Source organism: Panthera tigris, chromosome X (assembly GCF_018350195.1).
Source record: "Panthera tigris isolate Pti1 chromosome X, P.tigris_Pti1_mat1.1, whole genome shotgun sequence".
NCBI classification, from domain to species: Eukaryota; Metazoa; Chordata; class Mammalia; order Carnivora; family Felidae; genus Panthera; species Panthera tigris.
Window position 1 is genome coordinate 40,203,944 of NC_056677.1, and position 121,896 is coordinate 40,325,839.

The following is a 121,896-nucleotide window of genomic DNA, read 5'->3' on the forward strand; positions in this document are numbered from 1 at the left end:
ATCTCATAAATTCAAAAGATCAATGTCATATAGGCTTATTCTTTCACAACATGAAATAAAATTAGACATTAACAACCAAAGAACCACCCAAAAGGAGCTATGCACTAAGAAACTATAGATAACTTTAAAAAACCACTAAATGACTCAAGTTAAAAAGGAAATAAGAACTGAAATTATGAAATACTTATGAACAAAGACCAAAGAAACCATCATGTCAAAACCAGTAGGATACACATCCCCACCCACTCCCCCTTCCCCCCCGCCCCCCACCCCCGCCGGAGGAAAAAATCATACTTGTGAATTTGGTAAAATTAATTCCAGCCTCTCATTAATATTTAAATAAAGACAAAAAGGGTTGTTACCAACTAATAAAATCAGATTAAAGAAAATAACCACTGGAAGCATTCTTTTTTTAAAAAAATGTTTATTTTCAAGCGAGAGAGAAACAGAGAGCATGTGCACACATGAGTGAGAGAGAGAAAGAGAGAGAATCCCAAGCAGGCTCCGTGCTGTTGGCACAGAGCCCAATGCAGGGCTCGATCTCATGAACTGTGAGATCATGACCTGAGCCGAAATCAAGAGTCAGATGCTTGGCAGATGCCCCTGGAATCATTCTTTATATATTCTGGCTACTAATCTTTTTTCTGTTATGTATGCTTACAAATATCCTCTCCCATTCCAATCACAAATATTGACTGAAGATTAGGCACAACACCAGAGTTATCTAATGAACATAGGAAAACTTCATGTTATTCAAAGGGCTACACTCTCCAAAATAAAGACACCACACAAAGGTGATTTAAGGGAAAGTTCTATCAAAACTTCAAGGATAATTACTCAGAGGTTCCACTCTAAATCTAGAAAACAACTGGGGCACCTGGGTGGCTCAGTCGGTTAAGGGTCCAACTTCGGCTCAGGTCATGATCTCACGGTCGTGGGTTCGAGCCCCACGTCGGGCTCTGTGCTGACAGCTCGGAGCCTGGAGCCTGCCTTGGATTCTGTGTCTCCTTCTCTCTGCCCCTTCCCCAGGAACACTCTGTATGTCTCTCAAAAATAAAAACATTAAAAAATTTTTTCAGAAAAAAAGTTAATCTAATCCTTCACAGAAATAGATTAAATGAGAAAAAAAAATATACCTTAGCATTAAAAGTCACCAAAAAGCATATAATAAAACCCAACATTCATTCCTGCTAACCTCGTAGCAAACAAATAATAAAAAGAAACTTCCTGAACTTAAAAAAAAAATTATACAAGAAAGCAACAGCAAACATCCCGCTTATTGGTGAAATAAATGTTACAAGGATTCTTGTTAATGTCAGAATGTTTTAAAAGATGATTATAAAGACTATTATCATTCTATTTTGTTCTAGAGAATATCGTCAATGCAAAAAAAAAAAAAGTGATAGGATTGTTTCCCCCAAGGCAGACTTAATAAGTTGAGTGTCTTATACAAGATATACAAGATACGAGATGAATATCAAAAAATTAATAGCTTTTCTATGCCAACTATAATCAGATAGAAACCGTAATGACAAAATATTCCATTTACAATGGAAACAAACCTGTTCGAAAACCTGAGGATAATTTTAACAAGAAACGGGTAAGACCTATATTAAACAAAGTATGAAACTTCATCAAAGAAAACCTGATTGAACGAACAGATATGCCAAATTACGAGATGTTGAGACTCAATATTGTAAGTTATGTGTCTCCTCCAACATAATTATGAACTATTCACTAGAACTTTTATAATTGTATGTTTTTCATCTGAAATGTAACCCTTCCTCAAAGAGGTCGTCTCTCACCACTATGAAAAATTATCTTTGTCCTCTTGTTTTGTAACATTCTATCCCCTCAATTTGTTCTATTCTTTTTTATAAGACAATAAAACGTATTTCTTGGTGTTCTCTTTTGCTTGGTGGCGATCTTTATTAGAAGTAATCTTGGGGCGCCTGGGTGGCTTGGTCGGTTAAGCGTCCGACTTCGGCTCAGGTCATGATCTCACGGTCCGTGAGTTCGAGCCCCGCATCGGGCTCTGTGCTGACAGCTCAGAGCCTGGAGCCTGTTTCAGATTCTGTGTCTCCCTCTCTCTCTGCTCCTCCCCTGTTCATGCTCTGTCTCTCTCTGTCTCAAAAATGAATAAACGTTAAAAAAAAAAATTAAAAAAAAAAAAAAAAAAGAAGTAATCTTCGTAAGAATACATTCTTTTTCTTATTCACCACTATATCCCCACTGTTAGTGAGCACTCCATAAATATTTGTTGGATGAATGAATAAACAAACACATGAAGGACAGAGCCTTATTTTCATGTAATTGAGCTATCTTAACAAAGTGTTAAGTAAGGAAAAATCTTTGAGGATGACATAATCTGTGTTTGTAATTTGCACATACCTAATGACAAGCAGTTGAAAATATTTAATATCTTTTTGTCGCCTTAAGTATTTAACTTTTTATTTTATTTTTTAAGTTTATTCATTTAATTTTGAGACAGAGACAGAGAGCAAGCAAGTAGGGGAGGGGCAGCGGGGGGAGGAAGGAGAGAATCCCAAGCAGGTTCCTCACTGTCAGCGTGGAGCCCGATGCGGGGCTTGAACCCGTGAACCATGAGATCATAACCTGAGCTGGAACCAAGAGTTGGACACTTAACCGACTGAGCGACCCAGGCGCCCCAAGTATTTAACCTTTCACTCTCAAACATCATAAACATCTTCATTGGCGGTGTCCAATTGAATACCATTGTACTCTACATGGATGAAGCCAATAATTATTTACTTTCGGGCTTTTCCAGGATGAAGAAATCCATGGCTCCATTCATGCTGCCAAATCTCTATGGCAGTTTCCTTAATTCAGTGAGTGGAAAATGACTGATTCATAACTCCTTATAATTTCTCAAATCCCAGACCTTCCCCTAATCCTATATTGCCTGATGGTCAACGTCGCTATTCTGAACAGGCCACAGACATTCTTCATCATGGTGCTCAGGGCAAGAGGAAAGTAAAACTTCATGCTTTCCTTTGACATCGTGAAAACCCTTATTTTCCCAGCAGGAATGGCTGGGAAAGCTTGTTTCCTGTCAAGGGTTGTTTCTATGTTTGTGTGCCCCTGAGTTTTGGCCCCTCTTCTAGGATATGTCAGTCAAAGGACTTTTAAATCTTTACAAGAGGGTCATTCCTAGCGGTTCCTGGGTGGCTCAGTCAATTAAGCATCCAACTTCAGCCCAGGTCATGATCCCTGCATCAGGCTCTGTGCTGACTGCTCAGAGCCCGGAGCCTATTTCAGATTCTGTGTCTCCTTCTCTCTCTGCCCCTCCCCTGCTCGCTCTTTGTCTCTCTCTCCCTCAAAAATACAAAATAAACATTAAAAAAAAGAGGGTCATTCTTAGCCTTTCCCATGATGAAATAGGAAACCTTGGACTCTCTTACTTAATGGTCTACATAACACACACACACAAAAATTCTTCAAATCATGGTGGAAAAAAAGAGGTAGAAAAAAGCATATACCATGAACGTTAAGTGTAGTAGAGCCTGTCTTATAGGAAAAGCAGCCAATGAGACACGTGTGCTGGCCATCCCTTGTTCTCCCCCACCTCCTGGGCTTAAATACTCTACCGTGTGCCTCAGGAGGCCAGTACACCAGGATCCTTCATAATTCATCCATCTTCTTGGCAGGCTTTAATTGTTTCGAGAGTATACATTTCCGTCTGATGCTAAGTCCCCAATTTCACCCACACTTGTCCACACGCTCCTTTGAAGCACAACCTCCACCTTCTCTCCTTACCTACCCTTCTCCTTTTTTTTTAGAGAGAGGGAAAGCACGTGGGAGTGGGGGAGAGGGGCAGAGGGAGAGAGAGAGAATCCCAAGCAGGCTACGTGGGGCTCCATCCCAAGACCCCGGGATCACGACCTGGGGCCAAATCAAGAGTTGGACGCTCAATCGACTGACACACCCAGGCACCCCTTACCTACCCTTCTAAGTACAAACCAAATCTCACCTCCCTGAACCTTTCCTTGACCTTACCCCAAGCATCACTGTCTTCTCGGGATTCTTAAATCACTTCCCGGGGGCAATGCACCGCAAGCCAGTCACTGTGAGGAACACATACGCCGAAACGTTGTCCCTTTCCCTCCCTTCATGCTCATCTTGCCCAAGGGTTTTCCTATCTATTGAGGCAAATGAATCAGAACACATATACCAAGGTAGAAGAAACATTGCCAGTAATTAACGAACTGCATGAGAATTTAGACAAGGGAGAAGTCACTGAGCCCTGAAGTCCTTTGGAAAGGATTTGCCAAGAAGACACTTGACCTAGGTCTAAGGGGAATGGGTAGGATTTAGAGTGGTGCAGAAGAGGGCATTAGAGTAGACAGGACAGAAGTAACTGAAGAATCAAGATAGAAAAGAACAAGGTATGTTCAAGGGGCAGGAAACAGGAAACACTCGGGACTGTATTCTGTAATGTGCCCAGGCCCGTGCCTGGTCAATGCTTGGCACTCAGAAAGTATTATTGATTGATTGCGTGAACTGCGAAATACGTTTGCCACATAATAATCTGCCACTCGGTTGATAAACAAACAGAAGACAGCTTTGTGTTGAGGAAGTGGAAAAGCGTTCTTTTCCCCTAAATATGAAATATGAGCTTCTTATCGGGAGCAGTATTAGAGAAGCTAAAGAGACCTCATCTTTAAAAACGTAGTTGACCTCAATCAGCAACACTGCCCATGACTCCTCTCCATTTCTATTCGGCGATCCAAGTGCCAAGATTTCAGTCAAGTATCTCCAAAAATATGTGCAGTTGATCTTAGCACGGTTCCCTTTTATGACAAGTGTCGGCCTTTTCCATTTTGGGGAACGTTTCTTTTGAGACACTGCCTCACGATGTCTTCTACAAAGACGGACTTGTGTACTCCATTAACCATTGGAAAGATTGTTTCTGTGAGGACAATCAGTGAGTAGAAGAGGAGCCTGTCCCGGTTCCCAGAACCACCCTTCCACAGCGTTCTTGACTGAAGTCTTTTGTCCTGCGGAAATCTGCGACATGGCAGGAAGAGTCAGCTCGCTGCTGGGAACTCAGGGGACCCGTTCCTTCATGCCTGGCTCTGAGCAGCAGACTGATCCCATACCGGCCTTTATCTCCCCCTCAGTGTTAGACACCCTGACTCAACTTTGAAAAACCGACCAGTCCACTCTCTTTCTTTCATTAGCCCAGTAATCCGTGTGTTACGCATGCATGAGACGAGGTGGCCATTTACAGACTAGAAGAACTCAAATTTTTTTTTAATTTTTTTTTAACATGTATTTATTTTTGAGAGACAGAGAGAAACAGAGCAGGAGCGGGGGAGAGGCAGAGAGGGAGGGAGACACGGGATCCGAAGCGGTCTCCGGGCTCCGAGCCGTCAGCCCGGAGCCCGACGCAGGGCTCGAACTCATGAACCGTGAGATCGTGACCTGAGCCGAAGTCGGACGCTTAACCGACGGAGCCACCTAGGCGCCCCGACCTCAGTTTTAAGAACAAAAGAAGTGGGGGTGCCTGGGTGGCTCCGTTGGTCAAGCATCCAACTCTTGACATCAGTTCAGGTCATGATCTCGCCGTTTGTGAGTTCAAGCCCCGCATCGGGCTCTGTGCTGACAGTGCGGAGCCTGCTTGGGATTCTCTCTCTCCCTGTCTCTCTCTCTCTCTCTCTCTCTCTCTCTCTCTCTCTCTCTTCCCCTCCCCCACTCACTCTCTCTGTCTCTCTCTCAAAATAAATAAATAAACTTAAAAAAAATAAAAACGAAAGAAGAAAACTAGGTCTCAGGGAACATAAACAAGTATGTCCAAGTATGTGGGGGAGATATCACATTTTCCTCCAATTAAGGCATCTTTAATGAAGTCAGGTTTTTTTTCCCTCCCATGAATAACCTTTTGTGGGTCATTAACGAGCCCCTCACATAATAACAAAGAAATTAATCAGAAAGTTTGATATTAAATCAAAGAGATGAGAAAAGAATTCTCTCTCGCCGAGAAAGAGAATAGCTATTTTCCAACGGTTAAACAAAGGGGCTGGAGTGTTTTGTTGAGTTAAACACAGGTTTAATTAATTCACACAAAGGTACCCGGGAAGAAAAAGAGCTTTTGGTAGAGATGTCACCCTCAAAGAATACTCATAAGGGAGAGAAAAAAATGCAAATAAAATCAAACTGGAAGAGAAAATTAATACATACAATTGCTACAATAGACCCACTAATGCTGGTCTTAAAATTCAGTTATGAGAACTCTATAAAAGCTGAACACGCCTTAATTAATACAAGTGACAATGAACAGAATCACTCTCTGTCCCTAATTGTGCCGAGAACTCCTAATGAAGGGCAAGTTCAAAATAGTGCAGAAATAAGAGATGGGCGGGGAGGAAAGTTGACAATCATCCTCAGACACACTGTGCTTTGAATTCGAAGTGGTCACGAGACACGAAAACCCTTCTAGGTCTTGCTCTGGACACAGCTCTTCTCATCTTTTACTCCAACAGGCCAACGCGCTCCAGAATGGCAGAAGTTACCAGTCCCCCGGTTACGTGACGGGGAAAATACACGGGCAGCAACGTTGCTTTGACGCTCAAGTGCTCATGTCAATGATGTCTTCAATGGTGGAAGGATGATCGATGTTGTTATTTTTTTTATTTAGTTTACTTTCTAAAATTTTTTTGAAGTTTACTCCTGTTGAGAGAGGGAGAGAGAGAGAGTGCACGCACACATGAGTGGAGGAGGAGGGCCAGAGGGAGAGGGAGGGAGAGAAGCCCAAGCAGGCTCTGCGCTGTCAGCATGGAGGCCGATGCAGGGCTCGATTTCACGAACCTTGTGATCATGACATGAACCGAGATCAAGAGTCGGATGCTTAGCTGACTGAGCCACCCAGGCGCCCCAAGATGACCAATTTTAATTGAAGACTTAATTCCAGCATTCGACGGGCTTTTTTTTTCTTCTTTTGATTTTCTGGCTTGTATTTTACCTCCACTTTGCTTGTGCTGGTGGACTCTTCACCACTTAGTTCAAGGGAATCCCCCCTCACGAAACACACAACTGAAAGTGCGAAGTCCTTCGGGTGGTCGGTCAGTTGTGATGGTTCATGCGAGAAGTCAACCTGCGTGGGCTAAGGGAGGCCCAGAGAGTTGGCAAAGCGTGGCTTGTGAGTGTTTCTAGAAGAGGTTAACATTTGATCACCGCCCCCTCCCCCCAGCACGAGGGCATCATCCATCCACCGAGGGCCTGAAGAGAACAAAAAGGGGGACGGGGGCCAAGTTCACTCTCTTTCTATCTTCTCCTGCCCTTGGACGACCGTTGCTCCTACTTCTTAGATCTTTGGACTCAGACAGAATTATACCACCAGATTTCCTGGTTCTCCAGCTGGCAGATGGCAGATGATGGGACTTCTCAGCTTCTGTAACCACGTGAGCCAATTTCTAGAATAAGTCTCTTTTAGGGGCGCCTGGGTGGCTCAGTCGGTTGTGTGGCCAACTTCAACTCATGTCATGATCTCGCAGATCGTGGGTTCGAGCCCCACCTCAGGCTCACAGCTGTCAGCGCTGAACCTGCTTTGGCTCTTCTGTCCCCACCCTCTCTCTGTCCCTCCCGTGCTCTGTCTCTCTCTCTCTCTCTCTTTCTAATAAACATTTAAAAATAAATAAATCTCTTATATCTATCTATCTATCTGTCCATTGGTTCTATTTCTCTGGAGAATCCTGAATAATAACCCAATGTTCTCGTGCAAAGTAGAAAGCATGGCTTTTGTATGTGACCTGGTGATATAAACACTCTTAGAAGGCTAACTCCAAACTTCCAAGGTAGAAAGTAAGAATGGAAAGAGATGACCATATTCAAACTGTTTAAATATCCATAGGGAAGACATATATATTTACCACCAACTTCCATAAAGCATCAGGCATTAGATATCTCATCCTGACACTAACCTCAAATTCACCTTCTGGAAATTTGAGCTTAAATTAAGAATGACTTGGAAACATGGGACCAGAACCCCGCTGGGAAGTAAAAACTCAAACTTTTTTTTAAATTTTTTTTTAATGTTTATTCTTTCTTGAGAGAGAGAGTGGGGGAGGGGCAAAGAGAGAGAGGGAGACACAGACTCCGGAGCAGGCTCCAGGCCCTGAGCTGTCAGCACAGAGCCCGACGCGGGGCTCGAACTCAGAAACTGTGAGATCATGACCTGAGCCGAAGTCGGCCACTTAAACGACTGAGCCACCAGGCGCCCCAAAACCCAAACTAGGGGTATAGAGGCTGACACAAGGAGCAAGTGACAAAACTCTGCCTCCCTGGGTCGGGGACTGACTGTTCACTCTCAGGGCTTCCAAAGCCTCTTTCCCGGGCCTTCAAAGGACATTGGCATGATTAACTCATGGAAACGTCATTAGAAAAATCACGGAGCCTTTCTCTAGTCTAGAGACAGCCAAGCTCTCAGTATGAAAAGCAAAACTTACAGTCAATCCGACACTAATTTGCCATGTCTTAAAGACTGAGTGCCACGTTATTTGTATTTGCTAATATATCCCATTTCCAAAAAGTGTTGTATAGCTGGGGGCTCCTGGGTGGCTCAGTCGGTTAAGCGTCTGACTGTTGATTTCAGCTCAGGTCATGAGCTCACAGTTCGCGGGATCAAGCCCCGAGTCAGGCTCTTCCCTGACAGCACAGAACCTGCTTGGGATTCTCTCTCTCCCTTGCTCTCTGCCCCTCCCCTGCTTACACGCACTCTCTCTCTCTCTCAAAATAAACAAACTTTTTTTTAAAAAAAAAGTATCGTATAGCTGATATTTTTGCTTTAAATTAGAACAGAAAAATATAGGTTTCAAAACTCAAAGATATCATGACAGTGCTTAGAATTATTTCTTCACGCCGGGAAGTCTCAAAACCAGAGCGAGGAATAGCTGGCTTGAATCATTTAAACACTACGTTTAGTGGACTTATCCAGAGGAAGCTCACATCTTGGCCCTGTAAAGTTCTGGATTGTCCTTTGGCAGTGGGAAGCAGCGACGTAACCTATTTTATTTTTGTAAATGTTTATTTATTTATTTTTTTGAGGGAGAGAGACAGAGAGTGAGTGGGGGAGGAACAGAGAGGAGGGGGGAGAGAGAGAGAGAGACAGAGACAGAGAGAATCCCAAGCAGGCTCCACACTGTCAGCGCAGAGCCTGATGTGGGGCTCAAACCCACGACGCACAAGATCGTGACCCGAGCCAAGATCAAGAGTCGGACGCATAACCGACTGAGCCACCCAGGCGACCCGGGAAGTAACATACTATAACCCACACCTCGACTTCCCCTTCCCTGCTTCTAGTCTTTTGAATAGCAGTAACTTCTCTCTCTAGCCTAAATCCTCAGCAACATCTCTTTTTCCAGACAAGATGGTTTCCCGATACTGCATCCCCAGGCATCCTCCTCTGTAGCCGCAGAAGCCCGTGCAACTGTTCCTTAAAACACCCGGCATTTTCCACCCAGAGCATTTTTTGCTTCAAAACATTTACCACTTGTAAGTTCTGTGCAGACCGAAACCTCGCCTGCTGCAGATCAAGAGTTGTTAAACGCACGAGTGAGTGAATGGTGTTCTCCCTGTGTGGAATGTTCTCTCCTCCCATCCTTACCTGTCTGTGGACTCTCAGCGCCTTCCATGCGTCGTTTAAATCATTCCTCCTCCACGATCGCTCCCTGGTGATCCTCACAGAGTCTGTCCCTTGACTATGGCTGCTTTTCTCTTGTTTGGCTCTTTTCTGTTCTAACACTTCCATTGGCTGCCTCAGATTGCAAGGGCTCCTGTCTCTGATTCCCCCTGCTCGAAAAGATCCTGAAGGGTAGAAGGAAACGGTGTGCTCCAAGCACGGGGCCTGGCACAGAGTTAGAAGCTCAACAACAAAAAAAATCATGTATCAAACTGACGTTTATTAACAATAGCCAGGCCACACAAATACAGTGTTTTTATCTGTGGGACATTTTTTACCTTCAGGGACAAAATGTGGATTCTATATATTTATACACTATGTATAATTAACTCAAAGATCAGTAACGTCTTCTGAAAAGAGCCAGGGAGTAAATGTTTTAGGCTCTGTGGACCATAAGATCTCTGTCACTCTCATGGCAGAAGCAGCCATAGGTGATGTATAAATAAACAGGCCCGGGTGTATTCCAATAAAACTTTATTTATAAAAACAGGCAGTGGGCCATGAGAGAGATCAGCATATCACCCCCAAAACATGCCGCTTTGGCATCAGAATTATTTTGAGTCGAAGGCACTGGAGTTTTAGCTTCTATGCTAAAAGCAGAGCCTCTCAGGGACACCTGGGTGGCTCTGTCCGTTGAGCGCCCGACTTCGGCTCAGGTCACGGTCGCATGGCTCGTAGGTTCAAGCCCCATGTCGGGCTCTATGCTGACAGCTCAGAGCCTGGAGCCTGCTTTGGATTCTGTGTCTCCCTCTCTCTGCCCCTCCCCAACTCGCGCATGCGCTGTCTCTCTCTCTCTCTCTCTCTCTCTCTCTCAAAAACAAATAAACATTAAAAAAAAATTTTTTTAATAAATAAATAAATAAATAAAAGCAGAGCCTCCCCAAAGAGCCCAACTATCATAAACCCTCTTCCCGGGAGCAAGTCTAATCTCCTCTTCTCTAGGAGAGGAGAAGGTAACACCACATCCAAATCGGCATTGCCATGCTACCACACCTCCCAACTCTGCTCCTCCCCAGACCCCAGGGAGATGATATGCAAACTCCAAATTCTAACCTCCCGCTGAGTCACACGTTTCTGTGAACTACTGAGTACCTATGCGCATCTATACTCATCTGCCTTTTGTCAATTTAATTCGCAGGCCTCCAAGAAAAGAACCTAAGAGGGTAGAGAAAAAGGTGTGTGTTCCCCCCCCCCCCGCCCCCGCCAAAAGTTGGGTTTGGCCCAAGGGGCACAGTTTTCCCATCCTGCACTGAATCACAACAACAAATTAGCAGGCCCAATGACTTGTGTGTTTCTTCAACCTCTCCTCTCACTGAGGCAGACAAAACTCTGTTTCTAATTAGGATCAAAACACACTCATTCATACACATCAGTAAAGGGTTTCTCAGTGCTGACGTCTACGTTCTCGCTGGAGGGGTGCAAAAATAAATATGTGAAAAGTCACTTGTGAGAGTCCAACACATAAATATTTGGCATTTTGTGGTATCATTTCCTTCCTCTCTAAATTTCCCAGTTTGTATCCCATTGATGTTTAAACTTTGCTTGCTAATTTTTTGGGGCGTTGAAAATAGATTCTGTTTTCAGAGTTATGTGCTATCCTATACATAGCGAACATTTTTGCCTTCTAAAGAATTCCTTTTCAGTCGAAGGGGGAAAAGCACATAAAAACTCAAACTACTCGACTGGAAATCTATTATGGTCTCAACGATGTAACAAATGTTCATAGAATTGATAAATGAATAATTCCCAATTACAGAGACAAATTTTGTGTCAGTGGAGATCTCTGTGTTGTTTCTAGCACACCCTTCCAGGCGGTCAGACCCTCATTCTGTTCGTTGTCAATGAACCATTTTGCGTCTCTTTGTAAATTGCAGGTAACTGATAGATAATACAAACTGCATCTTGTCTGACAGAGATTTAGTTGACTTCTTCTCCCTCTGGAAAAAAAAAAAAAACAATGTTGGTTCCTACCTGCAAATTAGAATGGATCCTGTGACTTTGCTCAAATTAACCATTCTTGCTAAATTGTCGATTCTTCCCGTCTTCTCCAGTATCTGGCTACAACATTTTTTTTAATTGTTTTGATGTCTTTATTTATTTTGGGGAGAGAGAGACAGAGCGTGAACAGGGGAGGAGCAGAGAGAGAGGGAGACACAGAATCCGGAACAGGCTCCAGGCTCTGAGCTGTCAGCATAGAGCCGGATGCGGGGCTCAAGCTCACCAACCGCGAGATCATGACCTGAGCGGAGGCCAGATGCTTACCCGACTGAGCCACCCAGGCGCCCCATCTGGCTACAACATTCTAAACTAACATATCCAATTTCTCTCCCTCCTGCCTGACCCAGAATCACCAAGAACCTGGCTGCACAGAGATTCTGACTGTTGAGACTCGGGGCTCCCTTTGCAACTAGCCTTTCCCCCTGGGACCTGAAGAAACCTTGCAAACTGAATCCCAAAGACTTGATGTAAACCTTGAAGGACCAGGACCACCGTCTGGACCACTAACGAAGTCCAGTCAGGGGCGACTGGGTGGCTCAGTGGGTTAAGCCTCCAACTTCAGGTCACGATTTCGTGGTTCGTGAGTTCGAACCCCGCGTCCGGCTCTGTGCGGATAGCCCGGAGCCTGGCGCCTGCTTCGGATTCTGTGTCTCCCTCTCTCTCTCTCTGCCCCTCCCCTGCTCACGCTCTGTCTCTCTATCTCAAAAATAAATAAACATGAAGAAAAAAAAAGGTCAGTGAGCTGTGCTGCCTGACTGATGCTCACATAATTCACATAATCTCTCTCCAGAGAGGGTCCAGGTGTCAGTAGTGGGAAGGAAATGCTATACATTTGTTACCCAAAATTTCTCTGACATCTTTACCCTTGATGACCCTCACAGTTGATAATTACATCCAAGGCCCCAACAAAGATTCTCCTCTACCCATTTGGGAGGATTTAGGTTGGTTTTGGGTTTTGTTTTTTTGGTTTTTTGTTTTTGTTGTTGTTGTTTGTTTTTTATATTAGCGTTTCTCATTTTCACTTCAGGCAACCCTCTTTTGAAATGCCCGATCTCCAGGATCCTAAACCAACTTACCTTGGCCAGCACATCTCAGCTAATGGTTTAACTGGTTTTTCAGGAACAGTGCCAACAAGAGGGCTGGAAAGACTATTTCTTAGACCCTGCTGCCTCCGCTCGGGTTTATGATCACCTCTGAGTTGTTAAGCGACTCATGGTATTTGTCAACAAAAGCAGGGACTAGCCTGAATAAAATCATCTCCTTGGCTGTCCGATGCACTTTGTCTTTTTTGATACGTTCAAAATTTTGGCGATCAGCGTTTATTATCGTAGAGGAGGAAAAACTTAACTTTTTTCCTCTACCCTCTTAGGGTCTCCCACTGGGGCTCTGCAGATCGGTCCGACAAAAGGCAGGTTAACAAGAGAGAAAAACGGGCTTATGAACGTGTGCATTGGACACAAGCACAGGAATGCTCAGTGAAGAGTATGATTAAGGATCAACTCGAAGAGGTGTTTCGAATTTGGACTTACACGGCATCTTAACAAAAGAACAAGACATCTGAGAGAAGTGATGAAACAAAGGAGGAGGTCTTTTGAGTTTTGGGAGACCTCTCTCTCTCTCTCTCTCTCTCTGTCCCTCCCCTGCTCTCGCTCCCTCTCTCTCTCAAAAAATAAAGTAAAAAAATTTCTTTTTTTTTTTAATTTTTTTTTTAATGTTTATTTATTTTTGAGACAGAGAGAGACAGAGCATGAACGGGGGAGGGGCAGAGAGAGAGGGAGACACAGAATCGGAAGCAGGCTCCAGGCTCTGAGTCATCAGCCCAGAGCCCGACGCGGGGCTCGAACTCACAGACCGTGAGATCGTGACCTGAGCTGAAGTCGGACGCTTAACCGACTGAGCCACCCAGGCGCCCCCAAAAAATTTCTTTTAATCATAGAACATAAGTAGCACAAAAGTTCTCTTGTTTGACTTCCTTTCGAAAAGTGTTTTGGTTTTCTATAATCATACTCACGATTTTCCAGAAAAAGGACAGATGGTTTGGGAACTCTGGATCGATCGCTCTGCATACATGTTTTTGTGATCACTGTCGTTGTGAACGTCGGCATCTCTATCTCTACGGATGATGACGTAGGCCCAAAGATCTAATGCCTTGTTGTGCCGGACACGGAGTGTGCTGGCACGCACCGTTTCTTTGCGCCTCCTTCTATGCCTCTCTCACTTTTCGGGGGTTACAAGTCTGGGAACCACTTTCCCCAGACTTCCTTGTCAGCAGCATTCCGGATGCATTTCAGGTTCTCCCAAGGAAACGGATATGCACAAAATTTGGGAGATGAAGACAAGGTCTGCCAGCAGGTAGACCTCTCTATGTCAACGGGTAAGATTTTTTTCATGAGACTCTAGGGGTTTCTCTGCTAATCACCCTCTCCGATGCTACCGGCAGCCGTGACCATCGGTGGCGACCTCCCGCGGTTCCTTTCCTGGACACCTGAAGCAACTTCCCGAGTCTCTGAAGCTAGCGGTGGATCTGAGAGCCGGCAGGGGTGTTCCGTGAGCTCTGCCCCTCCAGCCCTTCCAACAGGCATAATAAGCACCTAAGTTTCTGCGTTATCACCCTTTTTGATGGAGATACCAAGAGCAATTTCTGTTCTGTTGTCCTAACCCTGACTAATGCAAGGGTTCCTGATGTTACAGACCTTGTAAGCACCGAGGTAAACTTTTGGCCCAACTCTGTTTGGTTCCACAGACCACGTTCCCTGTGTGCTGTCTCCTTTGTCTCCCCACAATACCTGCCCTGCAAATTTTCCATCTTGGCATGACCATCTTCCCGGAGGCAGGTTGGATGGAGCTCTGAGAGAGGAAGATGAGAAAAGGCATGAAGAGAATGAGCCCCCTGAGGGGATAAACCTCATTCTCTAAGCCGATGGACACACCAGAGGAATGTCAAGAGAACATGACATCGGGTAGGTATTTATTCTATACATTAAAAAGTCCCATCGGGGCGCCTGGGTGGCTCGGTCAGTTAAGCGTCTGACTCTCGATTTCAGCTCAGGTCATGATCCCACGGTGCCTGAGTTCGAGCTCTGCAGCAGGCTCTGCGCTGACAGCTTGGAGCCTGCTTGGGCTTCTCTCTCTCCCTCTCTCTCTCTCTCTGCCCCTCCCCTGCTCACGCACATTCTCTCCCTCTCTCAAAATAAACATTTTTTTAAAAAAATGAAAATTAAAAGTTCCATCAAGAGGACACGACAATGGAGCCAGATTCTCGTCTAAGTAACGGGAGTCTTACCCAAACTCTCCCCCACCATCATGTAGACCCTGCTGCATCTGGGGTGAAGGAGAGGGCTCCAGACCCATGTCTGCCCTTTGACACCAGCCCTCCACGTCTGACATCACCTCTTTTTCTCCCTCCTGGGTTTCCACCTCACCAACTCTAGGTGTCAATCATTAATCCCTGTTAATTGATCAGAGCTGAAAGTGTGACAGGCTCCCAGGAGTTGGATTCCAATAAGGGATACCCACATAAAGCCTTCTCCAGCCCAGTTCCTTCTCCTTTAATTGTTCGCCTTTATTTCTTTTTAAGAGACAGAGCATGAGGGGGAGAGGGAGGAAGACACAGAATCCAAAGAAGACTCCAGGCTCCGGGCTGTCAGCACAGAGCCCGACGTGGGACTCGAACTCAGGAACCACGAGATCATGACCCTGGCTGAAGTCTGACGCTTAACCGACTGAGCCACCCAGGCGCCCCGCCCTCTTCCTTCTCTTGAGAAAATGAATGAAGGAGGATTTAGCAGACCACTTTAGATGTATCTGGAAACTCTGACAGAACCCACATCCACAAAGCATGACACAGACACTATTCATGTTAGATAGGAGTCTACCCTCTCCTTAGAAATGTTCAGAAAAAGTCTCTGTGCTATCAGGTTCTCGTATCAACCAGTTCAAACGTAAAACACAGGGGTGACTACTAGATTCGTACCAAACCCAAGCACAGAAGGATGGCTTAAATATAATCTGGAAGGTTGTTGGTCTCTCCATTGGAAGTGTAGATTTCATTTGACTGCTATCAGACTAGAGACAGGAATATCCTGCATACATGTGAACACACACACACACACACACACACACACACACAAAACCTCTTTTCTACCTCTAGTCTTTCTCAGTTGTGTTATCTAAAATTAAATACATATTGACTCTCCCCATACACACACATTAGGCTCCAAAACCTTTAGGTCAAATTCCCAGCCGTTATCAGCCATGAAGGATACATTGCAAGACAACCCCTAGGGTGAGCCTCACCAAACCCTCTCCCCTGATGGGTAAAATACCGGAGAGTTCCAATCATTTCCACTTCAAAAAGGTTTTAAGAGTTGCGTACTGGTCTCTTCGAACAAAAGTCTTTTGAGCCTTTAACGGAGTGTTTTATTTCTTCCAAGATCAAAGTCACACAGTTCTGTGAATAAGTGCATTCAAGATTAAGGCATTCAAGTTCAGTCTAAAAATCTAACCTCTTGGCCCAAGTTGGGCTCTCCATTTATCAAATATGCTTTACCTTAAATTTAACTTTTAAAAACTCATGCCTGCCTGCAATTCTCCGTGCCTCATCTCTCCTCTGTGTCCTTCCATTTAGCACATCCCACAACTAGACTGGGGATTTCCTTTGTTTGCAACCCAGAAATGTCATCTTTGTTAACAATCGCAAAGGCTTTCAATTTTCCCTGTTCTAGCACATAGATGAGATCATTCGACACCCCGTGAAGCTTTGATTTCTGATGCTTAATAGGCAAGTAGGAAATTAAGGCTCAGTGACATCAATGGTTTCATTCAAGGTGTAGCCAAGTAGGATAAGAACTCCGGTCCTTCCAAGATGCAAATTGTGGGACCCGCCCCAGATGCCCAGAATCAAAAACTCTAGGGAGGGGACCCAAGAAACTGGATTAAGTTGACCAGGTCCTCCAGGTGATTCTGATGCTCAGTTAAGTTTGGGAACCACTGACCTACAAGAACCTGCACCGCCAGGCAAATTGCCAACATTTCCGACCTCATCTACTTAGGCTCTTTCCCTAGTTCAGTCCACTCCAACCACTCTGGACTTTTCTTTCTGCCTATTGAGTACTCCGGGCTGACGTCTAATCGAGGGATTTTTCATTTACTATTCCCCATGACTGGAACGCGTTTCCTGAGGTCTTTTTATGGTCTGTGCCTTTTTACCTTTCAGGTCTCAACTAAGATGTCACCTTCTCAGAGGAGTCTCCCCCAACTACCTTATCTAAAGTCACCTTCCTCAATCCCCTATCTCATTACTTTCTTTTATTTTCTTCAAAACCGTTATCGCCAATGTAGGGAAGAAGAAAGCTTTTCCTATACCCTCTTAGGTTCAGTACCCGAAGCCTGTGAATTAAACTGACAGAAGACAGGTGGCTCAGTTGGTTAAGCATCTGACTTCGGCTCACGTCACGATCTCACAGTTCATGAGTTCGAGGCCTGTGTTGGGCTCTGTGCTGACAGCTCAGAGCCTGGAGCCTGCTTCGGATTCTGGGTCTCCCTCTCTCTGTGCCCTTCCCCTGCTCATGCTCTGTCTCTCTCTCTCAAAAATAAACGTTAAAAAAATTAAAAAATAACTTTAAATGACAAAAGACAGATGAACAGGAGGAACAAATACACATTTAATTGATTGTTTTAAATGTTTAATTTTGAGAGAGAGAGAGAGAGAGAGAGAGTAGGGGAGGGGCAGAGAGAGAGGGAAACACAGAATCTGAAGCAGGCTCCAGGCTCTGAGCTGTCAGCACAGAGCCCAATGCGGGGCTCACATCCACAAACCACGAGATCGTGACCTGAAGTCAGATGCTTAACCGACTGAGCCACCCAGGCGCCCCTTAATTGGTACTTTTCATCTTATGTGTGTGTGTGGCAGAGGTGGGGAAGCTATGTGGAAAAGAAGTGAAATCTCCAAAGTGGTGATTATGACGGGGCTTTGGGGTGATGGTGAGGTCCAGAGCCGACGGCCAAGAAAGAATTCTTGAAGACGTCTGTGGTGCAAAAAGGTGACTTAATATTTTATTAAAGATTGTATTAAATCAGCTTTCTTAAAGGGTGGTTTATTAAATAAATAAATGATTAACTTATTATTAAATAAATAAATTAGTTAATTTATTATCAAATAAATAATAAATGCGTTTATTATTTATTCTGCCCAGGACCCGTGGGCAGTTCCTGGAGAAACGTTTTACTCCGCCCGCCTCAAGTATCAGCCAATGGGCTGCAGGTTATAAGGAAGTTTAATTTTATCTGCCATTTCCTTCTTGCCTTTGTTCCCCACATCACCATGGAGGGGAGGTGATGTTGGGGCCCCAGGAAACGGAGTCTGTCGGTTTTTGGAGATTAGGCTATTGATAAGATTGCCTTTTTTCTTGTAATCTGCTGAGATATTTGTAAACGGATGGAGACTCTTCTCAGTTGGATCATTTGTTTTCTGTCCTTTCCTTGGTCCTTGGGCAGCCAGGAGTGCCTGAGGAATGTCACACATACCCCCACCTTGGTGGGGGGGAGGAGGCGCGGTAATGTCGGCTTGTACTCGGCCCTCAGCTTGCCTTACGGTCCCTCATCAATTAGACCCAGATGCTTATGCACCGTTTGAGCCAAGGAGTGATAAATTGTGAAAAAAACAACGGGACAAAGGAAAAGCGATTTGGGTTCCTAGGGTTAAGAAACGGTGGGAAGGTAAATATACGGGAGAAACTAAGGGTTGTTTTGCACAGTTTGGTGCACAGACTCACGTCAGTGACGTCTCCAGGGATAAGAGTCAACTGTGGCGATTAAGGGTCATTCTCTTCTTCCTGGTAGGTGAGGAGGAGAGACCATTACAAATGGAAATGTTTGCCCTGCTTTTAGGTAGAGAGAAGGCAGAGAGTTCCTTCTGTGTCTATTATTTCTCAGTTGATCCGCAGCTCAAAATAATCCTCGTGCCAAAGTGGCATATTTTGGGGGTGGCATATTCTGACCCTCTTCCCCACTCTGAATTATCTTATTACGTTTCGCTTCTTGGGGCGCCTCGGTGGCTCGGTCGGTCGAGCGTCCGGCTCTTGATTTCCGCTCAAGTCTCCATCTCACGGTTCGTGAGTTCGAGCCCCGCGTCGGTCTCCGTGCGGACGGTGTGGATCCTGCTTGGGACTCTGTTTCTCCCTCTCTCTCTGCCCCTCCTGCTCTCCCTCTCTCTCTCTCTCTCAAAATAAATAAAGAAAACAAACAAAAAAAAGTTTCGCTTCTTAAAAGTCTCTCTCCTTTCCACGAGACTGTAAGCTCCCTGAAGGCAGGGACGTTCTCTGTCCTGCTGGCTCAGTTGTTATTCGCTGCATGAACTGACCCGGATCTGTTCTGTCCCTGCTCAAGCATTCCCTCCCCTGTGTCTCACCCCAAGCAACGGACAGAGGAATATTGCTACGAATTGATTGGATGGGTGGGTTTTTCTTTCTATCTCTAACTTAAAGACGCAAAAATGCGTGAAAATCATTTGCGAAATAAGTGACACTGATAAAGCCACTTCTAAAGAAAACTGGATTATGTGCCTACTGAAGAGATCAAAATATGCCTCTTTGGCATATGAACTGCTTTGAGCTAAAGGCCAAAGAGAACCAGCAGACACAGGAAAAGCTCTTTATCTCCCCCTCACTGCCCAAAAATAGAGTACAAATTTTCCCTTTTGTAAAGGAAATTTCCATTTGTAAAGACGTCTCCTACCAGGAAGACACCACTCATCACCTGAGATACTTTTATCTGTATTTTTCATACATTTCCTCCCTTACCTTCCCATAACTCACCTCCCCTGCCCAGAAACCCAAAATGCCTTTTCCTTGGTTTAGCCTAAGATAGTATATAAGCCTCCATTAATTGGCTGCCTCCTTGAGCCACACATTTTCCTTTGTGAACGCCTGTGGGCACTTACATAATAAAACCGTCTTTTCTCTTGTTAATCGGTTCCTTTATCAGCTTGATTCACAGGCCTCAGCCACTGAACCCAGGAGGGTAGAGGAGAAGCCAATTTTCCTCCCCTACACCACCATGTAATATTTCTTGCAAGAAATACTTTATTTTTTAATTTTTTTAATGTTTGTTTTTGAGAGAGAGAGCGAGAGAGAGAGAGAGAGAGAGAGAGTGCAAGCAGGGGAGGGGCAGAGAGAGAGGGAGACACAGAATCCGAAGCGGGTTCCAGGCTCTCAGCTGTCAGCACAGAGCCCGATGCAGGGCCCAAACTCATGAACCGTGAGATCGTGACCTGAGCTGAAGGCGGACCTTCAACCGACTGAGCCACCCAGGCCCCCCTGCAAGACATATTTTAGGTGTGGGGCGCCTGGGTGGCTCAGTCGGTTGAGGGTCTCTTGATTTCTACTCACATCATGATCCCAGGGTTGTGGGATTGAACCCCGTGTTGGATTCCACGCTGAGCGTGGAGTCTGCTTGAGATTCTACCTCGTTCTCCCTCTGCTCCTCTCCCCCACTCATGCACACACGCACTCTCTCTCTAAAATAAATCAAATAAAAAAGAAATGTTTTAGGTTTAATTAATAAAACTCATTTGCCCCCTTTGAATTTATCTGTATCAAACGGGAGATAGCATTCTGTCTCAGCCCACACTAGAAGTTACCTTAAGGGGTGCCTGAGTGGCTCAGTCGGTCAAGCGACCGACTTCGGCTCAGGTCATGATCTCGAAGTTTTCGAGTTCGAGCCCCGCGTCAGGCTCTGTGCTGACAGCTCAGAGCCTGGAGCCCGCTTCGGATTCTGTGTCTCCCTCTCTCTCTGCCCCTCTCCTGCTCACGCTCTGTGTCTCTGTGTCTCAATAATAAATAAACGTTTAAAAACTTATTTTAAAAAAATTTTTTAAAAAAGAAGTTACCTTGCGCGCCTGGGTGGCTCAGTCGGTTGAGCGGCCGACTTCGGCTCAGGTCATGATCTCGCGGTCCGTGAGTTCGAGCCCCGCGTTGGGCTCTGTGCTGACAGCTCAGAGCCTGGAGCCTGTTTCAGATTCTGTGTCTCCCTCTCTCTGACCCTCCCCTGTTCATGCTCTGTCTCTCTCTGTCTCAAAAATAAAATAAAACGTTGAAAACTAAAAATAAATAAAAAGAAAAAGAAGTTACCTTAAATAAAACACACGCACGCACACACATTTTTAAATCAACACCCATAGTACACATCCAGCAACTTCTGTCTCATCTAACCCTCTTCTAAAATCTGTCTCCTCCCCGGCTTCATCGGTGCTTTGTTGTGCTAACTCTCTTCTCATTCACATATCTTGTTTTAGATACCTGGCCAGATCTCCTTTTTCTCAATGGGAAGTTATTGATTTTCACTGGTCATGTATTTCATGGCACAATGGAGATAATCACAGCTTTTGCTTCAAAAGTGCTATAGAAAGGAAAGTTATTATTATGGGATTATTATATTATTTTTCAAGGACATCTGCCTGGGAGAAGAGGCCGAGGCTTCTGTTTCCTCTACGGGTTCCCTACCCTGGAAGCCATTCCCCATCATCTGGACCCCCCCTGCCCAACACGCATTGATTTTACATACAATCCAGCAAGATCGATTACTCCTATAAAGACCCAACCTTAAGTCAACAAAGCTAGGAAGCATGAGATCCGAATCAGAACTCACCTTTAGGGAGAATCGGAAGGAAATGAACATTAAAAAACTAACTCCAGCTCAACCCAGGAGCCACAAAGGGGTGCAGGACGAGACGACCCAGAATGCGCCGCGTTGGCATAAAGATCAGTTCAAGTTAAAGGTAATCAAAACCCAGCAGATGCACGAAAAGCTCTCTCCCCGCCCCCTGACTGCCTAAATTTGCAAGGGAAAGGAGAGCCCATCCAGGAAGAGCGCTGTTAATAGAGACCTCCTCTTTACCTAAGAACCTTATCTGCCTCACAGGGCAACTTTTGTTTTTCCAAACATCTCCTCCCAAGTTCCTACTAAGGGCCTTCCTCCCCTTTGGATCCCCAGACCCTACCCCTCTCCTTAGCTTATATAAGCTTCACGTTTTCTCATTGTCTTTCGAACGTCCATGTCTCTGTGGATTCCCAATATGAACGCCTATTAAATCTCATGTTCTCTTATTTGTCTTAGGTCAGTTTGATTCTAAGTCCGGCTAGAAGGACCATAGAGCAAAAAAGAACGTCTTCCTCCCTAACAGCCGCCTATCACTCATTAGCCTTATTCATTTGAGCACACTTCATGTCAACACCTACAAGTAAAGTAGGCCACAATCATGTCTCACTACATCAGAAATACTCTTTTGAAGGCGCCTGGGTGGCTCAGTCAGTTAAGCATCCGACTTGGGCTCAGGTCATTATCTTGTGGTACGTGGGTTTGAGTCCCACATCCGGTTCTGTGCTGACCGCTCAGAGCCTGGAGCCTGCTTCGAATTCTGTGTCTCCCTCTCTCTCTCTCTCTCTCTCTGCCCCTCTCCCACTTGTGCAGACGCACTCACGCACTCTCTCTCAAAAATAAATAAAAATTTACAAAAGCTGCTGCTTTAAAAGAAAAACCAAGGGGCGCCTGGGTGGCTCAGTCGGTTGAGCGTCCGACTTTCAGCTCAGGTCACGATCTCGCAGTCCGTGAGTTCGAGCCCCACGTCAGGCTCTGGGCTGATGGCTCAGAGCCTGGAGCCTGCTTCCGATTCTGTGTCTCCCTCTCTCTCTGCCCCTCCCCCGTTCATGCTCTGTCTCTCTCTCTCAAAAATAAATAAACGTTAAAAAAAAAATTAAAAAAAAAGAAAAACCAAGAACAAGAAATACTCTTTTGAGATACATTCACGCCAGGGCTGCCCTACCCCTTTGCACCGATTGGAAATCTCTAGAAAGATTGCAATTTTTTTTTTTTTTTTTTTTTGGTCACTTGGCTTCTGTTGTGCGAGCTGCTTGCTTCTACGTAGCAAATAAGAGTCTGGAGTTGTATCCAAGCGCCCACATCCTCCAGAGCACCTGCCCAACCTGCAAAAAGAGAAAAACTATATTCCAAGAGAACAACCTGGAATCTGAAAGAACATGATGCGGCAATTCACGCGGTTCCTTTTTCCACGGCCGGGATTTGCGTCGGTGCTCACAAGGCCCACAGTGTGGCCGGCTTACTTGTAATGGCACACCACGTAAGAATCGGCACGGGACCCCGTAACCACGATTATAATTCACAAGACAGTTGTGAAGTCGTAATCATATGAGTAACACCTGGTAATAATGTCACTCCTGCCCCCTTAGGAGTCTCCGGTGCCTCATAGATACTTCTCTGTGGTCAGCCCCTGCTCGGCAAACCAGCCCTGAGCCTTCTTTCCCTTACTTTAGCAGGGCCTCCGAAGTGTACGAGGTTTCTCGTTAGGGGAGACATGACCACAAACGTAGCAGCTTAAAACAACACAAATTTAGTACCTCACAGTTCCGCATGCCAGAAGTCAGGCATAGCATGGCTGGTTCTCCGACCTACGTTTTTTCCCCAGCTGCCCCCTTCGTCTTCAAGTCGGCAAGGGTGCACTGAATCCTTATGCTTAAATCTCAGCCTTCCTCTTCGGTCACCAGCCAGAGGACACCCTGCTTTTAAAGGGATCCTCTGGGGGCACCTGGGTGGCCCAGTCAGTTAAGGGTCCGGTTTCAGCTCAGGTCAGGATTTCACGGTCCGTGAGTTCGAGCCCCATGTCGGGCTCTGTGCTGACAGCTCGGAGCCTGGAGCCTGCTTCGGATTCCGTGTGTGTCTCTCTCTGCCCCTCCCCCCTCGTGCTCAGTCTCTCTCTGTCTCTCAAAAAAAAATTAAAAAAAATTTTTTTGAAGTATCATCTGATTAGGTCAGGCCCACTCGGGATAATCTCCGTTTTGCTACATAACATAACATCAGCACAGGCTTCATGTTATATTCAAAGATTTCAAATACCCTCAAGAGTGAGAAGATTATACAAGGGTGAGGCTCATTGGAAGCCATCTTAGAATTCTGCTTACTTTAACCCAAAGGGATAAAGTTGACAGAAATAGTGGATGCGATTGGGGCACAGATAACAAAATTGCTACAAATTTAACGATCGGCTCTTCGGGGTGGGTTCCCACCAGCTTCAGCACGTCATTGCTTCAAACGTATCATTTCTTTTTTTTTTTTTAATTTTTTAACTGTTTATTTATTTATTTATTTTTTTTTTCAACGTTTTTTATTTATTTTTGGGACAGAGAGAGACAGAGCATGAACGGGGGAGGGGCAGAGAGAGAGGGAGACACACAGAATTGGAAACAGGCTCCAGGCTCCGAGCCATCAGGCCAGAGCCCGACGCGGGGCTCGAACTCACAGACCGCGAGATCGTGACCTGGCTGAAGTCGGACGCTTAACCGACTGCGCCACCCAGGCGCCCCTGTTTATTTATTTTTGAGAGAGAGCACGCACGAGCAGGGAAGGCACAACAAGAGAGGGAGATAGAGAATCCGAAGCAAGTTCCCGGCTCTCGGCACTGAGCCTGCCGCGGGGCTCGAACTCACGAACCCTGAGATCGTGACCTGAGCCAAAGTCAGATGCTTGACCAACTAACTGAACCACCCGCGCACCCCTAAACATTTTTTTTTCTCCTGGCCCTCTTCTGTCGTGGACTGAATAGTGATCCCCCCCCCCCAAGTCACGTCTACTCAGAATCTCAGAATGTGACGTTATTTGGAAATAGGGTCTCCGCAGATGTGATTAATGGAGGATCTCAAGAGGAAATCATGCCAGATTTAACGTGGGCCTTAAGTCCGATCATTGGTGTCCTTCTAAGAAGAGAAGACGCAGAGACAAATGCACAGAGAAGAAAGCCCGGTGAAGACAGGGGCAGAGATTGAGATACTGCTACCCCGTTCCAAAAGCTGGAAGAAGCAAGGAAGGATGCTCCCTAGAGCCTTCAGAGAGAGTCTGACCTTGCTGCACCTCGACTTCTGACTGGTAGCTGCCAGAACTGTAAGAGAATAAACTCCCGAAGCCACCCAGTTTGTGGTATTTTGTTATATGAGCCTTAACGAACTAAAACAGCCCCCACATTTGATCTCGGATAATCCCTCTCTATCCTTCAAGGGTCAACTTAAATATCACTTCCACAGAGAAGCTGGTCCTAACTAAATCAGATCCCTCCATTTAAACATCTTCATTGTGCTTTTTCTTCAGAGCCTGTTTTATAATTTATAATGAGATGATAGGTGATAGATAGATAGATAGATAGATAATAGTAGATAGATAGATAGATAGATAGATAGATTGTGGTAGGGTCCCCTCCCTAAGGAGAAAAAAGAAACCTCAAGGCAACCTGGCTATACGCGTACATGCCAACATCCCTCATGACCCTGTAACATGAGACCGCTTAATCAGACGGCATGTTTGTGTGTTACCAGATATGGGAGACAAAGAAGCAAAAAATACATAAGAAACTACACCACGTGGCGTTCGGGGCTCAGTTCTTCGGGTGCGAACCCAACTGAGTGGCGCCAGCAGGAATAAAGTTGCTTCCTGGAAAGAAAAGGCTCCGTGTCACGACTCCCTGTGTGAGAATCCTGACACAAGATCGATAGATAATAGATGATAGATAGATAATAAATAGATGATAGATAGATAGATAGATAGATAGATAGATGATTGATAGATAGATGAGAGATAGATGAGAGATAGACGATAGATAGATGATAGATAATAAATAGATGATAGATAGACAGATCATAGATAGATGAGAGATAGACGATAGATGATAGATAGATAATAAATAGATGATAGACAGATAGATAGATGAGAGATAGATGATAGATAGATAATAAATAGATGATTGATAGATAGATAGATAGATAGATAGATGAGAGATAGACGATAGGTAGATAATAGATGATAGATAGATAGATAGATAGATAGATGATTGATAGATGATAGATGAGAGATAGACGATAGATAGATAGATAGATAGATGATAGATAATAAATAGATGATAGATAGATGATAGATAGATGAGAGATAGACCATAGATGATAGATAGATAATAAATAGATGATTGATAGATAGATAGATGATAGATAGATGAGAGATAGACGATAGATAATAAATAGATGATAGATAGATAGATAGATAGATGATTGATAGATAGATGATAGATGAGAGATAGACGATAGATAGATAGATGATAGATAATAAATAGATGATAGATAGATGAGAGATAGATGAGAGATAGATGATAGATGATAGATAATAAATAGATGATAGACAGATAGATAGATGATAGATAGATGAGAGATAGATGAGAGATAGATAGATGAGAGATAGACGATACATAGATGATAGGTAGATAACAAATAGACAGATAGATAGATACATAGATAGATGATTGATAGATAGATGATAGATGAGAGATAGACGATAGATAGATAGATGATAGATAATAAATAGATGATAGATGAGAGATAGATGATAGATAGATAATAAATAGATGATTGATAGATAGATAGATAGATGATAGATAGATGAGAGATAGACAATAGATAATAAATAGATGATAGATAGATAGATAGATGATTGATAGATAGATGATAGATGAGAGATAGACGATAGATAGATAGATGATAGATAATAAATAGATGATAGATAGATGAGAGATAGATGAGAGATAGATGATAGATGATAGATAGATAATAAATAGATGATAGATAGATAGATAGATAGATAGATGATTGATAGATAGATGATAGATGAGAGATAGACGATAGATAGATAGATGATAGATAATAAATAGATGATAGATGAGAGATAGATGAGAGATAGATGATAGATGATAGATAGATAATAAATAGATGATAGACAGATAGATAGATGATAGATAGATGAGAGATAGATGAGAGATAGATAGATGAGAGATAGACGATACATAGATGATAGATAACAAATAGACAGATAGATAGATAGATACATAGATAGATAGATAGATGATTGATAGATAGATAGACAGATAGATGAGAGATTTTTTTACCTGTCTATATACCTCACTTGACATAAGCTCCTTGAAGGGGAGGACATGATCGATCTTGTTCACTGCTTTATTCCCAGTATGTAGCAGATGCTCTTTCTTTTCACTCTGTCTTGGTGTGTCCCACGTCACTGTCCGCTCCTTCTCGGTCTCTTCTGCTGTGTCCTCTTCGTGTCTCCAATCACTAAGTGTTAGACGATCCCACAGCTTAGTCCTCAAGTCTCTTCTCTAGCCACATCTACTTCCCAGGTGATTTCATTTCGTCTCGTGGCTTTAACTACCATCTACGTGCTGCCAAAGCTCAATTTTTTTTTTTAAATCTCCTTGCACAAAAGACCTGTTATCCAAATACCAGCCCGAAGTCACTACTTCTGTGTCTGTGACAGTGTTTTATTCCTCGATCTGCATGCGGGTTTCAGGGGACGTCACTTTGTGAAAATTCAGTATTTTTCTGTTAGGATATGATATTTCCAGGGGCGCCTGGGTGGCTCAGTCGGCCAAGAGTCTGACTCTTGGTTTCGGCTCAGGTCACGATCTCACAGTTCATGAGTTCAAGCCCCATGGCGGGCTCTGCACTGACAGCACGGAGCCTGCTTGGGATTCTCTCTGCCCCTCCCCCAACTCACGCTGTCTCTCTCTAAATTAATTAGTTAATTAATTTTTAAAAAGAACATATTTCAATTAAAAGTTATTTTTAAAGTAAAAAAAATAATTAACAATCCCCCAAACAAACAAAAACCCTCCTGATCTTGCCCCCTTCACCTCCTCCGTGCTCTCCCATCTTGGTGTTTGGCAATTCCATTTTTCCAGCTGTTCGGGGCAGAAACGTTGGAGTCATCCTTGGTTTCTGGCACTCGACGTCCAACCCGCCAATTTGCCATCCTGCGATACCTTCAAAATACATCCAGACTATGACCTCTTCTCACTACTTACTTCCCAGTACGAGCTGCCATTTTCTCCTCTTCCCCCCCCCCACCGCCCCCCGCCTGCCAACAGTCTCTTCCCAACACTGTACCCCTGTCACTCCTCAGTCAACACCTTCCAGTGATTTCGCATTCCAGTCAGAGTCAAATTCCAAGTTCTTCTCGTAGTCTGGTCTTACCTCCTTCTGCTTTCCCCCTCACTCACGCCACATCACCACTTTCCGCATTATTCCTCAAACACGCCAAGCACGATTCCACCTTAGAGGCTTTCTAAAACTTTTTTTTTTTAACATTTATTTATTGTTGAGAGACAGAGTGCGAGTGGGTTAGGGGCAGAGAGAGAGGGAGACACAGAATCGGAAGCAGGCTCCAGGCTCCGAGGTGTCAGCACAGAGCACAACGCAGGGCTCGAACCCAAAAACTGTGAGATCATGACCTGAGCCAAAGTCAGACACTTAACCGACAGAGCCACCCAGGAGCCCCCCGGTTTCTTTCTTTTTTTTTTTTTAATGTGTGTTTATTTTTGAGAAAGAGAGACAGAGAGTACGAGCAGGGAAGGGGCAGAGAGAGAGGGAGACACAGAATCCGAAGCAGGCTCCAGGCTCCGAGCTGTCAGCACAGAGCACGACACGGGGCTCGAACTAGGGAATGGCGAGATCGTGACCCGAGCCGAAGTCGAATGCTTGAGCGACTGAGCCACCCAGGCGCCCCTCGAGTAATACATAATTTTTAATAAAATCTACTTAAGAGCAAAGAGTTCACCAACTTAACTGTCGTAAGATAGAAGACCGAATGACTCCAAAGTAGAATCCATTTGATTGATGTATCACCTCCAAAGTTAACAGTGTTTGGGTGGCCAAAGGAAGTAAAAACCAAGGAAACTTGCTCTGAAGACAAAGCTCTCCTTTCTGATGTTCTGATCTTGGTTTTACCACTCACTAAGCCCGGGGAAATAAGCCACTGGGCTTCATTTGATCTATACTATTTCCAAAGTCAACTCCTGCTCCCATGTTTTATCTGCAGGAGGTAATACATTTGGAATCAAGTCAAGCAGGCATCACAGAAGCTTAAATGTTTTGAAATGCTGGTACAGAACATCGTACACTTTCCCAAGGTAATCTGAGCTTCAAGAGGAAGTTCTTTCAATTAGTACAGCTTCTCATTTTGACGTGCCTGTGGCTTACACCGTGGGTCATTGTTTCCCCTTCTAAATTCGTCCCGCCATGAACCACGGAATGTTACCATCCATCATTCAAGTTTTAAACTCACCAGTTCACAAACCGGGGACGTCGGTTGTGCATCTGAGAAGCCCCATACGATCCACATACATGAAATGGTACCTACCTACACTCGGTGAAACCCCAGTAAAATTATGGGCGTTCTATTTTTCTTCTAGTCCATTCTCGTGGCAGGAAAGGAAAGGGGAAAAAAAACACACTTCTCCATCTTACGCCCCTACAAATTCCTTACTAAGTGGTGTTGAATCGTGGATTGGGGTGTTACTCAAGTCGACACTGACGGCTGCTTTTTCCGTCTGCTTACAGGACAGCACATGCAGGTACCCTGAAACCTGACCTCAGACGCTGGTCTCTACGTGACCCTGTGAACCTTGCCTGGGACAGTTTGGTTATACACATTCATGAATCATATGGCTATCACTTTCCCCTGTCATAGCTGGTTAACCTCAGGGAATTACCACGGGAACCCTCGTGCCCCATCAAGCGCTAACAAGATCCGATGTAGGTACGGTGTCCCCGGCTGAATTGAGTTCCCCGGGAAGTCCTTTTCTGTTCTCCTCCAGCCTCTGTCTCCCCACAGTGAGAGAAGGATGTTGTGTGCCCCCATAGGCCCCAAGAATTGTTACATCTGTGACAAATTGCAAACCCAGGACTCTTGCATCCTAGCTTTCCTGATGTTTATCTTTGAACTGGGATCTTTTTAAAATAAGGATGCTGCGCTTTTTAATAAAAAAAAATATTTCTTTTTGACAGAGAGAGAGAGAGAGTCCTTGTGCACACGTGGGGGAGGGGCAGAGAGAGAGAGAGAGAGAGAGAGAGAGAGACGGAGAGACAGAGGATCCAAAGTGCGCTCTGGGCTGACAGCCCAGAGCCCAACGCGGGGCTGGAACTCACGAACCGTGAGATCACGACCTGAGCCGGAGTGGGAGCTTCAACCGACTGAGCCACCCAGGCGCCCCCATAGTTGGAACTGGGATCTTTGGAACCTACAGTTTTCCTCATTTTTCTAGTAGCTCAGGGATTCCAAATATTTTACCCAAGGTGTACTGCAAGGGTACCTTCAACGTCGAGAAAAGGACTCTCCTGGATGCCAGTGAACCCAGGCTCATGCCAGTGGCTTCAACATACTGAGGGCTCATTTTGGAAATTCCAATGGTGCTTCTGGAGGGCTCCTCAGTGCAAGAGAAAATCTACAGTTCACTGACAAATTGCCTGGGTCTGGAAATACTCAGCACGCTTGCAGCCTTTCGGTGTTGGCGTTAAGAATATGCTCAGAAAAATGCAGCATTCAGCCCTCAAACGGAGCGATGGAGGCTCTAAATAGCTCCCCTGACAGTCTGGCTCAGAAAAGAATGCCTTTCACAGACATATCCAGGGATCCCGTCTTAAAAGAGTTCTTGCAAGCTCGGAAGACCTGTGCACATAAAATATTAGAAAACAAAGCATGGGAAAATTTCCCGTAGAAGGCACTCCTGAGAAATGCAATTTGAGGTTCTTAAAAAAAAAAAATCCACTGCTACCATCACCAGCCAGAGATTTGGTGGAGAGGAGAAGGTCAGGCTTGCGGGGAACTTCGATTCACTTCAAGAACATAACACGAACATCAATATTAGTCGCACAGGTATTTGGTTAAGCTCACTGCCATCCGTTGGTGTCAACCTGCACGGGGCATTAAATGCCCACAAGAGATATGCAACGGCAGCTTTCTCAGCAAGCTGGAACAAAGAGACGTAGCTACCGTCCTCACGCTCAAGACGACTCCGAAAGACCCAGCCAAAACAAAGAGCGCACGCAGGTCAGGTCGTTTCTGAATTCGCAGACTTTCACTGCCACGAGGGTCAACAAGGCTTTTTGGAAACCAGAGAAAATTAAAAAACAAACAAACAAACCAGAAGTCAAGTCAGAAGGAGAGCCCTTGATCTACAAGGCACGTGCCCAACAACTGTCGGTCGCTGGAGAGGGACTGTGAACTTCTCTGTTCACGGAGGAGACAGCACACAAAACAATCTCTCCTCGCCCATGACGCAGACCTTGAGAACAATACGTGTCAAGTTTACGAACTCCAAAGCTCGGCCTGTGAGAATTCATTCAAAAGGAGAAAACAACCTATTCCCCGCCTGATCATAAATTGCAGGAAATGCCAGGCACTTGGAATATTATGGCCCATATGCCACGGATTCATTAAAACCCAGACCTGTTTAAGCTACAGGAAGCACAGATTGGTGGAATGAGCACCAGAATGTGTCCTGGCTGATTTAGGTCTTTTTCTGTTTTCTAGCTCTCTGTTAAGAAGGTTAAAGGAGAGAGAGAGAGAGAGAGAGAGAGAGAGAAGGGCGGGAAGGAAAGAAATTCTCCATTGCTCATGCTTATCACTCAGAGATGCTGTGAAAATCAACGGAGAGCATCCTTGGGACACGGAGGAGCTTCTGGAAGCCCGACGCGGGGCATCTCCCAGAGCTGCGTGCCAGGAGCTTGGCCCCTATCACCACTGACTCCACAGTGGCTGGGACGTTGAGAGCTTCACAGTTCAAATTTCCTCCTTCAGGAAGTCCTGCATGTAAATGACGAGTCATTTGTATTCTCTGATGTTCCTTGTGTGGGAGGTAGGAGCTGACTGCCTCTTTCTAAAATAATTTCCTAAGCGGGACCTTTTTTTTAATATCAAGGCATTTTAACTGGGGAGGAGAAAGGAAGGAAATGAAACATCTCATTCAGCGGTGAGTGGATTGATTCACTTACTCATTCCACAAACATGTATGGAGCCACTCCAACGTGCCAGAAATTCCGCTGGACCCTGCGAAGGCAACGCCAAATAAGGCAGGGCTCTGGCCTCAGGGAGCTGATGGTCTTCAGAACGGAGGGAAATGAATGGGCCTGTGATCTAGCACAGCACTGTGCTGAGGGTAAGACTGAGCGACAAAAGAGTCCCTTGTGGCCGCATCGGTAGGGCGTGCCTTGAGCTAGCCTGGAAAGACGCAGAAGAATTAGATTGAGAAGAAGAAAAGGGCATCCCAGGCTGAAAAAGCGGCACCCACAAAAACAGGGGTGAACCAGCTTTCCTACAACGTAGAGAAATATGAAATGGGCTATGTGTGTAAGGAGCACCTAAGAAAACGTAGGCATCCAACGAATGGATTTAAACAAACGGGGTGGAGGGGCGCCTGGCTGGCTCAGTCAGAAGAGCATGTGACTCTTGACCTCGGGGTCGTGGGTTCGAGCCCCACGTTGGGTGCAGAGATTACGTAAATAAACAAAAATTTTTAAAAATTAAAAAAAAAAAGGCAAATGGGGTAGAGCCCGTGAAAGCTCAAAAGTGTTAACCTTAAAAAGAAAATAGCTAGTTATTTTAACAGAAAAAAAAAAAACAACTGGGATTATTCCAGAAGAGCAGAGAATTACAATATGGGATATGCAAGCTATGGGAAAACCACAGGTGAGTCCAACAAATGGAGAAGAGGAGCCCTATTTTATGGAGAAGGAGGAAGTTGGGAGAGGTGGTTTTGAATGCAAGCCTGTTTGAGAAAAGCAGGGGTTCAGCGTGATGATGGTTTCTCCTTGGTTGAGTTGCAGGGGTAGTCCATTTCTTTTTTTTTTTTTTTAATGTTTATTTATTTTTGAGAGTGAGCGAGTGAAAGAGAGAGAGAGACACAGAGACAGAGAACGAATGGGGGAAGGGCATAAAGAGAGGGACAGAGGATCCGAAGCGGGTTCCATGCAGACAACAGACAGCCAGACTTTGAGGCCCGAACCCGAGAACCGCGAGATCATGACCAGAGCCAAAGTCGGACGATTAACGGACTGAGCCACCCAGGCGCCCCTGGGTGGGGGGTGGGGGGTCAATTTCCTCTTGAGGGGCCTGTAACTGATCATTCTTTCCTCTTGAAGAGTCTTCTGTTAGGGGTCTGTAATTGATGATTTGTTCCTGTAATTGACATTTCTGGTAGGGGCCTTCTACCACTCCCCGCTTCCAGCCTCCGGAGTCCACGTTAATGAGGTTTCCTTGTATTAATTTTCACACAGTAAATAAGAAGTAACCATGTCAGAGATGCTTTCTCAGAATCACTGATTTTTTTTTTTAAGGTTCCTTGAGAAGCGGCGACCTGAATCGCATCTGATTCGTGACTGCCGAACTATAGAAAATGTGCAGATCTGCTCGACCGTGTGCATACCTTTAGCTGAGGTGATGCAGGTCCCTTTGGATGCGGTGGTCTGAAATCTTAGAGATTGTGCTTTTGGCGAGCTGGAGCAGTTGCCTTCTAAAAACTAATGACAACCAAAACTTACTGAGCTCTCATGAGATGGCGGGCACTATGATTGCCCCGAGGCTATCCAATGACTAAGAAACAGTCCCTTGCCCTCAGTGACCTCTGAAAAACTAGCCATTAGGAAAAAAAAAAAAAAAGCAAGCTCTTACCCAACCTCTAATTAAAACGTGAGGTCTCCGTTGTTAGTATTTTAAGGATAGTCCTTTCTCTCAGTTCGGCAGTCTGGAAAAGACATCTAAATTAAAGAGAGTAATGTGTACGTAGAACACTCCATTTATCACAGTTCCGGGAGAAAAAGCTAGAAAAGCCGAGCGTCTGCTGCCCCAGTGTGGCCACACTGCACCCTTTGCTTTCAGCAACCACATGAATGTACATTTCCCACATCAACACTGGACCTGTGAAATTAAGAATTTTGGAGAATAAGGCTACAATATTGGGTAAGCAGGGGGTGGGGGTGGGGGGGTAAAGAGGTTCTCTTTTACCATGGCCCTAGGAAAGTCCTATGGTGAAAACTGAAAAAGAACAAAAGCAAAAAAACCACAACTGAATCTCTCCAGGATAGCTCAAGAGATCCCAGTAGTAAATTCTGGTTTATCCTTGGTGCCTGGGTGGCTCAATCAGTTAAGCATCAACTCTTGGTTTCTGCTCAGGTCATGATCTTGTGGTTCATGAGTTTAAGCCCCAAGTCAACCTCCACATCAGTGCAGAGATTCGTTGCTTGGGATTCTCTCTCTCTTCCTCTCTCTCCCTCTCTCTCCACCCCTTCCCTGCTCATGCTCTCTTTCTCTCTCTCTCTCTCAAAATAAATAAACTTAAAAAAATATGTTCTAGAGTAAGGTTTAAGTCAAGCAAATGTATTTGTTCTTCTTCATACATCCGTCAACAACTGGATTAAATTATTCCCCCATAATTTCCCTTTTCTGGAACATTTGCTTTACGCTTTTCACCACACCAATTCCTCTCACTACAGAAAATGTCTACCCATGAATTACTCTTCCTCAAAATGTTCCCAGACTCCACTCACAAAACTTGGTCAAACCAATAATTTCAGCACCTGGAGTGAAAAAAAAACAAAGACAGATAAAAAGAGACAGAAAGAATGACGGGGAAACCTTTGCTATTTGCATACTTACATATAAACTACTCAAAAGCCGGGACCACCTCTAGTCTTTCAATTTTGTCTACTCCTACACTATTTCAATGGTAGATAGATAATGAATAGATTGACAGATAGATGATGGGGGGAGAGAGAGAGAGAGATGGCAAGAGGGCTTAAATAATGAGAGATTTCAGGATACTATTATTTAAATCCACCTTTTGCAAGGAGAATTTTGTATTTTGAGATCAGGTGTGAAACATAATTGGAAAGAAAACCATTGCACACTGAATATGCTTCTATAAATGAAATTAGCTCAAAATATTACATTTGCAGATGTGTGTGTCTCTTCTGTTAAATGTCAGGCGCCCTGTAGCTTGTGGGTAAGAAGAACCGTGTCTGCTTTGACTTTAAAAAAAAAAAAAACAGCTCTATCAATGAATAATTATATGCCACAAAATTCACCCATTTTGAATGCACGATTCGATGATTTTTTTTAACTTATAGAGTGCAGAAACCATCAACACAATCCAGTTTTTTGAGAGAGAGAGGGCACAAGTGAGTGAGGAGCAGAGAGAGAAAGAGAGACTCCCAGGAGGAGTGGAGGAAGAAAGAGAGAGAGAGAGAAGCAGGGCTCACCCGAAGCAGGGCTCGAGTTCACCCAAAGCGGGGCTCAAGCTCACCCAAAGTGGGGCTCACCCAAAGCGGGCTCAAGCTCACCCAAAGTGAGGTTCACCCAAAGTGGAGCTCGACTTCACCCAAAGTGGGGCTCAAGCTCACCCAAAGTGGGGCTCTCCCAAAGCGGGGCTCGAGTTCACCCAAAGCAGGGCTCCAGCTCACCCAAAGTGGGGCTCGAGCTCACCTGAAGCAGAGCTCATGCTCAACAAAGCAGGGCTAGAGCTCACTCAATGTGGGACTCGAACTCATGACCTGTGAGACCACGACCTGAGCTGAAGTTAGATGCTTAGCTACTGAGCCACCCAGGCACCCAACACAATCCAGTTTAAGAACATTTCCATCCATCCCAAAGTAGGCTACATGATGTTGGCCATCCCCACTCCCACCACCCAGCCCCAGACAACTATTCAACCGCTTTCTATCCCTGTAGATTTGCCCTTCTGGACATCTCATACAAACGGAATCACATTTATATGACCTTTTGCCTCTGGCTTCTTTCTCTTAACATAACGTTTTTGAGACGCATCCATGTTATAACAGGTATCACTAGTTCGTTTCTTTTTCTTGTCCACTGAGTGGATAGAACACATTTTGTTTCTCCGTCTCTCAATTGATGGACATTTGAATTCTTTTCGCTTTTTGGCTATTACGAATAATGCTGCTATGAGCATTGGGCGTACAAGCCTTTGTGTGTTATGTTTTCATTTCTCTTGAGTTGATGCCTTAAGAATCGCTGGATTTTATGGTAACTTTGTTTATTTAAGAAATCGCCAAATGGTTTTCCCAAAGCGGTTGTCCTGTTTTAACATTCCCACCAGCAATACATGAAGGTTCTGGCTTCTCAAAGCTTCACCAACATTCTTTTGGGTATGAAGGGGTGTCTCGTTGTGGTTTTTATTTCCATTTTCCTGAAGATTAATGATACAGGGATTTTTCCTGAACTTATTGGTCATTTGGGTATTCTCCTTGGTGAAATGTGTATTCTAAACTTTTGCCCGTTTTTAAATTAAGGGTTTTTTTTTTGTCTTATTAATGAGTTGATAGAGTTCTTTGTACATTCTTTTGTCAAGATAATAAATCTTTTGCCAAGAAATATGATTTACAAATATGTTTTCTGAACTGTGGATTGTCTATTTCCTTAACAGTGTATTTTTTTTAAGTTTATTTATTTTGAGAGAGAGAGACAGACAGACAGAGTGTGAGTGGGGGAGGGGCAGAGAGAGAGAAACACACAGAATCTGAGGCAGGCTCCAGTCTCCCAGCTGTCAGCACAGAGCCTGACCCGGGGCTCGAACTCCCAGACTAGGAGATCATGACCTGAGCTGAAGTCCGACGTTTAACCGACTGAGCCACGCAGGTGCCCCTTTAACAGTGTATTTTGAAACACAAAAGTTTTATAACTGTGATGACGTTCAGTTTATCAGTTTGTTCTTTCATGTATTGTGTCTGGTGTTACACCTACGACATTTTTGCCTAATCCAACATAAGCCATAATTTTCTTCCATTTTTTTTTTAAGTTTTATAGCTTTGGCACTTACATTTAGATCTGTGACCCATTGTGAGTGAATTTTTGTGTATGTTGCAAGGTAAGGGTACAAATCTATTGCATGAGGATATCCAATTGTCTTAGTGCCATCTGTTGAAAAGACTTTCCTTTCTCCATTGAGTTTTTTTCGGCACCTTTGCCAAAAATCATATGACCATAAATGTAAGGGTTTATTTCTGGACTTTCAATTCCGTACCATTGTCCGTCCTCGTGACAAGGCCACACTCTCTTGATTACTGTAACATTATAGTTGTTTTTTTTTTTTTAATCAGGAAGTGAAAGTCCTTCAACTCTGTTCTTCTTTTTCAAAAATGTTTTTGCTATTCTGGGTCCTTTTAGAATCAGCTTGTACAGTTCTGGGAGAAAAAAAAACCCAGTTGGGATTTTTATAAGGATTGAGTTGGGGCGCCTGGGTGGCGCAGTCGGTTAAGCGTCCGACTTCAGCCAGGTCACGATCTCGCGGTCCGTGAGTTCGAGCCCCGCGTCAGGCTCTGGGCTGATGGCTCGGAGCCTGGAGCCTGTTTCCGATTCTGTGTCTCCCTCTCTCTCTGCCCCTCCCCCGTTCATGCTCTGTTTCTCTCTGTCCCAAAAATAAATAAAAAAAAAAAAAAAAAAAAAAAAAAAAAAGGATTGAGTTGAACCTATAGATCTATTCGCCACCTAAACCAATCTATATAGATCTATCTAACAGTATTTGGTTTTCTAATCCATCAATGTGGAATGTCTCTCCATTTACTTTGATCTTTAATTTCCCAACAATTTTGTATTTTCCGTGTAGAAGTCTTACATTTCTTTTGTTACATTGACTCCTAAATATTTTATATCTTTGATGCTATTGTGTATAGAATACTTTTCTTAAATTTCATTTGCAGATTGCTCATTACTAGCCTATTGATCTTATATCCTGTAACCTTGTTCAACTTGTTTATTAGTTGTAGTAATTTTTTGGGGATACGCTAGGAATTTTAAAATACGGGATCATATCATCTACAAATTAAGATACTTTTACTTCCTCCTTTCCAATCTGGATGTCTTTAATTTTTTTCTTTGTCGCATGGGCTAGAACATCCAGTTCAATACTGAATAAAAGTGGTGTGGCAAGAGTAAACATTCTTGCTTTGTTCCCAATTCAGGAAAAGCATTTACTTGTCATCACTAAGTATGATTTTAGTTGTGGGTTTTTCATAGATGCCATTTACCTAATTGAGGAAGTTCCTGCCTATTATACTAGTTTGCTGAGAGGTTTTGTGTTTTGGTTTTTAAAATCATGATTGAGTGTTAGATTTTATCAAATGTTTTTTCTGTACTTATCGAGATGAAAGTGTGTTTTTTTATCCATTATCTCATTAATATGATTTATTATAGAAGTTGATTTTCAGATGATAAATCAATCTTGCATCTTTGAAATGAATTCCACCTGTCACAGTTTTTTATATGTTGCCAGATTTGCTTTGCTAATATCTTGTTGAAGATTATTATGTTCATGTTCATGAAGGACATCATCATCATCATGAGGTTGGGGGGCCTGGGTGGCTCAGTTAGCTGAACGTCAGACTTTGGCTCAGGTCATGATCTCGCAGTTCGTGAGTTCGAGCCCTGTGTCAGGCTCTGTGTTGACAGCTCAGCGCCTGGAGTCTGCTTCAGATTCTGTGTCTCCCCGTCTCTCTCTGCCCCTCCCCCACTTTCACTCTGTCTTTCTCTCAATAATAAAAAAGCATTAAAAAATACTTTGGGAAGTGTTCCCATCTCCTCTGTTTTCTGGAAAAATTTGTGAGAGTCAATGTTAATTCTTCTTTATATATTACAGAGAATTCAACAGTGAAGCCATCGAAGCCTGGACTTTTCTTCAGGGGCAGAATTTTCATCAGTAATTCAGGGCCCTTAATTACTGTAAGTCTATTCAGATTCTCTATTTCTACTTGAGTCCACTTTGGTGATTTGTGTATTTCTAGCAATTTGTCTATTTCATGTACATTTTCTAATTTGTAGTGTTCCCTAACAATTCTTTTAATTTCTGTTAGATCAATAATGATGATTCCTTTTTCATTTCAGATTTTGAGAATTTGTGCCTCCTCTCTTTTTCTTGGTGTAACTAAAGGTTGTTAAAATGCATGGACCTTTTCCAAGAATCAACTTTTGGATTCACTGATTTTCTTTATAGTTTTGTAGTCGTAATTTTTCCGTTTCACTTACTTGTGCTCGAATCTCTGTTACCTTCCTCCTTCTGTTTGCTTTGGATTTAGTTTGATCTCCTTTTTCTAATTTCTTAAGGTAGAAGCTTAGGTTATTGATTTGGGGTTCTTTTTTTCTCATATAGGCATATAAGCTATAAAACATTCCCCTAAGCACTGCCTTAGCTGCATCCCATAAATTTTGATATGTTGTGTTTTCATTTTCTTTCGCTTCAACATATTATTAAATTCCTTTGGTAATTTTTTCCTTTCACTCATGAGTTATTGAGAAGTGTGTTCTTTAGGGGCGCCTGGCTGGCTCGGTTGGAATAGCATGTGACACTCGATCTCGTGGTAGTGAGTTCAGGCCTAACACTGGGCGTGGAGATGACTTAAAAAAAAAAAAAAAGTGCTGGGGCATCTGGGTGGCTCAGTTGGTTAAGTATCCAACTTCAGCTCGGGTCATGCTCTCATGGTTCTTGAGTTCGAGCCCCGCGTCAGACTCTGTGCTGACAGCTCGGAGCCGGGAGCCTGCTTCGGATTCTGTGTCTCCCTCTCTCTGACCCTCCCCCACTTGCACTCTGTCTCTCTGCCTCTCAAAAATAAATACACATTAAATTTTTTTTTTTTTTTTTTTTTTTTTACAAAAAGAAGTGTTAGTTTCCAAATACTTGGAAATTTTCCATATTTTGATCTTCGTGGTTTCTAATTCAGGTCTGCTGTGTTCAGAGAATATACTTTGCCTGCTTTCAAATCTTTTAAATTTTCTGAGGCTTTTTATGGCCTAGCATATGGTCTGTCCCAGAGAATGATTCATTTGCGTGTGAAAAGGATGTGTGCTCTGCTCTTGTGGGATGGACTGTTTTATAGATGACAGTTGGTTCAAGTGTGTTGATAGCATTCGAGTCTTCTATATGCTTCCCGATATTCTACTCGCTCTATTTGTTATTCAGAGATGGAGTGTTGACATCCCCAACTATTATCGTTAAATTGTCCGTTTCCCCTTTCGATTCTGTCAGCTCTTGCCTCATGTATCCTGGGGCTCTATTGTTACATGCACATAGGTTCAAAATTGTTATATGTTCCTGCTACATTTACACTTTTAGCATTATGAAATACCCCCTCTGACCCTGATATTTTTTGTCCTAAAGTCTATTTCATCATGTATTAGTATGGCTACTCTGGCACTTTATAGTTGCTGTTAGTATGGTGTATCTTTTCTCATCCTTGTATTTTTAACCTCTGTCCTCCAAAATAATGTGTGTCTCAAGGCGCCTGGGTGGCTCAGTCAGTTAAGCATCGGACTTCAGCTTAGGTCATGATCTCGAGGCTTGTGGGTTCGAGCCCCACGTCGGGCTCTGTGCGGACAGCTCGGAGCCTGGAGCCTGCTGCGGATTCTGTGTCTCCCTCTCCCTCTGCCCCTCCCCCATCTCTCTCTCTCAAAAATCAACACACATTAAAAAAAACTCTTCCATAAGGAAAACTCAAGGTTCATATGGCTTGCTTGATGGATTTCATCAGGGAGCTAAGGGAGAACTAACACTAACATTACACAAACTCTTCCAAAGAAAAGGAAGTCTTGCGGAGAAAAGAGGGAGGGAACCCTTTCCATCTTCTTCTATGAGATCAGCATTACTTTGATCCAAGAGCTGACAAGAAAGGAAAATGAAATTCAGTGTTTTTCAATATATTCTAAATGAAATGCTAGTAAATTAAATCCATAAATATATTAAAAGATAATAGGTTATTACTAACCTGGGTTTATTCTGGAAATGCAGTATTTGTAAATCAATGAATACAATATGTTACGCTGATAGAATAAAAGAAAAATCACATCTCACTAGGTAAAGGCATTTTTTAATGTTTTTTAAAATTTATTCTTCAGAAGGAGAGAGAGACAGAGACAGAGCATGAGGAGGGGAGGGGCACAGAGAGAGGGAGAGAGAATCGGAAGCAGGCTCCAGGCTCTGAGCTGTCAGCACAGAGCCCGACGCAGGGCTCAAACTCAGGAATAGCGAGATCATGACCTGAGCCAAAGCCGGACGCTTAACCAACTGAGCCGCCCAGGCGCCCCCTTTTTTTTCTTTTCAATGTTTATTTTTGAGGAAAACACAGTGTTAGCGGGGGAGGGGCAGAGCGAGGGAGATGCAGTCTGAAACAGACGTGTGTCAATTCTTTTTAAAAAAAATTTTTTTTAATGTTTATTTATTTTTGAGACAGAGAGAGACAGAGCATGAATGGGGGAGGGTCAGAGAGAGAAGGAGACACAGAATCCGAAGCAGGCTCCAGGCTCCGAGCCGTCAGCACAGAGCCGGACTCGGGGCTCGAACTCATGGACCGTGAGATCGTGACCTGAGCCGAAGTCAGACGCTTAACCGACTGAGCCACCCATGCGCCCCAGACGTCTGTCAATTCTTAACCTATATGGAGCCAAGCTGAAGAGCAGAAAATGGTAATTCAGAGCTTTGAGAAGTCTCATGAAGTAGGGCAGGAAAATGGATTTACTGCTAGCTACTAAGGTAGCCAGGAACTCGAATGTCAAGATCCAATGAGAAAAGGAACCGCAGAAAATAGAGCTCCAAACCGTGGGCGTGGTTCAGTTTCTAAACCACGAGAGACAAGATGCTATGAAGTCAAGCAGAAAGCAGCAAGTAAGAGGCTAAAAAGTTAAGCAGAGCTTTTAGAAACCTCATAGTGATAGAGAGACAAAAGTTAGAGATCAAGGTCCCTCAGGGTTTCAGGTAAAAATCCCAAATGGCTTTGTCCCAGGAAGGGCAAACCAGATATGGAGATAAAACAGAGCCTCAAATCATCTGATTCCTTGATGGGATGGGGGTTATCTGCTTCTATTATACAGGGATGCCAGAAAAAAAAAGTAAATTATATCTGGAGGATTACATTTTTCAGAGAAATCTTTGAAAACTTTTCATATACAATTTCTGGTGTTCAAAAAAAAAAAAATCACAGGCTGCCATGAGTCAGATGAAGGAAACTAAGATGTAACAGACTATATAAATAAACCCATAGGCAAATCAAATATGTGAGTTATGAGACACAAACTTAAAAGAAATCAGGTGACAAAATTATATCGATTACAAGGAATCAAATGGAAATTTTAGAACTGAAAACAGAGCTTAAAGTAAGCACTAATAGACATTAGATGCAGCCTAATAGAAGCTTAGTGAATGGGAAGAGAGTTAGTAAAGAATATCCAGGCTAAAGCACTGAAAAAAAAAATGAAAAAGAATGGAAAGAATGCAAGAGACATGGGGCATGGTGGAAAGATCTGATACATGTTTAATTGGAAAGGATACAAATTGGAAGACATGTCCAAATTCACAGAAGATATCACACGGTTGATTCAAAGAGCTCTCCTGGGGCACCTGGGTGGCTCAGTTGGTTGAGAGCTTGACTTCGGCTCGGGTCACGATCTCACAGTTCGTGGGTTCAAGCCCCACATCGGGCTCTGTGCTGACAGCTCGGAGCCTGGAGCCTGCTTCCGATTCTGTGTCTCCCTCTCTCTCTCTGCCCCTCCACTGCTGGTGCTCTGTCTCTCTCAAAAATGAATGAACATTACAAAAAACTCTCCTAATGTAAAGCAGAATGGATACAAAGGAAATCATAACTAGGCAAATCATAATCAAACAGCTGAAAAATAAAAGAGAAAAAAGGAAAATCTAATTGCAGCCACAGAAAGAAAAGGCACATCACCTTCAAAGGAGAAACAATAAAACTGGCAGCTGACTTTTCGACAAATACAGTGAAAACCAAACACAAAGTGGTGTTTTAATTTTTTTTTTTACATTTATTTATTTTTGAGAGACAGAGCACAAGTGGGGGAGGGGCAGAGAGAGAATGAGACACAGAATCGGAAGCAGGCTCCAGGCTCTGAGCCGTCAGCCCAGAGCCTGACACAGGGTTCAAACTCACAACCATGAGATCATGACCTGAGCCGAAGTCAGATGCTCAACCGACGGAGCCACCCAGGCGCCCCAAGAAGTGGTGTTTTTAAAGTGACAAAATAAAATCACTCTTTACCTGGAATTTTACTGCCAGAGAAAACATCCTTTTTGAATGACGATGAAATAAATTTGGTTCCAGAAAAACCAAAAATGATAAAATCAATTGCCAGCATTCCTACACTAAAACAAATCCTCCAGATTTTTTTTTAAAGTTTATTTATTTTGAGAGAGAGAGAGAGAGAGGGAGGTACACAGAGAGAGAAAGAATCCCAAGCAGGCTCCCTGCGGTCAGCACAGAGCTCAACATGGGGCTCGAACTCACGAACCTCGAGATCCTGACCTGAGCTGACATCAAGAGTCAGATGCTTAACTGACTGAACCACCCAGGCGCCCCCTGAAGGTATTTGTGAAAGTTAGAAAATCTGGATCCTTAAAAAATAGAAGTGCAAAAAGGAGTGGAGAGTACTAGAAAGACAAAGTATGTGGGTAAATTTATAGGAACACCGTCTTAAACGATTACATCGCTTTGAGAGGCATTAAAATAGATGTGGACCTAAAATGCAGGTCAACAACAGGACAAAAGGGGAGATGGGCCAGAGCAAATATTTTACATTATTCAATTCTGGAGGAAGCAGTAAAAGGATTAATCTACAAGAGACTAATAAATCAGGAGTAGATGTCATCATCTCTAGGATAACCACAAAAGTATAATTAGAAACTTCAAGAAAGCAAGCCCGCTCAGCTCCTGCCCAGGGCACACCCTCCAGCCAGCCCTCACTCTTCAGGATGTTCCGGATCAGGTCTGCAACCTGGGGATTGCCAAGGGCACAGTCCAACTGGGTTCAGTAGGTCCACCTACTGGGATGCTTGAATCACACGGTAGAGCGTGTACCGATCTGAGCACCTGTAGCAACAGCGTGAGGCGGGTCTCCGGGACCCTCGTCAGGCTCGAAGATTCCCTGGGACTCAGGAAAGCTGTTCTACTTTTCAGAGTCCTGCGAGTCCTTCTGAGCTGCTTTATACGCGGTGATGACCTATTACGGTGACAGCGCGCACAGGACAACCAGCAAGGGGAAAAAGGCACACGGGGGACGTCCAGTAGAAACCCGTGGTGACAGATCAGTTGTTTTCTCCCAAAGGAGTCACGCGGGTCAATGCTTAATTCTCCCAGGAATGGTGCGTCACAAAACCTGCTAAGTGCTGCCGGCCAGGGGAGCTCAGCCAAGCCTTGGGGTGCAGGGACTCTACTGGAGGTCATGCAGGCATGACCACGTGACTGACTTCAGCTACTCAGTCGACAGCCCCCAGACGTCAAACGAACACAGCGTGGCCCAGGGCCTCACACATACAAACACAGATGTTCACCGCAAGTCACAATCTCTGTATAAACGATCTGGCCCAACTAGGACGGCGATGCCTGGAATCCAAAAACACTCTGATCGGGCAGAATATGACAGGGGCTTAGCGGCGGCCTCCCAGGAGCTAGAAAAGGGCCAATCCTCCGGAGACAGGCTTTTCTTTCAAAAGCTCGAGTAACCAAGCTCCACTGAGTTACCCCTTCACAATGAATCTGAACTTAATTGACAGCCATTAAAAAAAATGTTTTCAGTTGGAGATGAGTGGTGACTCTAGGCAGGGTGGGAAGATGGTTCCTTACCAAGAGGCCCAGTTGTGGAAAAGGTACCAAAACGGGAGCCCACGGTGCAGGAAAGTGCAGCAAGGGCAACAGCATGTTCTCCAGTCTGTGGGAGAGAACCAAAAAACCCACCATTTGCCAGGTGGCTGACATGGGTCAAGTCCCGGGCTCTAAGAGATACAATCAACTGATTTGATTGATTGAACCATCAATCGCTGTTTGCCCAGGTAATCCTCAGGAAGAACCTGAAAGCCTGAGCTGAGTATGGGGCATAGTATGGGCTGGAGGGGCACCTTGGCGTTTCTTTCTTTTTTTAATTTAATTTTATTGAATGTTTACTTCTTTTTGAGAGAGAGAAAGAGACAGAGCGTGAGCAGGGGAGGGGCAGAGAGAGAGGGAGACACAGAATCTGAAGCAGGCTCCAGGCTCTGAGCTGCCAGCATGGAGCCCTATGCCGGGCTGGAACTCAGGAACCGTGAGATCACGACCTGAGACGAAGTCAGACACGAAACCGACTGAGCCACCCAGCCGCCCCAGCTTGGCGTGTTTCTTACTTGCTAGTCGCCTGACTCACTGCTAGGAAAAACTGGCACTGCGTGAGCAATAACCAACCACATGCCCATCAACTTGCTCCTGTGTTATGAGGGTATGGGGACAGTCTGACTAAGGCCAAAGACGAGGTCCTTCTGCAGTTGGGGGTTTCTCTACTGTCCTTGGGACACTATCATATTAATTTTCTGGTCTCCTGATACCGATGTCTGAAAAGGTTAGCAGGTCGCCTCTCCTCTAGAAACAAATACGATGGTCTCTCGAGGACTGGCCATCGCTTACAAATGCGCAAAGAACTGACACTGGTGGCAATGCCCACTCCCCTGAGGGCAAACAGGCTTCTCTCCTGGGACTCCTACACAAGGCTTGGGACACTCACTTCCCAGAACTCTGCGGTGGAAGTTTGGGCTCTGATGCATCCAAACCACCCGGGAATGTCAGTTACCTCGGAGGGGAAAGGGAAAGACAGGGACAGAGCAGTATGCTCCAATGGAGATCCCATACGCCTATGACGGCTCCACGACGGTTTTGTCACGTGCTTCTCGCAACAGTGCCTGGCACCCGCTGGCTCGGGCACAGAAGCAATCGGGTGGATCTGAGCTGGGACCTTGCGGTGCCCGGACCAAAGAGTTCTGCTTCGTGGCAGGCAGCTCCAGGGGCAGCACACGCTTGGGCCTCTTTCCCCAGACCCTGGCGGGAACCAGAAAACTTTCCTCAAGACACTTACAGGCCTTTTCAGCAGGCCATGCTGCCACCGGCTGGCACACCGGCCGGCACAGAGAACAACACGCTCGGCTACTTTACCCGGTGTTATCAAAAAGCAAACACCAGACTCTCCCTGGACGCCCCGGGTCGCACCCTGGGAGTAACACGATTTATTTCAGGAGACTCGGGCATCGGGGTTTCTCCCACTGCGCGCATCGCCCGCCCTCCCCGCCCGCTCCCAAGCGCTCTTCCGGGCCGCTCCCCCGACGGAGCCCGCCCTCTGCTCTCTGACCCCTGGGGCAGGCCCGGTTCCCAGGGACAGGCCCCGCCCCCAAGATGGCGGCGCCCATGTGCCGCTGAGAACGGCAGCAGGCCCCACTACCCTTTCTCATTCCGAGAAGCTGAAGGCAGCGGAGAGCGCGGCTCCCGGGGATGGAGGGTGCGCGGCAGACGGCGCGGGAGACGGCGCCTCGGCCTCGGAGGCGGCGGGACCGGGGCCTCTGCGACCGTCCGCCGGCCCCTCGCCGCCCCCCGGCCTCTCGTGCGAGTCGTCCGGAAAACGGTCGCCCGCTCCGGTCCCTACATCGTGCCCCAGGCGAACCCCGTCGGAATCACTGGCCGCGACTCGCGCCATCTTGGCCATTGGCCGTGGAGGCCCCCGAAGCAGCTCGTGCGCGTGCGCCGCGCTCCGACCTCGGGCTGCGGGGCGCCGGGAGCGGAAGTGCTCCGCTGACCCGAGGGCGGCGCGAGGTCGCGCCGCTTGTTGTCATCCGACCTGGCTGTCGGGTTCTGGTAGCCAAGTACCGGGAGGCGGAGCAGGCACGGGCCGGAGGGCAGGTGCGGGTGATAGGTTCGCGCCCCTGCGACCTCGGGGCCCTGGGCTGAGTGTGGGCGACGGGCCGGGGGCGACAGCCAGTGATACTGTCATTGAGTCGGTGGGTCAGGTTCAGCGGCCGCTTGCTGAGTGTCTAGTACGTGCGAGGCGCCCTTGGGGTGCATGGCCATCCTCCCGAGGGCTGTGAGTAGGTACTACGATTGTCTTCATTATATCGCGAGAAAGCAACAACAGAAAGGCTCGTAGCCTGTCCAGAGTCACACGGCTAGAAAACCCCGGGAGATCCTTCTAGCACCTATGCGTTTCTAACGAACGTTCCCGAAATGTATCAACTTTGTGCTTGCTGTGTGCCTGCCCTGCTAGAACACAGCTCCGCCGCGTCGGGGAACTCTGATTACTTTGTTCACTGATGTACCTGCAACACGTCGGACAGGCCCACAGTAGGCACTCAACTTTTTCACTGAATGAATCAAAGCGACAGAGCGGGCAATCAGTTCGAGTCCACAGCTAGGACCCTTATGGGATGACGCAGTGCTTAGCTCCTTGTCTGGCGACAGTTAGGCTGCTACTAAGCGTTTACTCTTAACACTGAACCGAGGCCTTGTGGCTGCTTCCATAAAGTATTCCATCTGGGTTTTCCTCACTTTCACTGCCTCAGAGAGGTTGCTCACTGCATCTCCTGTGCGGTCATTGTTTCCAGGGTCAGGGCGCATCAGTGAGACCACTGCTCACCTCCTGCGGGCTCCGGCTCGGCCGCCCCTGGGCTTCCTAGTCTACAGAAGAGCCAGTCGAGGCCTCAGAAGGTGAGTTCCCTGGCTCAGGGACAGATGCGGTGCTGTGGCCATGGTCCCAACGGAGATGCGTTTGTCTCTGGATCCTTTGGTCCTGCGTCGTTAGGAACAAGAGAGCTCTTATCAGAGTCCTAGGAGGAGGAGCCTCAGCCCAGAGCCCAGGGCCCAGGGAGGAGGCTCACAGGACAGACCCAGAGCCCAAAGCTGAGGGAGGAGGTTCACAGGACAGACCCAGACCCTACGGCAGAGGGAAGAGGCTCACAGGACAGACTCAGAGCCCAGGGCCGAGAGGGGAGGCTCACAGGACAAGTGGGAATATTGCACTTCCAGGGTAAGGTGTTCTAATAGCTCATCTGTTTCTTTAAAAAGGTTAAAATAATTTTAGTTACATAAACACCGTATACTGGACTGTCTCAAATAGTGTAGGGAGCAGCAAAGAACATTTGTGTAGACAGTAGCAATGCACAGAGCCTGACACGGGGCTCGAACTCATGGACTGTGAGATCATGACCTGAGCCGAAGTGGGTCCCTTAACGGACTGAGCCACCCAGGTGCCCCTATCAGCCCCCTTTCTTTTTGTGATGTGTTTCCTGGTAAGTTTCAGAGACCAGTACATTTCACCCCTGAATACTTTCACAGGCATATCATTTAACTATGTTTGTGTTTAATGCTTAATAGGTATTTTAATAAAAAATAAATTCATACATAGCACCATCTGGTATTTGATTGTATGTCATCATGTTTAATATAATCCCTATATATATTTTTCATGCATTTTCATTATATATTTATGCTGATATGACACTTTTTTAAGTGATATTTATTGGGATATAATTTATATATCAAAAGTTCACCTTTCTAGGGGCACCTGGGTGGCTCGGTCGGTTGAGCGTCTGATTTCGGCTTAGGTCGTGATCTCGCAGTCTGTGAGTTCGAGCCCCGCGTCAGACTCTGTGCTGACAGCTCGGAGCCTGGAGCCTGTTTCGGATTCTGTGTCTCCCTCTCTCTCTGACCCTCCCCCGTTCATGCTCTGTCTCAAGAATAAATAAACTGTTAAAAAAATTTTTTAAAAAAAAAAGTTCACCTTTCTTCACTGTACGGTCCCATGGATTTGACAGAGATTGAGTCATGGAACCACCACCATCACCACGATATTAGACTTTTTCATCACTCCCCCCTCAAAACCATTGTTCCCTTTATTCTTAAACTACTCTTTCCACTCCCAGACTTGATCTTTTTTTTTTTTTTATTGTACTTTAATTCTTTCTAGAAAGTCCTAGAAATGAATCTTTTAGTATATGGCCGAATGCAGCTCCCTTCTTTCGCTTAATGCTTTTTAATTTCATCCATGTTGTGGCATATTGTGTTATTTTGTCGCTTTCATAGCCAAGTAATGTTCCAGTTTGTTTATCTGTGGACCACCTAATGCCCACTGCAATTGTTTAAGGTTTCGCGTTATTCTTAAGGAAACTAGTGAACATCTTGCACAGATATTTATGTGGACATATGTTTTTCTGTTTCTTGGATAAATATCTGGAGTGGGGTTGCCTGGTCATATGGTAAGCATATGTTTCACTTAGAAGACATTTCCAGAGGGTTCTGCTAACTAGCTCTACCATTTGGTTTTCCCACCAACAACACACCTTTTGTGTAGGTGTGTAAAGGTATCTCACCGTGACTTGAATTTGCATTTTTGTAACGACTCTCGATGTTGAACATCTTGCCACGTGCTTGTCTCCGCCATCTGTTCATCTTTGGCGAGGTATCTGTTGTAATCTTTTGCCTTTTTTGTTTGTTATTAAGTTGCTATTTTTACAACCTTTTATATACACCTATATCTTTATATACATGCACACACATACAGTATCTGTTATCTTTATATATTGTAGTTGCAAGCTCTTTATCTTCTATGTGTTTTCCCAGTGTTTCCTCCCAAGTTGGGGCATGTTTTGTTCTTAACAGTGTCTTCTGAAGGAGACATCTTTATTTTTGATAAAGTGCAACTTAGCAAGTTTTTCTCTTGTGGTTGATGCTTTTGTGTTCTATTTGTCAAATTTCTTTCTACCCCAGGGTAAAAAAGATTTTTCTCATAATTTTTCTAACAGAAGATGACAGTTTGGTACTTGTAATTAAGCCTGTGGTGGATAATGAGTTAACTTTTATATCCGGTGTGAGGTAAGGGTCAACATTCTTTTATATTCTTATTTTTTGCATACTCCTTTCCATTCGATTCAGTAACATTTCTGAAAAGACTTCTTTCCCAGTTTCCCTAGCACCCTTCCTAAAAATGAGTTGAATACGTATGTATCAGTCTATCTGCATATTCCACATTGTGCTAATTACTGCAGCCTTATATTAAGTGCTCAAATCAGGTAGTGTGAGTCCTCCAGATTTGTTGTTTGTTTTCACAGTTGTTTTGGCAACTCTAGGTCCTTGCTCTTTTCATATAAATTTTATTTTTTTTAATGTTTATTTATTTATTTATTTTTATTTATTTTTTTCAGTATATGAAATTTATCGTCAAATAGGTTTCCATACAACACCCAGTGCTCATCCCAAAAGGTGCCCTTCTCAATACCCATCACCCACCCTCCCCTCCCTCCCACCCCCCATCAACCCTTAGTTTGTTCTCAGTTTTTAAGAGTCTCTTATGCTTTGGCTCTCTCCCACTCTAACCTCTTTTTTGGTTTTTTTCCTTCCCCTCCCCCATGGGTTTCTGTTAAGTTTCTCAGGATCCACATAAGAGTGAAACCATATGGTATCTGTCTTTCTCGGTATGGCTTTTCTTTCACTTAGCGTAACACTCTCCAGTTCCATCCACGTTGCTACAAAGGGCCATATTTCATTCTTTCTCATTGCCACGTAGTACTCTATTGTGTATATAAACCACAATTTCTTTATCCATTCATCAGTTGATGGACATTTAGGCTCTTTCCATCATATAAATTTTAGAATTTGGTTGTCAATCTCTGTGAGGAAAAGCCTGCAGATTTGGAGATTGCATTGAGTCTGTGGATTATAGTTCTGCCAGCTGTATTGACTCTTCTGATTTATTAACATGGTAAAACTCTCCATTTACAGGTGTTCTTGAATTATCTCAGTAAGGTTTTACAGTTTTGAATGGACAGGCCTTTGCACATATTTTGTTATTCCTGTTGTATATTCCTACAGCATTAATGGTGGGAGTGTGTTGTATGTATTCATTTTTTTGCATTTCAGTTTTCTATATTGACTTTGTAGCCTAGGACCTTCCTAAGCATACATATTAGGGGCTAGTAGCTTTTTTGTTGAAAGTTTGGCATTTTCTACATAAACAATCCTATAGTTGTGAATAAAGACTATTTTATTTCTTCCTTTCTAATCTGGATGCCTTTATTCCTTTTTCTTGCCTTATTGTACTGGCTAAGATCTTTGGTACAATGTTGCCTATGTATAGGGAGAGTGACATCCTTGCCTTGCTCCTGACCTTGGGCCAAAATCATTCATTCTTTCACCGCTGGGTATAATTCAGCTTGTAGGGGTTTTCACAGATGCCAGGTAGCAGTTGAGGACATCTTCTAATCCTGGTTTTGTGAGAGTTTTTATCATGACTGGGTACTGAATGTCGCAAATGCTTTTAGGGATTAACTAATATCACTCTTTTTTCTTAGTCTTACATTTTATGTAATTATGTATCTTGTCAGGTTTAGGCCTGTCATTTCATTATTTCTTTTCTTTTTGTCCTCTCTTTTTTGGTTCTTGTTGTCTTGCTTCCCCATTCCTCTCTGGAATATTTGTGTGGTTTTTTTTTTAAAGTTAAACTTCTAGGGGTGCCTAGGTGGCTCAGTCAGTTGAGCGTCTGACTTCGGCTCAGGTCATGATCTCGCGGTCTGTGAGTTCGAGCCCCGTGTCGGGCTGTGTGCAGACAGCTCAGAGCCTGGAGCCTGCTTCAGATTCTGTGTCTCCCTCTCTCTGCCCCTCGCCAGCTCGTACTCTGTCTCTCTCTGTCAAAAATAAATAAACATTAAAAAAAATTTTTTTAAATAAAAACAATAAAGTTAAACTTCTATTTTGAGATAACTGTAGATTCCCATGCACTTATAGGAAATAATACAGGAAGATTCCTGTACCCTCAGGCAGTATCCCCCACTGGTGCCATCTTGCAAAACTATAGTACAAAATACAACCAGGATATTGACATTAATGCAGGCAAGATACACAACATTTCTGTCACCATAAGGAATTTTATAGCCATATCCCTTCCTCCCACCCCTACCCTTACCCCCTCCTTAAGCCCTGGCAAGTACTAATTTGTTCCCCATTTTTGTAATTTTTTTCATTTCAAGAACATTAACAAATGGACTCATACAGTATGTAATCTTACAGGATCAATTCTTTTCACTCAGTATAATTCTCTGGAGATTTATCTGGGTTTTGTATTAGTAGTTTCTTCCTTTTTGTCACCGAGTTGTATTCCACTAAATGGATCAGTTTATCTAACTGTGTAACTGTTCTTTCCATTAGCAATATGCATTGCAGGTTCCTCCATATCTTTTTTTTTTAACGTTTATTCATTTTTTGAGAGACAGAGCACGAGTAGGGGAGGGGCAGAGAGGGAGACACAGAATCTGAAGCAGCCTCCAGGGTCCGAGCCGTCCGCACAGAGCCCGACGCGGGGCCCGAACTCACGAACTGTGAGATCATGACCCGAGCCGAAGTCGGCCGCTATTGAAGGGCATCCAGGCTGCTTCCAGTTTTGGACCACTGTGAATAAAGCTGCTATAAAGCTGTCATTTACACATGTAGGTTTTTCTGTGGACAGAAGTTTCAACTCATGGTTCCTTTCCTTTTGAGGTTTTTGTTTTGTTACATTTAGAGAGAGAGAGTACACACATGCGGAAGGGGCACAGAGAGAGGGAGAGAGAATCCCAAGCAGGCTCCGTGCTGCCAGTGCAGAGCCCAGTGCGGGGCTCAAACTCACGAACCATGAGATCGTGACCTGAGACAAAACCAAGAGTCAGATACTTAACCGACTGAGCTACGTGGGTGCCCCTCCTTTTGAGGTTTTTAATTTTTTTACTGTGAACTCATTTTCAGTGAGAGTTCTTTTCCATGGAAATTCTGTGTGCTCGTTATGATGGCATCCCTGCCGAACTGTTGGGCCCGTGCCACTGCTGGGGCCCAGTGGTTTCCCTAAGGCAGGACCAGCTGTCAGGAATTTTTCAACCTCTGGGTTTTGTACTCTGCTTCAGATGTCCGTGTGGAGTGCATGCCTGCCTGTGGCACAGGACTTGGGTTCTCATTTCCTGTAAGTGACTCCTGATTCTTACTGTTTTCATCAGCCAGGGGGTGACAGCTTTCTAGTTCCTGTTTTAAAAGCTGCAATGTCCTTTATGACTTCCGGCTTTAAGGCAGTATCTCGGTTCTAGTTCTTTGCCCGCCTGTGGCCTGGAATCCACTCCACTCGCGAATTAGAGCCTTAATCCCCCAACTGCAAAGCCATACGTCATCCGTTTCTGTTCACCCCTCACTTTAAATCACATAATAATATTCTTCATTGATCTTCAGCCTGTCTGTGTATTAAGTCTTTTAAATACTGGCCAGCATCTCATCGTATTTGCAGTCAGAGGAGGTGGCAGGGGGCGCAGGGAGAGCCCATTTACGTCAGCCCAAGTCCCGTTGATAGGAGTGCGCAGCAGGACATTTATGACTTAATTTTATCCCATAACATTATATAGAGTAGAAATGATGATTTATTGCATTTTTCCCTAGAACTCAGGCAAGTTGAAGACCAGCTAGACCACCCCAGGGAAAGCCAAGACCAACCTGTGTGGCAGACTGCATTCGCAGACAGGGAAGCACAGAAAGATCCAAGCGGCCAAGAATTCACAACATTCAGAAAAATCATTTATCCAAGCACAGACTTTGTTTCTATAAGACAAAGAGTCTCTAAATATTACTCGTGGGGAAGGTGTTCAAAGTGTAATTTAAACTTCTCTATGTAAGTAAAGACTCTTTAGTTTTTTTTTTTAATGTTTATTTTTGAGAGAGACAGAGTGCAAGTGGGGGAGGGGCAGAGAGAGAGGGAGACACAGAATCCGAAACAGGCTCCAGGCTCTGAGCTGTCAACACAGAGCCTGATGTGGGGCTCAAACCCACAAACCGCGAGATCATGACCTGAGCCGAAGTCAGACACTTAAGCAACTGAGCCACCCAGGCGCCCCAAGGCTCTTTAGTTTTATAAAAATATTACATTAATGGATTTTTCTGCTTTTTGGCAACAATTTTAAGGAGGATAATGACAGTCCCACATCCCCCAACTAAACAGCTATCCTGATGTTTTATAGCTGAAGAAACCATCATAAGGAGTGTGTTTATTTTCTTAAAGTTTTGATTTATTCATTTTGAGAGAGAGAGAGAGAGAGAGAGAGAGAGAGAGAGAGAGAGAATCCCAAGTAGGCTCTGTGCTGTCAGTGCAGAGCCTGATGCGGATCTCGAACCTACGAACTGCAAGATCGTGACTTGAGCTGAAACCAAGAGTCAGACGCTCAACGACTGAGCCGTCCAGGTGCCCCAGGACTGTGTTTAGGACTCAGAGATAGTAAGTGACATAGCGAGCATTAGCCATCTCCTCTAACTGACATTCAGTGCCCTTCATCCCTCCAGACCTCACCCAGTGGAAGCAAGGTGAGGACATCCTGCGTGGTTATTTACTATCTCCGTTTTGTGCTGGGTTGAAACGTTTAGGAGAAAGCAAAAAGCAGACTCGCATTCCCACGTATACTACAGTTGGTCTTGCCAGGCCAGCAGTCTTGCTGGAACGGCTAGGGGGGAGGGAGGGGAAACTGCAAAGAAAAATGCCTTTGGGCAATCGCAGAGCCGTGGTAACAACGAGGACTCGAGGAATGAAAATTCTAGAGAGTGAAGTGCCTTTTCCAGGTGAGCTGATGATCGCTGTCCGTTATCTGGAGGCATCTGCTGAATCTGGGGGCAAGCGGAGGATGGGGCTCGGCCCGGGGTTAAGGACTTTCAGGAGGGGCGGGTAGAGATCCAGAAGAGCTTGTAGAGGTTATATAGGGCCAACTGGGAAACGAAAAGAGCTCCAGGAGCATGACTGCCTTTGTCCAGGGGGTGCTTGCCGAGTTTGTGATGGTGCAGGAGGTTAGCGGGCCCAGGCCAGAAACACAACGTGAGCCCTCTTGTGTTCCGTGCTTTGCAAACAGTCTGGACAGAGCACGAGGTCCGCACAATCGTGGAGGAGGAGGCTGAAGAGCTCAGCTCAGTACCTATGAAGGGGGAACTAAATCTCCAGAAGTCTCACGTCTGAGGAGACAGAGAGCCAACAGGCTCTCTCGGGCAGAAGCGCAGCAGGGACAGCCTGAGGAACGGTGCTGGGGAGAGCTAGGTTATCTTCACCCAGCAGTCTGACCCTGCTCTATCGGAGGTGATCGGTCCCAGGCCTCGTCTGCTGAATGAGGAAAAGGCAAACCCAGGCACCTGTAACCTCCACGGTTTTTTAACATACGCCGTCTGATACAGAAGCTTACTAGACATGAGAAAAGGCAGAGAGATGCGGTTGTTGGGACAAAATGAACAATTGTGGTAGGCATGCTTCTAAGGATGACGCCCACGGACTCTCTTCCTTTTATAATCCGTGCCCCCCCCCCAGCCCTTTGACTGGGTGAAACGTGTGAATATAATGATAGCTGTGGTTACGCTATATTCTATGTCCAAAGGGGGATTATCTGGGTAGCCCTCAGCTTTTTTTTTTGTATTTTTTTTTAAAGTTTATTTACTTTTGAGAGAGAAAGCGAGCGAGCAGGGGAGGAGCAGAGAGGGACAGAGAGGATACCAAGCAGGCTGTGTACTGTCCGTGCAGAGACCGACACGGGGCTCAAACTCACGAACCGTGAGATCGTGACTTGAGCCGAAACCGAGAGCCAGGACTTAACCGACCGAGCCACCCAGGTGCCCTGCCTCATCTTTTCATAGGAGCTTTTTAAAGGCCGTTTTGTCCAGCTGGGTGGCAAAAGAGGAAGTCAGAGATTCGAAGGTGTGGAAGGGATCCAACACGAGAGGGATTCTCTGTTGCTGATGTGGGGAAGGATCCGTGAGCCTCATCCAGGATCTGAGAGCGGCAGCCAGCCAGAAAATGAGGACCTCAGTCCTTCGGCCACAGGAACTGAATTCGGCCAATGACCTGAATGAACTTAGAAGTAGATGCTTCCCCACAGCCTCCAGCTAAGACCCAGCCCAGACTATACCTTGATTCCCGCTTTGTGAGACAGAGAGTAGCCAAGCCCGCCAGGATTTCTGACCTACAGAACTATGTAAACGGGTGGTGTTCTAAGCCACTGTTTGTGGGAATTTGTTTCAGCTGCAGTAGAGAACTAACACCAAAAAACCCACACGAGTTTGATGCTGGAATCCACAAAAGGCACTTTTCAGTATCCATTAATATAACAGAAATAAAGGAAAAGACAAACGGGTGAAAGTTGCTGGAATCTCTAAAAATGGGTAAAATATGTATGCTATAACTGAAAACAAATACAGTAACCAAGAACTCCTTGTGTATGGGTTTTAACAGTGGATTAGACATAGCAGAAGACGGGATTCGTGACTTTGAGGACAACAAGCTTGTCCCAAAGCGAGGGGGCGAAATGCAGAACACCAGAAGCAAACTTCGAGAGGCATTTGGGAAACAGCCAAAAGGTAAATAAAGCACGTATGTTGAAAGAGATCTAAGCCAGGGAGCCAAGAAGCTCTGCGAATCCCAAGCAGGAGTGATAAACTCCTACCATTCCATTTCCAGCCGTGATGGAGGAGCCAGGACTAAACTTCTCCCCCCCCCCCCACGGTAAACAACTAGATGGCACCGATACGGTCCATGAGGTTAGCAGTGTTCATACAGTGGACAGAGGCCATGCGGGATTGTGAAGCTGAGAGTGCAAAGGTAAATGAGGTGGGCCCCTCACTCTGGCTCTCTGCTGGGAGGCACTTAGCAAGATGTGATGTAGGGAGGGGGGGATCCCAAGAAGAGTTCAGCGGTTCATGGGGTGGAGAAAGAGATCAGTGCTCAGGACAGCCGAGGCTACTAGAAATGTCGGGGCACAGTACTACAAAGGAAGGCGTTCTCGACAAGACAGAGCGACAGAAATGGGGAGGCCCCCCTCCCCGAGAAGAATTCACCCAAATCTGCAGGGGTTGCAGAAAAAGCCTGGCAAGGATTTGGTGCGTGTTTTGGCTTGGCTTCTGGCCTCAAGAGGCTATTAAAAGTTCAGTCTAGGAAATCCTTATGAAAAGTTCCAACAAAGCAGATTTATTTTTTTCTTTTATTTCTTTTTTTTTTCTAGAGCGTGAGCAGCGGAGGGACAGAGAGCATCTTAAGCAGGTTCCACTCTCAGCGCAGAGACCAACCTGGAGCCTGACCCAGGGCTCAACCCCGCGACCCTGGGACCATGAGCTGAGACGAAACCAAGAGTCGGACTCTCAACCAACTGAGCCACCCAGGTGCCCACCAACAAAGCAGATTTAAAAGAACCTATATGGCCAGTCACTGTTCTTGCTGAGCTTATGTAAATAATTAGGCCAAGTTGTTAAAACTGGACTTAGTTTGGGGCACCTGGGTGGCTCAGTCATTTGAGTGTCCCGACTCTTGATTTCGGCTCAGGTCACAATCTCATGGTTGGGGAGTTAGAGCCCTGCGTCAGGCTCTGTGCTGACCATGTGGAGCCTGCTTGAGATTCTCTGTCTCCCTCATTCTCTCTCATAAAATAAATAAACAAAAATAAAACTAGACTTATTTAAAAAAAATTTTTTTAACGTTTATTTATTTTTGAGACAGAGAGAGACAGAGCATGAACGGGGGAGGGTCAGAGAGAGGGAGACACAGAATCTGAAACAGGCTCCAGGCTCTGAGTGGTCAGCACAGAGCCCGACGCGGGGCTCAAACTCACGGACTGTGAGATTGTGACCTGAACCGAAGTTGGCCGCTTAACCGACTGAGCCACCCAGGCGCCCCCAGACTTATTTTACAAACAAATGGTAACTTGCCTATCTTTGGCAAAAATTAGGGCGCTTATAAAAGAAAAACATGTTTCAATGACCTACCTGAGTAACTGTTAGGGTCTAATACTGTTTATTATAAACTGGACTAGAGCCTGATTTCTTCTGGTGCCTGACTACAACTCTCCAAACGCACATTTCTTTAATTTGGATTCACTTGAAGACTAAAGCTGCCCCTTTTTCCTGAAGCCCTGCAAACTAAGTACGAACGACATGATGTAAACTTCCAAGAAATCACCACCACAGCTCACGTGGAGGCAGTGTTCATGCCCGTTGCTGTGTGAGCCATTCAAAGATGTCGAGATATTTGAACTGCAAACCAGGAGGGCCCGTCGGACTGCCACCACTGCCCCTGCTGTATCTGAAGGAGCTTCGAGCCCGACATCTCGAAATCTTCTCTACTGGCCATCCTCAGGACTCAGAGACTGATTTATATTACGATCTAATCATCGGCCATGGGTGGTTCTTTGGTTTCCATAGAAGGGCCTCGTGTTTGGGGCGCCTGGGTGGCTCAGTTGGTGGAATAGGTCACTCTTGATTTCGGGGTTATGGGTTCAAGCCCCAAGCCTGGTGTACAGATTATTTAAAAATTTTCCAAAAAATAAAAAGACACCTACAAAAACCCACAGCCAACATCACACTAAATGGCAAAAGCCTAAACACACCCTCGAGCTCATTAAGTTTTCCTTGTCTATACAGACTCTGCTGATAAGCCTGGCATCTCCAGGAATAAAACTGATGGGCAGTCAGTAGGGCAGCTGTTCAACAGGATGATCAGAAAAGGGCAACATTCAAAGAGCAGGAGTCTGGGGGCAATTGCTTCATCAAACAGTAAGGGTCCCAGGGCGCCTGGGTGGCTCAGTCGGTTGAGCGTCTGACTTCTGCTCAGGTCATGATCTCACGGTTTATGAGTTCGAGCCCCGTGTCGGGCTCTGCGCTGACAGCTCAGAGCCTGGAGCCTGCTTCCGATTCTGTGTCTCCTTCTCTCTCTCTCGGCCCTTCCCCTGCTCTCTCTCTCTCTCTCTCAAAAATAAATAAACATTAACAAAAAAAATTAAAAACAAAAGTAAGGGTCCCTTGCTCAGTTCCCAGATCTGAGCCAAATTTTAGATCTAGAACCAATGGTCTGGAGAGGAGCCCATGACCCTCAAAGGAAGGATCCTACAGCATTGTAGCAGGGGTAGATTATAATGCTTATCCTAGCCCCCCGCCCCCATTCCTGAACCTATGGCCATTTATTGGGGCGACCGCGCACTGACCAGATGTTTTTAGGACTATTGGACATGGCTTTTTGGGTTCACTTTAATACCCGGACACTCCAAGCATCATCATGGCCCTCCGATTAGAGGGGGTGCGAGGGCTGAGTCCCGGCTAAGTCTGACTCACAGTGGCCCACTGCACCTTGGTCATTGGATGAATGTCCCTGTTGAGTCCCTGGCCTGTGCGGTAAGATCCTGCACTCCTATTGGTCCTCATCATAGTTCTGTTTAACCCGTCATCCTGGCCCTTGCAGAAACCAGCTGGAACAGGGGGATGATGAGGTTAAACTGCCGCAAGCTCAACCACACAAAATTCCACTTCACAAAAGGAGGTCATGTAGTCCACACCTAGAGATGCTTCCCCGGCCCGTGCACCAGGTGACAGAAGGCTGCCAGCCTTGAGCGGGGCCCAGGGCAGGAAAGCGCAGGCTGTAGCGCAAGCAGCCTTGTCGCTTGGACCATATGAGGTGGCTGACCCTACGGTTGTCATGAGCGTCAGTGGTGGGAAAGGCTGCCCCGGGAGAATCAGGTCCCTGTGAGTCTGGTGCGAGGCCATGGGATCTGCAGTTGAGAATACCACTTTGGAGAAACCACTGCTGGGCCCTGGTAGGGACCAGAAACGCCATTTCATCACACGGCTCCAGACCATTTACTGAATGACACAAAACTGCCAAGTGCTAGTGTGGAGCAAGGGTATACTTGGAAATGGGTCTGGTCTACCATGGGCACGGTCCCTTGGGCTAGATGACCTAGCTTGTCGTACTGAGCTCGACAAGGTAAGAAATGGCTGTGGCAGATAAGAAATGATGGATGGAGCGTCTGGAAGGGCCCTGCATACGAGTCACAGTACCGTCCGTGAGCATTTGGGAGCATAGCAATACCACCTTCTGCAGATAACTATTCTTTGGAGAAGTTTCTAGCCTGCTACTGGCACTCCTCCCTCTGCTGTGAGCCACCCCCCTCAAAGTACTTCCAAGGCACCTAAGGTGCTTTTAAGATGAATTCTAATACCAGAGGGGGAAAAAAATCCATACATTAAATGGTAGGTTTGTGACTCTGGAAAAACAGAAGGCAATTGGAAACTCCAGGAAAATAAAGTACCAGGCAAAAAAGCAAATGACTGTTGGAAACAATTTGCATTTTCTGACGAATTTCCTCATTTTATGTTTTCTTGTTCATATTATGCACTTAAAGACCATGACTTGTATCTCCTATGTCTGAATTGCCTGTGGGTCTGCTTCTACTGTTCACTTTTTTTCTTAACTTGACTCAGGGTGCGCCCGGCAATTTTTAAGATCATGTATTTATTTTGAGAGACAGAGTGAGTGGGGGAGGGGCAGAGAGAGAGGGAGAGAATCCCAAGCAGGCTCTGTGCGGAGCCCAACACGGGACTCGAACCCACGAACGTGAGATCATGACGTGAGCCGAAACCCAGGGTTGGAAACTTAACCGACTGAGCCACCCAGGCGCCCCAGCAATTTCTGACTGAATACCACAATGCGTGAGAAATTGTAGAAACTCTAGATGAGCTTTAGTTCCTGACAGGCTAATTATATAAATGACCTTAATTCAGTTAGGTGGTGAGCTAACTCAAGTTGGGGCATCAATCTTTTAAAGATCCGGTCTATAGCCACTTCCTCCTAATTCCTAAAGTCCTTCAGAGATTCCAGCTGAGAGTCTTGTGGTATTTTCCAGGGCCCTTCATCACTGCTGGGATCCGAACTCCAAGTGTGGTCACCTTGGCACAAAATTCTCCTGAAAGCTCTCCTTGGTACCTCAGGCACTTGGCTGTTCCCCATCTCTGAATTTGTCTCATGCCATTTACCAGTGACCCCCTTGTGGGGAAAAGCTCAGTTTATCTCTCGTCACTTGCCTCCAAGATTTTGCCACTCAAGTCCTACTGTCTTAGCTCAGGGTGCCCTCAGGTCCTAGAAGCCAGCTGCAGTTTTTTGGCACATGAGCGTTTTCAACATGGCTGCTTACTTCATCAGACCAGCAAGGAAAGGCTCTGTCCAATCTACGAAGATGGCAGTCTTATAGGGCATACTCACAGGAGCGACATCACATCACTTTTGCCATAATCTAGTGTTTAGAAGCAAGTCTCAGTTCTGCCCACACTCGAGGGGGGAAGGTTACATAGGGCACAATTCACTGGGGTCACCTGGCACGTGCCTGATACAACTGCTGATAAAAGGACCAGTTGAGGGAAGACGAGCATTCGAGCAGCATTCACGGATAGCACAGTGAAAAGAGCTTTATATTTGGTGTCGGAAGTCAGTTTCGTCTCCTTACTTGTGGTACTTTTGACCATTCGCGACATCTCTTCACATCTGCAAATCTGTTAGCTGGTAACTTACGTCACAGGATTTGGTGAACTATGATGGTACTTTTATTTTTATTTAAAAAAAATTACATACAAGGGCACCTGGGTGGCTCAGTCGGTTAAGCATCCGACTTCAGCTCAGGTCATGATCTCACGGTTTTTGAGTTCGAGCCCTGCATCGGGCTCTGTGCTGATAGCTCAGAGCCTGGAGCCTGCTTCGGATTCTAGGGCTCCCTCTCTCTCTGCCCCTCACCCACTAGTGCTCTCTCTCAAAAATAAATATACATTAAAAAAATGGAAAATAAAAAATCACACACAGATATTAAAAACAAGGGATACCCATTCTCGACACACAAAACATTCTCAAAACCAAAGACAAAGCTGAATGGGAAAACGGATGTGAAGACAGAAGCAAGTATGCACAGAATTATTTTAATCAACTTATTTTATTGGTGGTTTCTGGAAACTATATTCAAAACATTTAAAAATCTATGATCTCAACACCCAAATGACAATTTGCTTAATAATTTGGTATATTTCGTTCCTAGATTTTTGTTCTACATGTCTACCTACTTACAACTAAATAGCAATAAATATAATACAAATATATATGTACATATGTGCATATAATTTTACTTAGCATAAAATTGCTATAGTTCTACCACCCAGAGTCACTGATACAATAGTATTTGTACAATATGTATTTGTTTGCAATGTAAATCATATGGTATAGTTTTATAATCTGTTTTTTTCACAATAGATTACCATGAACATTTCCCCAAATCCTCAAACATAAGATCACTTAAAAAAAATTTTTTTTTAATGTTCATTTGAGAGAGAGAGAAAGAGAAGAGAAGAGTGGGGGAGGGGCAGAGCGAGAGGGGGACACAGAATCCGAAGCAGGCTCCAGGCTCCGAGCTGTCAGCCCAGAGCCCGACGCGGGGCTGGGACCCACGAACCGCGAGATCACGACCTCAGCGGAAGTCGGATGTTTAACCGACTGAGCCAGCCAGGCGCCCCAAGCAAAGATAATTCTTAATTGTCCACATTATCCCACCTTAACGATATATCGAATTTTAATCACTTACCTATTATGGGATATTCAATTTCTGATTTGTTTCACAATTTAAATAATATTGCTGTCACAGGAGATGCTCTGACAATTAAAAATCTTTTATTGCCTCACCATAAAGTGACTACTCTTTCTTACAAGGCAAAGAATGTTAAGTTGTAAGCACTGTTTCCAAGCAAGGTGTGCCTTTTCTGTAAGGGATTTGCATTTTTGCACTGAAGATGATGGGTAACATGTGTGAGATCTCTTTGAGCCCCTTTGTCACAGGGACCCTGATGACTCATCTCCCATTCTACTTAAGGGAGCAATTTTTCTAGTTGTTTAAGAAATAATAGGGGGTGGGGTGCCTGGGTGGCTCAGTCAGTTAAGCGTCCAACTCTTGATTTCAGCTCAGGTCATGATCTCACCCCTGAGACCGAGCCCCGTGTTGGGCTCTGCGCTGACAGTGTGGAGCCTGCTTGGGATTCTGTTTCCCCCTCTGTCCCTCCCCCACGTGCCCGTATGCATGCGCCCTCTCTCTCAAAAATAAATAAACATTAAAAATAATAACAGGGCTGGGGCGCCTGGGTGGCTCAGTCAGTTAAGCGTCCGACTTCGGCCCAGGTCACGATCTCGCGGTTCGTGGGTTCGAGCCCCGCAGCGGGCTCTGTGCTGACAGCTCGGAGCCTGGAGCCGGCTTCCGATTCTGTGTCTCCTTCCCTCTACCCCTCCCCCACTCGCTCGTGCTGTCTCTCAAAAAATCAACATTAAAAATAAAAAAAATAATAATAATAACGGGGAGTCTGCCCCAGCTGGGATTAACAGTTTATGCTCTATACTGTTCTTTCAAAAGTGTGTTCTATTCCAGGGCGAACCTCACTTTCTTCTATTTGACTCCTTGTTAGCAGCCTCTGCACCTTTCCCACAGAATGTTACAGAATATGGAACACATTTCTCTCCTAATTGCTGACATAGTTTTCTAAACTCATTCGACTCTTAGTTTTTCCTCAGCATAAAGACTCTGTTAGGCGATAACATTTACATTCTTTCTCAAGGTTGTCTCACATCAATACACTCATAATTCTGCCACTGTTGAATTCCCTGATATACAATTCACTCGTAAGACCTTCTGGGTGAAAAACTGGTCGCATTTATTACGTGCTTCTGGAATTATATTTTTGAACCTTCTATTACATTAAAGGAACATTAATATCTGAAGAGTTTCTGACATTCTTGACATTGCTAAGATTACTCCCCAGGATGAACTGATCTATAATGAGGTATAATAGGGAAATTCTCCCACGCTCAAGTATATTAATAGGTTTTATCTCCTGTATGACTTCTCTGATGTTTAATCAGAGTTGACTTCCCACTGAAGGCTTTTCCACAGTCTCTGCATTCATAGGGTTTTTCTCCCGTGTGAGTTCTGTGATGTACAATGAGAGTTGATTTCACACTGAAAGCTTTCCCACATTCACTACATTCGTAGGGTTTTTCTCCTGTGTGAATTCTCTGATGTTTAATGAGAGTTGACTTCCTACTGAATGCTTTCCCACAGTTGCTGCATTCGTAGGGTCTCTCTCCCGTATGAATTCTCTCATGTTTTATCAGTGGTGACTTTTCGCTGAAGGCTTTCCCACATTCGCCGCATTTGTAGGGTTTCTCTCCTGTATGAGTTCTGTGATGTACAACAAGGGTTGACTTTTCGCCAAAGGCTTTCCCGCATCTTCTGCACTCATAAGGCTTCTCTCCTGTATGAGTTCTTTGATGGACAGAGAGGTGTGATTTTCCACTGAAAGTCTTCCCACATATGCCGCATTCGTAAGGCTTCTCTCCGGTGTGAGTTCTCTGATGGACAGAGAGGTGGGACTTCCCCCTGAAGCTTTTTCCACATCTACCGCACTCGTAAGCTTTCTCTTTTATAGGAGATCTCTGGTGTTTAATGGGGTTGGGTTTCTCATCAGAGGGTTTCCCATGTTTATTACAGTTAGGTTTCTCACCCGTGTGAGTCCTCGGGTACATAAGGCCGGATTTACCACAGTGGACTCCTTCATAAAATGCTTGTCTAATGTGTGTTTTTTCATGTCTAGTAAGGTGATAGGAACTCTTAAAGGCTTTTGCACATTCACCACATACAAATGGTTTCTCTGCTGTATGAGTTCGCGTATGTTTCATCAGCGTTGACTTCTGGATAAAGGTTTTCCCACATTCGCTGCACTCATAGGGCTTCTCCCCTGTGTGAGTTCTCTGGTGTGCAATGAGGGTTGACTTCTGGCTGAAGGCTCTTGTACATTCGCTGCACTCATAGGGCTTCTCTCCCGTGTGAGTTCTCTGGTGCACAACAAGGTTGGCTTTCTGGATAAACACTTTCCCGCATTCAGAACACTCAAAGAGTTTCTCCCTGGTTTGACTTCTTGGAGGTTTATCGAGGGCTTCCTTATGGTGGAGGGTTTTTCCACGTTGATGAGGCTCAAAGAATTTCTCTCCAGGCTGCGCTGGATAAAGATTAGGGTGGAAGCACGACTTCCAATGTGCCTTACGCTCATCACCTTTCTTTCTTACAGAACTTCTGCTTTGACAGAGAAAGTTTAAATTATGTTTTGAACACCTTCCCGATGAATAATATCTAGGGAGTCTTTGTCTTATAGAAACAAAGTCTGTGCCCGGATAAATGATTGTCCTGAATGTTGTCAATTCCTGGCCACTTTGGTCCTTCTGTGTTTCCTGGTCTACGAATGCAGTCGGCCACAGACATTGGTCTTGGCTTTCCTTGTGGTTGTCCATCTGGTCATGCACTTGCCAGAATTCTGGGGAAAAAAGGCAAGGAACTCATTGGACTTGTAATGGGGTAAATCTGGAGCTGAGGTGGATGGGCTGTGTCCATGCCCCACGAGCACCGCCTCCCCTCTCACTGTGAACATGAAGAACTATGCTGGCCCGTGTTGAACAAAAATAATTGAATCCACAGTCAGGCTCAAAACCAAGAAACTGGGTGTCAAAAGTGAAGTGGAAATTTAAAGTGACGGGGTGACCAGAAACGGAAGCTTCGGGATTTGCAGTGGTAATCCAGACCAAAGGGCAAAAATCTTCAGGAAACTGGTATAGGTAATTCCCGCTTACAGCTAGAATCGCAAGGGCCTTCCATGTTTGTCAAAGAGAAGCCAGGAAAACTCCCCACTGGACGAGGAAATTGGAAAGAAAGATGTTATAAAGCAAAAGCCTAGTTGTGCGACTCAATCCAAAACGATGAGTACAGAGTCCACAAGCTGACAAATTAACATGAAAAACTGGTCCTGCTATTACTAGGTTCCTAGATATGGCAAACCCCAAAAGATATATCTTAGGATTTTATAGCTTAGGACTCACACAACTTCTGTGGAAAGCCAATTCTCACTGAAGAATTCACAGTAAAATAATTTAAACCTCCCAAGGAAATGAACCATCTTGATACTCCCGGTGTCAGCAGATAATCCCATTTCCTAGAACTGTAGCTAACAGAACACTCTAGACTTTAAAATAAATATATTTCAAATATTCAAAGAAATAAGGTAAGAGCTATACTATCGGAAGGGGAAAGGAACATTTGAGAAAAGGAACAAATATAAATATAAAAGAATATATAGGCATTATTAAAGCTCTAAATAGAGAAGTTGAACAGACTAGTCACAGATAAAAACCAACTTAATGAATCAGATGACATCTTGGGAAATCACCCTGATTGCAGCATGAAGAGCTAACAAAATGGAAATATGGTAAGACAAATAGAAAAATGGTGAGTTCCAACACAGGTTTAATAGAAAATCCAAATGGAAACGGTAGAAAGGGACAGGAGCAGGGCACCCGGGTGGCTCAGTCGGTTAAGCGTCCGACTTTGGCTCAGGTCATGATCTCATGTTTCATGAGTTGGAGCCCCGCATCAGGCTCTGTGCTGACGGCTCGGAGCCTGGAGCCTGCTTCGGATCCTGTGTCTCCCTCTTTCTTTGCCCCACCCCCACATGCGCTCTCTCAAAAATGAATATACATTAAAAAAAAATTTTTTTTTAAGACAGGGACAGGGGCAATATGCCAGGAAAAGGGAAAACAGAGCAGCCCTGAGGCTGCTAGGCTTAGAAAGGCTGGCTTGCAAGGTTCAGCCCTGCAGCTTGGGAAACTGGGAGTTCAGCAATGTCTCCACCATCCCCTAACTGATAAGGCTGCTTGTACAAACAATGTGATTTATGCTGAACATTTCCCTTCCTTCTGTGTGCCTGAAATTCTGGTATGTGCAAGGCAGGGCAACTGAGGGTGCTGAGTTTCTACTGGGCCTCCCCGGGCACACATTGCTGCATTTTTTTCCGCTGGGGCAAGTGTGCCCCGGGTGACCCTAGATGGGAGGGAGAGAGCATAAGGCATCCTGTACATGGATTCATCCAGACTCTGCTAGTGTCTTCCCCCCCTTATGACCTAGTGGTATATGTTTACTACATCGCTGTAATAGATCGGAGCTGTAGATACAACTATATGCTGAGTCCCATGGATCCTTCTCGAAAATCACTAAATATGGTACTGGTGTTGGGGACCCCTGATCTAGGCAATATCTGAAGAGATAATGACTGGTAGTTTTCTAGAAGGGAAGAAAGGCATGCATCCTACCACTGAATGTCCAGAGTCCTGAGTGTGGTAAATAAAAGCAGATCGGTACCTGGACACAGTTTAGTGCCACCACAAGACTTGAGAGTCAGAAAGTAAGTAGTGAAAGCTACCATGGAGAAATTTTTAAAATCACCTATAAAGAAACAATTAGAGGGGCTCCTGGGGGGCTCAGTCGGTTAAATGTCCGACTTCAGCTTAGGTCGTGATCTCACGGCTTGTGGGTTCGGGCCTCGCATCGGGCTCTATGCTGACAGCTCAGCGCCTGGAGCCTGCTCGGGATTCTGTGTCTCCCTCTCTCTCTGCCCCTTCCCTGCTGTGTCTCAAAATAAGCAAATAAACTTTAAGAAGAAAAAAGAAACAATTAGAGCAAACCCAGACTTGATCAGCAATAAAAGAAGCCAAAAGATTAAAGAATATACTCAAAGTCCTGAGAGAAGCCTGACGTCATCTTAGAACTCTATCCCCAGATAAATTATCACAAAGAAAAATGACAAAATGAAGATGTTTTTAGACAAGAAAAGGCATGGAATTTGCCACACACAAAGCCTGGCTGAGAATAATGCTTGGTGCTTGAATTTTTCAGGAGGAATATACCAAAGGGGGTGGAGGTAAAAAAAAAAAAATGTAGTAAAGGCAGGAAAAAAGAGGTAAAGAAAAAGCAGGATATATAGAAAGTACAATAAAAGCAGAAATACTATCATAGTAATAGCACAATAAATTTATATTAACCCCATTTGTTAAAGGTCAACCATATTAAATTTTATTTTTAAAAATCAGCTTTATGGGGGCGCCTGGGTGGCTCAGTTAAGCATCTGACTCCAGATTTCCACTCAGGTCACGATCCCGTGGTTCATGAGTTTGAGCCCTGAGTCGGGCTGGGAGCTGACAGTGCAAAGCCTGCTGGGGATTCTCCCTCTTGCCCTCTCTCTCTGCCCCTCCCCCACTCAACTCTCTCTCAAAATAAAAATGAAAATCACCTTTATATTTTCAAAAGACAATTAGAGCAAAATGAGAGAGGAACTCTGAAAATAAAATTATGGAAAGACATGTACCTGGTCCTGAATAACCAAAAAAATAGCTGGTAAAACAATGCTTATGTCCCATAAAACATAAAATGACCTTGATGCCAAAAGAAAATAAGGACAGAATATGAGAATATTCTAAAGCACTTTCATTTAAATAGATTCAAGACTCGGGGCGCCTGGGTGACTCAGTCGGTTAAGCATCGGACTTCGGCTCGGGTCATGATCTTGTGGTTCGTGAGATCGAGCCCTGCGTCGGGCTCTGTGCTGACAGCTCAGAGCCTGGATGGAGCATGCTTTATGATTCTGTGTCTCCCTCTCTTTCTGCCCTGCTCCCCCTTCTCACTCTCAAAAATAAATTTAAAAAAAAAAACATTAAATTTTTTTAAAATTAAAAAACAATAGATGCAAGACTCTTTTTTTTTTTTTTAGAAAGATTTTATTTGTAAGTAATCTCTAAACCCAACATGGGGCTCAAATCTACAACCCTGAGATTAAAGGTCAAATGCTCCACCAACTGGGCCAGACGGGTGCTCCAAATAGACGAAAAACTCTTTTTTTCAAGTTTATTTATTCTGAGAGAGAGAAAGAGCGAGAGCACACTATAGCAAGCAAGGGAGGGAGGGAGAGAGAGAGAGAGAGAGAGACAGAAAGAGAGAGAGAATCCCAAGCAGGCTCTGTGCCGTCAGCACAGAGCCCGATGTGGGGCTGGACCTCATGAACTGTGAGATCATGACCTGAGCCAAAGTGAGACACTTAACCCACTGAGCCACCCAGGCGCCCCTACGTGCAAAACTCTTAAATATACAAAGGAAACTGATTCTATTTATGGGAGAAAAAAGGTAAATAATATCCAATAATGTTGACAATGTACGTACCCTACTGTGTATTCCATTTGTGGCTATAACACAGAGAAAATCCTACAAGTGTGAGCCAGGATACATGTACAAGAATGGCAACAAATACAGGAAATAAATTCCCAGTAACAGAGGTATGGGTTGATGGACTGCAATACTCCAACGCTGGAATGCTATACCAGCATTGAAAATGAATGAACTAAATGTAATACACCAGCTCAAAGGGCAACGCTGAATACAGAAAGAAAGTTTTGGAAAGAACCCTAAAGTTCAAGTGCACTAAGCTGGTAGATTTCCAAAAGGAACACCATACAGATTACAGATGCAAATAGATGTAGTCCAAGTATAAAAACATGGATGAGAAGGGTACTCACCAAATTCATGGTACTGTTTGCCCGGGGAGTGAACGAGAGGAGCGGGACTCGGGACAGGAAAAGGACACCTTTATTTGTAAAGCTCTATTTCTTTTATTAAAAAAAAAAAAAACCCACCACCACCAAGTATCAAAATACTGACATTTGCTAATTCTGGGAGGTAAGCACAAAGGTATGTTACAATGATGATTTTCTGTACTTCTCTTCAGTTTTAAGAGAAATGCACTAAGGCAAGACTTCTGGAAAGGGGGAGTGAGGATCTCAGTAAATCTTTCCCCCCCATGAAAGCAACGAAAATACTGGCAAAATTATCAAAATCTATCCTTTGAGGAGTTAGGAAATTAACCAAAGGCATACAACAAATTAAGAAGCATTTATTCAGGGCCACTGGGTGGCTCAGTCAGGTGAGCGTCTGACTCTTGATTTCGCTCAGATCACGATCTCACAGTTGGTGAGTTCAGGGCCCGCGTCGGGCTCCATGCCGACAGTGTGGAGCCTGCTTGGGGTTTTCTCTCTCTCTCTCTCTCTCTCTCTCTCTCTCTTAAATAAACATTTTTTAAAAATTTAAAAAGAAGCATTTATTCAAGAAGAACCGGTGAACCTCAGTGAGAACAGCCCAATCTGTGGTGTTTCAGTTGGTGCCACTCACCTCTTCTCCCTGTACCCCAAACCGCTGGCTCCCCAACTCTGCCCCGTAAGCAGTGAAAACTGGCAGCCTCACAGCAGCCTGGGGGGCTGACCTGTTTTGGATCTCCACCGAAAGCTCCATCTGCTGTCACTGTGTGACCTAACTTGGAGCTCAGCTCTAAGAAAGAAAGTTTACAATATGGTAACTCAAATCCACGTGAAGAAATAAAGAGCATCAGTAAAGAGAGCATGCAGGGAAATGCTAACACAGCAAGCCTGGCTCCTGGCTGAAGTCTGGAAAGTCAGTTTCTAGAATGTTCCCTACACTGAGAAGACTATCTTGCCTGCTTGGGGCACTGAACACCTGTTGTTCTTCTGGGAGTCCAGATGTCCGGCCATTAGGGGCTGATGATTTTGTGGCCTGAGTTGCCTATTGTTATAGGGTCAACTTGGAATCTTCGACAAAGTGAAAAGGGCTTTTTAAAAAAAAAACAAAAAAACGAAAAACTTGCTTGCCACTTGGACTTGAAATGTGGCTGTCAGTCTCTGCAGCATCTTGGCTCTGTACGAGAAAGGAGCAACTATCCCTGTGGGGATTGATCTCCTACCCAAGTGCCCAGGAATACTGGTGAAAATGATCCCGTATCAAGGCACATGGAGAAACGTCACCGAACATGAGATAAACGGGTGGGGGTGGATCTTATAAGCTTACAGACAGAAAAAAAAATTGATACCAGGTATCAATAATAGGGGCACCTGGGTGGCTCAGTCAGTTAAGCATCTGACCTCAGCTCAGGTCACGATCTCAGGGTCTGTGAGTTCCAGCCCCGCGTCGGGCTCTGTGCTGACAGCTCGGAGCCTGGAGCCTGCTTCGGATTCTGTGTCTCCCTCTCTCTCTGCCCCTCCTCCGCTCACGCTCTGTCTCTCTCAAATAAGTAAATGTTAAAAAACAATAATAATAATAATCAGAATAGATTCAGAGTTCTCAAAAGGAACATTGAAAATCAGAAGACAATGGTGCAATGCCTTCAGAAGTCTAAGGGAAAGAAACGTCCATCCTAGAACTCTACCCCAAGCTCAACTCTCCACCTAGGACGAGGATAACCAACACTTCCAGATATTCAACAACCTCAACAAATGTACCTCCCATGGACCTACGTTCTTTCTGAGTCGAGTCCTGGAAGACGGTGCTCCAATGAACCGTGGAAGAGGGCGTGGCATAAAGCGAACGGGGACTCCAACAAAGCAGAAAGTGGAGGGAGCCCCCAGAATGATGGTGAAGGATGTGAGGGCAGCCACGCGAGCAGCGATGAGGATAATCCACCCAGGAGGGAGAGGGTCAGATGGCTCCAGACAAGCTCAGGGGTTATGACATTGATTGGAACACCTGCTAGCTCTGGAAAGCATCCGGAGCCACTCTAGATGGCTGGTTATGGAGTGTTCAAGTTGAGCTGGCAGGAAGTACGTACAGAAAGAAGCAAAGCAAAGAAATAAAGCAAATATTAACCAAAGGAAGCAAAGAGTTACGCGGGAGAGCTAAACTAATCACAGGTTACCGCACGGCTCAGCTGCGTACGATGTTTACACAGCCATAACGTTGTAGACAGAAGTACTGTCGGGAAACACATCTCTGGTAGAATCATACTGGGAACACCGGGGAACAAAACGTCTTGGTGTGAGGATGTGTGTGAGAGGCAGGAGAAATGAAGTGAGCTAAATCTCAATCTTCCGTAGCTGAAAATTATACATAATTATCGTGAGATACATATAAATTATAAGGAATAGTGATACAAAAGACACCTGCTATTCACCACTCACTAAAAAACAAATTATCGTGGGGTGCCTGGCTGGCTCAGTGAAAAGAGCATGTGACTCGATCTCAGGGTCATGAGTTCAAGCCCCACATTGGGTGTGGAGCCTACTTAAAAAAAAAAAAAAAGAAAAGAAAAAGAAAAACAGGGGCACCCAGGTAGTTCAGTCAGTTAGGTGTCTGATTCTTGATTTTGGCTCAGGTCATGATCTCATGGTCGTGGGACTGAGCCTCACATAGAGCTCCAAGCTGGGCCTGGAGCCTACTTAAGAGTCTTTCTCTCCCTCTGCCCCTCTCCCACTTGAGTGCATGTACACGCACTCTCTGAAAAAAAAAACACCCAAAAAACAAATTATCATTACCTTTGAAGTTCATGTGCCCATTTCATTTTCTTTCTTCTCAGATAATCACTATCCTGCATTTTATGTTTATAATGACTTTGACTTTCTTTATAGCTTTACCACACTTCTCTCATTCTTTAAACCTCAGCCATGATCTACTTTGGTAAAAATGAAACCTATTTTTCTTTTAATCGAAAAAGAATACTGCCTTAGGTCAGTAAATCTGAAATCTCAGATGAAACACAACTGTCTAGAAAAATGACCAGAATTGACAGAGGATACAGGAAACAGGAATAAATCAGTAATTATTTTGAAAATCATAAAATTCACCCTGTAATCAAAAGTCTTGCCCTAAAAAAGGGCATCCTACCCAGAAGTTTTTTTAACATTTGTTTATTTTTGAGACAGAGAGAGAGAGAGCATGAACAGGGGAGGGTCAGAGAAAGAGGGAGACACAGAATCCGAAACAGGCTCCAGGCTCTGAGCTGTCAGCACAGAGCCCGACGCGGGGCTCGAACCCACGGACCGCGAGATCATGACCTGAGCCGAAGTCGGACGCTTAACCGACTGAGACACCCAGGCGCCCCTGGAAGTTTTCATAGATGATTGCCATCAACTCACACGAACAGATATACTGCAGTCAATTAGTTTCAGAAACTAGAAAAAGAAGGAAAAGTGCCCAGTCTGTTTTATGCAGCCAGTATCACCTCGTATACCAGAATAAGAGGACAGCACAAGAAAAGAAAATCGAAGCTCTTTCTCACTTCTGAACATTAATGCAAGACTCTTAAACGTGAGCAGACTTCAATTTATTAAAAGAAATGCGTCACAACCAAGTAGAATTGAGCAGACGAGTGGAGGAACAGTTCAATATCAGAAAACCTATTAACATAATCCACCCCATGAATAGATCAAAGGAGAAAAATTACCTTGTCAACAGAGGCAGAAAATAAGCATTCGAGAAAATAGTAACACTCATTCATGATGTTTAAGAAAGTCTCATTAGCAAACGAGGAATACAGAAGCAGCTTCGGATGGAAGGGATCTTTCAAGATAGCACAGCAAATACACGTAATGGTGGGTTTTATGAGTTCTGTCACCTCTCTGGGCCTCAGTTTTCTCATCGATAAAATGAAGCTAACAGCCAACCGACTTGACAGGGTTGTCCAAGGATTAAGTGTGTGAAAAGCATCCAGAACATAGCAAGCACTCACATACTTCCTATCATTATTTTCCTATCACTGTCCTCATTATTTTCATTAAAATCAGAAACAAACAAAGAATTCACTATCACTGCATCTATTAAACACTGTACTACATGCCCTGATAGGAGAGAAGAAAAAGAAAGAAAATGTACGATTGGGAAGGAAAAGACAAGATTGTTTTTATGAAGAGAACTCTTTACATAGAAGACTCAAGAGAATCTAAGAACTATTAGTATTTTTTTGTTGAGAGACAGCATGATCGGGGAGGGCCGGAGAGATAGGGAGACACAGGATCGGAAGCAGACTTGAGGCTCTGAGCTGTCAACACAGACCCCAACGTGGGGCTCGAACTCACGAACCGTGAGATCATGACCTGAGCCGAAGTCAGTGCTTACCCAACTGAGCCACCCAGGCGCCCCTAAGAACTATTAGTATTAATAAAAGCCATCTAGAATGGTTTCTGTTCACAGGTTGATTATATCAACATCATTAGCATTCTCATGCACTGATATTAGCCAGTTAGAAAATGTTATAGGAGGGGCGCCTGGGTGGCTCAGTCGGTTAAGTGTCTCTCTCTCTCTCTCTCTCTCTTTTTTTTTTAATGTTTATTTATTTATTTTGAGAGAGAGCGATATAGAGGGTGAAAAGAGGAGGGGCAGAGAGAGGAAGACAGAGAATCCCAAGCAGGCTCCGTGCTGTTAGCACAGAGCCTGACCCGGGGCTCGAATGCACAAACCGTGAGATCATGACCTGAGTCGAAACCAAGAGTCAGACACTTAACTGACTGAGCCATCCAGGCGCCCCAAGTGTGTGACTCTTGATTTGGCTCAGGTCATGACACAGTCATGGGATCAAGCCCTGTGTCGGGCTCTGCACTGAGCACGGAGCCTGCCTGGGATTCTCTCTCTCCCTCTCTCTCTGCCCCTCCCCGGCTTGTGCATGCTCGCTCACTCTCTCTCAAAATAAATAAATAAAACCTTAAAAAAAAAAAAAGAAAACATTACGGGGAAAAAAAGATCCCATTCACAACTGCCGCAATAACTAAGAAGTATCTGTGAATAAATGTAACAAGAGATGTGCGAGCACTTTCTGAAGACAAACAACAGAAAAGAGAAGCTAAGAGTTCGCCGATGAGAAAATTCAACAGTATAAAGATGCCAATCCTGAGCCTGTGCCCAGCTTGTCTTTAAACGCGGTGCAGGGGCGCCCGGGTGGCTCAGTCAGTTAAGCGGCCGACTTCGGCTCAGGTCATGATCTCACGGTCCGTGTGTTCGAGCCCCGCATCGGGCTCTGCGCTGACAGCTCGGAGCCTGGAGCCTGTTTCCGAGTCTGTGTCTCCCTCTCTCTCTGACCCTCCCCCGTTCATGCTGTCTGTCTCAAAAATAAATAAACGTTAAAAAATTTTTTTTTAAATAAAAAAATAAATGCAGTGCAATTGTATTCAGGAAGCCTCAACAGGGTTTTCCACAGACGTCAAGAAACTAACCCTATGATTCCTATATGGATGACCAAACAGTCAAAGAAGATAAGGGGGGGGTCCACGTGGCTAGCTATGAACAACATCAATAAGGATGATAAGAATGGCATAGCAGGGGACATTTATGTGTCTGGCACTGTTTTAAGGGCTTTACTTTTTTTTTTTTTTTTTTTTTTTTTGAGAGGGAGAGAGAGGGAGAAAGACAGAGTATGAGCAGGGAAGCGGCAGAGAGAGAGGGGGAGACACAGAATCCGAAACAGGCTCCAGGCTCTGAGCTGTCAGCACAGAGCCTGACGCGGGGCTCGAACCCACAGACCGTGAGATCATGACCTGAGCCGAAGTCAGACGCTTAACCGACTGAGCCACCCAGGTGCCCCTAAATTTGTTTTTAACGTGTATTTATTTTTGAGAGAAAGAGAGAGAGAGAGACAGATCATGAGCTGGGGGAAGAGCAGAGAGAGGGGGAGACACAGAATCCGAAGCAGGCTCCGGGCTGTCAGCACAGAACCCAATATGGGGCTCGAACCCGTGGACCACAAGATCATGACCTGAGCCGAAGTCGGACGCTTAACCCACTGAGCCACCCAGGTGCCCCCACTAAGACAGTAAACCTTAAAAGTTCTCATCAGGAGGGGGAAAAAAAAGCCCACTCTTTCTCTTTCAAAGGCTGCTAATACGATACTACTAAGTGCTTCTCTAGTCCAGCGATCTTAGCAGGACTTAAAAGGAGCAGGTCAGAACCACTTAACGTCCCTCAGTAGTAACACAGGCCTTAAAAGTCTGACAGGTTAAGGTGGAAGGAGCAGGGGAAGGAGACCTCTTCCAGGAGAGCTGTGGGAAAACTGTGGCATTTTGTCTCCCCAACAACACGGGAGGGAGGAGCGTATTCACCTGACCCCTCGTCTAGTAAGGACTCCAGGAGACAACTTGCTTGATGTATGCCTGCTAGAGTTTGGGGGACACACAGGGCGTGGCACCCCATCTGCACCCAGAAAAACTACGGGTGCCAAAGAGGCCACATAGGGGTGTGAAGACATCAAGGTGCCAGGCACGGGTATACACACGCACACGGTCCACAAGCCAGATGTGGCCCCTCTGGGTGTGAACAGGACGGGGTTACTTTGGGAAGAAGGCTTCCTGCTAGCATCGAGGTGACAGCAGCAAAGAGAGACTGGGCATGCTTCTTTTGCCCCCAAAAACTTCCAGCCTGCAGCACCGAAGCCGGCGTTAGTTGGCGGAGAGGTTTCCCTTTAAATGAGGTTCACAGTTTTCACTGTTATCTGTGATTAAACTTTTTTTTTTAAGTTTATTTATTTTGAGGGAGAGAGAGAGTGCGTGAGAGCAGGGGAGGGGCAGAGAGAGAGGGAGACGGAGAAATCTCAAGCAGGCTCTGCACGGTCAGCACAGAGCCCGATGCAGGGCTCGATCCCACAAGCTGTGAGATTATGTCCCAGCCAAAATCAAGAGTCAGACGCTTAACCGACTGAGCCACCCAGGCGCCTCTGATTACACTTTTAAAACTAGAACAAGTCTACCAGGGGCTCTCAGAAATTAAAAAGATAATACAGGAGTATTATCAACAACTTTTGTTAGGATGTCCCTGGAACCACAGTGGAGGGGACGGCCATCTTGCCAGCGCAACCCAACGGAAAGCCCCAGAACGAATTGAAGGTCAACCGATCACCGAGCGACAGCAGGACCTGGCGCAAAAAAGGCCCACCCGGACCTAAACCCAGAACCGCTGCAGCTTAAAAACCCTACCCCACCACACCCGGGCGCCAACTTCCCTGACTCCTCTCTCTCTCTCCCTGAGTCACGGAACCTCGCCCGAGACCTTAATTCCCAATAAAGCCTTTGACTGCTAAAATTTTTTAGCTTCTGACTTTATCTTTACCCTGCCCTACGCCTGACCTTAACATTTGGTGCCGAAACCCGGGGGGAGGTAGTAGCTCGCCTCCCTTGGCCGAACTCCCTCCTCGCCAAGCCAGACACCAACCACCCTACTCACAAGCGCCTACAGGAGCCGGTAAGTAGGACAGACCCCTCCTTCCCTCCTCCAACTACGGCTGACACCCAGGAGAGATGTCTCGCAAATCAGTCTCCTTTCCTCCACACGCCGTAAGGCCCGCACGCCAACAGACCCCTTATTGCAGCGCGAGGGACGCCTCGCCCTGCCACGCCAATGGGGAGTAACGAGTCTAAACCGCCTCGATCTTTTACCCACCCCCCCCCCAATGTCTGTTAAAAAACTTCCGGCTCCTGGGCTTACAAGGCGAACTTCGTCGTAACCGACTCTTCCGCCTTTGCACTGTAGTCTGGCCTCAGTACAAATTAGATAATGATCCTCAATGGCCACCCGAGGGGTCTTTACAATACCAAATCTTAACCAATCTGGACAATTTCTGCCATCGGCTGGGAAAATGGGGAGAAATACCCTACGTCATGGCCTTTTGGAACCTCAGGTCTCGCCCCTACCTATGTTCCTCCTGCCCCTCTGCACGCATGCCCCTTGCCCACCCACAACCCCCGATGACCCCACCTCACCAACTTCCCTATCTCCGACCCGTTAGAGAATCTAGCCATGCCACCCACCAGCCCTCGCCCACTGGCCCTAGCCCCCCTCCGTACTCCCTACCTCCAGCCGTCCCGCCTTCACCTCCCATATCATCCGAACTTGTGCTCAGGCCCCTCCCATCGAACAGGCCCCAGCGGCCATCTTGCCTCTCCGAGAGGTGGCAGAACCTGAAGGCCTGGTTCCCGTTCACGTCCCCTTCTCCCTCCAAGACTTATCTGCCATTGAAAAGCAGCTAGGGTCATTCTCGGCTGACCCCACCCAATACATTAAGGAATTCCAATACCTTGCTCAAGCCTGCAGTCTCACATGGCATGACATCCATGTAATCCTCACCCTACCCTCACCCCTAAGGAGAGGGAGCGCATACAGGCCACAGCCAGAGAACATGCAGACCAAACCCACATGACCGACCCCACTTAGGGGCCGATGCTGTCCTGGCGGCCAACCCCAATTGGAACTACCAACATGTGGGCAATGGTCACCGGTGCCAGGACCAAATGATCCAGTGCCTACTAGCAGAAATGAGGGCAACGTCAAACAAATCAGTAAATTTTAACAAACTTCAAGAAGTAATACAGGACCCCAATGAAAACCCCGCAGCCTTCCTTAGCCGGCTCACAAGAGACACTTACCCAGTATACCAGACTGGACCCTACCACCCCCGCCAGGGCCACCGTATTGTCTACCTATTTTATTTCCCAATTAGCCCCTGATAACCAAAAAAACTAAAAAAGGCTGAAGATGGTCCTCAGACCCCCATGGCCGACCTGGTAAAGATGGCCTTTAAAGTTTTTAATGGCCGAGAGGAAGCTCAAGAACAACGGCGACAGGCCGGTCTCCAACAAAAGGTACAATTACAGACCCAAGTCTTGGTAGCTGCCCTAAGGCCAGCCACAATAAAGCCCTCTGGACCACAGCCTCCTCCGGGGCCTTGCTTTAAATGTGGCCAAGAAGGCCATTGGTCTCATCAGTGTCCCCATCCCAAAAAGCCTACCAGTACATGCCCACTGTGCTAGCAAATGGGCCATTGGAAATCCGATTGTCCTAACCCAAGGGACGACAGACTCGCAACGCCTCCACGTGGCGAGGCTTCACCCGGATTGGACTCTGCCTTCCAACTCCTGGAGACGGAGGATGACGACTGACGAGGCCCAGACTCAGTAACCCCGGTGACCCATGCTGAGCCCAGGGTAAAACTCCAGGTGGCGGGTAAGTCCATCTCCTTTCTGTTGGACACAGGTGCTACCTATTCCGTCCTGCCGAGCTATTCTGGCCCCACCACGCCATCCTCCGTTTCAGTCATGGGCATAAGTGGCACCCCCTCCAATCCCCCATGCACACCGGTACTCACCTGCTGCCTGGATGGCTTCCACTTCTCCCACTCCTTCCTAGTCATCCCCTCCTGCCCCGTCCCCCTGTTGGGCCGAGACATCCTCAATAAATTAGGAACCTCTATACACCTACCAGCTATCTGCCCCTCTCCTTCCCCCACTCATCTCCTACTGGCTGTTATCACAGACCACACAGACCACAGCCTCAACCCACACCCAGACCTCCCAGTAGACCCAATCGTATGGGATACATCCACCCCAACAATTGCCACCCACCACCAACCTGTCCTCATTAAACTCAAAAATCCATCACAATTCCCCTCTAGACCCCAATACCCAATCTCCCACACCCACCGACTAGGCCTGAAGCCCATCATCGATCGCCTACTCAAGGAAGGCCTCCTAATCCCATGTCACTCCCCCTGCAACACCCCGATCTTGCCTGTAAAAAAGCCTAATGGCTCATATAGACTAGCACAAGACCTCCGAATAATCAATGAAGCTGTAATCCCCAGCCACCCAGTAGTGCCCAACCCATACACCCTCCTCTCCCAAATTCCCCCATCCACAACCCATTTTACAGTGCTTGATCTCAAAGATGCCTTTTTCATCATTCCCCTACATCCCGAATCCCAATTCCTCTTTGCCTTCACATGGCAAGATCCAGTCACCTCTCTGGCCTGCCAACTCACATGGACGGTACTTCCCCAGGGGTCCCGTGACAGTCCCCATCTCTTTGGGCAAGCCTTGGCCAGGGATCTCCTCAAATCCCCACTCTCTAGTCACTGTACTCTACTACAATACATAGATGACCTCCTACTATGTGGAACCTCTTTCGACCACACCAAATAAGATACAATCCATATCCTAAACTTCCTGGCTAACCTGGGGTATTGAGTCTCCCCACACAAAGCCCAAATCTGTACTAATACAGTCACGTTCCTGGGATTCTCACTCACACCTACCACCAAGGCCCTAACCCAAGACCGTCTCCAAGCCCTCCAAACCCTGTCCCCACCTACCGATGCAGACGAAATCCTCTCCTTCCTGGGCTTAGTGGGTTTCTTCCGACACTGGATCCCTAACTTTGCTGTACATGCAGCTCCCCTATACAAAGCAGCCAAGGAAACCCCCCAAGGCCCACTCTCCAGCCCGGGATCGGTAGCAAGGGCCTTCCAACGGCTGGTCACATCTCTAGTCACTCAACCGGTCCTTTCCCTCCCCAGTGTTTCAAAGCCTTTCCTCTTATACACAGATGAAAGGGCTGGAATTGCAACAGGGCTCCTAGCGCAACCATGTGGCCCCAAGTTACAAGCTGTCGCCTACCTCTCTAAACGACTGGACCCTACCATCAGGGGGTGGCAACCCTGCCTTACAGCACTTGCAGCAGCAGCCACCCTAACCAAAGAGGCACTCAAACTCACCCTACACTGCCCCCTAACGGTACTCCCATCGCACCGTCTATCTGATCTCCTTACACATAAGGCCCTGGCACACCTCTCCCCATCACACATACAATTGTTCCATCTGCTCTTTGTTAAAAATCCTGAAATATCTCTCCAATTCTCCCCCAGACTCAATCCTGCCACCCTACTTCCACAAATCAACACCCTCCAAGCCGCTACACACATACAGCCTGCTATTTGCTTTTTATATGGCCAAACCAACAGTATATGCTCCCAAACCTCCCCCACCCAATATAGAGAATGCCCCTATAGCTATTGTAACATGCACTGGCTCAACTGAAACTGTTTCACAGGGAAAAAGACCGGCCGCTTCTGCTTACAAGGTAGCAACTTTACCCTTACTATCCCTGATCCATGGGATATCCACTGGCAAACCGGGACAAGGGGCAAACTGTATCAGAACGGCCATCACTCTAACCCCGTCTCCTCTTTAACCATCTATCGAACCTACGAACCCTCAATGGCTCCTTCCCTCTCCAACCTTAAAGATCTTACCCAAACGATCACGGACCAAGAAAACCAGCTCAAAACCCAACTGCAGACACCCCCCACACAACATCCCTTCTCATGGCTTACACTAATCAGACAAGGAACAGTCCTGCTTAACCACTCAGGCTTAACTAACCTGTCACACTGCTTTCTTTGCGCATCCCTCCAGCAGGATCCAGTAATAGCCGTCCCATTACCCACCCCCTTTCTCAACGCCACTAACTCCACCAACCACCCCATAAGTCAAATCTCCCTACAGGTTCCCATCCTCACTGAGACCCCTCAATACAACACATCTCACCCAACATGCTACTCTTCTTATGCCTCCCCAACTTGCCCCTCCCCCTTGCCTATGCCTAGCCACAATCCCCCCCAGGGGGATTCTATTGGTGCAATGGCACGGCTTATAAACAAATACCCAAAAACACTTCTATCTGTCTCCCAGTCACCATCATCCCCCAACTCACCCTATACGGACAGGAAGAACTCCATCAACTCCTCGAATTCCATCTCCAAAAACGAGCCGTTTTCCTCCCACTAAATGGTCAGACTATCCCTGGCCACCTCCCTACTGGCCGACGGTGTTGGGACCAGCTCCCTAATACGCTCCATTAGCTCCTCCGGGGATCTGTCAGACAGGCTCCAAATCGCAATAGAAGCCTCAGGAACCTCCCTAACCGCCTTACAAAGGCAGATCAACTCCCTAGCACAGGTCACTCTACAAAACCGACGAGCCCTAGATCTCCTGACAGCAGAAAAAGGGGGAACATGCCTGTTCCTGAGGGAAGAATGTTTCTACTACCTCAATGAATCAGGCTTAGTTGAAACCAATATAGAACACCTAAAGGAAATCCAAAAAACTCTATCCGCCCACCCAGGATCCTCAGACCCCCTAACCTCCTGGTGGCAATCACCCCTCCTAACTTGGCTCCACACCATAGTCACCCCACTAGTTGCTATCTGTATAATACTTATGCTCTTACCTTGTTTTCCCCGTTTCGTATGGAAACGAATTCATGAAGTTTCCCAGGTTGCATTTCACCAGATGGTGGTCCGGCCATTATCCCGCATTCCAACCTCAGACCCCACATACCATGACGTCACCCTTACACCCACAGGAAGCAGCCAGATCAGATCCGTCGCCCATTATCACCAATAAGAGGTTGGAATGTTAGGATGTCCCTGGAACCACAGTGGAGGGGACGGCCATCTCGCCAGCGCAACCTAATGGAAAGCCCCGAGCAGCCTGCCAGAACGAACTGAAGGTCAACCAATCACCGAGCGACAGCACGACCTGGCGCAAAAAAGGCCCACCCGGACCTAAACCTGGAACCACTGCAGCTTAAAAACCCTACCCCACCACACCCAGGCGCGACTTCCCTGACTCCTCTCTCTCTCTGTCCCCAAGCCACGGAACCTCGCCCGAGATCTTAATTCCCAATAAAGACTTTTGACTGCTAAAATTTTTTAGCTTCTGACTCTTATCTTTACCCTGACCTACGCCTGACCTTAACAACTTTATCCCAATAAATTTGACAACTTAAGTGAAACAGACAAACTCCTTGAAAGACACAAGTTACCAAAGCTCATTCAAGAACAAATAACATGAGGGGGACCTGAGTGGCTCAGTCTATTGAACGCGCAACTTCGGCTCAGGTCATGATCTTGCGGTTCGTGGGTTCCAGCCCCACACCAGGCTCTGTGCTGACAGCTCAGAGCCTGGATGAAGCCTGCTTCAGAATCTGTGTCTCCCTCTCTCTCTCTCTCTCTGCCCCTCCCCTGCTCGTGCTCTGTCTCTCTCTCTCTCTCTCTCAAAAACAAACATCAAAAAAAGAAGAAATAATATGAATAAACCAGTAAGTATTTAAAGGAATTGAAATGGTAGCTTAAAACCTTTCCACAAAGAAAACTCCGGGTGCAGCTGACTTCAGTGGAGAATTCTACCGGACGTTTAAGAAATAATACCGGCTTCTACACAAATTCTTCGGAAGAGCTGAAGAGGGAGGAAATACTTCCCAACTCACTCTATGACTTCATTATCTTAGTTGTGGTGATGGATTCATGGGTGTGCATGTCAACATTTAGCAGATTGTGCATTACAAAGACATGCAATTTCTTCTGTGTCAATTACACCACAATAAAGGGGTGAAAACAGAGAAATCCGTACTCAGAGACTGTGGTAACTTTCCCAATGCTTACATTAGAAAAGGAAACTATCAAAGCAACGACCTAAGCTTCTACCTTATGAAACTAGAAAAGGAAAGAAATTCAGTTGAAATGAGCAGGGGCACGGAAATAATAGAGATAAAAGCAAGAATGAATAAAATCAAGGTTTCCATTACTGGCCACCGTGGAAGATGTCTACTATAGCCTCTCTCTCCTGCTGATTCTTGCAACTAAAATTTACTCTGGACAAAATTATGTAAAGCCGACTACTTGAGGACTCTGAAAAATAAACAAAAGCAGGCGGACTCTGAGGGGAGAGTCAAAAGGTAGAGAAGCAGCTCATATAGTGAGTTTCCTTTTATTTTTTCTAGTGAATTTCCTTTTTGTCCCTCCCTCATTTTTTGCAAGATTCTGTCCCCATGGCATATGAACTTCCCCAGTCCTGTGGCTTGTGTGCAAGGGCAAGAAAAGCCTCACGCCAAGGCTTTAAGAACTGAACTAAACTAAGATTTAAACCACAGCTCAAGCAAGTCTAACACCTGAGTGACAAACGCATGAGACAGACCTGAAGCAGGACGGCAAGGTCTCTGATAACTGCACAAAGACTTACATCACCACTCAAGTCTCAGACCAAGACTTGAATGGTGCATACGTAGGGAAGATCCAAAGAAGCACAGGAAAGGCAGTGAAAACCTAACTGATGAATTAACATCCATAGAAGATGAGACAAAACTGGTGATCCGAATCTAACAGGGTTTATTACATGATAAACAAAGATTAAAAACAACAAAACCATCGCCATTATCTAAGAATCCAAAATTATTCAATATAACAAACAACCAGCAAAATGTGACCAATTCTTCCTAAGGGAAGAGATATTCAACCGATGCCAATCCTGAGATCACTCAGATACTGGAATTATCAAAGACATTTAAGTAACTATTGTAACTAAGCTCTATGATAAAGGCAAACACACCTGAAATAAATGGCTAAATTTAAAAAATGGATAAATAGAAGTACTCAAGAGATACAGAAACCGTAAAAAAGAAACTGAAATTTAGAACTAAAAAACACAATTATTTGAAATTAGAACACCAACTCACAGGATGGACTTAGAAGAATGGCAACGACAGAGGCAAGAGTCAATGAACTTGGGTGTTAAACTGACAGAGATGATCCAACCTGCCAACCTGCAGAACAGACAATATCCCAAGGCCCAACATTCATGTCATTAGAGTCCTCAAAGGAAGAGAAATTCGTGCAAAAAAAAAGATCTGAATAAAGGTCAAAAAATTTTCCAAATTTGGAGAAAGACATAACAGATTCAAGAAGCTTAGCACACCAGAAACAAGATGAACTCAAAGAAACACCCAGAAACATTACAATCAAATGGCTGGTAAGCAAAGTTAAAAAAAAAAAAAAAAAGCTTTGGGGCACCTGGGGCTCAGTCGGTTGAGTGTCCGACTTCGGCTCAGGTCATGATCTCACGGTTCGTGGGTTCGAGCCCCGTGTCGGGCTCTGTGCTGACAGCTCGGAGCCCGGAGCCTGCTTTGGATTCTGTGTCTCCCTCTCTCTCTGCTCCTCCCCTGCTTACACTCTGTCTCTCTCTCAAAAATAAATAAATGTTTTTAAAAATTAAAAAAAAATCTTGAATAACAAGCACACTGTGTATAAGGAAACAGTGATTCAAATGACTGTAAAGTTGTCATCAGAAACAATGGAGGCCAGAAGATAATGGAACATCTTAAAAATACCAAAGATGAAGAACTGTCAACCCAGAATTTTAAATACAGCAAAAATTTCTTTTAGGAATGAAAATGAGGGGTGCAGGGGTGGTCCAGTCAGTGAAGCTTCTGACTCTTGGTTTCACCTGAGGTCATGATCTCATGGTTTGTGGGATCGAGACCCACGTCAGGCTGTGTGCTGACAGCACGGAGCCTGCTTGGAATTCACCCCCTCCCTCTCTCGCTGCCTCTCCCCTGCTTGTGCGCGCACGCTCTCTCTCTCTCAAAATAAATAAATAAACTTAAAAAAAGAACGAAGATGAAATTTAAAAACTCACAGAAGGAAAACTAAGAGATATTGTCACCAGTAGACTTGTTGTAAGAGAAATGATACAGAATCTTCAGAGTGAAAGGAAATAGTATCAGAGGGAAGCACAGAACTTCAGGAATAAAGAGCAGCAGAAATGGTAAAATATCTGGGTAAATATAACAGATTATTTTTATCCTTTTGAATTCTTTAAGATATGAATGGTAGTTGACAGCAAAAATTATAACACTGTCTGGGGGGGAGTTAAAACGTATGTAGATATAATACATTTGAAAATTATAGGGGCGCCTGGGCGGCTCAGTCGGTTGAGTGTCTGACTTCAGCTCAGGTCATGATCCCACGGTTCATGGGTTCAAGCCCCGCGTCGGGCTCTGTGCTGACAGCTCAGAGCCTGGAGCCTGCTTCACATTCTGTGTCTCCCTCTCTATGCCCCTCCCCCGCTTGCAGTCTGCCTCTCTTTCTCTCTCAAAAATAAAGAAACATTAAAAAAGAATTTTTAAATAAAAAAATAAAAGATAGTGACAAAGACTAAATGTTTAAAATAGAATGTTTAAATTGCAGTTGCACTTCCTATGCAAGACCTGTGCATTCAAAACTACAATATTGCTGAGATGGATGTTGAAAGACCCAAAAAAATTGAGAGATACATCATGTTCATGAATCGTAAGAGTCAATGTTGTTAAGTATTTCAATGATCCACAGACTCAAGGCAGTCCCAGACAAAATCCCCGCAGGCTATTATGTGGAAACTGGTAAGTTGATTCTAAAATGTATATGAAAATATCAAGGACCCAGAATAGCCAAAACATTATGAAAAGGAAGAACAAAGTTGGAAGATTCATACTACCTGACGTGAACACTTAATATCAGGCTACAGGAATTAAGACAATGTAGTATAGGCATATAGGCCAACGTATATGTGTTCACCTGTTCTCAATAAGAGGGACAAAGTAAATCGATGGAGAAAATATAGTCTTTTCAAAAATGCTGCTGGAACTGAATATGCATATGCAAAGAAAAGAACATTGATCCTTACCTCACACCAGATAAAAAGAATGCGTATCTCATTATGCCCATTGGCCTAAATGTAAGAGCTAAAATTATAAATCTTCCAAAGGAGGAATCATATGAGAAAAATCTGTGCTACCATGGGTTAGACAGAGAATTGTGTAATGGGGCACAAAGGGCATGAACCATAAAAGAACCTAAATGTAAGAGCTAAAATTATAAATCGTCCAAAGGAAATCATATGAGAAAAATCTGTGCTACCGTGGGTTAGACAGAGAATTGTGTAATGGGGCACAAAGGGCATGAACCATAAAAGAACCATAAACTGGACTTTATCAAAATTAAGAATGTCTTCTTTTGAAAGACACTAGTAAGATAAAAACAAGCCACAGCCTGGGAGTAAATACACAGAGAACACATAGCTGATAAAGGACTTGCATCTAGAAAACGTAAAGAGCTCTTACCATTTAATAGCAACAAAAATGGCAAAACATTACCACAGACAGTTCGCCCAAGATGTCCGGATGGCAAGTAAACACATGAAAAGACACTAACCACTAGTTATTGGAGAAATGCAGATTCAAATCACAGTAAGGTGCTCCCTACACATCTACTAAAAAGAAAAACTAACAACACTCAGAATACCAAGTAATGACGAGGATACAAAACACCCAGAATTCTTATGTTGGGGGTGGTCAACGAAAATGGTACGGCCATGCTGAGAAGCAGCGGGGTAATATCTCGTGAAGTTAAATATACATTTACCACATGACCAAGCAATACCACTCCAGGTATTTATCCAAGAATATGAAAACGTGCCCATGCAAACACCTGGATGTGTATGCTCATACCAACTTCTTTCATAATGACCAAAAATTCCAGAAGAATCCAATGTGCATAAACTGCTTAATGAATAAGCAAATACAACATCATTCACCTTCAAAAAGGAACAAGATGCTGATACATGTCAAACACGGATGAAGCTAAGAAGCATTAAGTGAAAGAAGCAAGACCCGTAAGGCAGGCCACTATAAGATGCATTTATAGGACATTCTAGAAAGAATAAAACTAGCAGACTAGAAAGAAATGAGAAGAATCCATTTCCAAATCCCAGATTTGGGAGTGAGGAAGACCTTTAATTATATAGAGGCACAAGGATATGCTTTAGGGGAATGAAAAGGTCCAGTATTTTGGTTCCATGACTAAATCTCTGTCAAATCTACAGGACTGTACGCGTAAGAAAGGTAGCTTACGGCATATAAATTATACCTCCATAAATATCACTTAAGAACAGTCATCTCAGCATAAATATATAATGAAAATACATGAAACATATACATGGGGATTATGATAAATATCATCATATACAATCAAATACCATACGGTGCTACTTATGAATTTTTTTATTAAAATACCTACTAAGCATTATGGACAAACACTACTAAAAAATCATGAATTCTAGTTAATGATATGCCTGCAGAAGTATTCAGGGGTGAAGTGTCCAGATCTCAGAAACTCAGCAGGAAACACATCACAAAAAGCATTCAACACAAACATAGTTAATGACATGCCTGGGAAAGTATTCAGGGGTGAAATGTACTGGTCTCTGAAAGTTACCAGGAAACACATCACAAAAAGAAAGGGGGCTGATAGGGGCACCTCGGTGGCTCAATCAGTTAAGCGACCCACTTCAGCTCAGGTCATGATCTCACAGTCCGTGAGTTGGAGCCCCGCGTCAGGCTCTGTGCTGACAGCTCACAGCCTGGAGCCCGCTTCGGATTCTGCGTCTCCCTCTCTCTCTGCCCCTCCCCTGCTCACGCTCTGTCTCTCTCTGTCTCAACAATAAATAAAAACATTAAAAAGAAAGAAAGGGGGCTGATGGGAGGACAGAGGAATTAGGACACATAGAGATATGAGAAAAAGCAAACAGAGCGAAATGTTCGCTGTAGAACCTAGGTGGAATTCTATGGGTATTCAAACTATGATTCTTTCACTTGTTCAGTGTGTGCATTTTCAGGATAAGATGTCAGGAAGAAAGCTAGAAAAGAACAGCAAAATAAACCCAAAGTAAATAAAGGTAGAAGGAGAAGGAAAAAGAAAACAAAAGACAGGGAAAACGAAGAAAGGCAAAGACTTTTCTGGGAAAAGCTCAACCACCATCAATGAAGTTCAGACTTCACGCCACTACCTGGGACTGGACAACCCTGATGACCACCGTGAGGCCACTCTGCAGACTAACGGTTCCTAGAAGATTGCTATATCTCAGCACAAGCAGAGAAGTTATGGGACCTGCCAGAAATTTCCTCCAAGGCCCAGGGAATGTGCAGTCCCAGAGCAGCCTGAGGTCTGGGGGAATGAGGGAAGAGGGGCAAAATGCCCAGCAGTGAGTCCACACGCCCCGCCTTCCGTCCCAACGGATCCCAGGCTTCTGGGGGAGGCCTGGCCATGTGTCCCCGTGCCCCTAGACCCCTCTCCGGGGATGGTTAAACTGCGGATCTTAACTAGACACGGAGTCAGATCTACCTGGAGTGTCGCTCAAAACGCACAGAACCGGGCCCACCCCAGGCTTTCTGAAAACATTTCCACCGGGAGGGACCACCTCGTGGGGTACCCTGAGGGGTCCACAGGCCACTAGGTGACACACGTCTGGTTAACCATGACTGTAATAAAAACTATTTTCCATGCACAACAGTGACAACAGTGATGACATTTACTGAGAGCTTCCACGGGGCCAGGCTTACGTTCACCCACTCCTTCAATTCGGACCGTCCCGGAAGTTCTAGCATCAGCCGCCTCCACAAACAGGCAATGAGACTCTGGGGCCAGTGTGTGGAGGGAGGGACGGCCAGTGAGCAAAGAAGCCAGAATCTGAACCCCGCCTGTGAGCTCCAAAGCCTAGGTTCTTGACTACTGGGCTGTGGATGAGCCCCGAACCCCCTTCCTCTGCCCTCGTCCCAAACAAACCGTATCTGCCGAACGTGCCCCCAGCCTCACAGCTGGACAGATAAGATGTAGGCGCTCTCCCAGGGGTCTGTGCTCTCGGCAGAGGATAAGCCACCCCCACAGAGCGAGGTTTGAAGAAGTTACCTGCTGGAGTGCAAACACAGCAGCTGAGACTACCACCTCCCCTTCCGCAGGGAACCCGCACAGCAACTACCAACAGCACCCAGCTTCGTACAGAGCTGGGACCCGCAGGCCGAGGTGTAACCGAGCTCCATCCTGAGTGTTCAGAGGGGTGGGGGTGGGGGGGGAAAAATAGAAACCGCCAGAAATGCAGGTGGGGAGGTATGCCCGGGCCCAGGAGGTGCCACCAGCAGAATTACAGACACGAACCTGAGAAGAGGCAGCCCTTGGGGGTGAGAGGGGGAACGCGCCGGAGGACCCCGTGTCCCGCACTGCGCCGCACCTACAGTGCACGAGCGGACGGTTACCCTAACATAATACAGTTCCGAACCCGAGGGAGCGGGGACCCCAAGAGGGGGCCGCGCCTCTGAGTGTGGGCCTCCTCCTTCCAGGGCACCGCTGCGCGGACAACTAGACATTTTGATTCCCGGAAACGTGGCAGGTGGGAAAAAGCACGCCAACATAGCAGAAATCCTCACGGATCTCCGCAAGGCCGCGGACGTAGGGTAGACTGAGCGAGAAAGCGGAAGGCGCACCCCCAAACGGCCGTGGGAGGAGGGAGGGGGTGCAGGCCCCGAGAGAGACGGCGCACAGCCCAGCCGGCGCGAGGCGCGGGGAAGGCTTCAGGGGAAACAAGGGCGCGGCCAGGCCCGCGGCTGGCGCAGCCGGGGCTCTGCCATCAGTGTCTGAACAGCCGCTGCAGAGCGGATTCACATCTGTGACCCTGAGGTGGACCCCAGCGCGTGACCTTCTGCTTAGGGCCCCGGCTGCTGGTCCACGGAGCACGCGGGGCAGTCCCGGAATCCACACGCACGCCCTGAAGATGGGCCCACGGACCGGCCGCCGTGCGTGGGCAACAAACGGAGGAAGATCTGCATCTGAAGAGTGTGGGGGTCCCACAAGGGGCCCAGAGCAAAACCAACCAAACCAGCCCCCCACCGGACAAGGGCAAGGGCAGCTGTGCCCAGACCTGAGGCGGCGCTCACTGGAGCGAGCCGCCTGGGGAAATGTCCTCTCAGGTTGACCTGTTTTCAGTGAATACAGAGATGACACAGAAGACAGGGGAGTGGGAGGGAAGCATTGATGCGAGCAGGATCCTGACAACAGGCAGGGTCGAGTCAGGTCTGGAAGGGACTGAGGAGCTGAGACGAGAGGACACGGTCGTGGGAAGGTTGACACCATCTGCACAACCTGAGCACAGACAAGACCATGGTGGCTGCCCGGCCTGGCCTAGCTGAAGGTCACTAGCAAAGCTTTTGGTCCACACCAGCTGCAAGGAACCAGGCGGATTGTTTTCCTGGCAGCTGCAAGGAACCAGGCGGATTGTTTTCCTGGGGCTGAAGAAGACTACAGGTGTCAATGGAAGGGCCCGCAGGGTGTAAATAAAGAGGAACCCTCACGCCTGCACCCACGTCTTGAGGAAAATGCAAACGCCCAAGAGAGAGGAAATGCCCTGTGAGCTTCCAGAAAGCAGGGGGAGCACACAGGGGGAAGGCTCGGTACTTCCCCTGCCACCGAGGATACTGGGAGCTAGAGAGGGGACCTGAACAAATGGGGTGCACTGCCTGAACCCCAGCAAGAACAAGGAGGCTGCGGGAGGGCGGTCGGTGGGGGCACCGCGTGGATGTGACAGCAGCTCGCTTCATTGAACCCAAGTTGTGTCCCCGAGTCTAGGGGCGTGGAGAAGAGCTCCCAGGCGGGCCCCCCACGTCAGGCTCTCACTGACCTACCAGGTCCCCTGGCCTGACTGGCCCGGCACCTGCTCACCCAGAGGGTTCCGCGTCGGGGTCTCTCCCTCTGCTGTCCTGGCCTCTCCTCCTTGTCCCAATCTGATGACCACATCGGGTTTGGGAACTAGCTGTCCTGAGGAGGGGAAATGACACAGACTTTGTTATTAACGCCACATGGGTTCCAGAACCGACACCAAACCCTGCCGACCAAAGGTGGTCCGGCCTGGGTGCCCGCCCAGGAGGACAGCTATGCCCCTCAGTGCACCACACCACAGAGCAGGCGACGGCACAGTGTCCCGTGTGGGGTGCAAACAGGGTTATGACTTCCCAACAGTGAGCCTTAGGCCCGAACTCGTCCGGGGCTCCAGACGCCCCTGAGCAGGTACCAGCTAGGTGACACGTGTATGTGTGTGTTCCGGTCACACTGTGGCACGGTCCCTCACCCACGGAGACCAGGTGGCTGTAGTTCTCCAGCATGACGTCCCTGTACAGGTTCTTCTGAGCCGAGTCCAGACATCGCCACTCCTCCAGGGTGAAGTCCACAAACACGTCCCGGAAGGTCAAGGACTCCTGCAATGGCACATTCCTCATTAGCCCAGAGGGCTCAGCTGGGGGACAGACGGGACAGTGTGTCCCATCTTAGGTCTTTCTCTCGTGGTAGAGGTTCAGTATCGCCACCATCCCGGGACAGCCCTGACCGATGAGGACAGTAATGCACACAGAGTGTAAAGTCACTTGTGCAGGGTCACACAGCTAGGACACGGGGATGAAAAGACATGCCTTCTGCTTTCCAAACCCACGTGTTAGGGGTTTTTGTAATTAGAAAGAGAGAGAAAGTGTACATGGAAGCAAGCGGGTCAGGAGCAGGGGGGAGAGAGAAAGAGAATCCCAAGCGGACTCTACGCCCAGTGTGGCGCCGACACTCGGCTCGATCTCATGACCCTGAGATCGTGACCACAGCTGAAACCTAGAGAGCGACACTCAACCGAGCCACCCCAGCGCCCCAGCCACATCCATGTTTTTATCTTATTCTTTTTTTAACATTTTTATTTAGTTTTGAAAACAGAGAGCACGAGTGGTGGAGGGGCAGAGAGGGAGGGAGACACAGAATCTGAAGCAGGTTCCAGGCTCTGAGCTGTCAGCACAGAGCCCGACACGGGGCTCGAACTCATGAGCCGTGAGGGCACGACCTGAGCCAAAGTCAGATGCTTAACGGACTGAGCCACCCACGTGCCCCGACATCCACATTTTTCTTTTTTTTTTTTCCCCGACATCCACATTTTTCAACATGACACTGCATTGCTCGTCTACACAAATGTTCTTTGCTGCTCCCTACGCTATTTGAGACAGTCCAGTATACAGTGTTTATGTAACTAAAGTTACTTTAACCTTTATAAAGAAACAGATGAGCCATTAAAACATCTTACCCTGGAAATGCAATATTCCAACTTGTTTACCAAATAGGGACGAGCAGGTAAGTCCCAAGGATGTAAAGATTAATAAAGACAAAAACACACTTTCTGAACAGAAGGAGCTGAGCCTGCCAGAGGGAGAACGACACTTACACACTCATGTATGAAGGGGAGGGCGGGCAGCAGGGTGGGCTCCTGTCCTCTGAGGGCAACGGTGGGGGGAGCAGAGGGAACAGAGAACAGAAATTAGTCAGGTCTGCGTGGGGCTGGCGGAGAAGGCTTCGCAGGGGACGCTGAGCTAGAACAGTTCCAAACACAGCTACTCAGGACTATGAAGCAACAGGAAACATATTCTGGTCTCTCCTCTAGGTGCCCAGTGTGGAGTTCCTAAAACCCTTGTAAATCCGCAAGTGAGAAGAACAGAGGGAGCATCTCTCGTTCCTGTTTTTTTTTAATTGATGAGTTTTGTTTTATGCCAATTATACGTTGAGAAAATCCCAGCGGCACAGGGGTTGGGAGCTTCCTGGTGGGTGAACATCCACATTCCAGAAGAACGATGCTTGCCAGATCCACAGATCCATATTCGGTGACTCGCGAGCCTCATTTATCTTCTGTAGTATCGTTATCACATTTTTTTAAATTTTTAAATGTTTTTTTTTAATGTTTATTTTGGAGAGAGAGAGAGAGACAGAGACAGAGACAGAGCACAAGCGGGGAAGGGCAGACAGGGAGGAGACACCAAATCCGAAGCAGGCCCCAGGCTCTGAGCTGTGCGCACAGAGCCCGATGCGGGGCTCGAACCCATGAACTGTGAGATCATGACCTGAGTGGAAGTCGGACACTCAACCGACTGAGCCACCCAGGCGCCCCAGTATCGTTATCACATTTAAGGTTAAGTGGCTTCGGTCCCCTTTTTTGTGGAATCTGAGTGAGCCCTGGCAGAATTCGCTTCCCCTCTCTAGAACCGGATCACCATGGCAACTGGACTGAAATTGATGAGAGCAATTGGAGTTGTTGAATTTGGTGGACCGGAAGTGCTGAAACTCCAGTCGGGATGTGGCAGTACCAACTCCAAAAGACCATCAGGTTGTAATCAAGGTCCATGCATGTGGTGTAAACCCAGTGGAAACATAGATTCGTTCTGCTACTCACAGGATAAAACCACTCTTACCCTATACTCCTGGTTCAGACGTGGCTGGGGTAACAGAAGCTGTTGGACGTAACGTATCTACTTTCAAGAAAGGTGACGGAGTTTTCACTCCCAGCACCATCTCTGGGGGCTATGCTGAGTATGCTCTTGCAGCAGACCACACTGTGTACCCACCGCCAGAAAAACTGGACTTTAAACAAGGAGCTGCCATCGGTATCCCATATTTTACTGCTTATCGAGCTCTGCTCCACAGCGCCCGTGTGAAAGCTGGAGGAAGTCTTCGGGTTCACGGGGCTAGTGGAGGAGTTGGATTGGCCGTATGCCAGACTGCCAGAGCTTCTGGTTTAAAGGTTCTGGGCACAGCCGGCTGAAACCTGTAATAGGTTCTCAGTATTCATCAGAGAAGGTGGCCCAGGCTCATGAAAATATCATCCACGGCAGTGGGGCTACTGGGAAGATGATTCTTCTCTTACAATGATTCAGTCTTTCATGTATTTCCTGTGCGATTAGAAGTTTCCTGCCCCAGTTTTACTTATACTACTTTTGCTCCAAGTAGCATTCATTTGATTTAGTGAGTTTCTTATATTGAAAAACAAGATTTATCTTTAGAGATCTGGGCATTGGAGTACAATTTACTTTATAGTTCACAATATGTTTCATGCCTCCCGCCGACCTCTAATCAAGGAGTCATCATAGTAGGAAACAGAATGTTAGTAGCCATTTGGCATTGGGTACATTACAGAAATTCCTGGTACTTGATCATTAATTCCCTACCTTGGACTAAAGCAAGCTAATTCAAAATAAGACTGCGTGATTTCCGAGCCTACCTGTCCTTGTAAAGGATCTTCAGTTATCTGTTTAGCCCAGAACTATATTGGACTCTGAAGATTTTCTAGACTAAACAAGACCCCTTTTCCAAACTAATCTCATCGGCAAGGTAAACAATGTCCACAGAACTTTGTTTTTTAAAAAATAGTTTCCCGGGCGCCTGGGTGGCTCAGTCGGTTGGGCGTCCGACTTCAGCTCAGGTCACGATCTCGCAGTCCGTGAGTTCGAGCCCCACGTCAGGCTCTGGGCTGATGGCTCAGAGCCTGGAGCCTGCTTCTGATTCTGTGTCTCCCTCTCTCTCTGCCCCTCCCCCGTTCATGCTCTGTCTCTCTCTGTATCAAAAATAAATAAACGTTAAAAAAATTAAAAAAAATAAAATAAAATAAAATAAATAAAATAAAAAATAGTTTCCCAGTATTTCCCCAAATATTAGAACATTCACTATGTTAATGGTTGATTACTAATTATCCATATATTCTGTGAAGATAGCAGCCTTATCTTTGTTAGTGTGACAGTAGGTCCGTAGTCTCTCCAGATAGATATTTCTTGATGATTTGATTTTCAAAGTAGATTTAGAATTATCTGTCTGATGGGAGTCATATATTTTTCTTTAAATGACTAAACAAATTTGACATATTAAGAGTGGGCGGCTTTTGTTTCCATAGCATGGTAACTTGCAGTAAATTCTGTAGGAAAATAAAAACTGTTGATCTATTTCATCTTTATGTATATATATATATGTACTTAATACACATATATACTTTATATATAATACTTGCCTTACATCATATCTCTTTTACATAGTTCCTAAGGATTAATTCTTAACAGTGTTCTGTGTTGGAAGTCTTTATCTAAACTAAATAAATGCCATCACTGTTAGGGGCAAGGGGAAAAAAAAAGGTTAAGTGGCTTCAAAACATGAATTGGATCCCTTTTCTTCTTGCAACAGCCTGGAAAAGCTGAACACAGAAATGATGTGGTCTTTAACATTTCGTGAAAGTAGTAACTAGTCCAGGATCTGGGACTGCCAGTTTAACGTGTGAGTACCTTTGACCCACAAACCCAACTTCCGGGTGAATTCCCCATCAACGCCTGCGCTAATGAGCACACACATACAGAGTCAGCCGAGAGGCACGGTATAGAGCAGGAAAAGAGGGGTAAAAACCCGAATATCCACAGAGAAACAGTTCAAACGATGCATCCGTCCCCCTGCCCAGGAGGTGAAATCATCTGTACGAGTGGATGAGGACCACCACCTGGGATACAAGCAGGTGGGGAGAGCAAGACGGGAGTGGGGCAGGGTGGTGTTCGTGCAACCTCACGCCCAACACCGCACGTGTTCCTGCTTTCAGTGGACGAAACGCACGTAGACGCATCTACCCCTCGCCATCACCCAACTGTTACCAGCGGGCATCTCTGAGGAGAAACGGGACACCAGGGGGAGAAATAGGGATGTTTCAGCTACCCTCTAATGCACGGTAAAACGCCAAGCATGGATTTCCTTTCGACGTTTTGAACATAACAAAAAAGCCAACAGTGAAGTGGCCATGGAACCGGGGGAAAAGGAGACTCTGTGCTTCAACAATTATCTCTGAGAAGGAAAAGAAAAAAGCAGGGGGGGGCGGTGCATGCCCCAGAGAAAGAAGGAGATGAGAGCACTCCTTTCTTGCTCTCTCATTTTTTAATTTTTTTTGTTGTGGTGAGGGGAAGGATCGGAGAACCCCAAGGTGGATGACAGCATGGACAGAAAAAAGCCGAGGCGGAGGGGAGTAACGCAATTGTCAAGGGTACAATACGGGTGCCCCAAAGCTGCCTCAAGGTCACTGGACACAAAGTAGGGGGAAATTAGGAACTCACCTGGAACATGGCCATCCTGTTCTGCTCGAGACAAAGGGCAGAGATCTAGGAAGACAGAATTGGGGCATCCAGATCAGTGCATTCAGCCAGGAGAGCATCCCCACCAGCCTGATAATAATCACCCTTGCACCCTGGGGAGGATGGTGTGCAACCATGCCCAGGAGCCCCAGGCCGTTCCCTTGGGCTTTGGATAAGCTCGTGTGGGCTTTGCAGGTGACCTGTGTTTGTGGGCCTCCAAAATACATTGGAATATTATTTCATTTCTTAACCTATTTAAGAGCAGTTTACAAAAAAGGAAGTGCAACGCAATCTCACTCCTTCGGCAATAAGTACGTCCTGAGGAACAGCGGTGATTAAAATGTTGATACTGGTTTTCGCTGATGATTGCAGTCCTCTTGTTTTGTTTACTTGCATTTAAAAAAAATTTTTTTTAGTATTTCTTTTTTGGAGTGAGAGACAGAGCACGAGCAGGGGAGGAGTAGAGAGAGAGGGAGACACAGAATCCGAGCTGTCAGCAGGGAGCCCGACGCGGGGCTCGAACCTACACACCGTGAGATCATGACCTGAGCCAAAGCCGGACGCTTAACCAACTGAGCCACCCTCACATCCCTTGTTAACTTGCATTTTTGACTGTGAATATTATTACTAATAAAATGGAAATGAACAGTGATTACGCTGAGCCCCGAAAGTGACAGACCCTTAGCAGAGTCTGGAGGACAGGGATACCTGGCTGCGGTTTGCAGGAAGGAGACAAACTAGGGCTGAAGAAGGGGCAGAGGGGCAGCCGGGGGCAGGGAGGCAGGTGAGGAGCCCAGCACCGATCGTTCCACAAGGAGCTGGAAACAACTGCCCCTGCCGCCCTGTGCACCCTGCCCTCCACTGGCCGCCCCCACCCAGTTCTGGCCTGTCACTTTCTCCTTTCCCATGATGCCTATTCAACTGCCTGCTCTTCCCGCCTTGGCGGTTTTCTAAAGAAAGTGTCAGCAAGGAGCTTTTGCACAGAGTAGCTGCTGTCACTGCAGCAACCCCTGCGGCGGCCTCGGGACAAGAGAGCTCGGCCCCGTGCTGGTGAACAACTCGGGCTCTCAGGCCCAGGGACAGTGGCACCAAAATGAGGCAGCAGAAACAGCTGACAACATACCTCTGGACCGCTTGCAAATGTTCCCAAGTGAAAAACAAAACCATACGAGAGCTTTCTGTACTTGAGTCAGACTGGAGGGAGAGTCCACATTTCTGCTAGCGGCAGGTGGGAGGTTCTCACTCTGGGGCTCACTCAAATCCAGAAACATCCAATGGCAAAAGCTGTGTGCACAGAAGTGTCAGGAGAGAGTCCTGTGCAGCTGGCAGTGATCCCTGTCAGCCTGATCCGACCCTCACAGGCACCACAGCAGGCCGCCCTCCTCACGGCAGCATTACTCCACCTGTCTGTGCATTTCGTCTCTCTCCCCCAATGGGATCCAACTTCCCACAGTCACACAGTGGGCATGGTCTCTCTCAGCTGGAGGGACAAAGGCCACTCCAAGTCCAGCTCTTCTTCGACCTGCTGTCCTCTAAGCCTCCACCCTCAGCGCTGGGGTCAGTCTGTCCTGAGAGCCTCCTCCCTCGGCCCTGGGCTCTGGGTCTGTCCTGTGAACCTCCTCCCTCTGTCCTAGGCTCTGGGCTGAGGCTCCTCCTCCTAGGACTCTGATAAGAGCTCTCTTGTTCCTAACGACGCAGGACCAAAGGATCCAGAGACAAACGCATCTCCGTTGGGACCATGGCCACAGCACCGCATCTGTCCCTGAGCCAGGGAACTCACCTTCTGAGGCCTCGACTGGCTCTTCTGTAGACTAGGAAGCCCAGGGGCGGCCGAGCCGGAGCCCGCAGGAGGTGAGCAGTGGTCTCACTGATGCGCCCTGACCCTGGAAACAATGACCGCACAGGAGATGCAGTGAGCAACCTCTCTGAGGCAGTGAAAGTGAGGAAAACCCAGATGGAATACTTTATGGAAGCAGCCACAAGGCCTCGGTTCAGTGTTAAGAGTAAACGCTTAGTAGCAGCCTAACTGTCGCCAGACAAGGAGCTAAGCACTGCGTCATCCCATAAGGGTCCTAGCTGTGGACTCGAACTGATTGCCCGCTCTGTCGCTTTGATTCATTCAGTGAAAAAGTTGAGTGCCTACTGTGGGCCTGTCCGACGTGTTGCAGGTACATCAGTGAACAAAGTAATCAGAGTTCCCCGACGCGGCGGAGCTGTGTTCTAGCAGGGCAGGCACACAGCAAGCACAAAGTTGATACATTTCGGGAACGTTCGTTAGAAACGCATAGGTGCTAGAAGGATCTCCCGGGGTTTTCTAGCCGTGTGACTCTGGACAGGCTACGAGCCTTTCTGTTGTTGCTTTCTCGCGATATAATGAAGACAATCGTAGTACCTACTCACAGCCCTCGGGAGGATGGCCATGCACCCCAAGGGCGCCTCGCACGTACTAGACACTCAGCAAGCGGCCGCTGAACCTGACCCACCGACTCAATGACAGTATCACTGGCTGTCGCCCCCGGCCCGTCGCCCACACTCAGCCCAGGGCCCCGAGGTCGCAGGGGCGCGAACCTATCACCCGCACCTGCCCTCCGGCCCGTGCCTGCTCCGCCTCCCGGTACTTGGCTACCAGAACCCGACAGCCAGGTCGGATGACAACAAGCGGCGCGACCTCGCGCCGCCCTCGGGTCAGCGGAGCACTTCCGCTCCCGGCGCCCCGCAGCCCGAGGTCGGAGCGCGGCGCACGCGCACGAGCTGCTTCGGGGGCCTCCACGGCCAATGGCCAAGATGGCGCGAGTCGCGGCCAGTGATTCCGACGGGGTTCGCCTGGGGCACGATGTAGGGACCGGAGCGGGCGACCGTTTTCCGGACGACTCGCACGAGAGGCCGGGGGGCGGCGAGGGGCCGGCGGACGGTCGCAGAGGCCCCGGTCCCGCCGCCTCCGAGGCCGAGGCGCCGTCTCCCGCGCACCCTCCATCCCCGGGAGCCGCGCTCTCCGCTGCCTTCAGCTTCTCGGAATGAGAAAGGGTAGTGGGGCCTGCTGCCGTTCTCAGCGGCACATGGGCGCCGCCATCTTGGGGGCGGGGCCTGTCCCTGGGAACCGGGCCTGCCCCAGGGGTCAGAGAGCAGAGGGCGGGCTCCGTCGGGGGAGCGGCCCGGAAGAGCGCTTGGGAGCGGGCGGGGAGGGCGGGCGATGCGCGCAGTGGGAGAAACCCCGATGCCCGAGTCTCCTGAAATAAATCGTGTTACTCCCAGGGTGCGACCCGGGGCGTCCAGGGAGAGTCTGGTGTTTGCTTTTTGATAACACCGGGTAAAGTAGCCGAGCGTGTTGTTCTCTGTGCCGGCCGGTGTGCCAGCCGGTGGCAGCATGGCCTGCTGAAAAGGCCTGTAAGTGTCTTGAGGAAAGTTTTCTGGTTCCCGCCAGGGTCTGGGGAAAGAGGCCCAAGCGTGTGCTGCCCCTGGAGCTGCCTGCCACGAAGCAGAACTCTTTGGTCTGGGCACCGCAAGGTCCCAGCTCAGATCCACCCGATTGCTTCTGTGCCCGAGCCAGCGGGTGCCAGGCACTGTTGCGAGAAGCACGTGACAAAACCGTCGTGGAGCCGTCATAGGCGTATGGGATCTCCATTGGAGCATACTGCTCTGTCCCTGTCTTTCCCTTTCCCCTCCGAGGTAACTGACATTCCCGGGTGGTTTGGATGCATCAGAGCCCAAACTTCCACCGCAGAGTTCTGGGAAGTGAGTGTCCCAAGCCTTGTGTAGGAGTCCCAGGAGAGAAGCCTGTTTGCCCTCAGGGGAGTGGGCATTGCCACCAGTGTCAGTTCTTTGCGCATTTGTAAGCGATGGCCAGTCCTCGAGAGACCATCGTATTTGTTTCTAGAGGAGAGGCGACCTGCTAACCTTTTCAGACATCGGTATCAGGAGACCAGAAAATTAATATGATAGTGTCCCAAGGACAGTAGAGAAACCCCCAACTGCAGAAGGACCTCGTCTTTGGCCTTAGTCAGACTGTCCCCATACCCTCATAACACAGGAGCAAGTTGATGGGCATGTGGTTGGTTATTGCTCACGCAGTGCCAGTTTTTCCTAGCAGTGAGTCAGGCGACTAGCAAGTAAGAAACACGCCAAGCTGGGGCGGCTGGGTGGCTCAGTCGGTTTCGTGTCTGACTTCGTCTCAGGTCGTGATCTCACGGTTCCTGAGTTCCAGCCCGGCATAGGGCTCCATGCTGGCAGCTCAGAGCCTGGAGCCTGCTTCAGATTCTGTGTCTCCCTCTCTCTCTGCCCCTCCCCTGCTCACGCTCTGTCTCTTTCTCTCTCTCAAAAAGAAGTAAACATTCAATAAAATTAAATTAAAAAAAGAAAGAAACGCCAAGGTGCCCCTCCAGCCCATACTATGCCCCATACTCAGCTCAGGCTTTCAGGTTCTTCCTGAGGATTACCTGGGCAAACAGCGATTGATGGTTCAATCAATCAAATCAGTTGATTGTATCTCTTAGAGCCCGGGACTTGACCCATGTCAGTCACCTGGCAAATGGTGGGTTTTTTGGTTCTCTCCCACAGACTGGAGAACATGCTGTTGCCCTTGCTGCACTTTCCTGCACCGTGGGCTCCCGTTTTGGTACCTTTTCCACAACTGGGCCTCTTGGTAAGGAACCATCTTCCCACCCTGCCTAGAATCACCACTCATCTCCAACTGAAAACATTTTTTTTAATGGCTGTCAATTAAGTTCAGATTCATTGTGAAGGGGTAACTCAGTGGAGCTTGGTTACTCGAGCTTTTGAAAGAAAAGCCTGTCTCCGGAGGATTGGCCCTTTTCTAGCTCCTGGGAGGCCGCCGCTAAGCCCCTGTCATATTCTGCCCGATCAGAGTGTTTTTGGATTCCAGGCATCGCCGTCCTAGTTGGGCCAGATCGTTTATACAGAGATTGTGACTTGCGGTGAACATCTGTGTTTGTATGTGTGAGGCCCTGGGCCACGCTGTGTTCGTTTGACGTCTGGGGGCTGTCGACTGAGTAGCTGAAGTCAGTCACGTGGTCATGCCTGCATGACCTCCAGTAGAGTCCCTGCACCCCAAGGCTTGGCTGAGCTCCCCTGGCCGGCAGCACTTAGCAGGTTTTGTGACGCACCATTCCTGGGAGAATTAAGCATTGACCCGCGTGACTCCTTTGGGAGAAAACAACTGATCTGTCACCACGGGTTTCTACTGGACGTCCCCCGTGTGCCTTTTTCCCCTTGCTGGTTGTCCTGTGCGCGCTGTCACCGTAATAGGTCATCACCGCGTATAAAGCAGCTCAGAAGGACTCGCAGGACTCTGAAAAGTAGAACAGCTTTCCTGAGTCCCAGGGAATCTTTGAGCCTGACGAGGGTCCCGGAGACCCGCCTCACGCTGTTGCTACAGGTGCTCAGATCGGTACACGCTCTACCGTGTGATTCAAGCATCCCAGTAGGTGGACCTACTGAACCCAGTTGGACTGTGCCCTTGGCAATCCCCAGGTTGCAGACCTGATCCGGAACATCCTGAGGGCACTCGGAGGAGCGAGCGCGTGCCCCGGGGCAGGAGCTGAGTGGGCTTGCTTTCTTGCCACGTTCTGCTGAGGGTCCCTGGCACCTGCCAGAACACCTTCCTGGAGTACTTCCCCGCAATGGCCAAGGTGACAGGCCCATGGCACAATGCCTTGATGGGATTCTGCTCTTTGAACTGCATGAGTTGCCCTAAAGAATGGAAGGCCAGTTGCAGACGTTGGTCTCGGGGCTTGACTGCATGGCCCTTTCTGCAGCTGGCCCTGCGGATTTCCGCAGGCAGGAGGGCACCAAGAGTGAGTGGCTGCTATAGTCAGAAATGAAGGTCTTTTCTCTTGTGGCAGTTCCTGCAGTCATTTGCGCTTTAAAGTCCCTTTCTATGGTGAAGTCACCATCTCCTCTGAACGTAACAGATGTTTTTGCCAAATATCTTTTCAATAGGTAACTTTTGCTGTAACACTGGTTCGTGTAGTAAAATTACTGCCTACAATCAAATATATTTTTACACTTCCGTCAGCTCTCTCTGTCTGAATTTCCTACTGGTTAATAATGTTGAAGCACAAAACCAAATTCTTTTTTAAAAAATTTTACTTATTTAGAGAGGGCGAGCAAGGGAGGGGCAGAGAGAGAGAGAGGGAGAGAAAGAACCCCAAGCGGGCTCTGTGCTGCTAGCACAGAGCCTGATGCGGGGCTTGAACCCACCAACCATGAGATGGTGACCGGAACCAAAACCAAGAGTGGGACACTCAATCTACTGAGCCACCCAGCTGCCCCCAAAACAAAATTATTCATGTCTATCTGCAGTGTGAATTTCACATGCTAAGCCAGAGATGACCCATGGGTGACAATGATTGAAATTTCATTTTGTTGTCTGTAATTATGATGAACAAAGTATGAGCTGTGGGTGAAATAACATACCCTAGATTCATACCCTCTCTGTTTTATATGAATTATCTGATGCTCGAGTAGGAGAGGAACACATTCCTCCCAATCTACATTCATTACATTCATAGGGGTTTCTCCAACGTGAATTCTCTCATGGTTGGCAACTGTTCGGCCACGTTTATATTTGGGATTTCCCAAATTTGGCACATTTGTAGGATTCTCCCCAGCAAGAATGGTCTCCTATTGGCATGGGTGAAGTCATGTCTAAAGGTCTTTTCTCATTCACCTCATGTATAGTTTCTGAGATGTGAGGATTGGCTAACTTAACACATTTGCAGGATTTCCCTCCAATGTGAATTCTCTAACATTAAGTAAGGTGTGAGTATTGGCAAAAAGCTTCCCATGTTCCTTACTTTATTTTTTTTTAACATTTTTATTGTTTATTTTTGAAAGAGAGCACGAGTAGGGGAGGGACAGAGAGAGAGAGGGAGACACAGGATCCGAAGCAGGCTCCAGGCTCCGAGCTGTCAGCACAGAGCCCGACGCAGGGCTCGAACTCTAGAACCTGGAGATCATGGGGCGCCTGGGTGGCTCAGTCGGTTAAGTGTCCGACTTCAGCTCAGGTCACGATCTCACGGTCCGTGAGTTCGAGCCCCGCATCGGGCACTGGGCTGATGGCCCAGAGCCTGGAGCCTGCTTCCGATTCTGTGTCTCCCTCTCTCTCTGCTCCTCCCCCGTTCATGCTCTGTCTCTTTCTGTCTCAAATATAAATAAACGTTAAAAAAAAAAAAATTTAGAACCTGGAGATCATGACCTGAGCTGAAGTCGGATGCTTAACTGCCTGAGCCACCCAGGCACCCCGTATGTGCCTTACTTTAACAAGGTTTCTATCCAATAGGAATTTTCTAGTGCTGAATAAATTGTAATCCAGAACTCAATGCATTTGCAAATTGATTTACACCCTAGGTTTTCTCTGTATCGTGTGTTCCCTGATGTTGAGTGAAGTCTAAGCGTTATATGCAAGTCTTTGCCATGTCTTGAGTTAGGAGCGTTTTCATTTTTTTCTAATTTTTTAAGTTTATTCATTTTGAGAGAGAGAACGAGCGGGGGGAGGGGCAGAGAGAGAGAAGGAGGGAGAGGATCCCCAGCAAACTCCGTGCTGTCAGCACAGAGCCCAATGTGGGGCTTGAACTCACAAACTGCGAGATCATTACCTGAGCTGGAACCAAGAGGTGGATGCTTAACTGACCAAGCCACCCAGGTGCCCCAGGAGGATTTTCTTCAAAACACAATCTCTGTCCTTGAGCAGACAAGTAGAATTCTTTTCATGTCCGTTTTATTTCAGGGGTTTTTCTTCTGCATAAGCAACTTGCTTTATTGTGACTAAATGTATTTGGGAATTTTTGATCCTACGTATAATATTGTGGCTCTCTAATTCCTTTTGTGAAAATGTTCTTGTTTAACAACCACTGACTGCAAATGGAAACCTTCCCCAGGTTTGTTACATTTGCCTGTTCTTTTTTCAGTGTTTTTCTTTAGTATGGATAACTCTCTTTTACCTGAAATGCTTCCCTTTTCCCCTCTGCATCTCAAATCAACCTTTGCATTCTCAGTTGTTTTTTTTCTGCAGTGAAAATTGTATCATTGTCCATATGCATGGACATCCTGGGTAGATAGCAACTAGGGACTTGGTAGAATCTAGACTAGCTGTCATGTGCCCGTCAATGATAGTAAACTACATATGCTAGGAAGAATGTTGCCCATCAAAAAGCAAGAATACAAACATTAAAAAAAATTTTTTTAAAGGGGGGCGCACCTGGGTGGCTCAGTCAGTTAAGCATCCGACTTACGCTTGGGTCATGATCTAGCAGTTCATGAGTTCAAGCCCCACATCAGGCTCTGTGCTGACAGCTCAGAACCCAGAGCCTGCTTCCCATTCTGTGTCTCCCTCTCTCTCTGCCCCTCCCCTGCTCATGCTCTCGCTCTCTCTCTCTCTCAAAAATAAAACATTAAAAAATGTTTAAAGCAAGAATACAACTGTAAATACACCTAAAAAGATGGCACATCATCTATATAAAAGAAAATAAACTGTGTTCCTGAATGTAAACTCAATACTGTAAAAGACCCATTGTCCATAAACCTAGGCCATGAATTTCAGGCAATTTGAATCAGTATCGTAAATAGGATCGAGGGCCTATAGTACAATCCTTTTCTCTTTTAGTTTAGCTTTAGTTTTAGAGGAGCGGGGAGAGGGGCAGAAGGAAAGGGAGAGAGAGAGAATCTCAGGCTCCGCATCCAGCACACAGCCCGATGTGGGGTTCCATCTCAATGACCGCGAGATCATGATCATGTGGTCATGACCTGAGCCGAAACCAAGAGTTGGGCCCTTAGCCAACTGAGCCACCCAGGCGCTGATACAATTCTTTATTTTAATTGGCAGGAAGTAAGATATGAAAACCACTAAGAATATTCTGAGGTTAGTTGTAATAAAGGCTTACAAGATATTATACCCCATTATGAGCTACAATAAGTAAACTATGTGACATAGGATGGAATTAAAGAGATCACTGAGGGGCGCCTGGGTGGCTTAGTTAAGCATCTGACTTCAGCTCGGGTCATGATCTCACGGTCCATGAGTTCGAGCCCCAAGTCGGGCTCTGTGCTGACAGCTCGGAGCCTGGAGCTTGCTTCGGATTATCTCTCTCTCTCTCTCTCAAAAATAAATAAACATTGGGGCGCCTGGGTGGCTCAGTCGGTTAAGCATCCGACTTCAGCTCAGGTCATGATCTCACAGTCCGTGAGTTCGAGCCCCGCATCGGGCTCTGTGCTGACAGCTCAGGGCCTGGACCTGCTTCGGATTCTGTGTCTCCCTCTCTCTCTGCTCCTCCCCCATTCATGCTCTGCCTCTCTCTGTCTCAAAAATAAATAAATGTTACAAAAATAAACATTAAAAAAAATTTTTTTTAAATCACTGAAACAAAAAATCAGAATCAAGTGTATGAAACACTAAATGTATAAAGCTCAGCTAACAACAGTATGAAAAAATGAACTGAGAAGGGAATTTGACTTTATATAAAGTTTTATAAATTTACTTAATGCTAAGTTGTAATGGTTGACAAGTCCATAAAAGAGGTCCAGTGTATTTCATGCATATATGGGAAATTATATGTGATAAAAATGTTGGGTAAACAAAAACAACCTGAAGCCATAAAGTAAATCCTAGACTTCATTAAAATATCTTTAAAATCCAAAAGAAGGGGCACCTGGCTGACTCAGTAGAGCAGCTATCTGATTGTTGATCTCGGGGTTGTAAGTTCAAGCCCCACATTGGGTGTAGAGATTACTTAAAAAACACTTTTTAAGACATGGATATTTCTGATAGCCAAATAGAATTAGAATAAACATTATCAAATCCAAAAGTGAACGCGTGCCACAAAAAAAAAATCAAAAGACCAACTGTACCTTGGGGAAGATATTTGCAACATTTATGGTGAAGAGTTCATATCCCCAATAAACAATGTCCCCACAAACTGTTATATAAAAGAGAATATGCAAATGGTGACGAATATGAAGAGGTAGGTCACAGAACATGAAAAAAAAGTCATTATTTTGACATTAGTTTTGTTTTTATTTTGAACGATAAACCATGTGGTTATAGTTTCCAAGGTGGAAGAAAGGAAGTTCATATTTGAGGAGGAAGCATGATGAATCTCATGTCCACATCTGACTCTGACTTTTTTCTAAGCTCTAATTCTACATTTCCCCTTGCCTGATGCACTTAATGCATGGAAATCGAATTCACAAATCTATGAAGACCCAGACAAACTCATCATATTTTTAATCACACAGTAACATATGATCATTGCATTAAAATTACTGAGAAGAGGGGCACCTGGGTGGCTCAGTGGATTAAGTGTCCAACTTCGGCTCAGGTCACGATCTCGCGGTTCGTGAGTTCGAGCCCCGCGTCAGGCTCTGTGCTGACAGCTCGGAGCCTGGATCCTGCTTCAGATTCTGTGTCTCCCTCTCTCTCTGCCCCTCCCCCACTCAACACTCAGTCTCCCTGTGTCTCAAAAAATGAATAAGCATTAAAAAAATTTTTTTTAATTACTGAGAAGAAACTGGAATCTTCTACTTTGCTGGCAGGAATGTAAAAAGGGACAGCCACTTTGGCACACAATTTAGCAGTTCCTCAAAAAGTTAAACGTAGAGTTACCATATGACCCAGCAATTTCACTCCTAGGTGTACACCCAAGAGAATTGAAAACGTGTTCACACACACACACGCACACGCACGCGCACACACACACTTGTACACAAATGTCCATAGCTGTGTTATTCCTAGAAACCAAAAGTGGAAACACAACAAATGTCAATGAAGCGACGAATAGATAAACAAATGGTGGTATATCCATGCAATAAAATATCACTTAGCCATGAAAAGGAATGACACTGATATGATATCCAGTGTGGATGAACCTTGAAAACATTGTAAGTGGAAAAAGCCACACACAAAAAACCCACATAGTATATTATTCCATTTATAAGAAATAGCCAGCAGAGGGGCATCTGGGTGGCTCAGTCGGTTGACTGCCCCACTTCGGCTTATGTCATGGTCTCATGAGTTCAAGCCCCACATTGGGCCTACTGCTGTCAGCGCAAAGCATGCTTGGAATTGTCTGTCCCCCTCCCTCTCTGTCTCTCCCCCACTTGTGATCTCTCTCTGTCTCTCAAAAATAAAAATAAACAGAGCATAACACCACAACAAAGTACCACAACTGGAAATTTATTGTCTCACAATTCTGGAGACCAAAAATCTGAGATCAAGCCGTCGTCAGGGCCCATGCTCCCTCTAAAGGTCCTAGGGAAGGATTTGCTCCAGACTTCTCTCCTAGCTTATGATAGTTCTTTGGCTTGTGGCAGCATGAATCTAAACGAATCTTCACGGTTGTTCTATGTGTGTGTGTGTGTGTGTGTGTGTGTGTTTGGCATGATATTGTGAATATACTAAATGCCACTGAGCTGAACACTTTCGGGGTTTTTTTTTAAGTGTTTGTTTTAGGGGCGAGAGTGAACACGAGACAGGGAGGGGCAGAGAGAGAGGGAGAGAGAGAACTCCAAGCAGACTCTGCGCTGTCAGCACAGAGCCCGAGGCGGGGCCCGAAGTCACGAAAACCGCGAGATCGTGACCTGAGCCAAAACCAAGAGTTGGTCGCTTAAGTGACTGAGCCACCCAGGCGCCCCAGAACTGAACACTTTGCAATAGCGAAGTTTATGTTACGTGAGTAAAATTTAATTTAACAATGACAAAAACACCTTAAATCTTCTGGTAAGGTTGTCTTTTTCAAGCATGGGTATGTTGTTATTCCCCACCACTTCTTTATGAGTTCCCGATAGGACAGGGATTTTTGTATAGATTGTACCTCACTGCCTAGAATACTGTTGGGAACATAATAGATGCTCCATAAACATTTGTTGAATGAATAGATAAATGGGAGGTTTCATACCTTGTCTTAAATTTGTGCATTTCAGAAGTATCTTAAAAATATGTAACCCTTAAAACGAATCTGCTTTTATTTATTTATTTTTTAATGTTTATTTATTTTTGAGAGAGAGAGACAGAGTGTGGCTAGGGGAGGGACAGAGAGAGAGGGAGACCCAGAATCCGAGGCAGGCTCCAGGCTCCGAGCTGTCCGCACGGAGCCCGACGTGGGGCTCGAACCCACGATCCGTGAGATCATGACCTGAGCTGAAGTCAAATGCTTAACTGACTGAGCCACCCAGGTCCCCCTAATCTGCTTTTAAATACAGTCAAACCAGTGTTTTGTCTTCCCACTGCAGAAATCCTCTCATGACCTTAGTAGAGAGGGATGACAAGGTCTAATTCAGGCTCAGAACTGTACACAGAGCTTTTTAATGAAATATAAGAGGAAAGTAGCAGAACTCATCATCCCTAAAATATTTCTCTCAGATGGACTTTCTGACCATCCGCCCACGTTCCTACTCTGTCAGTACTTGCTTTTGGGTTCCCATTTTCCCAACGGCTCTCCTCCCTTTCATGTAACCTCTCTGAATGGTTCCCCCTTTGGCTGAATCCAACCAGAAACCAGAAAGCAAGGGAGCCTGGTCGATGTGGAAGCCAGCCTCCTAAGACACACAGGCAAGGTAGAGAAGGGTGATGAGTGGGTCTGTAGAAGCACGCAGAGATATCCAGCTCAGATACAAGGAGATCAAATTTTCCGAGTAGAGTTGTCAAGAGGTGGAACCCTGGGGCGCCTGGGTGGCTCAGTCGGTTAAGCGTCTGACTTCAGCTCAGGTCACGATCTCGCGGTCCGTGAGTTCGAGCCCCGCGTCGGGCTCTGGGCTGATGGCCCAGAGCCTGGAGCCTGCTTCCGGTTCTGTGTCTCCCTCTCTCTCTGCCCCTCCCCCGTTCATGCTCTGTCTCTCTCTGTCTCAAAAATAAATAAACGTTAAAAAAAAAAATTAAAAAAAAAAAAAGAGGTGGAACCCTATGTTCATTGCTGAATTGTTATCCCTAATGGAGGCAAAGGTCACCTTTGGGCCTTGAATCCCATGTCTACCAGTTGTTGGATGGGGATTGCCCTTGGAGATGGCGCATAACTTTGGTTAAGTAACTTTTTTCATCCAAGGACAATGCCTGGACGGAGACTCAGATGAGAGTTACTGGCTACCAAATCTCTAAGCAGCTGAAAGAATGAGGACCTTAGTTCTAAAGGGGGAGACGTCTGAGAGACACGCCACTGCAGGAGCTGGAGTGAGGGCCAAGGGAATGATGGAAAAGGAAGGCAAGAAGAATTAAAGACTAAAGAACTAGTGATGGGTTCTTTAGATTTTCAGTGATCGATGAGAACTTTCCCTTACAGTAACTGCCTATGAGTGAAAATGGTGTGCCTTCATATCCTCCCCTGGAGTACAGGGTCTCTGTCATGAGTCCGGACAGACAGACAAAAGCCTCACAAAGAAGAAAAGCCTGGGAGAAGACCCTGGAGGAGAAAATGTCTTCTTTTTTAACACTTTTATTTTTAATTTTTAAAATATTTTTATATTTTATTATTGTTGAGAAAGAGAGAGAGAGAATGTGGGGGAGGGGCAGAGAGAGGAAGACAGAGGATCTGAAGTGGGATCCACACTGACAGCAGCGAGCCTGACGCGGGGCTGGATCCCACGAACCGTGAGGCCATGACCTGAGCCGAAGTCGGACGATTAACCAATTGAACCACCCAGGAGCCCCTCTTATTCTTCTTTTAAGTTTATTTATTATTATTATTATTAATAGAGGGAGAGAGAGAGAGAGAGCATGCACGAGCAAGGAAGGGGCAGAAAGAGAGGAAGACAGAGAATCCCAAGTGGGCGCCACGATGTCAGCACAGAACCCAACATGGCATGATCCCATGAACTGTGAGATCATGACCTGAACTGAAATTAAGAGTCGGACGCCCAACCAACTGAGCCATCAGGCACCCCAGGAGAAAAGTTCTTCTAAGGCAAGTTTTGTTTTGTTTTGTTTTGCTGTGTTTTGCTCTCATCACTTCCTATCGTATCATGGTCAAATGTCTTCTTCATCTGACACCAGTCAAGCCCGGTCAAAAGGATGAATTCCTAGTTGGCTAAGGATTTTTATCACACGTGGATATTGAGTTTTTTCAGATTTATTTTGCATCAGTTGATCTTATCAAGACTTTTACTAGAACGTTAATATGGTCCGTTACATCGATAGGTTTTTTTTTTTCATATGTCAAACCTTCCTTGCATTCCTGGAATAAAATATATTTTTTCTATATTACCGGATTTGGTTTGTTAATATATTGTTGTGGATTTCTGCATCCCTTGTTCATGAGGGATACTGGTCTGTACTTTTCATTCTTTCTTTCTTTCTTTTTTTAAAAGATGTTATTTTTGGGGAGCCTGGGTGGCTCAGTCGGTTAAGCGTCTGACTTCGGCTCAGGTCATGATCTCGCGGTCCGTGAGTTCGAGCCCCACGTCGGGCTCTGTGCTGACAGCTCAGAGCCTGGAGCCTGTTTCGGATTCTATGTCTCCCTCTCTCTCTGCCCCTCCCCTATTCATGCTCTGTCTCTCTCTGTCTCAAAAATAAATAAACATTAAAAAAATTTTTTAAAAAAAAGATGTTATTTTTAAGTCATCTCCACACCCCATGTGGGGCTTGAACTTAACAACCCTGAGATCAAAAGTCTCACGCTCTACTGACTGGGCCAGCCAGACACCCTTATACTTTTCTTTATTTATAACCAATTCAGTTGCCTGGGTTACAGTGCTCACATCTTACATTTCTTTCTGGGAGGTCCCGACATCCTACATGTCCCTTGCCCAGTTCCAAAACTGTTAGACCAATACAACGTACCTATCTCTAGATTTACATGACAATTAGCCTCTTGATAAGGGAAGGCTAATTTAGTGCTTCACTCAAAATGAATTTTCTCAGAACCAATACATAAAAAGTAGAAACCATGGGGGCGCCTGGGTGGCTCAGTCGATTGAGCGTCCGGCTTCAGCTCGGGTCGCGATCTCACAGTTCGTGAGTTCGAGTCCCGCACTGGGCTCTGTGCCGACAGCTCAAAACCTGGAGCCTGCTTCGGATTCTGTGTCTCCCTCTCTCTCTGCCCCTCCCCTGCTCACTCTCTGTCTGTCTCTCTCTCTCTCAAAATAAAAATAAACGTCAAAAAAAAAATAAAACAAAAAAAAATCTATCTGACGTACACTCTCTTTTCTCCCTAACGTATGTGTATAATCAGTAAATGAAGCATTTATAAGGAACATACAAACAATGCTTACTCATGACCCTGACAACGTCTGGTCCAACTATCAACCTCAGTGCTACACAGGCAACGATTTCATTCCTTTTCTTCTCCTTGGCGTCAGTCTCTGTATTTCTCAGACCATCTTGGTGACCTGGTCCTGTCTTGGTCAGACTACAGTGAGTTTCCTTGTCTTCCTGAAAGACACCGTGGCCCGGTGCTTAAAAGCACGTGCTCTGGAGCCCAAGTGCCTGAGTCTGAAGCCTGGCTCTGCCACTTCCAAGCTGTGTGGTCTTAGGCAACTTAATGAAAGTGTCTGTGCCTCAGCTTTCCCATCTTATGGAGTTGCCATGTAGAAGAATAAGAAGTATACCTGCTTCTTTTTCTTCTCATTTTTTTTAATGTTTATTTATTGTTGAGAGAGAGAGACAGAGACAGAGACAGAGCATGAGTGGGGGAGAGGGAGGAAAAGAGAAAGACACAGAATCTGAGGCAGGCTCCAGGCTCTGAGCTGTCAGCACAGAGCCCACGTGGGGCTCGAACTCACCAGCCATGAGCTCATGACTTGAGCCGAAGTCGGACACTCAACTGACTGAGCCACCCAGGCGCCCTATCAGTATTTATGTATTTATCTAAATAAATCAGTGCCTATTTGTATATAGATACAGAGTAAGCATCATGTAAGTGTTAGCTATTATTGTCATTATTTCAAAGTGACTGAGATCCTCTTGAATGCGGTGTCGATGGCCTTTGCCAGCTTCCCCATTTGTCTATGATGCTCACTGACATTCTCCAGTCTTGGTTTCTCTCCAGAGTCAACCTCTCTTCTGCCTTCCCAGTCCCCTGCCAAAAACAAAACTGTTGGGACAGGCAGTATCATCATTCAGTCTTTTGGGGTTTTTTTTTTTTTTTTTTTTTGGTTTTCATTTGTTTACGTGTTTATTTTGAGAGACGGAGAGTATGCACGTGCACGTAGTGGGGGGAGGGGCAGAGAGAGAGGGAGAGAGAGAATTCCAAGCAGACTCCATACTGCCAGCACAGAGCCCGACGTGGGGCTCAATCTCACAAACTGTGAGATCGTGACCTGAGCGGAAATCAAGAGACAGACACTTAAGCAACTAAGCCACCCAGGTACCCCATCATTCACAGGCAAATTGCCCCGTGTCAGTTCTGGGGAGAGACCCGCCGGCCGTGGGGGACCAACGCCCACGAGTGAAGCTAATTCTGCTGTCTTTTATCTATGTAAGTTACACGCTGTTCCATCCAGTGTTCGACTAAATTGTATTTCCCTTGGCGACTCCAATCCCAAGATGCAGTGGGCAGAAGTGTTTGGAATCCTCCCCTGGGACTGGCAACTGGTGCACGGGGTTCTCCTCCGCAAAAGCAAAGCAAAACAAAGCCAAAAAATCCCACTCAGGAAGTTCATTTGCAAGAATGACAGGTAGACCTGGGAGGCGCTGGCGTCACGAACTCCTGGCTTTAGTTCCAGCCCAACAGAAGCTAAGTCACCCCGACCGGGTCACCGACTCTCCTTGAGGTTTCTCTCTGGCGTGAGAACACCAAAAAAAAAAAAAAAAAAAAAAAAAAAAAAAAAAAAAGCAAGGATAGGAATGCATGTCTCAGGGCCTGAATAAATGTTAACTCACAGCACAAGCAAAGATTCACGCACCTTTGGCGATGAGGATTTTCTGGAGAGTTGTTGAGAGTTTCCTGGCTGCTACCTTGAGTCCAGCCAGAGTCATTGTGGGATTGACACTCACAACTGGGGAGTTGTGGGAGTTGTGGGAGAAGGGGGATTTTGTTATATTTTCTTGGTGGGTCACTCAGGGGTGATGAATTAAGACTTATGGAGTGAGCATACATCTATCCTACACTACTGTGCCGGGTACCGTGACAAGTATAAAACAGACAATGGGCTACTGGGCAGAAGACAATGCTCTTGGCATAGAGAGAGGTTACCAGTATCGCAGAGGGGCCGGACCCTGTCTAAGCTTAACAATGCAACATGAGCGGGAGGGTAATAAACGCACTTCAGGGACTTGAGAGGAACAAGAGAGAATTTCCAACTGAAATTGGAGAAGGCTTCACAGAGGAAGTGGCAGTTTTGAGCAGGCAGAGACGGAAATGAGGGTAAGAGGAGGGAAGGACGCTGTAGGCAAAGGAAATAAAAGTCCAGAGATGGAAAAAGAATGAAGGGCAGGGTAGGAAACACGGAATTGGTATCCAGGGAAATGGGGGGGGAGACAGGGTGGAAAGATGGCCTAACTTGGATTTTGGTCTTCAGACATTGGCCACAACTGAAGGATTAAGAGAGAGGGCAGGTCAGGCTGAGCGATGCACTTTAAAAAGTTAACTAGCTGAGGCCCTCTCCGCTGCCCGTGTCGCCCTCGCCGGCCCCACCATGCCGTCTCTAGATTTTGTGGACCGTGTGCGGTAAATGCGTAAGCACCTGCTATATTATCAAGTCCTAAATTTTGGAATGATCGTCTCCTCGGCGCTAATGACCTGGAAGGGGTTGACGGTCATCTGGAAGGGGTTAACAGCGTGGAACCTGCATTTCACAGAGGAGATACTCTCTTTTTAACCAATCGAGTTGAAGATCCCACCCGAGAGGGAGAAATTATCGTTTTCAAGGATAGAAGGAAGAGAGATTCGTATAGTTCACCAAGTCTTGAAGATTCATGAAAAGCAAAATAGACCCGTCAAGTTTTTGACCAAAGGAGATGATAATGCGGTCAGTGACCGAGGCCTCTATTTAACATGGACAACACTGGCTGGAGAAAAGAGATGTCGTCGGGGGAGCAAGGGGATTTGTCCCTTGTATTGGGATTGTAACGATCCTCATGAGTAACTAGCCTCAGTTTAAGTATGCAGTACTCTTTTTGCTGGGTTTGTCTGTGCTGGTCCATCGTGAGTAAGAAGTCTGCCTTGCTGTTCCTGGAAGGTGCGGTACTTTTCATTACTGAATGTTTGGAGTAGGGTATTGGCCTCTGATTGGTGGAGTGGCGAATACACAGGTTGGCACTTCTTGCTAGCAATGGTTTGCATTAGTTTCTGTTTCCACACCAGGGTGTGGGTGGGTGGGTGCATGGGCGGCATGGTGGGCACTCGAGGGGACTCTCGATCACGGGATTTCATATGTTGCCATTGTCACACTTCCACATTTTTGTACGTTGGTGAATTTTTTATATTAGGAGGTTGAGCCGAAACATAGTTAACCAGCTGACATGCAGACCAATGGAATATAATAACGAATCCAGAAATAAACTTTCACATTTATGGTCAGTTGATTATCGACAAGGGTGCCAAGACAAGCCAAGGGGAAAGGAAGGTATTCCCAGCAAATGGTGCTGGGAAAATTGGATATCCATATGCAAAAGGATGAAGAAAACATAGGAGGAAAGCTTCATGACATTGATTTGGGGATACGACATAAAAAGCATAGGCAACAAAAGAAAAATTAATTAGACTACATCAAATTTTTAAAAGGTTTTTGTGCACCAAGGGACACTATTAACAGAGTAAAAGGGCAACCCACAGAATGGAAGGAAACCTTTGCGGATCATATACGTGATACAAAATAATATCTAGAATGTATAAAAACTCTGGCAGCTCAATGACCTCAAACACACGTGGGTTCGAGCCCGGCATCGGGCTCTGTGCTGACAGCTCTGTGCTCTCTGGCCCCTCCCCTGCGCTCTCGCTCTCTCTCTCTCTCTCAATAAATAAACTTAAAATTTTTACCAAAAAACAGGTACAGAGTTTCAGTTTAGGAAGATGAAAATTTCTGGAAATGGACGGTGGTGATGGCTGCCTAACAACGTGAATGCCACTGAACAACATACTTAAAAATGGTTAAAATGGTAAATTTTATGTTATGTGTATTTGAACACCATTTTTTTTTAAAAAGTGAAGCCGGCAATAGTGCGGGTGAGGAGAGGAACCTGAGACAAGTGGTTCTGCCGGAAGGAAGTGGCCACGTTCCCGATTTGACACAATGCAGTCTGGACCGCAACCATCTGAATGCAGACAGGAGCCCTCTGGGCCTGATGGATTCAGGCTCAGAAGTTCTATGTTGACAGATTTTTCACTCCCTTTCCCAATGTGAAAACTTTTGGAGGCTGACGTTTGGAGGTAATATTCGTTCACTGCTGTCTGGTGAAGAAATAGTCTGAAGTCAACCCACACAATTACTTGTGCTTCCTGGACTGTATCTACATTTTTTTAAATTAATTTTAATGTTTATTTATTTTTGAGAGAGAGACTGAGCTGAGGAGGGGCAGAGAGAGAGAGAGGGAGACACAGAATCCGAAGCGGGCTCCAGGCTCCGAGCTGTCAGCACAGAGCCCGACGCGGGGCTCGAACTCACAGACCACAAGATCATGACCTGAGCCAAAGTCGGACGCCCGACCGACTGAGCCACCCAGGCATCCCTGACTTCAACAACCTTGACTCAAAGCTCCAAGTGTTATCACTGCAGTAGCAGCAACTTGTTAAACAGTGTCCTTGAGGTGTAATATACATGCTATAAAATGTACCTGTGTTAAGTGTACTTCCTCCTTCCCAGTTTGCCATTTATTTCTTTTTCTTGCCTAATTGCCCTGGCTACGACATCCAATACAATGTGACATGGAAGTGGCAAGAGTGAACATCCTTGTCTTGTTCCCATTTAGGGAGAAAACGTTCAGTCTTTCACCATCGATCTGATGTTAGTTATGGGTTTTTTTCATAGATACCTTTGATCAGGTTGAGGAAGATGCCTTCCGTTCCTAGTGTGTCGAGTGGTTTTATCATGAAAGGGTGTTAGCTGTTGTCAATTTTTATCTATTTCAATGGAGATGATCAGGTGGTTGTTGGCCTTTATTCTGTTAATACGGTGTATTCCATTGGTTGATTATTGGATGTCAAATCACAACCTTACATTTCTGGGCTAAATTCCACTTGGTCATGACATGTAATCCTCTTTACATATTGCTTGGTTTTGTTTGCTAGTATTCTGTTCCATGTTTTCGTGTGTGTCTGTGTTTATAAAGGATATTGAGGGGCGCCTGGGTGGCGCAGTCGGTTAAGCCTCCGACTTCAGCCAGGTCACGATCTCGCGGTCCGTGAGTTCGAGCCCCGCGTCAGGCTCTGGGCCGATGGCTCGGAGCCTGGAGCCTGCTTCCGATTCTGTGTCTCCCTCTCTCTCTGCCCCTCCCCCATTCATGCTCTGTCTCTCTCTGTCCCAAAAATAAATAAAAAACGTTGAAAAAAAAATTAAAAAAATAAAAAATAAAAAATAAAAAAAAAGGATATTGGTTTTTAGTTTTGTTATGATGCCTTTGCTTTTGGTATCAGGGCATAATACGAACCCCATAAAATAAGCTGGGAAGTACACCCTACTTTTCCATTTTTTTTTGGAAGAGTTTGTGAGCTGTTCATTGTGTAAGTGGTAGAATTCGCCAGAGAAGTCATTTGGTCCTGAGTTTTTCCTTGTGAGAAGTTTTGTTTGTTTGTTTTTTTGGGTTTTTTTTTAATGTTTATTTATTTTTGAGAGAGACAGAGCACGAACAGGATAGTGGCAGAGAGAGAGGGAGACACGGAATCGGAAGCAGACTCCAGGCTCTGAGCTGTCAGCACAGAGCCTGACACGGGGCTCGAACCCACGAATGGTGAGATCATGACCTGAACCGAAGACGGACGCTTAAACGACTGAGCCACCCAGTTGCCCCATAAGAAGGTTTTTATATTCCTGTTACTAATTCAACCTCCTGGCTCTTTATAGCTCCATTTACATTTTCTATTTCTTCTCAAGAAAGTTTCAGAAGTTTGTGTCTAAGAATTTATCCATTTCATAGCTGTTCAGTAAGTTGTTGGCATATAATTGTTCATAGTATTCCTTTAAAAATATCTCTTTCTGTAAGATCAGTAGTAAAGTTCTCTCTTTCATTCCTGATTTAATAATTTGAGTTGTTTTTAAATTTTTTTTTGCTCTCTTAACTGATTTAAGTGATTGCTACACCCCACATAGGGCTCAAACTCAGGACCCCGAGATCAAGAGTCGCATGCCTTCCCAACTGAGCCAGTCAGGCACCCCAATTTGAGTTTTCTTTCTTCTTTTCTATCTAAAGTTTTGCCAATTTATTGATCATTTCAATAAGGTGACTCTTGGTTTTGTTGATTTTCAATGATGTTTTTCTGATCTCTATTTTATTTATTCCTCTATTAATGTTTATTATTTCCTTCCGCTTGCTTTGGGTTTCATGTGCTCCTTTTTTTCTAGTTTCTTTTTTTTAAATGTTTATTTATTTATTTTTAAGAGAGAGAGAGAGCAAGCGGAGGAAGGACAGAGAGAGAGAGGGAGACAGAGAATCCCAAGCGGGCTCCGTGCCATCAGTGCGGAGTCTGACACGGGGCTCGATCTCACAAACCGTCGGATCCTGACATGAGCCAAAATCAAGAGTCGAACGCTTCTGAGCCACCCAGAAGCCCCTTTTTTCTAGTTTCTTTTTTTTTTCTTTTTTCTTTTTTGTTAAACATTTATTTATTTTTGAGAAGAGATAGAGCACGGGTCGGGGAGGGGCAGAGAGAGGGAGACACAGAATCCGAAGCAGGCCCCAGGCTCTGAGTTGTCAGCGCAGAGCCCGACGCGGGGCTCGAACTCACAGACCGTGAGATCATGACCTGAGCCGAAGTCAGATGCTTAACCGACTGAGCCACCTGGGCGCCCCTCTTTTTTTTTAGTTTCTTAAAGTGACATTTCTCTGGAGATTTCTTCTCTGGCTCATGTGTTATTTAGAAATGTGTAGTTTAATATTCAAATGTTTTTGGATTTTCCAGCCTTCTCTGTTATTGGTTTCTAGTTTAATTCCACTATAATCAAAGAACGTACTTTGCATGATTCCTATCCTTTCAAATATAAATACGTTAAAGCGGGTCAGTAGCCCCATATGTAGCCTATCTCAGTGAATGCTCCATGTGAACTTGAGAAGAATGTGTATCCTGCTGTTGTTGGATAAATGTCAGTTAGAGTCAGTTGATTGATGACACCATTCATTTCTACCATATCCTTACTGATTTTATGATGACCAGACTCGTCAAGTATCCATAGAGGAGTGTTATGGTCTTCAACTATAATAGTGTATTTCTCTACTCCTCACCGTTCTCTCACTCTTTGCCTCAGGTGTTTTGATGCTATGTTGTTTGGTGCACACACATTAAAGATTCTTATTTCCTCTCCTTGTTCTGAAGTCCACTGTGTATGAAATTTACATAGCTACCCCAGCTTTCTTTAAATTACTGTTAGCATGGGATATATTTATTCATTCCTTTATTTTTTAGAAATATTTTTCTTGTGGCAAAATACACATGACATGTGACATTTTAACCATTTAAAAAAGTGTACAAGGAGGCCCCTGGGTGGCTCAGTTGGTTGAGCGTCCGACTCTTGATTTTGGCTCAGGTCAGGATCTCACGGTTCACTGAGTTCGAGCCCCGGGTCAGGCTGTACGCTGAGCATAGAGCCTGCTTGGGCTTCTCTCTCCCGCTCCCTCTGCCCCTTTCTCCCACTCATATTCTCTCTCTCTAACATAAAAATTTAAAAAAAGTACAAGTGGGGCGCTGGGTGGCTCAGTCGGTTGAGCGTCCGACTTCGGCTCAGGTCATGATCTCACGGTCCGTGAGTTCGAGCCCCGCGTCAGGCTCTGTGCTGACAGCTCAGAGCCCGGAGCCTGTTTCGGATTCTGCATCTCCCTCTCTCTCTGCCCCTCCCCTGTTCATGCTCTGTCTCTCTCTGTCTCAAAAATAAATAAACGTTAAAAAAAAATACAAGTAAGTAACCTTTAGTATGTTCACAATGTGCAAATATCACTATCTACTTCGAGAACTATTTCATCACTCCAGAAGGAAACTATACACACTAATCAGTCACACTCCGTTCCACCTCTCCCCCAGTTCCTAGCAACCACTAATCTGCTTTCTCTCTCTATGGATTTCCCTATTCTGAATATTTCATGTAAATGGGATCGTATAACATGTGGCATTTTTTTCCTAGCTCTTTTCACCTAGTGTGATGTTTTCAAGGTTCATCTAAGTAATATAATTGATCAGTACTCCATTCCTTTCTACAGTTGAGTAATATACCACTGTAGGGATAGACCACATTTTGTTTTTTCATTCATTAGATGATGGACATAGATAATGGGCATTTGGGTTGTTTCTTCCTTTAGAATGTTGTGAATAGTGCTACAAACATTCACATAGAAGGGTTTTTTTTTTTTTTGGACACCTGTTTTCAATTCTTTGGGGTGTATATAATTGTCTTAGCCTGCTCAAACTGCCATAACAAAATACCACAGGTGAGATGGCTTAAACAAGAGAAATGAACTTTCCGGCAGTCCTGAAGGCTGGGAGTCGGAGGTCAAGGTGCCAGCATAGTCAGTTTCTGGTGAGAGCTTTCTTCCTGGCTTGTCGATGGCCACCTTCTTGCTATATCATCACATGGCCTTTCCTCAGTGCATGCATATGGAAAGAGAGAGAGGGTGAGCTCTCTGGGTATCTCTTCCTATAAGGACACTAATTCTGTCAGACCCACCCTTGTGACCTCATTGATGTTAATTACTTTCTTAGAGGTCTCATCTCCAAATACAGTGACATGGTGGTGAGGGAGGACTTCAACATATTCATTGATGGGGGGAGGTGGGACACAAACATTCAGTTCATAAAAATACTCAAGAGTAGAATTGCTGGGTCGTATGGTAATTTTATGTTTAACCTATTGAGGAACCACCAGACTATTTTTCACCACAGCTATAACATTTTACATTTCACCAACAACATAGGAGTCTGAGTTTCTCCACATCCCCACCAACACTTTATATTTTATGTTTAAAAAAACTATTAGCCGTCCTAGTGGGTGCTAAGTGGTATCTCACGGTGATATTTATTTGCACGTCCCTAATGGCTAATCATGTTGACATCTATTCAATTGCTTATTGGCAATTCATATATCTTCTTTGAGATATACCTGTTCAAGTCCTTTGCCCATTTTTAATTGACTTTTCTTTTTTTGTAAAGTTTTTTTGTAAGAGTTTTTTATATATTTATTATTATATATTGATAATAAAAGAATAAATATATATTTAATAATTTATAATGATAGTTTATTATTTATTACAATAATTTATTATACTAAGAATTTATTGTTTAATAATAAAACATATAAATATATACATATTTATATATATTATGGATAGGAGAACTTTATTAGGCATATGATTTGAAATATTTTCTCCCATTCTGTGAGTTGTCTTTTCACTTTCTTAATTGTGCCTTTTGATGCATGAAAGTTTTAAATTTTGGTGAAGTCCAATTTATTTTTTTTATTTTGTTGCTGTGCTTTGGTGTCATACCTAAGAAGCCATTGCCAAATTGTCGTGAGGATTTACCCCTAAGTTTACTTCTAAGAGTTTTATGATTTTAGCTCTAATATTTAGGGTTGTTATCCATTTTGAGTTAGTTTTGTATATTGTGTGAGGTAGACATACAGTTTCATTCTTTTGCATGTGAATATCCAGTTGTCCGAGCACTATTGTTGAAAAGCCTATTCTTTCCCCCATTGAATGGTCTTGACGCACTTGTCAAAAATCAATTGGCCATTGATGTCCATATATTGGAGTCTCAATTTTATTCCGTTGATCTGTATGTCTATCCTTAGCCACATTGTTTTCTTAATTTTTTTTTAAGTTTATTTATTTATGAGAGAGAAAGATAGCATGACTGGGAGAGGGGCAGAGAGAGAGGGAGACACAGGATCGGAAGCAGGCTCCAGGCTCTGAGCTGTCAGCACAGAGCCCAATGCAGGGCTCGAACTCACGAACCGTGAGACCATGACCTGAGCCGAAGTCGGATGCTTAACTGAGCCACCCAGGTTCCCCTATCCACATTGTTTTTATTACTATGGCAGGTTTTGTTATCAGGAAATGTTAATCCTCCTATTTTGTTCCTCTTTTTTAAGACTTGGCTACTCATGGTCCCTTGAATTCTGTAAGAATTCCTTAAGAATTTTAAGATCAGCTTTCTTATTTCTGCAAAATTAGAAAGGCCATTGGGATTTTGATAGGGATTGTATTATATCTATAAATTTGACTACTGGCTCTTAACAATATTAAGTCTTTCAAGCCATGGACATGAGATAGTTTTCCTTTTAGGTCTTTGATTTCTTTCAATGTTTTGTTGTTTTCAATGTATAAGATTTCACCTTTTTGATTAAATTGATTCCTAAGTATTTTATTCTTTTGATGCTACTGTAAATGGAATCCTTTAACTTCCTTTTTGGATTTTTCATTGCTAGTATAAAAACTACAACTGATTTTTGCATGTTGATAATGTGTTCTGCAACTTTGCTGATTTTGTGTATTAGCTCTAATAGCTTCTTTTGCATGGGGATTCTTTAGGATTTTCTCTATTATAGGAAGATGTCATCTGTGATTAGAGATAACTATACTCTTTCCTTTCCAATTCAGATGCCTTTATTTCTTTTTCTTACCTAATTGCTTGGGCTAGAATTGCCAGGACAATGTTGAATTTCAGTGACAAAAACAGACATCCTTGTCTGGTTCCTGATCTTAGATGGAGAGTTTCACCATTTAGTTTGATGTTTTTTATTATGTTAAGGAAATTTTTTTCTATTCCTGGTTTACTGATTTTTTTTTTTATCATAAAAGGGTGTTAGGTAATGTCAAATGCTTTTCACTTTTCTGAATCCGTTGAGATTATTGTGCGGTTTTTCCTTCATTCTATTAAGGTGTTATATTACATGGATTGATTTTCGTATCTTGAATCATCCTTACATCCCCGAGATAAATCCCATTTAGTTATGGTGTGCAACCCTTTTAATATGTTGCTGGATTTGGTTTGCAAGTATTTTGTTGAGAACTTTTTTAAGATTTTAAAATTTTATTTATTTATTTTGAGAGAGAGAAAGAGAGAGAAAGAAAGGGAGAGTGAGAGAGGGCCCCAAGCAAGCTCTGCACTGTCAGCATGGAGCCTGATGTGGGGCTTGAACTCACGATCCGTGAGATCATGACCTGAGCCCAAATTGAGAGTCAGATGCGTCACCAATTTAGCTACCCAGGCACCCTGATTTTGTTGAGAATTTTAAATCTATATCCCTAAAGGGTAATGGGTTGTAATTTTTTTTTTTTCTTAGAGTTTCTTTGCCTGGGTTGGGTATCAGAGTGTTACTTCCTCTTTTGTCTTTGGAATAGTTGGAGAAGGATTAGTATTAATTCTTTAAATGTTTGGTAGCCTCATCAATGATGCCATCTTGTCTTCAAATTTTCTTTGATGGAAGTTTTTTGATTACTGATTCAATCACCTTACTTGTTATACATCTGTTTAGATTTTTTTTCATTTCTTCTTGAAACAGTTTTGTTAATTTG

General features: G+C 45.6%; 1 protein-coding gene, 1 long non-coding RNA gene and 2 pseudogenes across 5 annotated transcripts; 3 read left to right on the forward strand and 1 right to left on the reverse strand.

Moving 5' to 3' along the window:
• The first annotated feature begins 47,000 nt into the window (after window positions 1–47,000).
• On the forward strand, window positions 47,001–56,363 carry LOC107179581. Its single transcript, XR_006213419.1, has 3 exons — window positions 47,001–47,088; window positions 52,828–53,056; window positions 55,643–56,363. It is a non-coding gene; the product is annotated as an uncharacterized LOC107179581 (long non-coding RNA).
• ZNF674 (zinc finger protein 674) lies at window positions 47,082–97,966 on the reverse strand. 4 transcript variants are annotated; one of them, XM_042974356.1, is made up of 6 exons: window positions 97,885–97,966; window positions 97,084–97,186; window positions 95,286–95,330; window positions 90,482–90,608; window positions 90,076–90,171; window positions 47,082–47,170 (listed from the first exon to the last, which is right to left on the reverse strand). In XM_042974356.1, exons 3-6 carry the CDS (start codon window positions 95,298–95,300, stop codon window positions 47,103–47,105), a joined length of 306 nt encoding a protein of 101 aa, XP_042830290.1. In that variant the 5' UTR covers window positions 95,301–95,330; window positions 97,084–97,186; window positions 97,885–97,966; the 3' UTR covers window positions 47,082–47,102. The 4 variants fall into 4 exon arrangements, with proteins under 4 accessions (XP_042830290.1, XP_042830287.1, XP_042830288.1 ...); XM_042974353.1 differs by lacking the exon at window positions 47,082–47,170 and adding an exon at window positions 62,503–64,560; XM_042974355.1 differs by lacking the exon at window positions 47,082–47,170 and adding an exon at window positions 89,133–89,499.
• On the forward strand, window positions 92,425–92,971 carry LOC102952352 (annotated as a pseudogene).
• Window positions 97,967–112,877: 14,911 nt separating the features above from the next.
• On the forward strand, window positions 112,878–113,394 carry LOC102952922 (annotated as a pseudogene).
• The last annotated feature ends 8,502 nt before the right edge of the window (window positions 113,395–121,896 follow it).

What these genes read in the sequence shown, in the direction of transcription:
- ZNF674 (XM_042974353.1), bottom strand. An exon ending in CAGCCACCTGGTCTCCGTGG is followed by an intron (nt 90,172 to 90,481) that starts GTGAGGGACCGT and finishes TCCCCTCCTCAG; the next exon opens with GACAGCTAGTTCCCAAACCC. An exon ending in CCCGACGCGGAACCCTCTGG is followed by an intron (nt 64,561 to 90,075) that starts GTGAGCAGGTGC and finishes TTTTTTCCCCAG; the next exon opens with AATTCTGGCAAGTGCATGAC.